Here is a 141,576-nt window from a genome sequence, read left to right on the forward strand (position 1 = left end):
TGCTGCGGCCAAGATCAAAGAGATTTTTGCTTGCTTTCTCCTCCAATATTTTGATGGCTTCCTGTCTTACATTGATTTCTTTCATCCATTTTGAGTTTATTTTTGTGTATGGTGTAAGAAAGTGGTCCAGGTTCATTCTTCTGCATGTCGCTGTCCAGTTTCCCCAGCACCACTTGGTGAAGAGACTGTCTTTATTCCATGGGATATTCTTTTCTGCTTTGTCAAAGATTAGTTGGCCATACGTTTGTGGGTGCATTTCTGGGTTCTCTATTCTGTTCCATTGATATGGGTGTCTGTTCTTGTGCCAGTACCATACTGTCTTAATGATTACAGCTTTGTAGTATAGCTTGAAGTCTGGGATTGTGATGCCTCCTGCTTTGGTTTTCTTTTTCAAGATTGCTTTGGCTATTCGGGGTCTTTTCTGGTTCCATACAAATCTTAGGATTATTTGTTCTAGCTCTGTGAAGAACGCTGGTGTTACTCTGATAGGGATTGCATTGAATATGTAGATTGCTTTGGGTGGTGTCGACATTTTAAAAATATTTGTTCTTCCTATCCAGGAGCATGGAATTTTTTTTCCATTTTTTTTGTGTCTTCTTCAATTTCTGTCATAAGCTTTCTATTTTTTGGTGCATAAATGTTTACAATTGTTAGGTCTTCTTGGTGGATAGACCCCTTGATTATGATATAATGCCCTTCTCCATCTCTTGATACAGACTTTATTTTAAAGTCTAGATTGTCTGATTAAGTATGGCTACTCCGGCTTTCTTTTGTTGACCATTAGCATGATAGATGGTTCTCCATCCCCTTATTTTCAATCTGAAGGTGTCTTTATGTCTAAAGTGGGTCTCTTGTAAACAGCATATCAATGGATCTTGTTTTCTTAACCATTCTGTTACACCATATCTTTTGTTTGGAGCATTGAGTTCATTGACGTTTAGAGTGAATACTGAAAGATATGAATTTATTGCCATTATGATGCTTGTAGAGTTGGACTTTCTGGTGGTGTTCTCTGGTCCTTTCTAATCTTTGTTGCTTTTGGTATTTATACACACGCGTGCACGCGCGCACACACACACACACACATATATATATATATATATATATATATATATATAATTTTTTTTCATCTTTTCTCCCCTCATAATTTCTTGCAGGGCTGGTTGAGTGGTCACAAACTCCTCTAATATTTGTTTGTCTGAGAAACTTTTTATCTCTCCTTGTATTTTGAATGACAGCCTTGCTGGATAAAGAATTCTTGGCTGCATATTTTTCTGATTCAGCACACTGAATATATCCTGCCACTCCTTTCTGGCCTGCCAAGTTTCTGTGGATAGATCTGCTGCAAACCTGATCTGTCTTCCCTTGTAGGTTAGGAACTTTTTTCCCCTTTCTGCTTTCATGATTCTCTCCTTGCCTGAGTGAGAGGGACTCAGGATCGCCAAAGAAACTTGACCCCCTTCTTCATTCCAGAGAGATGCCTGATATTCCACTGCCTCTAGGGCACAGGTTGCTAGGTGGGTACAGCTCCAGAGCAATGGGCTTAGTCAGGCCCTGGGTGGTAGGTAGTTGAGACACTCTAATGTCTATGACACCCTTGTTTCCTAAGACTGTCCCTTCTCCCTACCCTCCCAAGCTCTCCTGTCTCCCTGAAGGAGAGTCCAAAGACCTTTTCCCTCAGGGGTGCTGGTTGTTAGGGGAGATACTCCATGGCAACAGGTCTTAGAGAGGCTTGAGGCCAGAGCTCTCAGAACTCTTAGGAGCCCAGACAGAGGCAGTGCCCTCCTTCCTGGTTCCCATGTTAAATATTGATGCGGCCCTATTCCCCTGGGCTAGAGCCTAGTGTCTTCCACCCCTACTTGGCAATGGTTATCAAGGGTGGAAGCTGCCTGGAGCCTGAGGTTGTGGTCACACTGTAACTTAGAGGCCTCCCCACCCCCAACCTGAAGTCAGGGTTTTAGGCTCACGTGCAGGCTGGAGGAGTCTCACAGTCGTAGCCATCAAACAGACACTCTGCAGAGTCACACTGTGGGTGGCACTGCCCATCCCGGAAGAGAAGCCAACACCGGGAGTGGGAAGGGCAGCCCTTCCAGGGGTCCAGGACCCCCAGGGAGCAGTCTCCCCCATCCCAATTTCCTCCAGGGCCACTGCAGCCAGCATCACAGGCCCCATCTCCACCTCTTCCCTCACATCCCTTTGCTCCAGGCCTCTGACACCGGGGCCCTGGAGAGCTGGGAAGGCAGGAGCATTGGAAGGCTGGGGACCCCAGCCCAGGGATCTCTGAGCAACTGCCATTGTGTAGGCATGGAGAAGGAGGGCCACAGCCATGAGGAGCAGGTGGGGTCAGGCAGTCAGGGCCCCCGTAGCCATTGAGGCAGGGACAGCGGGGTGGGAAGCCAGGCTTGGGGGAAGACAGACACAGGCCACCGTGGTGGCAGTGGTGGTGGCCACAGGAGGGGGCTCTGTGGTTGCAGGTGGGGCCCTCAAAACCCTGTGGAGAGGAGAGAGATGTTGGGGAAGGCCCTTGTATTATTCTTCCCACTCCCCCCCAAGCGAACTCTCGGGTTAAGATAACACAGATGGCCCTAGAATCTCATATCTGGAAGGGGCCTCAGAGAACATCAGGTTTATATCAAGTCATTTTATAGATGTTGAAACCATGGCCCATGTTTTTTTCACATAATGACATATTACACAGTGAAAATGGACGAACCACCGCTGTGTGCAACAACCTGGAAGACTAAACACTTAATAGAGTGGTATTAAATGAATATTATCTTAGTCCTTGGACATAGGGTGATAAACTCTCTTTCTCTGGAAGCAGAAGAGGATAGAGGAAGACATAAGTACATGTGAGTCATCATTACTGTTGTAATTCTTAGGTTAGGTTCCTGGGTATTATGTTGTAAGAATAATAAAAAGAAGGCTGTGCACAAACCAATGATGATAGTGTATCATGAACAAAGGCTTATGATTAACCTGATTTCATGCATCTGAGGTCCACGTGTGCGCGCACACACACACACGTAAAAGAACTTACCCAAGGTCGCCCAGCTTGACTCTGGGGCCTTACCTTAGGCAGTGCCAATGATTTCTGAAAATCCATTCATGCTAACACCTGATCCTGCCTGCCCCCCTGAACTGCTTCTGAGAGCCACTCATCGCCATTCACATGGGCTGGTTCTCGTCAATAATTCCCACTCCAGTGCTCCCTAGACTCCCCTCTAGGATCCCACTCAGGCATTCTCACCTGGCACCAGTGTTGGGGGAAACAGAGAAGACTGCTTTGTGGTTACTTACCTGGAGGCAGTGGCAGGTGAAACCCAGGGGTGGTCCTGCTGTTGTCTCACAAGACCCTCCGTTGGAGCAGGGCTGGCTCTGGCAAGGGTCTGTCTCCACTTCACACCACTGGCCTGTGGAGGGTGGGGTTAGATGTCATACACTACTTCAGTCATTGCCCCCTTCCTAGCTCATTACTGGGAACTGACCCAGTACTACCTGCACAGGAAGGGATCCTGGGGCATATTCCCTGGGGTGGGGAGGCAGGGGGATGGACATGATGACTAGGCTGCCTTGTTGGTGAGGGTTGTCAACTCAGCTGTGCCACAGAGATGCCTACACACACCTTCCCAGGCCTCACCCGTGTATCCAGGCAGACATTGGCAGTAGAAGGCATTGGCCAGAGAGTGGCAGGCTGCAGTGCCTGGGGGGTGGCAGGGCTGGTCCAGACACTCATCTACGTCCCCTTCACAGTGCAGCCCCACAAAACCTGGAGGGCAGGTGCAGTAGAAGCCTCCAGGTTTGGGGGTGCAGGTCCCATGGTTGTGACAGGGCTGGGATTGACAAGCGTTGGATTTCTTTGAGCAGTTCCATTGTAGCCTGGGGCACACTGCGGGCAAAGAGGGTCAGACAGGGAACCAATAATCCAGCCCATCTCAACAGTACAGGGGAGCCAGCTCAAGACATTCTGCCTAATCCCTTCCCTACCTTCCAGTTCAGAGTATCACTCAACTGATCATCCATCACAGCCCTGCGTAGCTTCACCCTTGTATCTCAACTCCATGCTATACCCTTGTTCAATAGTGGGCAATTTAACTGCTCCAGCAGTCCCAAACCATCTTATGATACAATGCTATGAAACATAGTTCTGTTTTTGGTAAGACCTCCCTCCCTCAATCACACGCCTGACAGCCAGGCTCTGCCATGCTTTCTTAATTAATTTGTAAGTGTTTATTGAATGCCTGCTTCGTGCCAGGCACTGTTGTAGGCACTAGGAACATGAAGAAAATTAGAACTCATCCCTGCTTCCATGACGTTCTCAGTAAACCAGAGAGACAGCTAGCATTTATTGCATGGTTTCTATACATAAGCTCATAAAACCCTCCCAACAAACTTGTATGTGAATTATCTCATTTGATTCTCACTTTACAGAAAAGGCAAATGATTCCTGGAAAGACTGCATGACTCGGCTAGCAGGTGGCAGAGCTGGGATTCAGTGCAAGTCTGTGACTTCATAACCAGTACCCTTAGCCATTTTCCAATTGTTTACCTTTCTGCTAGTGGGAGAAGGGTCATCGATGAGGTCTGTACCATGTGCTGAGTTCTTGCAAGAGGAAGGAGAGCATGTAAGAATGCAGTACCAGGCTTCAGAAAGGTGGAGCAAAAGGGAATTACAGAGAGCGTGAGGAGTGGCTGGAGGGCTGGGAGAAGCGGGTGAGGGGGTATCTTGGAGATATCAGAGGGAAGGAGTCTCAGGAAAGGGGAGGTAAAGCTGAGTGTTGGGTGAAGGGGTGTTGGCTACTAATTAGTACACTGCTTTTGTGTATGTTTGAAAATGGTCATAATAAAAAGTTAAAGAATAAAATTAAAAAGTTAAGGAGGATGGTTGGGGGATTTGCATCACACCTTTTATCCAAAGTCAGCCTTCTGAGTACAGGCGTCAGGCTGCTTGGACTTGAATCCCAGCTTTGCCTCTTCTGCTCAGTGATCTGAACCACCAGGGAGAGGCCCAAACCCAGTCTGGAGAGAAGTTAGGGACATTTCCCTGAGGAAGGCACCTCTTGAGCACCGTCCAGTAGAAGTGGGTGGGGAAGGACACTGGAGAGCCAGTATAAGGGGTGTGTAGGGAAGCCAACAGCAGCTGGAGCAGAGAGTAGGAGGGCGAGGGTGTGGGGACATGAGACCTAAGAAGCAGGCAAGGCTGGGTCACGCTGGCCTTAGATTTCACTATCAAAGAGCCACATTGTGCGCCTGGGTGGCACAGTCGGTTAAGCGTCCGACTTCAGCCAGGTCACGATCTTGCGGTCCATGAGTTCGAGCCCCGTGTCAGGCTCTGGGCTGATGGCTCAGAGCCTGGAGCCTGTTTCATATTCTGTGTCTCCCTCTCTCTGCTCCTCCCCTGTTCATGCTCTGTCTCTCTCTGTCCCAAATATAAATAAACGTTGAAAAAAAAAAAAACAACAAAACAAAGAGCCACAATGGGGCGCCTGGGTGGCTCAGTCAGTTGGGCGTCCGACTTAGGGTCAGGTCATGAGCTCGCGGTCTGTGAGTTCGAGCCCCGTGTCGGGTTCTGTGCTGACAGCTCAGAGCCTGGAGCCTGCTTTGGATTCTGTGTCTCCCTCGCTCTCTGCCCCTCCCCCGCTCATGCTCTGTCTCTCTCTGTCAAAAATAAATAAACATTAAAAAAAAAAATTTTTTTTTTTAAAAGAGGTGGGCAGCCACTGAAGGGTTTTAAGCAGGGGAGTGACAGGTCAGCTTAACGTTTTCATACAGCACCCTGGTAGTGGAGTAAAGGTTGAGTCTATAGGTGGACAAGTGGGGAGGCAGGGACGATAGGAGGGTGCTCCATGTGTCCGGGTGGAAGGCAGCAAAGGCCTAGACTGAGGCAGTGGGACAAAGGGTGAAGGAGGAAGGACAGAATTGAGAAAGATTTAGGAGGCCAAATGGCATGACTTGGTGGTTGGTTGGGTATGTGGGTAAAGGAAAGGGAAATGAATACATCACTACACGCCTCCTCAACTACTTTTCCCACATCCACCCACGCTTGTCTCCCCTACTGCTCTCCTCTAGACCGGCTTACCTGGCAGAGATACCCAGTGGGCTGGGCCATGCACGTGGCCCCATGTTGGCAGGGCCTGGACTCACATGGGTTCACCCTGTCCTGACATACGCTGCCTTGGAATCCAGGGGGGCAGTGGCAGAAATAGGAGGAGCCACTGTCGATGCAGAGACCTCCATTCTGGCACAGGGAAGAAACTTCTGTGCCTGAGAAGAAAGGCAAACAGGGATAGATAAAGCTAAGTTAGGTTCTCAGGGGCCCCAGACACAGAGCAGAGAGGCTCATGGGGATCACTGACATTCCTGGGGTGGGTGGAGGCCACTTGGAGCCTGAGGAGTCAATAAATTCTGGTGCTGAAGAGATTAAGACATCAAGATCCCCCTCCTGCCTGTTCTGCCAGAATGGAGAGAGATACCTCTTGTTAAACTTATTAGAGCATTATAAGCAACTGTATTCTTGGCTTAAAACAAGTCTGAAGGAAGAAAGAACTCAGTGGAAACTTTAGGTGCCTAAGTCTGTCCCCTGAATTGGCATCCTGTGATGTTCTCTCACTGTGATTCCCATCCCCTAACCCCACAGTAGTCTCTTTCCTGAGTTCTGCTCATATTAAACTCATTGGAATGAGGGGGCGGTATTCTTTCACAAGGGGGTTGGCATAACATGAAAATGATTGGGAGCAGCAGCTTAGTGAAGTTGGGTTAAGTGTGATCCATTCTAGCTGAGTTATGATGATAGTGACAGAGTTGAGTTGCTTCACATGGAGTTATGTCTCAGTGGTTGTGATAAACTGGAGTCTTGTGGTCTGGGTTGAGTTGGTGGTGTTGCTTGAGTTGCTTTGAGCATGGTGATAGGAGGGCTGAGCTATAGAATCAGCGGTAGTGGTTGGTCTGTGTTACTTTGACTCTTAGTTGGTTGTTTTGGTCAAAGGTTGTATGTGGGTGCCCTTAGGGATCGGGTAGAGAGGGACATCTTTTCTCTCTTCATCTGTTCCCCAGTTGGTCCTTGGGTTAGTACCTTGGCTCAGAGCGGCCTTCTGGCAAGAGGACAGCAGAAGGGAGCAAAAGGGGTCTAGGGGTCTTTGCTCACTTGTCTGCACAGCTAGGACGGGTCCTTCCCTCACAGCGTGGGCCTTGAAAGCCCGCAGCACAGAGGCAGGAGGAGGTGCCAGGCCTGTTCACACAGGTACCCCATTGAGGCACGGGGCTGGAGAGAGGAGGCTGTGAGGGGTTGGGTTCCTTACCCATACCTGGCCTGTGACCTTAGTCACACCCCGCACAGGACATACACGCACTCCCTGCTGCCCCCATCAAAACTGCAGCTCGTGGTGGCCAGTTGATTTTTATCAGACGGCACCAACACACCCTGACCAGTTCCTCCATCCACCTGTGGCCCAGCCCCAGAACATGGTAGGGACTCACCAGAGGCACAGTGGTCAGTGCTTGTCTGGCAGCAGGGCCCAGTGTGGCTCCGAGGGCAGGTGCAGGAATAGCCCCCAGGGCTGGGGCTACAGGAGCCACGGTTGAGACAGGGCCCTGAGTGACAAGCCGCTAGCTCCTCGCTGCAGGTGGGGCCTGAGGGAAATGAGTGGGGTCTGAGAAAGGGCATCCTCTTCTCTCTGTCTTCCTCCACTTATCTCCCCTTCCTTTTCCTCATCCCCATCCCTTTTGTCTTCCATCCAACCTCTTTTCTTTTCTTACCACCTCCTGCATATCGCCTGTGGTCCCTGCAGCACATGCCCAGTTCTCCTTGGTGGTGTCCAAAACCCAGAGGCCTTGGACACATGCCTCTACTGGTCTTGCTCTTGATTAGAGGTGGCCAGCCCAGAATGTCTGTGGTTTGGGAAGGGCCTCACCTGTGTAGCCTGTGGGGCAGGTACAGTTGTAGCCCGAGGGCTGGGGGTGGCAGGTCCCCCCATGCGCACAGGGCGTGGAGATGCAGCCCCCTAGCTCTGCTTCACATTCTGGTCCTGTCCATCCCACATCACACACACATGAGGATCTGGTCATAACGAGAAAAAGAAGAGTGTTTGTCTTCTTCTGGTGATTTTTTCTTCTCCCCTCCCCACTCCTCATCATTGGTTAGACCCTATGACTTTCTTTTTTTTTCTTTTTAATGTTTATTTTTGAGAGAGAGAGAGAGAGAGAGAGAGAGAGGGACAGGGTGTGAGTGGGGAGGGGCAGAGAGAGAGGAAGATACAGAATTTGAGGCAGGCTCCAGGCTCTGAGCTGTCAGCCGTGAGATCACAACTTGAGCCGAAGTCAGATGCTTAACTGACTGAGCCATCCAGGCACCTCTTCTGTTTTTAAGTAGGCTTCACGCCCATTCCGGAGTCCAATCCAGCCTGGAGCCCAACGTGGGACCTGAACTCACCACCCTGAGATCACATCCTGAGCTGAGGTCAAGAGTTCGACATTGAACCAACTGAGCCACCCAGCCCCCTGATCTCTTCTTTTTTTTGGCCCTGAGACTCTGGTCCCCTTCTTCAGTGGCTCTGTTCTCAGCATTGTCCCCCTTCCATACCTGCCTCCTGCTTGTTTTCTCCCACTATATGTATGAATATGTATATACATTTCTTCTATAATTTGTTTGTTATCTGTCTTTCCTCATTAGAATGAGAGCTCCATGAGAACAGACACTTTGTCTCTTTTGTTCTGTGCTATTCCTCCAGGGCCTGGAAAAGATCCACACATAGTAGATGTTCAATATTTGTCTAATGTATGATTTTTTTTTCAAATTTTTCAATTTTTTATTTTTGAGAGAGAGAGAGAGAGAGAGAGACAGAGTGAGAGTGGGAGAAGGGCAGAGAGAGAGAGGGAGACACAGAATCTGAAGCAGGCTCCAGGCTCCGAGCTGTCAGCACAGCTTGGACGCGGGGCCTGAACTCATGAACTGTGAGATCATGACCTGAGCCGAAGTCGGACGCTCCAGGACTGAACCACCCAGGTACCCCTCTAATGTATGATTAATTGGCCCTGCGATTTCATGTTTTTCTTCCTGTTCTGACCCTCTAGCCCTCTGTTTCTCCTGTTATTTATGAACTCTCCCCTCACGGGATAGCACTCACTAGTGGATCCCTCACCTTGGCTTTGACCTCAGAACTTGGCCATTTCCTTCTTCTTCCCTATTGGTCATTTCTTGCAGACTCACCCCTCCCTGGTTGTCTCCCCCTGGCCTAGCTGAGGAGGACCCAGAGGACAGTGGAAGGTTACCTCTGGCAGTGTCCGTGGTGGCAGGTGCAGTTGTCCTCAACGGGGGCACAGCCAGGGCTTCCGTCAGGGCAGAGGCAGTGGGCCTTGTCTTCTTGATCTTGGCATTTTTGCTTGGGCTGGCACAGGTTGGGGGCACACAGGGGAAGCTCACAGAGATGACCTGGGGTGGGGAGATGGGTCACAGGGAAAACAGAGTCCCTCTATGTCCTTGATGGGGCCAAAGCCACTTTTTACATATGACTTGCTCACTCCCCAAGAACCTGTCCTTCAGTGGCTCCCTGTTGCCTCAGGATACTGTCTACCTTCCTCAGAATGGCACACAGGGTCCTGCATGGCAAAATTCACAATGCAGTTACCTGCAGCTAAAACATGTAATCATTCTGTCTTGACAAACTCCTACTCATTCTTCCAGACTCAGCTCAGCCATTACCTCCTCATGAAGCCTTCTCATCTCTAGTCTGGTTGGCTGGTCCTTTGTGCTCTTACAGAATCCTGTGCAGTCTCTCTCAGAGCACCTGTGGCTAAAACCAACAGGAGACTTCTTGGTTTCTCTGCACTAGATTTAAAGCCACTTGAGGAGAGCAGGTCTCTTACCAACTTGTGTCTGTGTCTGGCTGTGCATAGTAGGCACTTAATACATTCTAAATAAGGAAATGAATGGCTTCCTCTTGAACCCCATCCTGTTTCTGAGCCCTAATCATACCATTCATGTTGGGCCCAGTAGGGCCCTGTAAATAACACCTGCTGTCAGCCTGAGGTTGTGCAAACTTTGCATTGAATAATTTGAAGGGGTTCCATTCTCATTCTCTTTTTACAGTCCAACCCTTGAATATCCAGCAATGACCTCTGCTCCACCCCTAATGGACTCAACTATCCTGCCAGTCTAACACCTCCCCTGCTTACCTGTGAAGCCAGAGGGGCAGAGGCAAAAGAAGGCTCCTGGGAGATCCAGGCAGCTTGCTCCAGTGGGGCATGGGCCACTCAGACACTCATCCACCTCGGCCTGACAGTGAGGGCCTTCAAAGCCTATGGCACAGCAGGAGGGTCAGGGACCTGCAGGGGAGTCTGCACTTGGCCCCCACTCTTCCCTCCAGTGTTTGAGCACTGGTCTACCTGGAAGACACTCGCAATGGAATGATCCAGGCTGGTCCTGGCACTGCCCACCGTTGGCACAGGGAGAGCTTCCACACTCATCGATGTCCTCCTCACACCGGGAGCCAGTGAATCCTGGGGAGCAGGGAGTAAGTGGGGAGAGATGGTAAAGGTTATCTTTCGTTTCCTTTCGTTTCCTTTCCTCTCCTCCCCTCCCCTCCCCTCCCCTCCCCTCTCCTCTCCTCTCCTCTCCTTTCCTTCTTTTTCTTTCTTTTGTGACTTTGGACTCATCAGGGAGTTTGTTACAAATATTTGTGACTGAGATGTACAGGTATGATTTCATGGATTCAAACAAGAAATTTAGAGCTAATGCGGATATTTAACCTTCTATTTACACAGACAGAAATATCATTGCTATGAATTGCAGTGAAGAGAATCTTGTTTCAAATGGCTTGGTTTGGAGGTTCATCTGCACGTATCATTATATAATGAAGGTACCAATCTGGGGGCTTCTCAAAGAGTGATTTGTATTTCAGAACATAACAGCATATCTTAGTAACTTCATTCTTTATATAAAGAAGGTATAACTGGCTGTGTGTGTGAATGGTGAAAATAAAGCATAAATGCAAGTCGTGGCCCCTCCCCTCAGCAGGAAAAGTGAACCTGGGGGGCTTCCCAGAGAAGACACCTGGGGCAGGTGGAGGTGACAGGAGGATGATGTTCAGCACCTGCCAGTTGTGTGACTTTGGGCAAGTTACTCAAGCTGTCTAGGCTGCAGTGTCCTCTTCTGTAAAAGGGGAATAATAGAACCTACCTTATGGTGTCATTGAAAGGATTAAATGAGGTAATGCCTGAAAAGTACACAGCCAAGTGCCTGGCCTGGAGCAAATATTCAAGAAACATCTGTTATCATCACATCAGGGAACCGAGGGATCGATAATGGTGGAGAAGGAAGGCCGGGGGCAGTTTTCCCTGCATCCAGGGTGAGCAGTGCCAAGACCAGCCTGGGTTCCCCACGAGCCAGAAAGGACGATTTGGGTAATTTGGCAGGACAGAGATAAAGGTGGATGAGTACGTGAGGAAGGTTTGGGATGTAACAGAAGAGAGTTGGGGGAGCAGAGGAGTTGGGAGAAATGGGAGCCTCGTTGGCCAAGCCAGGGTGAACTTCCAAAGGTTTGGGATTGCCGGGCCTGCACTGTGGTTCAGGGGGCTGGGCTGAAGGACTGGAGTGGAATCTGTACTCACCAGGCAGGCAGACACACAGGAAGCCGTTGAGGAGGTCCTGGCAGTCAGCCTGGTTCAGGCAAGGAGCAGAGGCACAGTCGTCTGTCTCCACCTCACAGAGCTGCCCTTCTAAGCCTGGGACATGGAGATGTGGTGCAGGCTGAGCCCTGCCCGGGCTGCTCACCCCTTCTGCCCAGGAGGACCAGGGTTCTAGAACCCTCCCAGGGTGCTGTGTGCCTGAAGGTTGGGGCGACGAGCCTGCGGTCCTGCTGCTCTGCTGTGTGTGGCTCTGCCCCCTTTAAATGTGAAAGCTCAGGGAGCAAGGCACCTGCTGGGACCCGAGGGGGCAGCAAGGAAGTACCTTTGGGGGCCATTCTCTGTGCCCAGACAGCAGGCTCACTGGGCTGGGCTAATGAGCCTGGAGGTCCTCAAGGTCAAATGAAACAAATGGGCATCTGCTTGGAGGTGAGTCATGCCTCTTGTTCTACCCCAGCAGGCTCTGTGCCAGGGAGACCAGGAGTCCCCAAGGGGGGGTACTTGAAGGGCATTTGGGTAGCTTGTTGGTCACATATTTGTCCTGTATCTTTGGGCTTGTCCTGGTACCCGCAGTCTCACCCCGAACTGAAGCTGGATCAGCCTCTGGACCTCGGCTGCCTCCCACTTCTTGCCTGGGGATTCTGCCTCTGAAGTTCCTTGGTATCTATGACCTTGTCCCTTGGATGACTGCATGGTTTTCTCAGCTTTTTTCCTTGGATGCTGCTCAGTTTAGGAAGGCTGTTTGGTGTAGTGGTTAAATCTACTGAAGCCCTGGGTTTGAATCCCGGCCATGCCACTTACTGGCTGGACAACTCACTTAATCTCTCTGTGTCTGTTTCTTGTAAAATGGGCACAGTAACAATACTGACCTTAGAGGGTTCTTGCCAAGATGACAAAATGCATGTAAGATGTTCAGGTGGTACTTGGCAGAAAGTAAGCTATTATTTTTTTGGTTTCATTCAGCTTCCTGATATCGGGTTGGTCACTATACCCCTGGGGAGACCTGTCTCCCTTAAAAGTAACTTGGAGGTAGGTGCAGCCTTGTGGCACTTTTTTTTTCCTATTGTACCAAATTCAAGCATATAGGCCCTTTGGGGGTTTAAGCATTTACTCAATCTCTACAGGGGAGAGTTTCTGTGATTAGGAGGAACATTCTGAGTTGGCATGAGCCGAGGCTGCTGCTGTTCTGCTCTTCCTTGATGGGCCTCTGTGTACAGTGGACCAGGCTGCACACTTTACAATGACTATGAAGTGAATGCTCTCCTCTCACCCCCAGAGTTGAGCAGTGTACAACCTCAGTACCATCTGTGGCTGCCCTTCTCCTAGAGGCCATGGGTTTCCCAGAGTGTTCATCATGGGTGGGGAGATGAGAAAGAGGTATTCTTTGATAGCTGATCCCAACTGGCCTGGGGCTATCTATGTTCTGGAGGGGTCATGCCTAGTGGGTTCAGGATTAGTCCCCTGTGTCCTCTACTCAGGGCCCTATCCATCTAGTACCTGGTGGGCAGAGGCAGTGGAAGGTGGCAAGCAGGTCCAGGCAGGTGCTGCCTAGATGGCAGGGCTGGGACAGGCACTCATTGTGACCAGCCTCGCAGCGGGAGCCCGTGTAGCCAGGGGGACAGAGGCAGTCAAAGGAGCCAGGGGTTTTGAGGCAAGAGCCGCCGTGTTCACAGGGACTGGGGCCTTGCTGGGCTAGGAGGAGAGGGGTCAGAAGTTCACAGGGGCCCAGGGCAGAAGGTCAAGGAGGCCAGACTGCCAGGGAAGGCATGAGGGCCTGCTTGTGGCAGAATGAACACATCGGAGAAAGGGCTGGTGTCTTTAACACAGACGAGGACTAAGTGGGGCCCGGAGGGCTAAGCACTGGTGAGAAGACCGTGTAGGGAAGAATTGCCAAATCTGGACAAAATTGGGAAAAAAGAGATGATTGTATTTTTAATTTGAAAAACAATTTGCAGAGGCTGTTTGGGACTCAGAGAGGATCTGATGTGGGGGTGCCTTACCCATCTGACACTCGTCCAGGTCCTGGTGGCAGGTGGGCCCCGAGTAGCCAGGCTGACACAGGCAGAGTGGAGAGCCTGTCAGGGGATTGGTGCTGCACTGGGCTTCCCCGTGGCATGGCTGGCTCAGGCACATGTCCTCCATGTGGCACAGGAGTCCTGGAGGGCAGGATGGGCATGAGGCTCTTGGGCCGCTTGAGGATCCCAGCTGTCCCCCTTATGCTTCTGTCACTTGCCATCCTCACGGCCATGTCCCCGAGCCCTCTGTCACACCTGTGCGGCCAGGTGGGCAAAGGCAGGAGAAGGAGCCCACACGATCGAAGCAGGTGGATCCCGGGGCACAGGTGGCAGCAACACAGTCGTCTAGGTTCTCTTCACAGCCTGTGCTTCCCCAGCCGCTCACACACACACAATGGAAGCTGCCAGCTGAGTTCTGGCAGGTACCCCCATTTAGGCAGCGAGGGGGACCCTGAGCCTCACATTCATCCACATCTTCGGAGCAATCCCAGCCTGTGGGGGATGGGATGGGAAGGGGACAAAGGCTGGAGTTGGGAGCCCTGTGAGGAGGGGAGGCTAGGGGCTGATCATATGGGCCACGGGTGCCATGGACTTGGCTTAAAGGACTCACCTGTCTAGGCCTCTGGGCAGAGGCACGTGTAGGTGCTCAGCCCATCCAGGCAAGTGCCCCCGTTCTGACACTGGTGCCCAGCACAGTCATCTGGATTCACCTCACAGCTCGGGCCTCTGAAACCTGACAGAGTCATGGGATTAGCGAAGGGAAGGGGACCTCCCTGCCCCGAGAGAGGGGTGGCAGACGTGAGGACGCACCTTGGGGGCAGAGGCAGAGGTGGAGGGTGGAGTCTCTCCCTGGAACCAGGTGACAGGTGCCCCCATTGGGACAGCCCGTAGGGGGGCAGGGTCCTGGCTGGAGCTCACAGCGTGGACCCTCCTGCCCAGTGGGGCAGTGACACCAGAAAGATCCCAAGGTGTTATGGCAGGAAGTGCCTTTGGGGCAGGGCCCTGGGTCCAGGAAACACTCATTGATATGTTCGCAGGCATGACCCTCGAAGCCAGGTGGGCAGCGGCACTGGTCTGGGGGTATGTGGCCAGACACACCCCTCCATTGACGCAGGGATTGGCTGAGCAGAAGTCCCGAAGCTGGCACTGCTCACCTGAGGCAGAGGACAGAGGGCGTTGTTCAATCCCCGCCCCCTGCTCCTCTGGGAGAATCCAGCTCTCAGTCTGGATTATCTGTGTCTGATTTTCATGTTGCCTTCTCTTTGTTCCCATAGGCTTTTTGCCCTGCTCCACCACCCCTTGCCTCAGTTTTGGCATTCTGGAAAATGGGAACTGTCGTTGTTGATGGGAGTATTGCAGGCTGGCCCTGCTGAGCAGACCTGAGACACAGTGTCCTTCCAAATTTGGTGGCCTTTCCTTGGCGGGGAGGAGAAAAGCAGCTGGCCTCCAGACTCGGCACCTTGCTGTGCCACCACCGCTGTGTGCCCTCAGGTGTGTCTGGCCTCCCTTGTCTGGATTTCCTAATCTTTAGGTGGGTACAGTGTTGCAGATAATGATAAGGAGACAGACGTCTCGTCTGTTCCCCCCAGTGGCAACGGCGGTGGTGGCGGCTGGCACTGGGCTAAGTGACCACCTCCTGAACATCACTCCCTTTCCTCCTCTCGACAACGTTATGAAGTGTGGACATCAGCTGGCAACTGAGGATGCAGAGAGCTTAACTACCTGATGCAAGGGCGCGCGTCTCATCGGTGGCAGAGCTGGCACTGGACACGTGGGCCGCTGCTTGAAGCACAAGGCCAGGCAAGTTGCCATTGGCAGTCCTCCTTGTTGTCACACCACGAGAGGCTGGTCTCCCACCCTGAAATCCTCAGAATTACCCAGGCACTCAAACTATCTCCATGCCTGGGCCCACCCCAGACCCACTAAAGCAGCCTTTCTGGGACGTGGGCACCGGTATGTTGCAGGCTTTCCAGGTGATTGCTGTGCCTTGCCACGTTTGAGAAGCCTTGCTCTTCTAGTCCATCCCTCACAGATCACTTTCCTCCACGTGTGGTCTTCACTGCCCTGTCCAGTCCCCTCCCTCCTGGTAGATCAGAGGAGCCTTCCTCTCCAGGGGCTCTCACTTCTGTCCCATAAGCCTGACTGCTTCCCCGGGCTAGGACACCCTTCCCACCAGGGGTCCCATACCCTCGCCCCAGGGTTGCACCCCTCTTCCTTGCCTTGATACCCGTTCCTCTCTCTGGGTCAGATCCCTTCCACCCCCATTACACCTCCCACCACCACAGTCTTTCCAGGTGCTGTTATGGGCTCCTACTAGGAAGGTTAAAGGCCAGATGCCCATTATGCAAATCTAGGAGGTTCCCCTCTCCCTGCCTTGTGCTAGGCATTAACCCTCTAGCTACTGGGTCGGGGGCCAGGCTGAGGCACTAAGGGGGCTATGGCAGTAGCCATTTACTAACGGGTTGGAAAACACTTCAACGTTTTAACCATTGGTACAGCCATGCTGGTGAATGTGTCTCGGGTCAATGGTCAGCAAGAGGGCTTGTTGACTCTCACAGCCTCTGTCCTCAAAGGAGCTGGCTGTTTTGCAGACTCCAGTTCCATCTTTCCCACCCCACTTCCCAGTCCAGTGTTCCTGGCTGTCCCGTCCTCCCCACCACTGCAGCGCTCACCTGTCCATCCAGGCAGACAGGAACATCGTGGGCGGCCTGAGGCCTGGATATGGCAGCGGCCCATTTTGGAACAGAAGGAAGAACAGGGGTCCTTGAGTTGGGCCTGGCACCTGTGGCCAGTGAAGCCAGAGGGGCAGGTGCAGGAGAAGCTGGGGGCCAAGGGAGAGGGAAGGCTGGGGGAGCCTGGGAGGGCGGGAAGCAGAGCTTGGCAGCTGCCCCCATTCTGGCAGAGCTGGCCATCCTGGCAGGGGTCAGGAAACTGGCATGTCTCACCCAGGAAGCTAGGGGCACACCTGAGAAGGGGAGGAGAGTGGAAAACTTAAGTCACTGGGTCCTCTTTGCCTTCTCTGCCACCTCCCTTCCTTTGCCTTCATTTGTTTCCCTTTAGTGCCTTTACCTCCTCCCTTTCTCCTTCCTTCCCAGTCCCTCCTCCTCCCCAGCTCTCCCTCCCCATTTCTGGTCTCCCACTCCCAGGAGACACACTCACTGGCAGCTCCCTTGTCCCTGAGATAGGCTCAGGCAGGTGCCTCCGTTGGCACAGGGTTCTGGGAAGTCCCCACACCGAAGCACTAGGGATGGAGATGAGGAAGGCATGGGAGTGGGGAGCGCTGTGCTCCCAGATTTCTCTGGGTGCTTTGCTGCCTGCAGCAGCCCCACACGTGCTCTCAGCCACCACCACTTCTGCACTTGCCTGATCCCTACCAGAGTGGTGTTCTTGCCCTCGCATCGCCCCGCCCCCATCCCAGGCCTAGGCAGGCCCAGATCTTTGGAGACATTGCTGACTCCTCTCTCTCATACTGCATATCCAATCTGTCTTAAATCCTACTGGCCTACATTCACAATCTTTCCAGAATCTGACCACTTCTCATCTCTTCTCATCCCCACTGGTAGCACCCTAGTCCAAACCACCATCATCTCTTGCATCTCCTAACTTGCCTCCTTGCTGTTGTCATTGCTCCCTTGGCTATTTGTCTATACAGTAGTCACAGTGAATCTGCTAAAATATGAGTCAGACCATGTTGCTCCTATGCCCAAAACTCTCCAATCACTTCTGTATTCACTCATAGTAAAGCCAAATTTCTTAAAGGGCAGGCACGGCCCTACATATTGGCTCCTTTCCTCTCCTGCCTTGTTTACCTCTCTGACGTCATCTCTTATTACTCCTCCCCTCCACTGTGCCACACTGTCCTCCTAACTGTTCTGTAAACAGGCACATTCACACCTTAGGACCTTTGTACTTGTTCTTCCCACTCCCTGGACTGCTTTTCCCCCCAGCTACCCGTATGGCTTGCTCCCTCAACTCAAAAGACTTTCATAAAATTCATAGGAAATATGAAGGACTCAGAATAGCCAAAACAATAGATTTATATTTCCCAATTTCAAAAGTTATGACAAAGCTATTGTAATCAAGGCAGTGTGGTATGGACATAAGTTTAGACATTAAGCTCAATGCGATAGAATTGATTTATGGTCAATTGATTTTCAACCAAGGTGCCGAGACAATTCAGAGGGAGGAAGAAAAGTGTTTTCAACAAATGGTAGTGGGGGGCACCTGGGTGGCTTGGTCAGTTAAGCAGCAGACTCTTGATCTTGGCTCAGGTCATGATCTCATAGTTATGAGATCAAGTCCTGCATCGAGTGCTGAATGTGGAGCCTGCTTGGAATTCTCTCTGACTCTGTCTCTCTGTCTCTGTCTCTCTCTGCTCCTCTGTCTTACGCACTCTCTGTCATAAAATAAATATGTTAACATTAAGAAAACCCACAACCAAATCGGGGCGCCTGGGTGGCTCAGTCAATTAAGTGTCCGACTTCGGCTCAGGTCATAATCTCTCACTTTGTGAGTTCAAGCCCCCCATCAGGCCCTGTGCTTACAGCTCAGAGCCTGGGGCCTGCCTCACATTCTGTGTCTACCTCTCTTTCTGCCCCTCCCCCGGTGTTGCTCTGTCTCTCTCACTCTCAAAAATGAAAAAATGTTAAAAAAAATTTAAAAACAAACAAACAAAGAAACACCAAATAGTACTGGGACGATTGGTTCTCTACATACAAAGAATGAGTTTGGACACTTATCTCACAAAATACACAAAATTTAACTCAAAATCAATCATAGACCTAAACATAATAGCTAAAGTATAAAAATGTTAAAAGAAACCCTAAGAGTGAATATCATGATTTTGGATTGGACAATGGTTTTAACATGTGACACCAATGTATAGGCAACAAAATAAAATTTTGATAAATTGGACTTAATCAAAATTAAAAATTTTTGTGCTCTGAAAGGAGCCTTAAGAAAATGAAAAGACAAGCAACAGAATGAGAGCAAATATTTGCAAATCATATATCAGATAGGGGACTTGTATCCAGAATATATGAAAAATTCATAAGCCAATATTGAGACTCAGAAATGGGCAAAATATTTGAATAGCCTTTTCCCCCAAGAAGATGTACCAATGGCTAATAAACACATGGAAATATGCTGTTTGGGATTCACTCAGCTTCTTTTTTTTTTTTTTTTTCCCTTTTTCTACCCCAGGTAAAAATTGAGACATACATTTATTTATTTATTTATTTATTGCTTGTTATTTATTTTTATTTATTAATTTAATTTAATTTAATTTAATTTTTTTAATGTTTATTTATTTTTGAGACAGAGAGAGACAGAGCATGAACAGGGGAGGGGCAGAGAGAGAGGGAGACACAGAATCTGAAACGGGCTCCACTCTCTGAGCTGTCAGCACAGAGCCCTACGCAGGGCTCACACTCACAGATTGTGAGATCATGACCTGAGGCGAATCGGACACTTAACCGACTGAGCCACCCAGGCACTCTGATTTTTTATTTTTTTAAATTTACATCCAAATTAGTTAGCATATAGTGCCACAATGAGTTCAGGAGTAGATTCCTTAGTGCCCCTTACCCATTTAGTCCATCTCCCCTCCCACCGCCCCTCCTGTAACCCTCAGTTGGTTCTCCATAGAGTCTCTTCTGTTTTGCCCCCCTCCCTGTTTTTATGTTATTTTTGTTTCCCTTCCCTTATGTTCATCTGTTTTGTCTCTTAAAGTCCTCATATGAGTGAAGTCATATGGTTTTTGTCTTTCTCTGACTGACTAATTTCACTTAGCATAATACCCTCCAGTTCCATCCAGGTAGTTGCACATGGCAAGATTTCATTGCTTTGATTGCCGAGTAATACTCCATTGTATATATATATCTATCTATCTATCTATATATATATATATATATCACATCTTCTTTATCCATTCTTCCATTGATTGCTTCGGCTATCCAGGGTCTTTTCTGGTTCCATGCACGTTTTAGGATTATTTGTTCTAGCTCTGTGAAGAATGCTGGTGTTACTTTGATTGCATTGAATATGTAGATTGCTTTGGGTAGTATCGACATTTTAACAATATTTGTTCTTCCTATCCAGGAGCATGGAATCTTCTTCCATTTTTTTGTGTCTTCTTCAATTTCTTTCATCAGCTTTCTATAGTTTTCAGTGTATAGATTTTTCACCTCTTTGGCTAGATTTATTCCTAGGTATTTTATGGTTTTTTGTGCAACTGTAAATGGGATCAAGTCCTTGATTTCTCTTTCTGTCGCTTCATTGTTGGTGTATAGGAATGCAACCGATTTCTGTGCATTGATTTTATATCCTGCCACTTTGCTGAGTTCATGAATCAATTCTAACAGTGATTTGATGGGATCTTTTGGGTTTTCCATATAGAGTATCAAGTCATCTGAGAAAAGTGGAAGTTTGACCTCCTCCTGGCCAATTTGGATGCTTTTATTTCTTTGTGTTGTCTGATTGCAGAGGCTAAGACTTCCAATGCTATGTTGAGTATCAGTGGCGAGAGTGGACATCGCTGTCTTGTTCCTGACCTTAGGGGGAAAGCTCTCAGTTTTTCCCCATTGAGGATGATATTAGCGTTGGGTTGTTCCTATATGGCCCGTATGATCTCAAGGTAGGCTCCTTCCATCCCTGCTTTCTTGAGGGTTTTTATCAAGAAAGGATGCTGTATCTTGTCAAATGCTTTCTCTGCATCTATTGAGAGGATCATATGATTCTTGTCCTTTCTTTTATTGATGTGATGAATCAATTGTGGATATCGAACCAGCCCTGCATCCCAGGTATAAATCCCTCTTGGTCGTGGTGAATAATTTTTTTAATGTATTGTTGGATCTGGTTGGCTAATATCTTGTTGAGGATTTTCACATCCATGTTCATCAGGGAAACTGGTCTATAGCTCTCCTTTTTAGTGGGGTCTCTGTCTGGTTTTGGAATCAAGGTAATGCTGGCTTCATAGAAAGAGTTTTGAAGTTTTCCTTCCATTTCTATTTTTTGGAACAGTGTTAAGAGAATAGGTGTTCACTCTTCCTTAAATGTTTGGTAGAATTCCCCTGAAAATCCATCTGGCCCTGGACTCTTGTTTTTTGAGAGACTTTGATTACTAATTCGATTTCCTTACTGGTTATGGGTCTGTTCAAATTTTCTATTTCTTCCTGTTTCAGTTTTGGTAGTGTATATGTTTCTAGGAATTTGTCCATTTCTTCCAGTTTGCCCATTTTATTGGCATATAACTGCTCATAATATTCTCTTATTATTGTTTTTATTTCTTCTGTGTTGGTTGTGATCTCTCCTCTTTCATTCTTGATTTTATTTATTTGGGTCCTTTCCTTTTTCTTTTTGATCAAACTGGCTAGGGGTTTATCGATTTTGTTAATTCTTTCAAAGAACCTGCTTCTGGTTTCATTGATCTGTTCTACCGTGTTCTTGGTTTTGATAGCATTAATTTCTGCTCTAATCTTTATTAGTTCCTGTCTTCTGCTGTGTTGGTGATTTAGTTGCTGTTCCTTTTCTAGCTCTTTATGTTGTAAGGTTAGGTTGTGTATCGGAGATCTCTCTTCCTTCTTTAGGAAGGCTTGGATTGCTATATACTTTCCTCTTATAATTGCCTTTGCTGCATCCCAGAGGTTTTGGTTGTGGTGTTCTCATTTTCATTGGTTTCCATGTACTTTTTAATGTCCTCTTTAACTGCTTGGTTAGCCCATTCATTCTTTAGTAGGATGTTTTTCAGTCTCCAAGTATCTGTTACCTTTCCAAACTTTTTCTTGTGGTTGACTTTGAGTTTCATAGTGTGTTGGTCTGAAAATCTGCACGGTATGATCTCGATCTTTTTGTACTTACTTAGGGCTGATTTGTGTTTCAGTATATGGTCTATTGTGGAGAACGTTCCATGTGCACTGGAGGAGAATGTATATTCTGCTGCTTTAGGATGAAATGTTCTGAAATCATCTGTTAAGTCCATCTGGTCCAGTGTGTCCTTCAAAGCCATTGTTTCCTTGTTGATTTTCTGATTAGGTGATCTGCCCATTGCTGTAAGTAGGGTGTTGAAGTCCCCTACTATTATGGTATTGTTATTAATGAGTTTCTTTATGTTTGTGATTGATTGATTTATATATTTGGGTGCCGCCACATTTGGAGCATAACGGAGCATAAATGTTTACCATTGTTAGGTCTTCGTGGTGGATAGACCCCTTAATTATGATATAATGCCCTTCTTCATCACTTGTTACAGTCTTTATTTTGAAGTCTAGATTGTCTGAGATAAGTATGGTTACTCCGGCTTTCTTTTGTCGACCATTAGCATGGTAGATGGTTCTCCGTCCCCTCACTTTCAATCTGAAGGTGTCTTTTGGTCTAAAGTGGGTCTCTTGTAAGCAGCATATAGATGGATCTTGTTTTCTTATCCATTCTGTTACCCAATGTCTTTGGATTGGAGCTTTGAGTCCATTGACGTTTAGAGTGAGTACTGAAAGATATGAATTTATTGCCATTATGTTTCTTGTAGAGTTGGAGTTTCTGGTAGTGTTCTCCGGTCTTTTCTAGTCTTTATTGCTTTTTGTCTTATTTTTTTGGCTTTTCTCCCTTACCGAGTCCCCCTTAAAATTTCTTGCAGGACAGGTTTAGTGGCATGAACTCCTTTAATTTTTGTCTGAGGAACTTTTTATCTCTCCTTGTATTTTGAATGACAGCCTTGCTGGATAAAGAATTCTTGGCTGCATATTTTTCTGATTCAGCACACTGAATATATCCTGCCACTCCTTTCTGGCCTGCCAAGTTTCTGTGGCTAGGTCTGCTGCACACCTGATGTGTCTTCCCTTGTAGGTTGAAGACTGTTTTTTCCCTTGCTGCTTTCATGATTCTCTCCTTGCCTGAGTATTTTGTGAGTTTGACTATAATATGCCTTGTTGATGGTTGGTTTCTGGTGAAACTAATGGGAGTCCTCTGTGCTTCCTGGATTTTGATGTCTGTGTCTCCCCCCAGGTTAGGAAAGTTTTCCGCTATGATTTGCTGACATAACCCTTCTACCCCTATTTCTCTCTCTTCCTCTTCTGGGACCCCTATGATTCTGATGTTGTTCCTTTTTAATGAGTCACTGATTTCTCTAATTCTTAAATTGTGCTCTTTTACCTCAGTCTCCCTCTTTTTTTCTGCTTCATTATTCTCTATACGTTTGTCCTCTATATCACTGATTCTCTGCTGTGCCTCATCCATCCTTGCCGCTGAACATCCATTTAAGATTGCAGTTCAGTGATAGCATTTTTTATTTCATTCTGACTAGCTTTTACTTCTTTTATCTCTGCAGAAAAGGATTCTAATCTATTTTCGACCCTAGCTAGTATTCTTATTATCATAATTCTAAATTCTGGTTCTGACATCTTGTTTGTATCTGTGTTAGTTAAGTCCCTGGCTGTTTTTACTTCCTGTTCTTTCTTTTTGTGTGAATTCCTTCATTTCATCATCTTGAAGGGAGAAAAGGAATTAATGAGGGGAAAAATTTTTTTTAATTGAAATTAAAAAAACTTAAAATTAAGGAACTAAAAACAGCACACACACACAAAAAGTCAAATAAATGATGCTAGATCTAAGCTGTGTTTTGGTCTGCGTGTTGAAAGGGACATGATAGATTAGAGAAAAAAGGGAAAGAAAAAAAAGAAATCATTTGAAAATTTGAAAACATGAATACACTGAAAGAGAATAAAATGAAATGATGGAAGTAAAATAGAATTTGAAAAAATTTACCCAAAAGTAAAAAATATAGTAGAAAAAAATTAAAAATATTTTTAATTAAAATTGAAAATAAAAATAATTTTTCTCTTTGTGCATTCAAGAAAAAGAAAAGAAACGAAAAGAGTAAAAATAAAAAGGAAAAAGAAAGAAAATTGAACGGATGGACCAGCAAACAGACTGAAATATGATTGAAATTAGTTCATTTTCCCCTCGAGGTCAAACTATGAAGTGCTTTATAGTCTGTAAACTAAGCAGGCAGAGAGACTTGTGTTCCTGAAGAGTGAAGTTGGCCCAGGTGGGTGGGACTTAATGTAAAGGCCTTGTTCTCCACTAGATGGCGCTGCTTCGCTTTCTGGGGTGGATTGTTGTGGCGCTTGTAGGGGTGTATGTGGATGCGCCAGAGTGATGAAAGTGGTGTTACCCAGCTACCCAGTCTCTAGTATCGGAACCCTGTTTTCCCCTATCAGCAATCACTCACCCATCCTTTGTTTTTGACTTCTGTCCACTCCCCGGTTTTACACTGTCCATGACCAAGGCCCAGGCAGCTCCTCCCTCCTGAGTTTCATATCAGATGCAGCTGTGTTTCCTGACCCCTCAATTCTGAGGGCCTGTTTCTTTGACCCATTCTGTCCCTCTGTGGGAGGGTCTCACAGAGCAAAGGACAGGTGCCGGCTACACCCAGAAACGTTCGTGGGACTGTGCTGCTGCCAATGCCCAGAGACTATGGCTGGGTGCCAGCCTGCTCCAGAAAGAGTTCACAGGATGGTGTAGTAGCACTGTGTCAGGGATTATGGCAACTCAAACATGCATCTGGCACCAGGCTTCACCCCCAACAACTTGTTCCAGCACCAGTAAATATGATTGTTCTTCCTTATCCACTGGGGCCTTTGCCTTAGGGGGGGGGCACACAGCTTCTACCAGATGTCCTCCCAGCAGGGGAACCTCCTCTCCCCGTGTGGCCTGAAGATCCCCTGACTTCACTCTGCTCCTGGGGATTCACCCTTCCCACCAGAGCACCACCAGGTATCGGGCTGTGGAGTTTCAGACTCTGTGCTCCCCCTGTTTATAGAGTTTTAATGGAATTTAAACCCTCTCCTTTCTCCTTTCTCCCTTTTTAGTTTAATCCCTGTGACTGTTTCCACTTTTCCCCTTTCTCTCCAGCTGGTTTGGGGGGTGCTTTTCCATATTCTCCCCCGCTCCCCTGTCTCCATCCTTTCTCTGCACGCAAAAACAACTCCTTGCCCTCTGTGGCTTCTGTCTCCCCCAGTTCACCTCTCCATGCCATGTACCTGCTGAATTTTGTGGTTCAGGTTATGCAGATTGTTGTGTTAATCCTCAGATCAGTTTTCTAGGTATGCAGGATGGTTTAGTGTTGATCTGGATGTATTTCATGGATGCAAGACACAAAAAAACCTTCCATGCTGTTCTTCCATCTTGGCTCCCTGCCATTTGCTTTTTAGGATAGGAAGTATACCATGTATGTTTTCTTGTGGGTGTGATTTTCAGAGGGAAAGGCAGCATTGCAGAAGAGGAAGGGTTGCAGGAGGAATGTCCTTGAATAGGTGGGAGGGGCTGGGGTTCAGTGACCAAGTGGAGGAGTTGGTTATCAGTTGAAAGTGGAGGGGAGGGAGGGTGTGTAATTAAGAAGAAAATGTGAAATAATTGCCTTGAAAGTTTGTGAGTGAGTAAACGGGAAAATTCTGTGTCCTTTTATCGACGAGCTTGAAGTTTGTGATTATAAATATTCCATAGGCATGTTTGAGTATTTTTATCCAATCACTTAGCTGCTTGTATTTAGACATGGAGTAGGTGGGAAGTTGGATTTAGGCAAAGCTGGATTTTTCCAGGGTGGTATGATGGAGAGAATGCGGAAAATGGGAGTTGAGTGTGCAAGGTAGTTATAACAATGGGTCTGGAAATCTAAGTGGGATATTGTTAAAATCGGGCAGAAGCGGTTGGAAGTCTGGGAAGAGGACAAATTATAGGGGTGGGGCAGAAGAGTGACTTGCAAAAACAGGAGGTGTTGAGCACAGTGTGGGATACTTAAAATTTTTCAGTATTTCCTAAATGACCTCCTTCCAGGTTCAGAGAAGCTTTTCCATTTCCTGGATCCTGGGATCTTGTGAATGAGGCTAATTGCCTTTCTTATAGGGACCGCTCTCCCCACATGCATCTCTCAGCTGCCCTGGCCCTCTCCCCACGGATGACCATTATGCGGTTCTTGGTTCTTGGATATTCTGGAGAATTAATTACATCGAGTGACTGCTCTGTGCTCATGGAAGGTATAGATAGGGCCCTTGGGGCTTCTGGACAGTGGCTCTTAAGCTGACCCTGAAGATGCTGACATCCTTTCATGATGTGAGAGCCCAAAGTAGTACCTTCTGGAAGGTCTGACCTGGGAGGAGGGGTGGGCTGGGGAAATGGTTGCCTCTCTAGGTCTGAGATCCAGAAGGAGCTGAAAGCGGCACCTGACATAGCACAAAGTGTGCTCTTCTTAAGTCAGTGAACTGTGCCTGTCCCTTTTCCTCAGCACACTACTGGCCCTGGGCACTCAGACCTTGGCCGGGGAGGTTGGGGCTAGTGTGGGTCAGTCAGTAGGTGCTGGATTCAGAGCATGGGAGGTGCACAGGGAGGTTCATGGGTACTTGACCAGTCAGATACTGTCCTAGAAGACCCTAAACTAGAGCTGCTGGGTGGTGCAACATTACGGGTTATCCTTTTGCCAGAAAGATTGGCAATTAAACCCGTAAAATAGACTAACATTTTTACTGGACACACATGATCATAGACTGATTCAGAAAATTCTCCATTTTAAAATTACAAACTATTGCATAAGCAGACAAAAGTTAAAGATAGCACAACGACTTATTTATTCTTTTCCTGAAGAGAAGCAGTCTTGTACTGGGGCCTAGTATGAGGAACAAATTTATTTAAATATTAAGGAAATTTAAGTCCACAAGTTGATAAGTATTTAAACAATTGGCAGGATAAGTAAGAGAAGCAAAACTACTACTTGACCTCTAGTAAATGTCTCTACGTCCTAAGCCCCAGGGACCCAAAGGGTTTGTGAATCTGTGCGTTTTCTCCTTTTTTTTTCTACCTCTTTTGCCAAAGTTTACTGAATTCTTGGTGAAGAGAGAGGACTGTTGGATGTGTTTTCAGTGGAAGGGTAGTGCTTTCTCAGTGGTAGGAGGAAGAAGCCCTTAGGCAGTGGCTGGGAGTGGGGTGGTGGAGGGTCTGGAGTGGGCAGGGGACATGGCTGGGGTGGGGGTGGGGTGGGAGAGTTGAGGTTAGGATGGGGAGAGTGGAGTTGGGGAGGTAATGGGGGTGGAGTGTGACTGGGGTGGGGGCAGCAGGCTGGGGCTTTAGGACTTGTCCTGGGGGGAACTGTTTAGAGGGCAGACTCAGTGAGGATGCAGAGGGTCCCAAGATGCATGATGTGGGGGCAGGGAGGTTATCGTGCAGCGAAGACAGCCAGAGGTGTTGAGATTGGCAGCTAGCTACCTGCGTGGGCTGCTCTGGTCTACTCACAACCCACCCTCCCTGGGTGTTTGGGACTAGAGGTAAAGTCTCTGGTCCATGGCCCATGTTGATGGAAAGGCTGGGAGTGGCTCTCCTGGGTCCTGGTCCCCAGCCTGGCACAGTCACGGGGCAAGAGCTGCCCAGCATGGTACCTTCCTCATGGGTTCTCTGGGCCTGACCCAGCTTTAGGTGTTGGGAGGATCTGTCTACACTAAAGGATCTTTGACCTTCCACTGCCCTCCAGAGGTTCCCAAACTATGCGGGACACCCAGACAGTTATAATAAGTAAAACTGTGGATGTGAAGGGAGGTGGTATGAACATCCCCTGTGGAAGCTCAGAGAGAAGCCAGCTGTTCTCCATCCCCACAGCTCTGACTACCATCAAATGGTCCTGTAGCCACACAAAGGATGTTTCCAGCCCAGAACTTTTCTTTTTTTTAATAATGCTTATTTATTTTTTGAGAGAGAGAGAGAGAGAGAGAGAGAGAGAGAACATGAGCAGGGGATGGGCAGAGAGAGAGGGAGACACAGAATCAAAGCAGGCTCCAGGCTCTGAGCTGTCAGCACAGAGCCCGATGCAGGCTTTGAACTCACAAACTGCAAGATCATGACCTTAGTCAAAGTCGGATGCTCAACTGACTGAGCCACCCAGGCGCTCCAGAACTTTTCTTGGGCTTAAGACCTACATGTTCAACTGTGTCTTCCACTCCCCACCAAAATGTCTAACAAAAAAGTCAACAGAAACACATATAACCCCAAATTCTTGATTCCCTTCCCTGAAATGGAGCGCTCTGGGCTGGATGTGGGCAGAGGCACTGTGGATTCTGTCCTTCTGGGCACAGGAGCTCCTTGGGTGCAGTTGAGGCCTGAAGACTCTCCCCTTCTGTGACCTCTGGGACTTGGGAAAAGCGGAGGCCCTTAGGAAGCTTCTGGAAGACTTTTCACCCCATACCCCCAAAGCATATCCTTTGGTGCATGTGACCTGTCACATGCTCCCTGGGGAGAAGGCCTCCTTGAAGCGTGGGTGCTGGGCTTCTGCCCACTGAGGGTGTCCATCTCTTGGCTGTGGAAAGGGCGAGGAGCAGGCTGACCCCTGTCTCCCAGCAGGTGCTGATGTGGCTTGTGCCCTGCAGACCTCTTCAGAAGCCAGTGGCCAGGCTTGGCACTCTGGAAGAGGGACGGTGTACATGTGCTGGGTGCAGGTCTAGGGCATGACAGGACTCTTACCCTGCAATGGGGGAAGGCCCAGGGCCAGGGAAGGCCAGGTTGCCTCAGGGAGAGGCAGCCAGCCACAATCATTGGGAGCCACTCCCTCTGCCCATCTGTATTTTTAGCCAAGGAGAAGGTATCACTTTAGAGGTAGAGAAGATAGAGTGGGAAATGGTGAGCAAGGTCAGTGGATAATTTGAACCCAAGGGTTTGAACTAGAAGTTTCCAGGGCTCCTTTGGGTCTCCTATCTGACACCTGATGGCAGTGAGTAATTTGAGGAGGGACTGAGAAGAACTGAGTGGCAGGGAAGACTTGGAGGGGCCGGTCAAAGGAAATTGAGGATGGTTGTTGCCCACAGAAGCTAGTCTGTGTGGGTGAGGGTGGTGCACGAGAATAGGGCTGGTGAGTGCAGGAAGGCAAGGCGGGAGAGGGGGAGCTGGGATCATGGGGTTAAGGCACTGGGCTTCCCAGAGCAGACAGGTGTGACAGGAGAGTCCTGAGGGGATGGAGAGACATCTGCAGAGTAAATCTGGGGCTTGGGGAACAGCCTCAGAGCTCAATGGGGTGAGAGATTTGGGGAGAGGAGGTGGTTCTGGAATAGCCTGAGGCTGGTCCCACTCAGCTACTGTGCTTGGCCTCCTGGCCAGCTGTCATTGTATAGGCCTGTGAGAGCCTTGTATGTTGACAATCCTTCTTTTCTGTGTCCTTATGTTTCCTTTTGCATTTCCTATGCAAAGTTCTCTAAAAATGAATCTCTACCTTTTGAGTGTGAACTAAAAGGATGCAGGGGGTGATTCTTCCTGGCCTCTGTGGTGGTGATGGTGGCAGAAGTGGATGGGGGCTGTCCCTGGGGAAGGCTCCTGGGGGTGAACCTACATAGAACCTAGTCCTCAGGTCTTTGTAAACACCTGCTGGGAGGCTCCCCACCGTTCCTAGTCTGGGCTATGACTTTGGGCCTGGAGACATCAAGAATTGTGTTTTGTCCACTCCAGAGCTGCCTGGCAGGCCTCCCTACCTCTCCCACCTCTATATGCACCCAGATTCCCCACTCACTGGGCTTGTCACTGGTGTCCTTATCTTTGTTGGGGGGAGGGTTGTCATCTGGCAGAAGCAGTAGTTAGATCACTTGGGAAGGTGCTTGTGGCAGAGATGGATCAGGTGGGGGTTCTCATGTTAACCTCTTCCCCTGGGTCCCTTTGTCCTTTGTGGTGTTACTCCCTGTCTGCCCTTCCTTGCTCTTCCTTGTCTTTTCTCACCTTTCCCTGCCTCACTCTGTAACTGGGGACACTGACTCCCTGGACTGATCACAGGGAGCGAGGGCTTAGGGACTTGCTGGTGGCTTCTCTCCGGGTACAGTCAATGGGAGGCACTAGAGGGAGGCTTTGGTGGAGGGAGAGTAGGTGGGGTATTCTCCCTCCCTCCCTGCCAGTATCTGGGCTCCTCTTCCCTGTCCCTTTAAGGCTGGGAGGGGGAAGAAAGGCTCTCAGGTGCCTCAGAAGCCCCTGCTTCTCCCTTGTCCCACCCATCCCCAGATAAATTACTTCTTTACAACTTTGTAATTGAACCATCTAATGGAATTCTGCTTCCTTCTGGGGCCCTCCACCTCTCTTCTCTCACACTCTGGCCTCAGGTGGGCTGGCTAAGAACTGAGTTTCCATGTGGGGGGAGACACGCTCTCCTCACTCAGTGCTGTGCTTTTCTCACCACAAACTGTAAGGCAGAATCTTCAGCTTCCTTTCCATCGCTCACCCTCTTGGGATTCAGTCTTTAAGTCCCTCCCTCTACCTTGAATCTCTGGTTCCAACTCTGAGTCAGTGTCTCCTCAGCAAGGAAGCTGTCTTCTCAGAGGTGTCACACTTGGACTAGCCACTTCCAGCTTTGTTCCAGGGAATTTGGAGTTTCTCAAGGGGAGTCAACATTGCAAACCTAGGGCACTTCTCCAGCAAGTCTGCCCAGGGCCTCCCTTAGGTGTATCGTATCTTTAGTGTATCTGAGGGTCCACACTTCTTGCTCACATTGCCTTGCGGTTTCTCTGCTTTGCCATGTGTCATATTAAGTGGCCAGGTTGTGAGAATGTCTGGGGCAAGGGACTTTCTTTGTCTCCCCCAGATGCTTGAAGCCAGCTGTCAATAGATGCCCACTGAACAAGTGAATGTAGAGATTGTGTCCTATGACCTTTCACTAGGAGCACAGTGAGGGGTGGAAGGGAGGGGGCAGGTGGAGAAGATAGCTTTTGGTTTGGGGGAAATGGCAGAGCCAAGGCCTGGCAGTGTGGACCTTTTGCAAAGACAGGATGCAGTGATGTGTGTGTGTGTGTGTGTGTGTGTGTGTGTATGTATGGGGGTGTCTGTGAAGGGGGATCCTCACCCTACCAGGCTTTAGAGGAACAGTGAGAATGAGGAGCCAAACCAATGTGTGGAGACTTGGTTGGACAGAGATGCTGACATGTGTCCCAGCACTTTCCTGTGGGAACTCAGTTTTGTTCTTTAAAAATGAATAATATTTAATTACAATAAATACATAAAATAAAAATAATAAATAAAATGAACAAGCTAACTTCAGTAAGTCGATAAGTATCAGTTAAGCCCTACCACCCCAGGATAACTATGTGGTGTCCTTTCCTGTCCTAACTACCCCTCAGTGCCCCGGAACCCTCTACCCCCGATGAGGACATCGGCCTTCTGCCACCGCGGATCCGTTTAGCCTTCCGTTTTGCCTATTCTCTAATTTCATCTATCAGGAGTCCTGTAGCCCTCGGTCTTTTGTGCCTGGTTTCCTGTGCTCCCATCCACATTTATGAGATTGTATTCTGTCCCTCTGTCCTCCCGCAGGGAAGCGCTCCTTCGGTGCTGTGCGTGCTGGCCACAAGGGGGCAGCAGAGCCTGATGCAATCTGGGAGACTTGGTAGGGTCTCCAGGGTTGCTCTCCCCTCACAGCACCCTCTGTCTGGTTGCCTCCCAGGCAGCTGCTGCAGCATAGTCCTCCTGCTTCCGTCTCTGAGACCTGCTGCTTTAGAGAGGATTTCTGGGCCCAGGGCCTCCAATCTGGTGCCCTCTGTTTAGGGCTCACCTGAGTTTTGGGGTGGACCTGCCTCAAGTAGGGTTTGGCCCTGGGCAGGTCCCTGTGTCCCCGTGTATTCTTCAGCTTCTGTCTCTCAGCTTTAACATGAGGAAAGACTCTCCTCTGAGGATTAGAGTAAGTCATTTATTGAAACAAAGTACATAATGACCAGAGTGAAATAGCACTAGATAAATGGTGGGCCTGAGTATTTGGTGAAAGTCAGTAGTGAGCTGGGGCCTGGCCTCAGGGCTTCAGCCTACAGCTCAGCCTGTGGAGGCAAGTCTCCCTGACATGGAGGAACAGGGTGTTGGGCATGCTGGGGACTGTTAGAATCAGCCTCTCAAGCTTGGCCAGGGCCCCTCCTGACTTTTCTGCCTCGGGCCTCTCTCCTCTGATTCTTTCAAGGTCAGAGGCTAAAGTAGCAGATCTCCAGGCCCTTTTCCCATAACTTGGCACTCACCCTCCTACAAGGACTTAACTGTTTCAGCCTTGACTGTGGATGGGCCTGACCTACATGGGATTGGGAGAGTGAGTAAATGCTTCCCAGGTTATGACTGGGTCACCTATATGTGGGCGGTACTTGTATTCACTCACTGCAAAACATTCACTGACATCTCAGTGACTAGTGAATGTACTTGAGACACTGCGGGCATACCTGTGTCCCATTCAGGTGTCTTGTCCCCAGATATATCAGGGCTGAATGCAAGGTGGGGCTTGCACCTTCTCTTTTCCCTTTCCTTTCCTCCCTGCTTGCCCTTCCCTCCCTCCGTCATTCTGTTCTCCCTTTTCCTCTCCCTCCTTCACTTCTTTCTTCTTGCTCTTTCCATTCTTTTTTTCCCCTGTTCTTTCCATTCTTACACCATTTTTCTCTTGGCTTTCTTTCAATTTCTTATTTATCTTTTGCTAATTGATGGCATAATAAAATTTATTAAAATTTCTATAAGAATGTCTTTCTCCCTGGTCTCAGTCCTTTGCCTTTATATAGCTCAGAGGGGTGGGAGTGATGCCTCTTCATGTCCCCAGGAATCTCAGACTTTGGAAGCAAAGGGACTTGCCCATTCAGAGGGTGCCGTGGCAGGTGCCCTGGCCAGTTGGGCTTTGCCGTCGACCTGTGAGAGGCCTGGGCAGGCCCCACTCCTGGGAATGAGTAAGGGTCTAAGGAATTTTCTGAGGCATCTTTGGTTGGATAGTTCAGATATGGGAAGACAGCCTCCATTAGGAAGGTCTGTGCTCACCAGAGGGGCAGGTGTGCAGTCTCAGGGGATACTGATCATCCCCACTGAGCCCTTGGTCTTGTCCTCAGCAGACTCCCAGGGCAGAGCTCAGCCCACCAGCAGGGTCATGCTGGTTAGAAAAGGAAGGAACATTTTGAAATCTACACGGAAACTATCGCCTTATGTGTGTATACGCGCATGTGTGTATGTGTGTGTGTGTTTCCTGTTATTTTTCAGTTTTTCCAGATACCAAACAAGCAGGAAACACTTGTATAAACTTTTTTCCTGCAGTGGAAGATAACCCAGTGAACCTTCACCTTCACAGCGTCAAAGTAAATTAAGATTCACCAGATTGCAGATTTTTAAAGATGAGGTTTAATCCTTTCCACCAAATGTCACATTTTAAAATTACACTTCTTTTTTATATTAGCCGTTGATTTATGGCTTAATATTTATCTGAAAAGTGTTTCAAAAGTACTTGAAACAACTAAAGATAAGAGGCATTACACGGCTGTTAAAGGAGAAAGTATAATATTAACACACTAGCATCGGGATCACTTATATTGAGCAAGAAAAATCATTCATGGCCAGTGGACAGTATTTGTTGATGAACAGCTGGAACATGAGTCTGAGAGCTGGGGGAGGACGGTGAAGTTTGCTGTGTGGTGTCCTTCCTGCAGTGTCCCCAGGTGTCCTTCCAGTGTCCTTCAGGAACATCTTCCCTGTGCTTTGTCATTCCTTCCTCTCCCCTTCCTCGCATCCTGGGATCGAAGGACTGGCCTTCAAGGGAGATAAGCTTTCTGGCCATATCATCCTGGTCCGTTGCTGAGTTCAAGGTCCTCTTCCTGCTCCTCTTTCACCCAGAGCTGTGTGGAGCTAGGGGCTGGGCTGGGCTCGTGGACTGGGTCATGTGGGGCAGTAAGGAGGGGTGCACCTTGCAGGTCCAGCCTTCCCTCCTCTAGGAAGTTCCTGGATTAAAGGTTAATAGAGGGCAGGGCTCATGTCTTCCTTCATCTCTGTGTGCATGTGTGAAAATGAAGTGTCATAAATACAACTTGTGAAGCCCAGTTCCTGGCACTTAGTAGGAACTCAGTCAAATTCTTCGCACAGTCTTTTCATCAAATTCCCCTAATGTCTCTTAGGCATTGAGGAGTCTCCCCGTTGGGCAGGGATTGGTGGTGGCATGGATGGGGGGGTGGACCTGGAAGCTGATATTGGTCCTTATCTCATTTGTTATTTTTCTTTCTTTTTTTTGAAAAAATATTGACTTTTTAAAAAGTTTATTTATTTTTGAGAGACAGTGAGTGTGCGCACCCACGTGAGTGGGCATAGGTCAAAAAGAGAGGGAGAGAAAGAATCCCAAGCAGGTTCCTCTCTCAGCACAGAGCCCGACAAGGGACTTGATCCCACAAACTGTGAGATCGTGACCTGAGCCAAAATCAAGAGTCAAATACTTAATGGACTGAGTCACCCACCCTCCCCTCATTTGTTATTTTTCCGTTAAGGTACATTTTCCCAATAGTCCCAAGTCTAAGTGGATATTGGCAGAATAGACCTTTGCGGATGACAACCTGGGATGTGTTCAGATATACCCAGAGGTCTTGGATTTGTGCAGAGTTTTAATATCTCAGACCAGACATCTAGGCAGAAAACTATCAAGCCCATGCACCATGAGCCAGTCAGGCCTTGTTTCATGAAAACAAATCCAGTGAATTATTCAGAACAATCAAGAGTGAATGCAGGCTGGGTGAGGCTTTGCTGGGTGTGTGGTTGCAAAACTCTGAGAGATTTGGTTTCCTCTCCTGTAGAATGAAGATAAATGACAACAACCTGGCAGAAATGTGACCAGGGAAGCTGTAGCCCAAGCTAGTGTCTTAACACCAGTCACTTAACTCATGAACACCTGAGCACTGGGCAGGCTTGAGGGAGTAAGCAAAGGTGGTTGAATCTGAGTTTTTTAGCCTGGGGATGTTTCAGTGAAGCATATATATTTGGGGCAGGAAGGAAAAAGGAGCAGGAAAGATGGTGGGGTTGTACCACCGAGGGGCTGGGATGACTTGTTTAGGTCAGAGTTAACCGTCTTTGTGTTTCTCAGTGGAATGAAATGTTCTCCAAATTTGGACAAGGCTGAGTAGCCAATGGGCTGCTGCAGTGAGTCCTCTGCAAATGAGCTCAAGCAAAGTTTATTGTTTACTGTGTCCTGGGCATGTGAGCAGGGCACACATGCCTCCCTTTGTGGATGCCACAGACATTCCACAGAAGAACCAATGTCAGAGCTGTGCTGGAGGACAGGGTGCCGGTAAAACTCCAACAAGTACGTGTATGGGGCACGTATGGGGATGAGCAGGTGGGCGAGGGTTCCTCTGAGGAAGGTCACATTAGGCAAGACTGAGACGTTAAGGAGTTTGGGGGATGAGAGAGAGAGAGAGAGAGAGAATGAGAGAGCAAGATGATACAATGACTTGTGAGAAGGCCCGAGGCTTCGGAACGGAGGAACTCACTGGAGGAACTAACTCAGGCCAGTGAGGGACAACTGGCAGAGTGATGGAAAGAGGTCAGAGAGGAAGCTGTGCCCTGGGAATCACAGACAAGAGGTTTATAGGGGGATCCCTTGAACAGATAAGGCAGATCTGACTTGAGAGGATCATGACCTTGGAAGGAAAATGAACTTGAGGAGGTCAGGCTGGAGGTGGGCCGGGGACACTCATGGGGAAGCAGGGACACCCTGCTTGGGCCAGGGGAGAAATGGGGGTGGCCAGGAACTAGGTACTGGCCACGGATATGGATTTGAGAAAAGTCTTGAACATTTCTGGTGCATTGGAGGTAGACTGGGTGGGAACATGGACTGTGTAGTGGAATGACCCTCCAGTTTCTGGCAGATGTAACTGAGTGAACCAAGGTGTCCTGCTGAGATGGGAACATACAGGTAGGGAGGGGCTGGAGGAAGCTCCAGTGCTCCAGGGTTTTCCTTCAGAGACCATAACATCCATCTTTCCTAGAGCACACTGCAGCCTGGCAGGGAGGGGACCGAATGGTGTATGCAGGCCATGCATACTTGTAAAATACTAACAAGCCACAGGGTGCTGTCCATTCAGCTTGGGCAGGGCCAGAGTCCTGGAACTGGTCCTGGAAGCTCCTGATGCCCAGTAGTAACCTCTCTGTTGCCACACCTATGTGGTCTCCAGGGTGAAGAAAAGCAAAGCAGCTACACCAGGGGCTTTTCAAAGACTCTTGCCTGATGGTATTCACCAACTGTCATGAGTAGTCTCAGTAGTGAACAGCCATGCATAGGGCTAGGTATTAGTCTTGGCTGTGCCATACACACTCTCTGCTTATGGTTTAGAAGTTAGCCAACCTGGAGAGTAGCAGTTGTTCATCAAACTATTGCTGAGTCTGTCCCTCTGTGTGACTCCCTGCAGGGTGGGTCAGTGGACCTGTACCTGCCCTGTTTCTGTGGCTCTGATCACGTTGCTTCCTTACTGATAACTGGGGTGCACCATCCAGAGGGCAGGGCAGAGTCTGCTGGGATTGTTTTTTGTAAGCTTTCACTTTCAAATGGTGCAGGAGTCAGAGAAGGGTGGATTCTCCTGTTTGGGAGTGCTTAGTGGGGGCCCAGGACCCTGTTTTGGCTCAGACTCCTATAACCTGTTCAGGTTCTGCTTCCCCACTCATCTGGGAACCACCTGCCTCTCAGGCAAGAAGACCCTATGGCACCCAACGTTGGAATTGGAAGCAGGGTTTGGGGCTCAGAGCAGCTAACTGCAAGTGCAATCTCTGAGAGCAGATTTGGGGTCTGCTGAGATCTCACACTACTGAGTTAGAGACATTCCAGAAGTCTCAGCTTTCTAAGCAGGTAAGTTGGTTCTGAAGATGCTTTTGGCCAATAAAAGGAAAGGTGGGAGCAGCTGGCTTTGAGGAAGTGGCTGAGATTGTGGTGAGGGTGTTGGTGCTGGGTAATAATGAGGCTCTGAGAAGACCCAGGACAAATACAGTGATGCCTGCACTTCATTCACTTACTGACATTTGTGTAGCACTACATCCTTGCATCTTGGGGTGAGATCCCGTTACTATCCCCATTTGACATTGAGGAAGCTGGGGCAGAAAAGGTCAAGAAACTAGCCTAAGGTGGTTGCCTAAAGAGTGGCTGAATCTGGCCACTAGAGAAGTCAGTAGTCACCTCCAGCATCTGTTCTTCTCAGTACTATTTGCTGCCGGACCCCCACTCCACCAGCAGTAGGTGGTTTGAAGCTCCTTTTTGTCTGACCAGGACACATTTTATCATTTCTGTGCTCTGTCTCTCCTGGGATCCTCTTATTTATTTTTTTTTTTAAGTAGGCTTCACACGCTGTGCCAACGTGGGGCTTGAACTCATGACTTGAGATCAAGACCTGAGCTGGAATTAAGGGTCAGATATTTAACCGACTAAGCTACCCAGGCAGCCCCCTCCTGGATACCTTTGTCCTGGGGCAGAAACTCCTCAGAGATATAGAGGATGAGGATCAACTTTTCATGGGGAATTGATGGAGCCCTCTGTTGGGAGTAAGGCCAGTTGCTTTGTCCTGAGCAGCCTTTGTCCTGGGGCCCCCAGCCCCATCAGCATAATGACTAGTAGCAAAAACTCTTCTTGTTCTGGGGATTATTATCAGCCTTGAGCCCTTCTGTCTTTTCTGAGGCCCAGAGCTGTGAGCTGGCTCTCCTCATCTCTGTAGGTGTTCTCCTGCCTCCGGCCCTGTGTCACCCCAGCCTTGAGGAAATGGAGGATTGCTGCAGAGGCTCTTTGCTCTCCTGTCTCACCTCCCTGCTTCTCTTCTTCCAGTTGCCTGCTGGGGGGTCTGCAGGTAAGTATGTCCCCATCCCCCTTCCTGCATCTCCCTTGGGTGGGCAAGAGCCTCTGGGAGCCCTGCTGTGTCTCCATCAGGACAGATGGTTATTGGTGGAGGCCCTGGCTGTAGGAAAGGTCTGGTGGTCCCCCAACCACTAGGTATAATTAAATATTTAAGAAGAGTCCCAGAACCAAATGCAACATGGTGCAGCCACTCTAGAAGACAGTATGGAGGTTCCTCAAAACATTAACAATAAAACCACCCTACAACTCAGCAATTGCACTATTAAGTATTTATCCAAAGGAAACCAATGTACTGATTAAAAGGGGCACACACACCCCAATGTTTATAACAGCACTATCAACAATAGCCAAAGTATTGGAAAGAGCCCAAATGTCCATTGACTGATTAATAGATAAATAAGAAACAGTATAGATGTACAATGGAATACTACTCGGTGAGCAAAAAGAATGAAATCTTGCCATTTGCAACAATGTGGATGGAACTTGAGGGTGTTATGCTAAGCGAGATGAGTCAGAGAGAGACAAATACCATATGATTTCACTCATCTGTAGAATTTAAGAAACAAAACAGCAGAAGGGAATGCAAAGTAAGATAAAAACAGAGAGGGAGGCAAACCATTAGAGACTCTTAAATACAGAGAACAAACTGAGGACTGCTAGAGGAGAGGCGGGTAGGGGATGGGCTAAATGTGTGATGGGCATTAAGGAGGGCACTTGTTGGGATGAGCACTGGGTGTCATATGCAAGTGATGAATCACTGGGTCCTACTCTTGAAACCAATCCTACACTGTATGTTAACTAATTTGAATGTAAATAAATACATTTAAAAAAAAAAGGAAGAATCCCAGGACCATAAAATAAGGGAAGGGGACCAAGACAGTTGTCCAAAGAGGAGTTTATGTCTTACAAAGTAAAAAAAAAATGTGAATTTCACTATGAAAAGTGTGAAAATAAATTTCTTTTATTTTTTATTTGCTGGCTCTATTGGTATCTAAGTAGTTATTCGGTTATTAATTCATTACATTCCATAAATATTTACAGGGTATGAAGTTTGTGTAAGGTGCTGATCTATGTACAAACCAGAGTCCCTGTCTCCACAGAGCTTACATTCTGGCAGGAGACAGTTAGTACTAACTACCTCAACTCCATGGAATCTATGTCTGTTAGAGGAGTGGACAGTATGGGAGAAGGAAGTAGAGCAGGGTGGGCAGTCAGCGGTGCAGGAGGGTGTGTGGGCAGGCAGCAGTGCTCCATAAGGTGGTCGGTGTAGGCAGTGAGATGGGAATGAAGATGTGGAGTACCATCCTGTCCGGATCCCCATGGAAAGAGGGTTTCCAGAGTGGGGAGCAGCCAGAGCAAAGCAGGCAGTGTGCCTGGGTGTTGAAGAAGCAGAGGAGGCACGTGTTGGGTGGAACAGAGTGAGCAAGAAAGAGAAACAAGAGTTGGATGTCAGAGAGCACTGAGGGATCATCCTTATTGGGCTTGCAGGTCACTTCGGGAACCAGAGAGGCATTGGAGGGCTTGGATAGAGAGGGGACCTGGTTTTACTTGCAGGGTAAAAGGGTCACACAAATGGGGCTGGGAAGAGGATAGTCCCAGGGAGACTAGTCACTGTCATTCCTCAGGTGAGACAGATAGTGACTCAGCCAAAGTGGAGTAGCACAGGAGATGAGAAGTCACTCTTTGTAGATCCAACAGGGTTCTTTCTGCAGAAGTGTCATGTCATGACGTGTCCACCACATCTCAGAAAACCAAGGCCTGTAAAAGGTGGTGGTGATTTGGGTGCTTGTGTGATGGAGTGAGGGCAGGTTTTAATGGAAATAACTGTGGGCTCTAGTTTTTAATGCACATGTAATTCAGCAGAGGAGAAACACATGGGCAGAAATAATAAACTTCAACCAGTTTTCAGTCCTGTTCTAAGAGGAGCCAAACTGGAGCTGTGATCTCAGAGTATGGTCCCTGGAACATCAGTCTCAGCATCCCTGAGAACCCCTTAGAAATGTGCATCGTTGGATCCACCCCAGATGTACTGAGCCAGAAGCTCTGGGGGTGGAGCCCAGCTGTCAGTGTTTTACAAGCCTTCCTGGTGATTGTAATGCTTGTGGAAGGTTAGAACCCCTGAGTTAGAGAGTCCTTCATGGAGGGCTGGAAACCAGGAACACAGGCTGCTGAGGGAGTCTCTTTGATATCATTTCCGTGTTTCAAAGGTGTGGTAAGATGATCTTGTCCCAATTCAGAGTGGTCACAGCTCAGTCTGTCAGGTCAGAGCCTCCCACCTGATACTCACCCCTGCCTGCCTGGGCCCCCCACCTGACAGTATGTGTTCCATGCCTCCCTACCTGTGTCTCTCCACTTTCTCACTCCTGTGTCTGTGTCCACAGAGGAGTTTGTGGTGATTGGCCCCTCGGACCCCATTGTGGCAGTGCTGGGTGGGAACGTCACGCTGCCCTGTCATGTGTCCCCAGCCATGGATGTGGAAAACATGGAGCTGCGGTGGTTCCGCTCCAAGTTCTCAGAAGCAGTGTTCATCTATGAAAACCAGCAGGAACAGAAAGAAGAGCAGCTGGCTCAGTACACAGGGCGGACCTCGCTGGTGAAGGACTTCCTCAGCCAGGGGGAGGCCACTGTGCGTATCCACAAGGTCCAGGCTTCCGACAATGGGCTGTATACCTGCTTCTTCAGAAAGGGAAGTTTCTATGAAGAGGCCAGTTTGGAGCTGAAGGTGGCAGGTGAGTGGTTGATCTATATTTAGTGTCCTGAGTATTGGAGTTGGGAGCGACCTCAGGGGCCAAGTAAATCAGTCCTCTCATTTTAGAGATGGGGAAAGGAGTGATTTTCACTTATTGATTAGTTCAATAGGAATCCTTATAATTCTTTTTTTTAATTTTTAATGTTCATTTATTTATTTATTATATAATTTATTGTCTAATTCGTTTCCATACAACACCCAGTGCTCATCCCAACAGGTGACCTCCTCAATGCCCATCACTCACTTAATTCTTTTTTTTGTTGTTGTTAGAAAAATCATCAGTTTATTTCTTTTTTTAAATGTTTATTTATTTTTGAGAGAGACAGAGACAGAATGCGAGTGGGTTGGGGCAGAGAGAGAGGGAGACACAGAATCTGAAGCAGGCTCCACGCTCTGAGCTGTCAGCACAGAGCCCGACGCAGGGCCTGAAGTCACCAGCTGCGAGATCATGATGTGAGCTGAAGTCGGACGCTCAACCGACTGAGCCACCCAGGTGCCCCAAACATCAGTTTATTTTTAAGTTTTCTTTCCTAAAAGAAAGTATTACGACTCGAGTATAAAGTTACATTTTTGTTAAATTGATGAAAAGTAAATCAGAAATATTTCTTTTGATTTACAACTCTGTCATCAATGCATGCAAGTTCATGAGTACATTCTTTTAAAATTTTTCCTCTAAGGACTGGCTAATTATCTGTTACTCAACACCCCTTGCCCCCATTTTTGCATTAATTTGTCTGTCCTAACAACATACCAGTATCTTTTTTTTCCCACGCCTGAACTTTATTTATTTATTTATTTATTTATTTATTTAATTTTTAATTTTTTAAAATTTACATCCAAATTAGTTAGCATATAGTACAACAATGGTTTCAGGAGTAGATTCTTTAGTGCCCCTTACCCATTTAGCCCATCCCCCTTCCCTCAACCCCTCCAGTAACCCTCAGTTTGTTCTCCATATTTATGAGTCTCTTCTGTTTTGTCCCCCTTCCTGTTTTTATATTATTTTTGTTTCCCTTCCTTTATGTTCATCTGTTTTGTCTCTTAAAATCCTCATATGAGTGAAGTAATAGGATTTTTGTCTTTGACTGACTAATTTCACTTAGCATAATACCCTCTAGTTCCATCCATGTGGTTGCAAATGGCAAGATATCATTCTTTTTGATTGCCGAGTAATACTCCATTGAATATATATACCACCTCTTCTTTATCCATTCATCCATCGATGGACAGTTGGGCTCTTTCCATACTTTGGCTATTGTTGATAGTGCTGCTATAAACATGGGGGTGCATGTGTCCCTTTGAAACAGCACACCTGTATCCCTTGGATAAATGCCTAGTAGTTCAATTGCTGGGTCATAGGGTAGTTCTATTTGTAGTTTTTTTGAGGAACCTTCATAGTGTTTTCCAGAGTGGCTGCACCAGCTTGAATTCCCAACCCACTTAATTCTTTATACCCTTTTAAGATATATAGAATCCCTACTAAGTGCCAGGTCCCCTCTGGGCACCTGAATACATCAGTGAACCAAATAGAGATCCCTGTCCTGCAGAGTTTATGTTAAAGACAGTAAATAGACAGACAGATGGGTTATAGAGGATGTTAGATGGTGGTGAGTAGAGACTTAGCTAAGTGGGTATCTGGGGGTGAGAGTTCCAAGCAGAGGAATACTCATGTGAAACAACCAAGGTTGGAGTGTGGCTGGTGTGTCTGGGCAGACAAGGAAGCCATGTGGTTGGTGAGACAGGTGGATGGGAGGTTGGTGAGAAGTGACAATCCTGGTCCACGGGCAGAGAGAAGGGATTGATCTTGAACAGTGCATGAGGAATACACACTTGAGCAGGTACTTGAGTGAATCCAGAAAGTGTTCCAAAGAGCCCTGGTGGTTGATGAAGGGCACAGAGAGCATGGTGATTGTGGTTATGAGCAGTTCAACAGTTAACCAAATAGTCCTGGGGCTGGAGTGGCCCGGGTGGGAGAACTTGGGAAGAAGTGTTGAGGGGTTTTGAGGTTAGGGGCGATGCCAGACCATAGAAGGCTTTGTGTGGTGTATTACAGAGTTGGGAGGAAGAGCTGAAGAAATTTTAAACAGAGCAGTGAAGGGAGGTGTTTTTGGGAGGAGGTTTGCTTTGACAACTGTGAGAGAGGGTACATAGAAGGTGAGCAAGACTGGAGAAAGACATGTAGTTACAGGGTGGGGAGGATGGTTCCCTGAATTGATGTCAGAGCAGTGAGGTGGGAGAAGAGAAGGGGTTTCAGTGTCAGAGATGTTTGGAAAGTAGACCCAACTGAGTGGGTGGATTTGGGGACACAAAGAGTTTGGGGGTTGGAGAGAAGGGACTGGAGACTCCCAAGTTTTTTTTTTTAATTGTTGTTTGTTTGCTTGTTTTTTTGGCAATTTGTTGTTTAGTAGTAGTATTTAGAAGTATTGCTATTTTGTGTTAGTTGTTGATTGCTGTCATAATGCTGTGCAACATAGACAGAAATCTCAGCTGCGCATAGTAACAACCATTTATTTACTGTTGAGCATTAGGGGAGTTCAGCTCACCTGAGCTGTGTTTGACAAATCTTAATGGTGCTTACTCATACATCTTAAGTGTAGGGGAAATATAATTAAAGACAAAGTCTCCGAATCCAGAAATCCTCTTCACAAAGGTAGTAGGGAGAGAAAACATTTTTATTATGGCATTAGCATTAACCAGTAAGTGATGTGCATCCCAGAGAATCTACCAAGGGGTTGCAAAGAAATCTCACCTTTTTACATAGCCATGCAGACGCAACTTGTTACATACATGTTCTCTGGATAGACAGTTACTAGCCCTCAAGTAAATGGACTTGACAGTATCATTTGTCATGGGCAGCGCACCCTAAATGTACTTGGTAATTGGGGTGACCATCTATGTTAGCTGATTGGCTTTATCCCAAGGAAAACAAATTCTCCAATCTTAAAAGTTAAAAAAAAGCTTTTAAATTCCAGTGTAGTTAACATGTAGTTTTATATAGTGGCTCAATATAGTGCAATATAGTGGTTCAACACTTCCTCCTGTTACTCAGTAGAGATTTCAACAGAAACTTGTCAGGCCAGGAGGGAGTGGCATGATATATTCAGAGTAACTGAAAGGAAAAAACATGCAGCAAGGCTGTCATTCAGAATGGAAGGAAAGATGAAGAGTTTTCCAGACAAATGAAAGTTAAAATAGTTTGTTTTTACAACTTCTCCCATCTTTATGACAGGAAGTGGTTTTGCACTTGGGCCCTGGTCCCCAATGAGGTTAGGCTCCTACACTCCCCCAGTAACTGGGAGAGAGGGGTGCTGTCCACCTTGGTGTTAACAGTTCAGAAAGAGGGCTCCCAAGGTCTTGAGAAACACATTCCTGGATCACAACCCTGACAAAAGGCCTATGTAGTTTTCGCAAAGGACATGTATACATTTCAAAGAGGAGAGAAAGCCCCCACAATCACAAATTTCCTCAAGTAAATGGCATAAGAAAAAGGATGGGAAGGGACCTTACTTTCAACAGGGACAAGAAGCCTCTGCCTTTTAATATATTTTGTCCTGACAGTCGACCTTGACTACCCACCCACCTTCACATGGGTGAAGTTCATTGGGCTGTTGGCTGATCTAGGACAGCTTTGGCTGGAAGGACTGCTCTAGCCCAAGCATGTCCGTCCTGTGGCAGAGGGCAAGGCAATGGCACAAGTACTTTCCAACTCTGCTGGAGTCACATTCCCTGACCTCTCAGTGGCCCAGATAAGTCCCATGATGGAACCCGGAAGCAGAGTGTGAAGGCATTAAAAATATGTGGCAGAAGGTGAGCTGGATGTGAAACAGGCTTAAGGATTGGGAATATTTTCATCATCATCCTATTACAGAGAAGCCAAATATGAATCAGTTCAGGGTTTGAGTTTGAAGCATCTGTGAGGAATCCTGGCAGAGTTAACATGTGGATATTAGCGGGGGGAGCTCAGGAAGTAGGTAGGGCTGTCAAGGATGGAAATGATTTACCACAGGGTACTGAGTGTGCTAGTGGATGCCCTGGAGAGTGTGTGAGGTGAGAAGAGCAGAGAAGGATAGAACTTGGGACGAAATTCCTTTGTGTTACTCTGGGTGATGGACTTCCCAGCTTTATGGATGGGAGAAGAGCCCTGCCCTCTGCAGGTCCCCATGCTCCTTCCTTCTGTTCCCTGTGGCAGGACCCCTGCTCTAATCCTTGCAGGGACCACTCCCCAGGGAGCCCTGGAATGCAATGCTACACCAGAGTTGTGCAGAGGAAGGCTCTGCTGGCATCCCTGGATTCTGGAAGGCCTCCTTGTGCTCTCCAGCTTCTCTCTCACAGGTGTGGGCTCTGTCCCTCAAGTGCACATCACAGGGCCAGAGGAGGACGGGGTCCGAGTGGTGTGCACGGCCTCGGGATGGTTCCCAAAGCCCCAGATACAGTGGAGAGCTGCTAATGGGGAAAAGTTCCTGACATTCTCTGAGACCCATGCCCAAGACACTGAAGGGCTGTTCAGCGTGGAGTCTGCTCTGGTGGTGAGGGACAGCTCTTCAGGGAACATGACCTGCTCAGTCCTCAACCCCGTCCTGGACCAGAAGAAGGCGATGGCCATTTTCATCCCAGGTCAGCACTACTTCCCATTCCCAGCAGGGCCAGAGGGAGTGGCCTAGGGTTTCTGTGAGTGTTGGGCTGGGCTGCCCTGGTCTTTGCTGCTGATGGGGTCTCTGGCTGGCCACAGAGCCCTTCTTTCCCCAGGCCTCTCCCTGGAAGCCAGCTTTCATAGTGAGCCTCGTGGTGCTGATGCTCTCACTCCTTGGGGCTGCCTATTACATCAAGACAGAACATACTGTAAAGAGGCAGGAGATGCAGGAATGGGAGAGACTGCACAGGGACAAGGAGGAGGCCCGGCGGACAAAGGAGGAGGCGTTGAAGGCCAGAGGTAAGGCAGCTCAGGAGCCAAGGCAGGCAAGTGTGGAAGGTGGTGCAGAGGACAAGCTGACAGCAAGGGGCTTGGCTGGAAGCAGGTGGCTGAACAGGTCCAGAGAGGACAGCTGGAGCTGTGGAGGGGGGTCTGGAGTTAGATCTTCTAGGATACAGAGAAGTCCTTTTATGGGTTCTTTAGGTGCAGTCTTTCCTTTCTTAAGGATGGGAGTTCATACTTATTTTTCACTCTCTTTCAGATGAACTCCAAGAAGATCTCGGTAAATTCTGTTCTTTCCCCAGCAGTTCCTGAGTCCCCTGTGTAGGAGACACTCTAGTTATTAGCTCACCAGTTTCCTGTGTTGTCTTTCAGGCAGGAGGAAATCCATTTACCTGGGTGGTGAGTGACTCTCCAGTTGTCTTTGGGTCTCCTGTCCTACCTAAGCTAAGGTGTCCCTTCTCCTTGTTTCAGGCACAGACATACGGACCCTTCCCTGGGGCAGATGTAGAAGCTGGTGGGGGGCAGGACCCTGCTCCATGGACTTTCCCTATCTGGGGTGCTGTTTCCCACCCAGTGCTTGGGAACCTGGGGTGATGGTGGTCCCTGGAGTCTGTCACGCATCTTGGGTTTATTCCAGTGCTGATCTCCCCACCATCTTGCCAACTTTTTAGCCTTCAGTGCAACTAGTTCTCATTCAAACTGGATGCTCTGAGATTTTGGTAAAGAAGCTATGTAAATAAATGGGGTCATTAAGTTTAGGAGTGTGTCCCCTCCATATAACACCACCCAGGGAGAGTCTTTTCTCTCCAGTTCCTGGAGGTGCTGGTCACAAAGTGATGGGTAGAGGACTGGGCAGACCATGGGTGGGAATGTGGTGGGGTCAGCTGTCAATGCTCCAGAACAGTGATGTGTTTTCTGAGAAAGTTTGGCCCCTTTTACCCCACATCTTACCTAACGTCCCTGTCCTTAATTCATGTCCCCTTTTGTGTTCTTTCCCAAATATCTCTTTGCTGGAAAACATTGGATGTAATAATGATTTCTGTTTATAATTATGGAATAATTTATATTTTATTCCCTAAAATATTTTCATAGAAGCAAAACTGAGTGGAGATAGAATAAAAATATTTGAGGTTTTTAAGGCACAGGATACTAAATGGCTTTGCAAAAGGTCACACAGCTGCAGCAGGCTGGGGTGGAACTCAGCCTGCAATTCAGGCTTTCTGACCTGTGATCCAGGGAATTTCCCCCAATACCCTGCTGTCTGCACATCGCAGGAGGATATCTCCTCTCTGGCCTCCCTACTCTGTTGGGAGTGTCACCTGTAGTACAGAGAGGAGGCAAGGCCAGTAGATCAATGCTAAGCATTCTTGTTCTGGCTCATATTTCACTAGAGTGTGTCCCTTTTCAGGCTGGAGGAAGGCGCAGTTGTATGCAGGTGAGTAACTCAGTTTTCTGTGCCCTTACCCCTTCAGCCTCAACTCTTCCCCCTTCTCTGTCAGTGGACCCCATACCAGGACAGGGTGGGTGTCCCTGTTCTCCTTGTCATGTTTGTCGTTTCCTTGTGAAGACTTCAGGGACTCTTCTGGGAAACACAGATCTGCCTCTATTCTGACCAGTCCTCTACTGTAGGTCACTCTTAGGATTAGCAACTTCATCTGAACACACCTTGTTCAACTGATGCTTTTGCTGGTGCAGTGACAAAAGAGTGCTCATTTATAAGGACAGTTGGAACACAGTAATGGCTTTGTAGACCAGAAATTGCTGTCTCTAGAAGATTTCAGATATCATTGTTGCTTGCTTACGATTCAGGTATTCCTAAGGGGATCCTTGGTTCTGAATCCATTTTACCCTGAAATTCCTACATCTTGCGGATCTACTTTTGATTTTCCTGTTTTTGTCTTGGTCCCCTGAAATGGTGGTCATCATTTGTTTCCTCATGCTCCTTGTCCAAGTTGGGTTTCTTCCTGTAAACTTCCCTGCTTGCTGTGAAAGTAATTGCTTTAAATTGCCTGTTCTGAATCTGAGATCCAGAGCTTCCAGGATATTTATGGACTCCTGGTGGTGGGTCTGAGAGCTACCTGCAATTATACAAAATCTTATGTGTATGTTTGTGTAACAGAGGAAGAAGTTAAAAAAATTTTTTTTCAAAGAACTGTAACGTATAATTGTTCACAACCATTATCTCTCCTTTAGGAGAATTGCATGTTTACCTGATGGGCTTGTTACTGGTTTGATTTATCAGGGCAATGTGTGAAGATATGATAGGAGAAAGAGGAGTGAAAATTGTTTATCAGAAAAGTTGGGAACAAATCAGGGAAAGCAAAGCAGTGAGGAAGAGAGGAGATGAGAAGGGAGTAGAAATCCTGTGATTCCTCTTGAAGAGATTTTGGGTAGCTCAGAGTGGTGGAAGGGAGACCACAAATCATAATCACGGTGGTTTGAGTGTAAAGTACACAGAGGGTGTGCAAAGTTTTTGGGTGCACAAGAAGTAATAAAATCCCTGATACCTCTTTGAGAGATTTCTGAAAAGACTTAGAGTATTTTGAGCAGTTTTGAAGTACTTTCTGACTGAGTTTGCTTCTGATCGTGAGACCATCTCAACCTTCCAGTAGCAGTTGGGGCAAGAGTGTGGTGAGGGGGATCCTAAGGCAGTGAAAGGTTATCCAGAACACCACTTAGCACCGGTGTGAGTTAAGAATCTGGGTCCTTTGAACCTGTGTGAGGTGTGTATGTGTGTGTGTGCACGCACAGGTGTTTGTCCCAGCTGTTTTGTTCATGATCATGGACATGGACTATGAGAGCAGACAAGGGGGAGCCAGGGATGCAGGAGACCTGGGGCTAGATGTGTGAGGAAACCCCCTTAGAGAGTCTCACTGATTCTTGGGATTTATTAATTAAAAATAAGGATCAAATAGTCTTCTTCTAGCATTCCCCCTTCTCTGATGGATTGAAGTGCACGTGTTTTATTTATTTATTTAATTTTTTTCCAACATTTATTTATTTTTGGGACAGAGAGAGACAGAGCATGAACGGGGGAGGGGCAGATAGAGAGGGAGACACAGAATCTGAAACAGGCTCCAGGCTCTGAGCCATCAGCCCAGAGCCTGATGCGGGGCTCGAACTCTCGGACCGCGGGATCGTGACCTGGCTGAAGTCGGACGCTTAACTGACTGCGCCACCCAGGTGCCCCTGAAGTGCACGTGTTTTAATGTATACCTTGTATATCTTTTTATTTTGTAAGGACAGATACCATCACAGTAGAATAAATATTTGCATATTGATTGGCTCATAGCGTGAGGTGAACTAATGTCTGAAAGCATCATATTTAAAAATTGAAAAATAATTTTTCAGTGTCATGAATAAGGGTGCCTAGGACATGACCATATTTGGGTACCTACCACGGGGGTTTCTCCTGGTGATTTCGATCTCTCTGAGCAATTAAGGGGGGAAGCAGATGACTAGACCTGATGTTTTTGATTTCCCCTTACATATAGGGATATTTTCCTCCCAATAACCCACGAAAAGGGGAAACAAGTTCATAGTGTCTGTCCTTTCACTGGATGTATGTCTTTCCTGCTTGAACTTCTGTCTCTCCCTTCCTTGAAACCTCTCCATTGCCTTCTGACTAGGGAAAATTTCTCTGATGCTGTGTCCTGAATTCTCCTCGCCCAGGGCTTGTAGTTGTCTTCCAAGTTCAGCTCTGTCAGGTTGTATGGTCTCTACCATGGCTTAGATTCAACCTCCAACTTCAGTTTAATCAATTCTTTAGAACTAAATGGAGGCCTCAGAATTTTTTATCTCCCCAATTCTTCTCAAGAAAACCTAGCTTTCAGGATAGATGTGTGGCTAAGGACTCTTGAGAAAGCGTAATATGATGGTGAAATCTGGGTCTAGAGCTTTCTTTTCAGGTTGTTATCCAGCCTCTCAGTGGTTAAGTTTTATAGCTTGGCTTTCATGGGAAGGCTGTAGCATGATGGCTGTGTGTGTGTATGTGTGTGTGTGTGTGTGTGTAAAAGAAATAAATGCTTCAGTTGAATGTTTCCAAATGATTTTTCCAAAAGATATCGACACTGGGGCGCCTGGGTGGCGCAGTCGGTTAAGCGTCCGACTTCAGCCAGGTCACGATCTCGCGGTCCGGGAGTTCGAGCCCCGCGTCAGGCTCTGGGCTGATGGCTCGGAGCCTGGAGCCTGTTTCCAATTCTGTGTCTCCCTCTCTCTCTGCCCCTCCCCTGTTCATGCTCTGTCTCTCTCTGTCCCAAAAATAAATAAACGTTGAAAAAAAAATTTAAAAAAAAAAAAAAAAAAGATATCGACACTGATATGTACAGTCACCTCAAATCTCTGATTTGTTGTTACATTTGTGAAATATGGTTCTCTTGTAGACTGGCGGAAGGAGAAGTTCCAGGCCTGTGAGTTACTTCACATTCTTTCTGGGTACTCCTACTGCTGCCCCATGGCTTCTGATGTCTCCTTTAGCTTGCTGTGGTGATACAAATGCTGGCACCATCAATGGTTGTGCAGTGGGATGGGGCAGTAAAAGTCACATAGCTGAGCTTAGTGGATGTGACTGATGTTGGATTCTAAATAGATATCTTTCAGTCCTTGAGTCCAGACTAGTCCTCAAGTTCCCTGTGACCCATCTAACCCTCAGATCAGTCTTATGCTTACTTCTCCTGCTTGGAGAGCTGTGTACTTGAGTCACAAGACTCTCATCTCAGGAGGCTTAGCCCTTCCCATATGCAACTCGGTGTCTGAGGGTGGTGGTGGTGGTTGTGTGCCCTTGTTATGGGGCAGGGGAAGGTCTTGCATGATTGGCAACTCTCTCTGCAGTGTCTGTCACTCTGGATCCAGCGTCTGCAGATCCGCACCTTGCTGTCTCTGGTGGACAGACTAGTGTGACCTTGGAGGACACAACTGAGGACCCAGAAAGACGCTGTAGCATCTTGGGCCAGGAGGCCATCACATCAGGGCGCTGTTACTGGGAGGTGGAGATCAGGAGTGGAAACAGAAGCGAGTGGGGTCTGGGGGTATGTAGGGGAGGTGTGGAGAGGAAAGGCTGGTACAAAGAGGACCCAGAAGTGGGGTTCTGGGTTCTGAGGTGGTACGGAGGTAAATTCCATGCCATTCTCCTCCCTGAGCATCAGGAAATCTGTGATGAAGTTCCCCACAGGGTGGGTGTTTTCTTAGACCTCAAAGAAGGGGATGTCTCCTTCTATAACATGACTGATGGATCTCACCTTTTCTCCTTCCCTCTAACTTCCTCCACTGGGACTCTGTTTCCATACTTCATGATTCAGTCAGGAGATGTGTCCCTGACCATCTGCTCTGTGGTGGGTGTGCCTGCAGAGACCCCTGTGCCCCTTAACAATCCTCCTTCTTCTTTGGAGGAACCTGTAAGCCTCTCAGGGGATGGGTTCAGCTCAGGCTCTGCTGTCGATGGTGCTCTCCCAGGGGCCGACTCTCCATTACTCCTCTATGGCCCTGAGGCTATGTGACCATAGGACCCCAACACTGTCCCAGACTCCTTATGGTGGCTCTTTCTGGAGCTTCACATTCCTTGAGACAAAAACCTCTGAGGTCAGTCCTGGATGACCTGGTGTCTTGCACTCTTGCTCTGGATGCAGTCTCCTGGGGTATGGCTATGAGAACAGTCAGTTCATGCCTTATGCTCAGGCAACAGAAGATAATAGTTGACTGAGCTGATTCAGGGTAGGCTGCATTTAACTATTGGAAGTAATGCTTCTTTTGGTAATGAAAATTATTTCATACAGTCTTTATTCTGCTTGGATATGAAGGAGATGAGGGCTGAATGACTCTGCAGAATTAAATGGTGTATATTTTATCCAACTTGAGTTGTGCAGATGAATCCAGAGGCTATGAGTAGGTCACCAGTTCTATTTTGGGAAATGTGCAGTCTGACCAGAGACATTGGCCATCCAAAAATTTCTGGAGAAATGAATGGCTGATTGATGTTCAAGAGGAAAGCAGTCTAATATTCTACTGTATATACCTCCTATTCTGGGATGTGGAAGCACACTTATCTTACCAACCTTAGGAAATATCTGTTATTCGTGAAATTCCAGTGCTGTGTTAATTCAGGAATTAAGAAGAAGGATCTGGTTCTTCCTGTGTGTCAACTCCAGTTGGAAAGAAGAGAACTTCTACCAGAATAAAGATATGAATGAGGAAGAGAATTTTCAGATGCTGGGTGAATTTCAGAAAGCTTTGACTATGAGCATGGTTTCCAGAATCTGTGTAGTGCCTCTCATTACTTCCAAGTCCAAAGGTGGAGTGCCTGAGTGGCTCAGTGGGTTAAGCGTCCAACTTCAGCTCAGGTCATGATCTGACAGTTCGTGGGTTCAAGCCACACATCAGGCTCTGTGCTGACAGCTCAGAGCCTGGAGCCTGCTTCGGATTCTGTGTCTCCCTCTCTGCCCCTCCCTGCTCACGCTCTGTCTCTTTCTCTCTCAAATGTAAATAAACATTAAAAAAATGGGGGAGGGGAAGAGGACCTAATAGATATTTTTCCAAAGAAGACATACAGATCACCAATAGACACATGAAAAGATGCTCGACCTCACTCAACATCAGGGAAATGCAAATCAAAACCACAATGAGATATTACTTGACCCCTGTCAGAATGGCTAAAATCAAAAAGACAAGAAATAAGAAGTTGGTGAGGATGTGGAGAAAGGGGAACCTTCTTGCACTGCTGGTGGGAATGCAACCTGGTGCAGCCACTGTGGAAAACAGTATAGAGTTTCCTCAAAAAATTAAAAATAGTATTGCAAAATAGTAATGGTAATAAATGAATGATTGATTAATATCACTATTAGGTATTTACACAAAGAAAATGAAAACACTAATTTGAAGTGATGTATGCATCCCTATGTTTGTTGTAGCATTATTTACAAAAGCCAAGTATGGAAGCAACTTCAGAGTTCACTGATTGAGGAATGGATAAGGAAAAGTTGGTTTATATACATAATCGAATATTACCCAGACATAAAAAAGGATGAGATTGTGCTATTTGTGACAATATGAATGGACCTAGAGGGTATTATGCCAAGTGAAATAAGTCAGACTGAGAAAGACAAATGCCATATGAGTTAACTCCTATGTGGAATCTAAAAAAAAAAAAAAAGAGAGAGAGAAATGAATAAACAAATGAGCAAAAAAGCAGAATCAGACCTGTAAACACAGAGCACAACTAGCATAATGTTTAAACTTGTTGAGTCACTAGGTTGTACATCTGAAACTCATGTAACATAGTGTGTCTACTATACTCAAATAAAAAAATTAATAAAAACTTAAAATAACATAAGTTAAGCTTTACTTTATTACAGGTTTTTAAAAAGCATGTTTGATCGTTTCCACCAACTGGCACATTATAAAAACACAATTCATTTTACCTTAGCCTTCTTTCATGGCTTAGGTATTTCTCTGACACTGTTTGAAACACACATGAAGAAAGATAGATATTATATGGCTGCTAAAGAAGAAAGTATAGGGGCGCCTGGGTGGCTTGGTCGGTTAGGCGTCTGACTTCGGCTCAGGTCATGATCTCAGGGTCCGTGGGTTCGAGCCCCGCGTCGGGCTCTGTGCTGACAGCTCAGAGCCTGGAGCCTGTTTCATATTCTGTGTCTCCCTCTCTCTGACCCTCCCCTGTTCATGCTCTGTCTCTCTCTGTCTCAAAAATAAATAAATGTTAAAAAAAATAAAAAAAGAAGAAAGTATAATATTAACCGCATTAACATCAGAATAATTTATATTCTGAGCAAGAAAAATCATTAATGGCCAGTGAGCAGCCAGTGAGCAGTGTTTGCTGATAAAGCAGCTGAGACATGAGCCTGATGAGCTGGGGGAAAGCAGGGAAGTTTGCTGTTTGGTGTCCTTCCTGCAGTACCTCCAGGTGTCCTTCCAGGATCCTTAGGGAACATCTTCCCTGTGCTTTGTCATTGCTTCATGTTTCTCCCTCCCAACATGGGATCCAAGGACTGGAATTCAGAGGAGATAAGCTTTCTGGCCATGTCATTCTGAGCCATTGCTGAGTCCAAGGTCCTCTTCCTGCTCCTTTTTCACCTAGAGTTGTGTAGAGCTGGGGGCTGGGCTGGGCTTGAGGACTGGGAGGTGGGGGGAGTGTCCTTGCAGGTCCAGCCTTCCCTCCTCTAGGAAGTTCCTGGATTAAAGGTTAATAGAGGGCAGGGCTCATGTCTTCCTTCATCTCTGTGTGCATGTGTGAAAATGAAGTGTCATAAATACAACTTGTGTAGCCCAGTTCCTGGCACTTAGGAGGAGCGCAGTCAAATTTGTTTTCCTTCCCTCAGTCTTTTCACCAAACTCCCCTAATGTCTCTTAGGTCTTGAGGAGTCTCCCTCAAGCAGACTTGAGGGCAGAGATTGGTGGGGGCCATGGTGGATGGATCTGGAGGCTAATATAGGTCCTTATCTCATTAGTTTACTTTGCATTAAGTTGCATTTTGCCAACATTCACAAGTCTAAGTGGATATTGGAAGAAATGGACATTTGGGGATAAAAAATCAGATGTTTCAGGTCTCTCCAGATGTCCTAGGTGTGCTTAGAGTTTTAGTATCTCAGACCAGACCCCTGAGCAGAAGCCAATCACTCTCGTGTATCAGTGTATCAGGCAGTCCTTGTTTCATGAAAACAAATATAGCAGATCATTCAGGACAATCAAGAGTGAACACAGGATGAGAGACTCTTTGCCAAGTATGTGGTTGTGGAACTGAGACAGATTTGGTTTCCTCACGTGCAGAATGAAGACAGTAATGACAACAACATGGCAGAAGTGTGACCAGGGAGGCTCTAGGCCAAGCTGTTGTCTTAACACCAATCACTTAACATGTGAACACCTGAGAACTGGGCAGGCTTAAGTGAGCAAAGGTGTTTGGTTGTTGAATCTGACGATTCTATCCGGGGGACATTTCACTGATGAACTAACTTATGTTTGGGGTAAGAAGAGAAGTGGGAAAGATGGTGGAGTTGTTGTATCCACCAAGGGGCTGACTTGTTTAGGTCAGCGTTTTAACAGTCTTCGTGTTTCTCAATGGACAGAAATGTTTGCCCAATTTAGATAAGGCTGAGTAGCCAATGGGCTGCTGCAGTGAGTCCTCTGCAAAGGAGCTCAACAAAGTTTATTGAGTGTTTACTATGTGCTGGACATGTGAGCAGGGCACACAGTGCCTCCCTTTCTGAATGTCATAGAAATGCCCCAGAAGAATGCTTGTCAGGGCTAATGTGGTAAGCAGGGTGTCATTAAACTCCAACAAGCATGTGTATGGGGCATGTATGGGGATGAATGGTTGGTCTGAATTCACGTAGGGGCAATGAGATAGAAGAGGGGTTTCCAGCGTCAGAGAGGTTAGGAAAGTAGACTTAACTGAGTGAGGAACTTTGAAGACAGGAGTTTGGAGGGGGAAGAGGGGACTGCAGAGACTCCCAAGGTTTCTCTTTGGCAGTTTGTTGTTTAACAGTAGAAATATTGATAACCATGTGTTAGTTGCCTATTGTGACAATGTGTTCGTTGCCTATTGTGAGTGTGTTGTCTCAGAAAGCTGACGCAGAAAGCTCAGGGGCATATAACAACCATTTAATTAATCTGTGCATTAAAGCAGTTCACCTCATCTGGGCTGTGTTTGGCTGATCCTTTTTTCTTTTTAAAAATTTTTAACATTTATTTATTTTTGAGAGACAGAGAGAGGCAGAGCATGAGCAGGAGAGGGGAAAGGGGAGAGAGAGAGATACAGAATCTGAAGCAGGCTCCAGGCTCTGAGCTGTTTGTTAGCACAGAGCCCAACGCGGGACTTGAACTCACAAACTGCAAGACCATGACTGAGCTGAAGTCAGACGTGCAACCGACTGAGCCACCCTGGCGCCCCTGTGTTTGGCTAATCTTAACTGGGCTTACTCATACATCTTCGGTCATGTAGGGGAAATATGATTAAACACAAAATCTCTCAACTTGGAAATCCTTTTCAGAAAGATAGTAGGGAAAGGAAACATTTTTATCATTGCATTAGCATTAACCAGATTGTGTTGTGCATCACAGAGAATCTACCAAGGGATTGCAAAGACAGATAGCCATGCAGACACAACTCATTACATACATGTTCTCTGGATAAACAGGTATTAACCCTCAAGTAAGTGGATGTGACAGCAATATTTGTCACAGTTCATTCCTAGTTTGCTTGGTAATTGGGGTGACCAACTCTTGGCTTCATCCAGAAACCCCCCACCCCAAGTTTCCTATCTTAATGACAGGAGATGGTGTTACACTGGAATCATGGTACCCACTGAGATTTGGGTCTCAGGAATGGGGACAGAGGGGTGCTGTCCTTCTTGATGTTAACAGTTCAGAGAGAGGGCTCCCTGGTTCTTAAGAAAGACATTCTTGGACCTCAAAGCTGGCAAAAGACCTATCTAGTTTTCACAAAGGACTTATATACATTTCAAAGAGGGGAGAAAGCCTCTGAAATCACAAATTTCCTAAAGTAAATGCTGTAAGTAATAGGATGGGAAGGAACTTTCTTCCTCTATTTTCAACAGGGACAATAAACTTCCTACCTTTTTTTTGTCCTTACAGTGGACTTTGGTTGTGTTTCGTCCCATGGGTGTTGTTCAGCTGGCTGTTGGCTGATTGATCTAGGAGAGTTTTAGCTGGAAAGGCTTTGCTAGACTGAGCATGTCCTTCCTGTGTCAGAGGCCAAGGCAAAGGCACAAGCAGTTTCTAGCCTCTGCTAGAGTCACATTCCCTGAACTCTCAGGGACTGAGTCAAGGTGCATGATGGAACCCAGAGGCAGAGTGTGAAGGCACTAAAAATATGTGGCAGAAGCTGAGATAGATGTAAAGGAGGCTGAAGGATTAGGGATATGTTCATCGTCAGACTATCACAGATGGGGCCAAATATGAATTAGTTCAGGATTTGAGTTTGAAACATCTGTGAGGAATTCTGGCAGAGCTAACCCCCAGGGATGTGGATATTAGGGAGATAGCTCAGGAAGTAGGTAGGGTTTTCGATGGTGGAAGCAGATGCCCCGGAGCATGTGTGAGGTGAGAAGAGCAGAGAAGGATGTAACCTGGGACCAAATTCCTCTTTCTGTCACTAGGGGTAATGGACATGCCACTCTCATGGTTGGAGAGAAGAGCCCTGCCCTCTGTGCCCAATGCAGGACCCCATGCTCCTTCCTTCTGTTCTCTATGGCAGGGCCACTGCTTTGCTCCCTAGGGAGCCCCCAGAATGCATGCTGCCCCTGGAGTTATGCACAGGAAGACTCTGATGGCATCCCCGGGTTCTGGAAGGCCTCCCTGTGCTCTCCAACTTCTCTCTTGCAGGCGTGGGCTCTGTCCCCAAAGTACAGTCACCGGGCCAGAGAGGGACAGGGTTTCAGTGCACAGCCTTGGAGAGGCTCCCAAAGCCCCACGTGCAGTGGAGGTCCCTCAGTAGGGAGAAGTTCCTGGCATTCTCAGAGACCCATGCCCAAGATGCTAAAGGGCTGTTCAGTGAGGAGGCTGCCTGGTGGTGAGTGACAGGTCTCCAGGCAATATGACCTGCTCAGTGCTTAGCCTCATCTGACCTGCCCACCATATTGCCAGCTGTTTTGCCTTCAATGCAACTAGTTCTCAGTCAGCACCTGGAAGCCACAAACCAGGTATACTTATGTTGAAACCTTGCCGTTGTACTTCACCATTCTGCTCTTTGCAGCTTCATTCCCCCTTTCTGCTTTTTGTTTTAATTATTTTTAGTTATGCCACTTTCTCCTCTGTTGGCTTTAATAATATCTAGATCATGTTTCTTGATTTCTCTATTAATTATAGTATTTTTATTATTTGTTGACTACCCTTGAGATTCAGCTTTATTTCTTTCCTTTTTTTTCTTTTTCTTTTCTTTCTTTCTTTTTTTTTTTTTTGTAAATTAAACTGGGTCCCGCGCTCCACCAGGTGAGGGTCCAATGAGGTTGTGCTGAGCTGACATTAATATTTTCTTCAGCAGGACAGGAAGGAGTCAGTCCTACACAAATCTGAGCATATGCAGCCTGGCAAAGGGCACAGGAGTGCAGATGCTGGGAGGCAGAAGTTGGTGTTGTCAGAGTGGAGGTTAGAAAGGAGGCTAGGAAGGCTGGAGAGAGTTGGGGAGGAGAGCAGAGAGGGAGAAGGAGGAGGGCCAGGGCCTGGGGCAGGATGACATTTTCAGCACTCTGCTACTAGTGCTGTATGACCGTATTTCCCCACACTTAGTGGCTTGACCCACAAACACTTACTGTCTCACAGTCCCAGGGAACCAGGAATCCAGCAGCACTCAGCTGGGGGCTCCTACCAGAGTCTCTCAGGAGTTTGGGGCTGTTGTCAGCACCGAGGCAGGACGTGCTTCACTCAGAACCCCTGAGCTCACTTAGGGGTGTTAGCAGGGTTCAGTCCACATCAAAGGCCTGAGTTCTTCTCTTCTGTTGTTGTCTCTCAGTGCTAGACCACATGCATGTGTCTGTGTCATGACTCAACATAGAGGCCTGATCCCCAGTGTGAGGATCTGAGAGAGAACACAGGTCAGAGTGAGCACGTGGCTGGGCACTGAGAGTTTATAACCAAACCTTGGAAGGGGCTTTGGGTCCTGTTGCCATCTTCTGTAGAATAGAAGTGAATCACTAAGTCTAGGCCACACTCCAGAGGAGGGAGTTACACAAGGACATGTATACAGGAGGTGGGGATCTCAAGGAGCCACTGAGGGGAAAAGATGAGGACCCTGACAGGGTCAGTGCCTTTTCCAGAATCACAGGGACTGGTCAAAAGGCAGAACCAAGCATGAATCTAGCTCCATGTCCTTAAAGTTGGGGTTCTGGCTGCACCCAGGCTTTCTGAGGGGGCTCTGGAAAAGGTTGTGTTATTGTACCTATACAGACATGGAGATGGTGTGGGGGTGAGGGTGAACAGGAGGGTGACAGGAGGCATTCCAGCACATTCTTGTCTGAGGAGGACCCCAGGTCAGGGCAACCCACTGAGTGCACCCCTGTCCACATTGCACCCAGTGGAGAGGGAGAGAATGGCAGAGCCTAGAGGTAAGGGTGGGTTCTGACCTTCTAGGCCAAAGCTCCAATCCATTCTGTCTGGTTTGCTTTGGAAATTAGCCTAAGATCTTGGGAAGCTTTTGCCCATCCTTCCCATCTTCTGGGCCTCCAGAATGTGAACACTGGTACACACACACACACACACACACACACACACACACACACACCAGTAAGGACGGTGGCGGGGGGGTGCGGATCTGAGGAGCTGCAGGTTCAGAGGTGGTGAAGAGACGACGAAAATACGGTTGGAAGCATTTCCTATGTGTGACACTACTCCTCCAATTTCATAGGTATCATCCCAAATATGCCTGAGGACATCCCGAGGAAGTACATGCTAGAATAATCTCCATTGCACAGGAAGGACACAGACCATCCCTGAGAGGCACAATGGCTTATCCAGGGTCAAAATCAGGTAAGAATGAAGACTTGTGTCTGAACCTAGATGTGTCTCAAAGGTAGGACCTGGATGCACCCAGACCTTCCCAGGGGACTGTAGAGACTAGTGCATTGGTGTAACTGTGTGCAGATGAGACATTTCATGAAGAAAGGGGGTGAGAAGCCAGCAGCCCAGGGCTCTATTTGCATAGGTGTTATCCTGGAGGGGACTCGGGTAGGTGATCCTAGGCAGTGAAGTTACTGCCTTGACAACAGACCCCAAGAGAACTTGGAATCCCCATAACCAGGCACCCATATTCTAGTATAGTCCCACACCAGGCTCACTTGGCTGGAGACACTTGATAGTAAAAAATGTTTTCTTGCTGTTCTTTCTTTCTGGAGCTCTGGCTTCCAGAGACCCCAGTGGGGAAGATGTTTCAGATGCTGTGGATGTTGGCTCAAACCCTCGTTCCCAATGCCTCAGGCTGTTTTTCTGAAGGCCCCGTAAAGTAATACAGAGCAGCCTAGGGAAGGCCAGTTCAGTTCAGGCCACCTGTTCGAGCCATCCCTGGGCAGCCCCATTCCCTCCTCTTCAGTTTCAGGGAAAGAGGGACATGTGAGGAGGTCCTGCCCGGGGCTAGGGAAGGTTGGAGGGCAGTGGATAACCTGGTGGCCCCATCATGTCCACACCAATGTCATGGTGGGTAGGGTGGAAAAGGGATTCCTGAGGTGCTTCTTTCCTGTGCAAGGGTTAATCCAAGGTCCTTGTGCATGTATCTTTTTCCTCCTTGGTGGAAGTCTGTGCACACTGTGGTGTAGTGTGTCTGGAATGGAGTCACATGGGTCTGAGGGCCAGTAAAGGCAGCCAGTCAGGACTCTGAGGCCTCCTGCCTATCTGCTGCACTGTCTTTACAGAACTGCACACCAGAGATGGGGCAGGAGTTGAGTGATGACATCCTCTGCTCAACTTCCGTGAAGGACAGGAATATGCCCCACACCACCAACAGGATGCAGCACCGAAGCGGCTCAGGGGGAGTGCAGGTACCAGGGAGACCCAACAGCCAGGGCCCAGATGTAGCAAAAAGATCCCAGGGCCCAGAAGCCACACTGCTACTCCCCTGAGCCCCCTTGTAGACTTCTGCTCCCAGATGAATCTGGATCCCCAAATCCTCCTCAAATTTGCCTTCACGGCCCAGCCCCTGCCATGGCCAGATGCAAAGTCACTGTCCACTTATTTGTAGGAATATCAGAAAAGAGACCTGAAGTCATTTCACATCCCATCTGGTCTAGAGTATTTTTTCACTGTTGTAAGTATTTTCCTAACTCCTGTTCCCAGGTGTCCCTGTTGGCCTGACCATCCTTGCACACCTTCTCCAAATCTGGCACATGATCATCATGAGGAGGGAGATTTTTGCCAGAAGGGACATGGGGCTCATGGTATTTTGTCTGCTGCTCTGCAGTTTGGTTGCCAAGGAACACATCCCTGAGGCTCCTCCAGGTCAGGAGTAGGGGCCTCTCTGGGCTATACAACATTCCAGAAGGGAGATGGGTTACCACACCCATTTAGCTCTTCACTGATGTGGGACTTTGACATGATTCCCTTTTGTTGCCATGTTACAGTGCTCACTGGACATCCTACATGACCTATTACCCTAATCCCTCTAACCCCAGGAAATGCCTCTGCCTTCTCTTCTCTAGAATGGGCTGTGTTGTCAGAAATCACACGGATGATGCTGTTGATGCAGGGAGGTGCTGTCAATACTCAGCTAACAATCTGACCTGAAATACTCACATGTTCAGTCACTATCCACCTCAAATTCTAGTTTTAACGCCAAAATCCTTTTTCCTACTGTGGGTACCTATGTTTCAGTCTTGCCACAAGCCACTGAAGGCTTGGGGATTTGTTCTGCATTCTGTCCCCTAACCCTCCTGGTGGCCAGTGTGCTGCCTGACTCTGTGTCCCTCCTCTGTTCCACCTCAGGGTAAAAATGCCTCAACCGTGAATAAGAATGAGACCAGTGTGGTGTGGACCATCCAGGCAGGCTTGCTGGATAAGCAAGTGTAGCATCCTGTGCCTGTCTTCCTGGGCAGAGACCGCTGCCCACCCGTCCCCATGTCTCCATGTTCCTGGACATGTACAGAACTTTTCCACTACTGAAAAGGTGCTGGATTTGTTGATTCCAAGGTGAGCACCCTGCCTCGCCACAGCCCCACTGAATTTGGCCACTTACAGGCTTTGAGTCTTGGGAATGTCACCAAACCTCCCCAAGTCTCAGTCTGTTCCTCAGATGGGGGCAGAGTTATTATAGGGACCCAGTGGGGCCCTGCAGGGAAAGTGCACCTGGCATTGTGGAACGGTCTGCTGGCAGGGCTGTGGCTGTGCTGGGTTATTATTGTCCTCTTCCCCATGATGACGTTTCTGCCTCATCTGTCACTGTCACCAGGTCTTGAGCTGGGCCATTTTCCCATTTGAAAAGGAGATTTGAGGCTCCATCTGGGGGTCTGAATCCTGGCTGAGACCAGAGCAGGGATCCCTGGGGGTGAGCAGGTGGCCCCAGGCCCACTCAGATATCTGTGATGGTGCTAGTTGAGGCCCATTCATTCATCAAACATACAGGAAGCTCCACCAGATGCAGGCACTTCTTTAGGAGCTGACTGTCATCCAAGGCACAGAGCAGACAACACCCTGCCCTCTAGGGCTCCATTCTACACAGGGGTCAGTGACACTAGGTATGACAAGAGGTAGCATACACAGGACAGGTGATATGATGCCCTCCTGGCCTCCTCTAGGTATGGATGCATCCTTCCTGAAATGGGATGAAGATGGCAGACCCCTGGAGCAGCAGAAAATGTGAGTGGGCTTTAGACAATGCAGGAGGGTCTTCCCCCTCCAAGAGGGCAGCGGGGGGCCGGTGAGTTGGAAGGGCTCTGGACCTTGTATCCCACACATCTGCGATTCCTTTGAGCGGGCAAAGGTCTGAGGGCTTCTCCTGGAAGAGGAGAAAGGGGTTCTAGAGAGCCGTAGATGAGGTGTGGGCACAGTGGGACAGCAGAGGGGGCCAGAGGACAGAGTCACCTCCTAAGAGAGTGCAACCCCATCCCTTCCCACTCCCAGTCCTGCCTCCACCCCCATCCTGGGACCCAGAACAAAGGGTGTGGGGAGCATCACACTCACCAATCTGGTGGCACTTCAACGGTGGGTGCTCAGCAAGTGCTTCGGAGACCCAGTAAGGGCTCAGGGACCAGATGTCCCCCACCTTGTGGGAGATTAGGGTCAGTGGGGGGACACCCACATGGATGCGAAGTGAATAAAGCAACATGTAGGCGGAGGAGGTAAAGTTTGAGGTATTAGGAGGGTCCTGAGAAGCCCTTCTGAGAGACGGGTTCCTTTGTTTCCTATTTGTTCCGATATTCATGGAGCACTGGTGTATGCAGTGAGGACAATGAACCGACCAGACACCACCCCTCCCTGCCCACATGGAGTTGAATTCCAGCAGGAAGTAGGCAGGGAGACAGAGCAAAGAGTCCTTCTCCCAGAAGGACAGAGATGGCCCCATCATTGGTTAAGGGCTCCCATTCAAAATGGCTTTTTGCCAGACTCTCCTCAGTGACCAGGACTATCTTAGCAGGAGTGCCAAATCAGAGGTGGACAAGGAGTAGGACCAGCCTCTGGACAGCTGGAGGCATAGGAGCCCAGGTTCCCACTGGGTGCCCTGAGACATCAGTCTTGATTCTTCTGCCCACTTCTGTATCTCCAGGGCCATCTTCTCCATTCTGGGCACCTGGATGGCCCACTCCCCTGAGGATTTTTTCCAACCTGCAGAATTTCCCTGCCTGAAGATGCTGCTGGCATATGTGGGGCTTAACATGCTGGGCTCACACCTGGAGCACCATACGTCTGTTTTCCTCTCATAGCTGGGACACATGGAGCCCAATGAGCCAGAGGTTGAGGGTGAGGAGAACTCAGGGTGGGCGATGTGAGCATGTGGAGGGGACAGGGTAGGCCACACAGAACAAGTATCCTTAAGCTGTGTTTGGATCAGGAGCCGTGAGTAGTCTCAGATAACTGTCCCCATGGTCTGCCATCTGGGGAGACTTCCTGGGGGTGGGTTCTTGGACTCAGAAGACATTGACTGGTGGGAGAGGTTTCCTTTATTTGGAAGAGACATGGAAAGGCAATCATGGTGATGATACTTTCTCTTCTTGAAGCTATAGCACCCGTTCCGGAGCAGGATCCAGAACCAACTCAAGAGCTAGCCCCAGCTCCCACTGTGGTGCCTGCTGCAGCTTCAGAGCCCGAGGTGGCTGAAGCCATCACTCCTGCTGGAGCTCAGCAATTAGGAAAAGCAGTGACCCTCCCTGCAGTGTCAGAGCCAGTGCAGGTGGTAGTTATAGCTCTGATTCACTGTCAGGAGCTGGAAGAACCACCTGCACCTTTGGCAGCCCTGGAGCATGAGCAGGCCCCAGCCCCAGCTACTGGGGTTACGGAAGGACTAGAACAACCACTTGCTACAGCTGAACAACCAGCCTCAGCTCCCAAGCAGTGGCTCGTGTCGGCTGCAGCCCCAAAGGATGGCTTCCCCTCCCCTGTCGTTGCTTTTTTTTTTTTTTTGAAATTTTTGTGTTTTTTATTCAGATATGGAATGGCTTAGTGTATTTTGTTTTATAAAGTATAAATTGACTTCAAGTAAAGTTTGACTCTGATCCTTTTAAATTGGATGTTGAAGTGTCATTAGGTAGTTTGACAATGTTATACAACCATGACCACTAGGTACTGCTAGAACACTTCCATCACAGAGACACCTGTGCTACTGATCGGTCACTGCTCATTCCCTCACCCCAATCCCTGGAACCACTGGTCTCTCTGTTTCTGTTGCTTTACCTCTTCTGGGATTTTCATGTGCATGGAATCATTCAACATGGCCTTTTGTGTCTGGCTACATAACATGACGGTGATTAATAATTCTTGAAATTTTAATGAAAATAACATTTTTATTACAAAGGAATATCCCCCAAAGAACATAGATTATGTGAAGCCCCAAAATGAACTATCTTCATTATGTGGGATAGGGACACCTTTTGTAAGTAAGTTTGACTCGAGAGCCACAAACCACAAGAGAAATGTCTGGACCAGTAAAATACCTGTAAAATCTTTTATTTTCCCGGACAGGCCATGTTTAAATTAGGCTACTGGACATAGTATAAAAATACCACAATAAAATATTAAATCTTCCCATTTATTACCAATATTTTAGGTAATAAAGTATATTATTGAAGGTTTTAGATGAGTTGTTTATTTAGTAAAATAATAATTTAAGTAATGAAGATAGGTGCAGGGTGACTCAGTTGAGTGTCCAATTCTCGATTTCGGCTCAGGTCATGATCTCACAGTTCGTGGGACTGAGCCCCCAGTCAGGGTCTGTGCTGACAGTTTGGAGCTCTGCACAGGATTCTCTCTCCCTCTTTCTGCCCTTTCCCCACTGGTGTTTACTCTTTTTCTTTCTCTCTTTCTCTCAAAATAAACATTAAAATATAAAAAATAAATGAATATGAAGAAAAAAGATACACTCCTAACAACAAATAATTGCCCATAACAAATGGTTTCCCTCTTTCCAGTCCTTTCTCTTTGTAGCATGTGTGTGTGTGTGTGTGTGTGTCTGTGAGTGTGTGTTGGGTTGGGGCGTGGAGGGTTCCAGGACTATGCTCTTATACTACCTAATGTCTCCACAGTGGACAGGCACAGTCATTCCTGTCCCCTTGTGCATTCTCAGTGGCCACACATCATCATTTATTCAGTGTCTCCAGCTGTTGAATAATTGGGCCAATTCCAATTTTTTGACTGGCATAATTGTAGTGAATGGTATATCTGTGCCATAAATCTCTCTTTCTTTAGGACTGATCCCTATAAGCACAATTCCTGGAAAAAATTTATATACTTTCTTGAGGTATTGATTACAGTTTCCAATAGTTACAGTTTCTCTTTTTTTTTATTTTCAATATATGAAGTTCATTGTCAAATTGGTTTCCATACAACACCCAGTGCTCATTCCAAAAGGTGCCCTTCTCAATACCCATTGCCCACCCTCCCTCCCTGCCACTCCCCATTAACCCTCAGTTTGTTCTCAGTTTTTAAGAGTCTCTTATGCTTTGGCTCTCTTCCACTCTAACCTCTTTTTTTTTTCCTTCCCCTCCCCCATGGGTTTCTGTTAAGTTTCTCAGGATCCACAGAAGAGTGAAACCATATGGTATCTGTCTTTCTCTGTATGGCTTATTTCACTTCGCATAACACTCTCCAGTTCCATCCATGTTGCTACAAAGGGCCATATTTCATTCTTTCTCATTGCCACGTAGTATTCCATTGTACAGTCTCTTTATTAAGTTGGGGCCTTATTTGGGAAAGGAGGGACCCCAGAGACTGAGTGGATACCTGAAGAATTAGGAGGACAAGCCAGGATTGAGCCCATGAGAGTACCTAGGAGTGACCCATAGAGCAGGGAAGAGCCCAAATCCCCCTCATATGACCACCCTGACAGCATCCCTAGCCTAAGTCCTGGAACACACCTCATCCAGGCCCCGTCCTGTGATGCACCCCAGCCACTTCTTCCCTCCTGTTCCATAACTCAGCTTCTAAGTAGAGCAGCTGGGCCCTGCTTTCAGGCTAGGGGAAGATGCAGCCTGGGCCACTGCTGTCTGTTTGCTGGCCCTCCACCCTGGCTGGGCCTGTTCCTCTCAGGAAAGAACCTGTAAGTGCAGGTCAGGTCAGTGAGTTATAGACCATCAGTAGGAAATGTAGTTGAATGTATTCATCCAGATGTAGTTTTATTGGCAACAGCAAGAACCACTTGAACTTTTGTGAGCAAGGGAGACCTTTACAAATCACATTAAGTGCTCATGGAAGCTGCAGGATAGACAGAGCCTCAGCCAGGGGTTTTGGCACTGGGTATACCCCTCAACACCCCTCAGGCTCCTCCAGCAGTGACCCCCTGCACCTGCTAGCCCCAACCTTGGTATCCCTCAAGTTCAATTTTTGTGAGAGAAGGGGCTGTGCTTCCTGTTTAAGATACCATGTGAGGAGAAGGGGGGGTTCCTCTCCTCCCATAAAGTCAACTCAGGGAGAGTCCACTTGATCTGAAGCAGTAAGAGAGGCCATGGGCAGCAACCTATGTCTTCTCTGCCACAAGATGGGGCTCCCCAGACAGAGAAGATAGATCCTCAGAAGGAGGAAACTTGGGGCTCTCCCTGCAGGAAGAGAGAGAAACACCATTGAATGGGGAGCAGGTAAGAGAGGAGAGTCGTGAGGACTAAGGTGGAAAGGCTGCCATGAGCTGGGTTACTGCCATATTGGTCAGGGGCACAGGCTCTGTGGTGGTTTGTTGGAAGTGGCCAGGCTTCATCCTACTGATGTTTCCATCAAAACCCAAATTCACCTCCAGAAAATATTTTCAATACTAAGCACCAAAAGGCACTGGGATCCTGGCATCCAATGAGGCCCAAGATGCTGTGCACCACTGATTGCACAGAAGGGGTGGGGAAGGCAGGTGCCATGGGGCTGAGGGCAGCTCGCTTTGGCTGCTTTGGAGGGAAAGAGCTCCTTCAGTGAGCACTACAACATTTGGCCCAAGGAGGAGCTGACAGTTCAGGGAACTCCAGAGCACAGATCTCAACACTTGGGACTATGTCCAGAGACACAAGCTGTGGGTGATGTCCAGTCCTAGGGCTGGCCTGGGTGTGATGGGTGAGCAACAGTGCTGTGGGAGCCCAATTGAGGGACACTCCACCCACACTGGAGGTGATAAAAGGCTTTCTGGAGGGACAGTTGAGTCAGAGGGAGCAGGGCGTGCCAGGCAGAGGGGACAGAGGATGCAGAGGTTGAGTCCATGGCAGCAGTGGGCTCACAGTGGAGTAACATGTACAGGTACAGCTAAGGATTACTGAGTGTCTTTTTGGGACATGAATCATGTCACTAAGTCACCATAACAATTCCATGAGGAAGGTAGAAATGCTGTCCCTCTTTGACTGAGGGAACTCTCCCCTTCTATGCCCCACAGAGAGGCGAAGGCAGGATTCGAATTCGGTGCTTGTCACCCCTGTGGGGCCTACCTGACAAGAAGGCTGCAATCAGATGCTGCAGAAGAGACATCTCAGCCCTGAAGCTACATGAACCTTTGTTCCTGGTGCCCAGGGAGAAACCTCCTCTTTCTCAGATAAAGGCTGGCTGCCATTCCTGGCCAACAAGCCAAGCCCCAGTCATAAGGGCAGGCAACACTGCCCCCTCAGTTCAGTGAGGTCTTCAGGCCTAGAGATTGGATATGGAAGATTTGCAGACCTCTGGGTTCCTGGGTGGAGCAGTGTGGATGGAGCACAAGTTCCAAAGGCAGAGAGACAGCAGTTCTAGCCCCTGCTCAGCCTCTTTGTAGTTGAGTGACCCCAGGGGTTCCTATGAGCCTCATGACCCCATCTCTGAAATGGAGAAAGAACTGATGTTGCTAAGTGGATTGTCAGACGAATCACTTGAGAAATGATTTGTACGATTCTTGCCTGGTGCCTGGAGCACATGAAGAGCCAAGTGGAAAGGCAATCATGTTGGTGACCATTTATCCACATATGTGTTTTTCCTCTTGTTGATTTTGGTATCATCCTTAAGAAACAGATGCCAAAATAAGGTCAGGAAGACTTGTTCTTATGCTTTCTTCTCAGAGTTTTAGTTTTATCTCTTAAATTTAGGTCTTTGATCACTGTGGGTTCATTTTCTATATTATGTTAGGTGAACGTCCACCTTCATTCAGTCATTCATAATTTTATGTGTCTGTATGTGTAAGAAGGGACATCTTCTAGTCAGCGTATTACTTTAAGTTGTTACTTGCATAGCATTTTCAATAGATCCCAAGGAGACTAGAGCATAAAAGCGAATAAGTAGTCCTTAAAGCAACTGGCGAAGACTGTGAACTAAGTCCTGAAGGAGATTAATTTGGATCTTCTGTTGAAGTGGAGCAGTGTTCTTGTCAAGAGCAGCCAAACACCGCCCTCTGGTGGTCACAAGAGACATTGCCGGAATACTGCTGGGCTGTCTGATCTGTGTACAAAGGAAGCCACATGCAAAATTAAGACATCCTCACAGGATTCCAGGTAGATCAGAAACACTTCTGTAAAATTCAGTTTTTTTTGGGGGGGGGGTGCCTTGCAGGAAACCTATGAAAAAATAAGCCTCTTCCCAAGTGCATTATTTCGAGAAGTATTCATTGAAGAGTTGAGTCAGGCACTGGGTTCCAGGACAGAAAAAAGAGACAAGGTGGCTATCTCCCAAGACGCACAGAGTGTGGGGTGGGAAAGTGTTGGGAAGAACCGGTCTATGTCACAGCTCTATATGTCTGGTTTAAAGAAAACAGTATATCAAAACAAACCATATTTATGGACTCATTTGATTATATTAACAACAAAAGATTTTAGAAAATTTGAAAACTATCACTCCATATGTCTGTGTACTCTCATCCAAGTTAGATGACATCATCCTATATTCCCAGTTACCTTTTCACTTATTAGGAGTGCATGATATGCCATATAGAAACCTAAATAACCCCACAAAAATGCTCTTAGAACTAGTAAATGAATTCAGCAAAGTTTAAGAACAGAAATTCAATACATAAAAATGTGTTGAATTTCTATACATGAATAACAAACTAGCAGAGAGAGAAATCAAGAAAATAATGTACAGTCTCTCAAAAAGAATAAAATACTTAGGAATAAATTTAAACAAGAAGATGAAAGACCTGTATACCGAAAACCATAACTCATTGGTGAACGAATTACAAGAAGCAGAAATAAGTGGAAAGACGTTCCATGATAATGGATCCCAAGAATTAATATTGTCAAAATGCCCACAGTGCTTAAAGCAGTCTGCACATTCAGTGCAATCCCTATCAAAATTTAAGAACATGTCCAAAAATAGAATGTGAAAAGAATATTCCTTAAATGTGAATAGAACCACAAATGGCCCCGAATAGCCAAAGCCATCTTGAGAAGGAAGAACAAAGCTGGAGACATCATGTTTTCTGCTTTCAAACTCTATCACAAAGCTATAGTAATCAAAACAGTATGGCATTGGTATAAAAGTAGACACCTAGATCAATGGAACAGAAACAGAAAGCCCAAAAAGAAACCCACACATATGTAGCCAGTTAATTTACAACAAAAGAGCCAAGGATGTAACATGGGCAAAAAGCAGTCTCCTCAATAGGTGGTGTTGGAAACACTGGGCAGCCACAAGCAAAGGAATGCAACCGGACACCTATCTAACACCATACACAAAAACTAAGTCAAGATGTATTCCAGACTTAAACATAAGAGCTAAAACCATAAAACTCCTGGGTGAAACTGGGGGCAGAACGTTTTTGATCTCCGTCTTGACACTGAGTTTTTGGATTTGACACCAGAAGTAAAAGCTACAAAGCAAAAACAAACAAGTGGGACTACATCAAACCAAAAAGCGTCTGCACAACCAAAGGAAATCATCAACAGAATGAAAAGGCAACATACTGAATGGGAGAAAACATCTGCAAGCTACATATCTGGTGAGGGGTTAATATCCAAAATATATAAAGAACTCATACAACTCAATAACACAAAAGCAAATAGCAATTACAAAATGGGCAGAGTTCTGAATAGATATTTTTCCAAAGGAGATATACAGATGGCCAAGAAATACAGGAAGAGATGTTCAAGATCACTCATCGCTAGAGAAATGCAAATCAAAACCCAAAGAGATATCACCTATCACCTGTCAGAATGGCTGTAATAAAAAAGACAAGAAATAACAAGGTTGGCCAAAATGGGGAGGAAAGGGCAACAATGTGCTCTGTTGGTGTGATTGTAAATTGGTGCAGTGACTATGGAAAACAATATAAAGGTTTCTCAAAAAATTCAAATAGAGCAACCATCATCACCCAGCAATTTCCCTCCTAGGTATTAATCAAAGTAAGTGAAATTACTAAACTCATAAAGATACCTGCACACCTGTATTATTGCCGCATTATTTATAATAGCCAGGAGGGCATTATGCTAAGTGAAATAAATCAGAAAGAGAAAGACATATACCAAATTATCTCACGTATATGTGGAATCTGAAACAAAAAACAAGAAAAAAAAATACCACCCCCTCAACATAATAACCCAAACTCATAAATACAGAGAAGATATAGATGATTGCCAAGGTGAGGGGCAAGAAGTAGGCAAAGTAGGTAAAAGGGGTCAAAAGATATAAACTAATAATACTATTTTTATTGTTTTAAATTTACATCCAATTTAGTTAGCATATAGTGCAACAGTGATTTCAGAAGTAGATTCCTTAATGTCCCTTACCCATTTAGCCCATCCCCCTCCCACAGCCCCTCCAGCAACCCTCTGTTTGATCTCTATATTTGTCTCTTATGTTTTGTCCCTCTCCCTGTTTTTTTCTATTATTTTTTGCTTTTCTTCCCTTATGTTCATCTTTTTTTTCTCTTAAAGTCCTCATATGAGTGAAGTCATATGATTTTTGTCCTTCTCTGACTAATTTCACTTAGCATAATACCCTCCAGTTCCATCCACGGAGTTGCAAATGGCAAGATTTCATTCTTTTTTCATTGCCAAGTAATACTCCATTGTATATATATATATATACCACTTCTTTACCCATTCTTCCATTGATGGAAATTTGGGCTCTTCCATATTTTGGCTATTGTTCATAGTGCTGCTATAAACATTGGGGTGCATGTGCCCCTTCAAAACAGCACACCTGTATCCCTTGGATAAATGCCTAGTAGTGCAATTGCTGGGTCGTCGGGTAGTTCTATTTTTAGTTTAGTTTTGGTTTAAAAAAATTTTTTTTTAATGTTTATTTATTTCTGAGACAGAGCATGAGCGGGGGAGGGGCAGAGAGAGAGGGAGAGACAGAATCAGAAGCAGGCTGCAGGCTCTGAGCTGTCTGCACAGAGCCCGACGCGGGGCTCAAACTCACGAACTGCGAGATCATGACCTGAGCCGAAGTTGGTCGCTCAATCGACTGAGCCACCCAGGCGCCCCTATTTTTAGTTTTTTGAGGAACCCCCAAGCTGGTGAGTAGCTGCACCAGCTTGCATTGCTACCAACAATGCAAAAGAGATCCTCTTTCTCTGCATCCTCGCCAACATCTGTTGTTGCCTGAGTTGTTAATGTGAGCCCTTCTGACAGGTGTCAGGTGGTATCTCATGGTGGTTTTGATTTGTATTTGCCTGATGATGAGTGATGTTGAGCATTTTTTTCATGCATCGGTTGGCCATCTGGATGTCTTCTTTGGAGAAGTGTCTATTCATGTCTTTTGCCCATTTCTTCACTGGATTATTTGTTTTTTGGGTGTTGAGTTTGATAAGCTCTTTGTAGATTTTAAATACTAACCCTTTATCTGATATGTCACTTGCAAATATCTTTTCCCATTCTGTCGGTTGCCTTTTAGTTTTGCTGATTGTTTCCTTTGCTGTGCAGAAGCTTTTATTTTGAAGAGGTCCCAGTAGTTCATTTTTGCTTTTGTTTCCCTTGCCTTTGGAGATGTGTTGGGTAAGAAGTTGCTGCGGCCAAGATCAAAGAGGTTTTTGCTTGCTTTCTCCTCCAATATTTTGATGGCTTCCTGTCTTACATTGATTTCTTTCATCCATTTTGAGTTTATTTTTGTGTATGGTGTAAGAAAGTGGTCCAGGTTCATTCTTCTGCATGTCGCTGTCCAGTTTCCCCAGCACCACTTGGTGAAGAGACTGTCTTTATTCCATGGGATATTCTTTCCTGCTTTGTCAAAGATTAGTTGGCCATACGTTTGTGGGTGCATTTCTGGGTTCTCTATTCTGTTCCATTGATATGGGTGTCTGTTCTTGTGCCAGTACCATACTGTCTTAATGATTACAGCTTTGTAGTATAGCTTGAAGTCTGGGATTGTGATGCCTCCTGCTTTGGTTTTCTTTTTCAAGATTGCTTTGGCTATTCGGGGTCTTTTCTGGTTCCATACAAATCTTAGGATTATTTGTTCTAGCTCTGTGAAGAACGCTGGTGTTACTCTGATAGGGATTGCATTGAATATGTAGATTGCTTTGGGTGGTGTCGACATTTTAACAATATTTGTTCTTCCTATCCAGGAGCATGGAATTTTTTTTCCATTTTTTTTGTGTCTTCTTCAATTTCTGTCATAAGCTTTCTATTTTTTGGTGCATAAATGTTTACAATTGTTAGGTCTTCTTGGTGGATAGACCCCTTGATTATGATATAATGCCCTTCTCCATCTCTTGATACAGACTTTATTTTAAAGTCTAGATTGTCTGATTAAGTATGGCTACTCCGGCTTTCTTTTGTTGACCATTAGCATGATAGATGGTTCTCCATCCCCTTATTTTCAATCTGAAGGTGTCTTTATGTCTAATGTGGGTCTCTTGTAAACAGCATATCAATGGATCTTGTTTTCTTAACCATTCTGTTACACCATATCTTTTGTTTGGAGCATTGAGTTCATTGACGTTTAGAGTGAATACTGAAAGATATGAATTTATTGACATTATGATGCTTGTAGAGTTGGACTTTCTGGTGGTGTTCTCTGGTCCTTTCTAATCTTTGTTGCTTTTGGTATTTATACACACGCGTGCACGCGTGCGCACACACACACACACACATATATATATATATATATATATATATATTTTTTTTCATCTTTTCTCCCCTCATAATTTCTTGCAGGGCTGGTTGAGTGGTCACAAACTCCTCTAATTTTTGTTTGTCTGAGAAACTTTTTATCTCTCCTTGTATTTTGAATGACAGCCTTGCTGGATAAAGAATTCTTGGCTGCATATTTTTCTGATTCAGCACACTGAATATATCCTGCCACTCCTTTCTGGCCTGCCAAGTTTCTGTGGATAGATCTGCTGCAAACCTGATCTGTCTTCCCTTGTAGGTTAGGAACTTTTTTCCCCTTTCTGCTTTCATGATTCTCTCCTTGCCTGAGTGAGAGGGACTCAGGATCGCCAAAGAAACTTGACCCCCTTCTTCATTCCAGAGAGATGCCTGATATTCCACTGCCTCTAGGGCACAGGTTGCTAGGTGGGTACAGCTCCAGAGCAATGGGCTTAGTCAGGCCCTGGGTGGTAGGTAGTTGAGACACTCTAATGTCTATGACACCCTTGTTTCCTAAGACTGTCCCTTCTCCCTACCCTCCCAAGCTCTCCTGTCTCCCTGAAGGAGAGTCCAAAGACCTTTTCCCTCAGGGGTGCTGGTTGTTAGGGGAGATACTCCATGGCAACAGGTCTTAGAGAGGCTTGAGGCCAGAGCTCTCAGAACTCTTAGGAGCCCAGACAGAGGCAGTGCCCTCCTTCCTGGTTCCCATGTTAAATATTGATGCGGCCCTATTCCCCTGGGCTGGAGCCTAGTGTCTTCCACCCCTACTTGGCAATGGTTATCAAGGGTGGAAACTGCCTGGAGCCTGAGGTTGTGGTCACACTGTAACTTAGAGGCCTCCCCACCCCCAACCTGAAGTCAGGGTTTTAGGCTCACGTGCAGGCTGGAGGAGTCTCACAGTCGTAGCCATCAAACAGACACTCTGCAGAGTCACACTGTGGGTGGCACTGCCCATCCCGGAAGAGAAGCCAACACCGGGAGTGGGAAGGGCAGCCCTTCCAGGGGTCCGGGACCCCCAGGGAGCAGTCTCCCCCATCCCAATTTCCTCCAGGGCCACTGCAGCCAGCATCACAGGCCCCATCTCCACCTCTTCCCTCACATCCCTTTGCTCCAGGCCTCTGACACCGGGGCCCTGGAGAGCTGGGAGGGCAGGAGCATCGGAAGGCTGGGGACCCCAGCCCAGGGATCTCTGAGCAACTGCCATTGTGTAGGCATGGAGAAGGAGGGCCACAGCCATGAGGAGCAGGTGGGGTCAGGCAGTCAGGGCCCCCGTAGCCATTGAGGCAGGGACAGCGGGGTGGGAAGCCAGGCTTGGGGGAAGACAGACACAGGCCACCGTGGTGGCAGTGGTGGTGGCCACAGGAGGGGGCTCTGTGGTTGCAGGTGGGGCCCTCAAAACCCTGTGGAGAGGAGAGAGATGTTGGGGAAGGCCCTTGTATTATTCTTCCCACTCCCCCCCAAGCAAACTCTCGGGTTAAGATAACACAGATGGCCCTAGAATCTCATATCTGGAAGGGGCCTCAGAGAACATCAGGTTTATATCAAGTCATTTTATAGATGTTGAAACCATGGCCCATGTTTTTTTCACATAATGACATATTACACAGTGAAAATGGACGAACCACCGCTGTGTGCAACAACCTGGAAGACTAAACACTTAATAGAGTGGTATTAAATGAATATTATCTTAGTCCTTGGACATAGGGTGATAAACTCTCTTTCTCTGGAAGCAGAAGAGGATAGAGGAAGACATAAGTACATGTGAGTCATCATTACTGTTGTAATTCTTAGGTTAGGTTCCTGGGTATTATGTTGTAAGAATAATAAAAAGAAGGCTGTGCACAAACCAATGATGATAGTGTATCATGAACAAAGGCTTATGATTAACCTGATTTCATGCATCTGAGGTCCACGTGTGCGCGCACACACACACACACACACACACACACACACATGAAAGAACTTACCCAAGGTCGCCCAGCTTGACTCTGGGGCCTTACCTTAGGCAGTGCCAATGATTTCTGAAAATCCATTCATGCTAACACCTGATCCTGCCTGCCCCCCTGAACTGCTTCTGAGAGCCACTCATCGCCATTCACATGGGCTGGTTCTCGTCAATAATTCCCACTCCAGTGCTCCCTAGACTCCCCTCTAGGATCCCACTCAGGCATTCTCACCTGGCACCAGTGTTGGGGGAAACAGAGAAGACTGCTTTGTGGTTACTTACCTGGAGGCAGTGGCAGGTGAAACCCAGGGGTGGTCCTGCTGTTGTCTCACAAGACCCTCCGTTGGAGCAGGGCTGGCTCTGGCAAGGGTCTGTCTCCACTTCACACCACTGGCCTGTGGAGGGTGGGGTTAGATGTCATACACTACTTCAGTCATTGCCCCCTTCCTAGCTCATTACTGGGAACTGACCCAGTACTACCTGCACAGGAAGGGATCCTGGGGCATATTCCCTGGGGTGGGGAGGCAGGGGGATGGACATGATGACTAGGCTGCCTTGTGGGTGGGGGTTGTCAACTCAGCTGTGCCACAGAGATGCCTACACACACCTTCCCAGGCCTCACCCGTGTATCCAGGCAGACATTGGCAGTAGAAGGCATTGGCCAGAGAGTGGCAGGCTGCAGTGCCTGGGGGGTGGCAGGGCTGGTCCAGACACTCATCTACGTCCCCTTCACAGTGCAGCCCCACAAAACCTGGAGGGCAGGTGCAGTAGAAGCCTCCAGGTTTGGGGGTGCAGGTCCCATGGTTGTGACAGGGCTGGGATTGACAAGCGTTGGATTTCTTTGAGCAGTTCCATTGTAGCCTGGGGCACACTGCGGGCAAAGAGGGTCAGACAGGGAACCAATAATCCAGCCCATCTCAACAGTACAGGGGAGCCAGCTCAAGACATTCTGCCTAATCCCTTCCCTACCTTCCAGTTCAGAGTATCACTCAACTGATCATCCATCACAGCCCTGCGTAGCTTCACCCTTGTATCTCAACTCCATGCTATACCCTTGTTCAATAGTGGGCAATTTAACTGCTCCAGCAGTCCCAAACCATCTTATGATACAATGCTATGAAACATAGTTCTGTTTTTGGTAAGACCTCCCTCCCTCAATCACACGCCTGACAGCCAGGCTCTGCCATGCTTTCTTAATTAATTTGTAAGTGTTTATTGAATGCCTGCTTCGTGCCAGGCACTGTTGTAGGCACTAGGAACATGAAGAAAATTAGAACTCATCCCTGCTTCCATGACGTTCTCAGTAAACCAGAGAGACAGCTAGCATTTATTGCATGGTTTCTATACATAAGCTCATAAAACCCTCCCAACAAACTTGTATGTGAATTATCTCATTTGATTCTCACTTTACAGAAAAGGCAAATGATTCCTGGAAAGACTGCATGACTCGGCTAGCAGGTGGCAGAGCTGGGATTCAGTGCAAGTCTGTGACTTCATAACCAGTACCCTTAGCCATTTTCCAATTGTTTACCTTTCTGCTAGTGGGAGAAGGGTCATCGATGAGGTCTGTACCATGTGCTGAGTTCTTGCAAGAGGAAGGAGAGCATGTAAGAATGCAGTACCAGGCTTCAGAAAGGTGGAGCAAAAGGGAATTACAGAGAGCGTGAGGAGTGGCTGGAGGGCTGGGAGAAGCGGGTGAGGGGGTATCTTGGAGATATCAGAGGGAAGGAGTCTCAGGAAAGGGGAGGTAAAGCTGAGTGTTGGGTGAAGGGGTGTTGGCTACTAATTAGTACACTGCTTTTGTGTATGTTTGAAAATGGTCATAATAAAAAGTTAAAGAATAAAATTAAAAAGTTAAGGAGGATGGTTGGGGGATTTGCATCACACCTTTTATCCAAAGTCAGCCTTCTGAGTACAGGCGTCAGGCTGCTTGGACTTGAATCCCAGCTTTGCCTCTTCTGCTCAGTGATCTGAACCACCAGGGAGAGGCCCAAACCCAGTCTGGAGAGAAGTTAGGGACATTTCCCTGAGGAAGGCACCTCTTGAGCACCGTCCAGTGGAGGTGGGTGGGGAAGGACACTGGAGAGCCAGTATAAGGGGTGTGTAGGGAAGCCAACAGCAGCTGGAGCAGAGAGTAGGAGGGCGGGGATGTGGGGACATGAGACCTAAGAAGCAGGCAAGGCTGGGTCACGCTGGCCTTAGATTTCACTATCAAAGAGCCACATTGTGCGCCTGGGTGGCACAGTCGGTTAAGCGTCCGACTTCAGCCAGGTCACGATCTTGCGGTCCATGAGTTCGAGCCCCGTGTCAGGCTCTGGGCTGATGGCTCAGAGCCTGGAGCCTGTTTCATATTCTGTGTCTCCCTCTCTCTGCCCCTCCCCTGTTCATGCTCTGTCTCTCTCTGTCCCAAAAATAAATAAACGTTGAAAAAAAAAAACAAAACAAAACAAAGAGCCACAATGGGGCGCCTGGGTGGCTCAGTCAGTTGGGCGTCCGACTTAGGGTCAGGTCATGAGCTCGCGGTCTGTGAGTTCGAGCCCCGTGTCGGGTTCTGTGCTGACAGCTCAGAGCCTGGAGCCTGCTTTGGATTCTGTGTCTCCCTCGCTCTCTGCCCCTCCCCCGCTCATGCTCTGTCTCTCTCTGTCAAAAATAAATAAACATTAAAAAAAAAATTTTTTTTTTTTAAAAAGAGGTGGGCAGCCACTGAAGGGTTTTAAGCAGGGGAGTGACAGGTCAGCTTAACGTTTTCATACAGCACCCTGGTAGTGGAGTAAAGGTTGAGTCTATAGGTGGACAAGTGGGGAGGCAGGGACGATAGGAGGGTGCTCCATGTGTCCGGGTGGAAGGCAGCAAAGGCCTAGACTGAGGCAGTGGGACAAAGGGTGAAGGAGGAAGGACAGAATTGAGAAAGATTTAGGAGGCCAAATGGCATGACTTGGTGGTTGGTTGGGTATGTGGGTAAAGGAAAGGGAAATGAATACATCACTACACGCCTCCTCAACTACTTTTCCCACATCCACCCACGCTTGTCTCCCCTACTGCTCTCCTCTAGACCGGCTTACCTGGCAGAGATACCCAGTGGGCTGGGCCATGCACGTGGCCCCATGTTGGCAGGGCCTGGACTCACATGGGTTCACCCTGTCCTGACATACGCTGCCTTGGAATCCAGGGGGGCAGTGGCAGAAATAGGAGGAGCCACTGTCGATGCAGAGACCTCCATTCTGGCACAGGGAAGAAACTTCTGTGCCTGAGAAGAAAGGCAAACAGGGATAGATAAAGCTAAGTTAGGTTCTCAGGGGCCCCAGACACAGAGCAGAGAGGCTCATGGGGATCACTGACATTCCTGGGGTGGGTGGAGGCCACTTGGAGCCTGAGGAGTCAATAAATTCTGGTGCTGAAGAGATTAAGACATCAAGATCCCCCTCCTGCCTGTTCTGCCAGAATGGAGAGAGATACCTCTTGTTAAACTTATTAGAGCATTATAAGCAACTGTATTCTTGGCTTAAAACAAGTGTCAAGGAAGAAAGAACTCAGTGGAAACTTTAGGTGCCTAAGTCTGTCCCCTGAATTGGCATCCTGTGATGTTCTCTCACTGTGATTCCCATCCCCTAACCCCACAGTAGTCTCTTTCCTGAGTTCTGCTCATATTAAACTCATTGGAATGAGGGGGCGGTATTCTTTCACAAGGGGGTTGGCATAACATGAAAATGATTGGGAGCAGCAGCTTAGTGAAGTTGGGTTAAGTGTGATCCATTCTAGCTGAGTTATGATAGTGACAGAGTTGAGTTGCTTCACATGGAGTTATGTCTCAGTGGTTGTGATAAACTGGAGTCTTGTGGTCTGGGTTGGTTGGTGTTGCTTGAGTTGCTTTGAGCATGGTGATAGGAGGGCTGAGCTATAGAATCAGCGGTAGTGGTTGGTCTGTGTTACTTTGACTCTTAGTTGGTTGTTTTGGTCAAAGGTTGTATGTGGGTGCCCTTAGGGATCGGGTAGAGAGGGACATCTTTCTCTCTTCATCTGTTCCCCAGTTGGTCCTTGGGTTAGTACCTTGGCTCAGAGCGGCCTTCTGGCAAGAGGACAGCAGAAGGGAGCAAAAGGGGTCTAGGGGTCTTTGCTCACTTGTCTGCACAGCTAGGACGGGTCCTTCCCTCACAGCGTGGGCCTTGAAAGCCCGCAGCACAGAGGCAGGAGGAGGTGCCAGGCCTGTTCACACAGGTACCCCATTGAGGCACGGGGCTGGAGAGAGGAGGCTGTGAGGGGTTGGGTTCCTTACCCATACCTGGCCTGTGACCTTAGTCACACCCCGCACAGGACATACACGCACTCCCTGCTGCCCCCATCAAAACTGCAGCTCGTGGTGGCCAGTTGATTTTTATCAGACGGCACCAACACACCCTGACCAGTTCCTCCATCCACCTGTGGCCCAGCCCCAGAACATGGTAGGGACTCACCAGAGGCACAGTGGTCAGTGCTTGTCTGGCAGCAGGGCCCAGTGTGGCTCCGAGGGCAGGTGCAGGAATAGCCCCCAGGGCTGGGGCTACAGGAGCCACGGTTGAGACAGGGCCCTGAGTGACAAGCCGCTAGCTCCTCGCTGCAGGTGGGGCCTGAGGGAAATGAGTGGGGTCTGAGAAAGGGCATCCTCTTCTCTCTGTCTTCCTCCACTTATCTCCCCTTCCTTTTCCTCATCCCCATCCCTTTTGTCTTCCATCCAACCTCTTTTCTTTTCTTACCACCTCCTGCATATCGCCTGTGGTCCCTGCAGCACATGCCCAGTTCTCCTTGGTGGTGTCCAAGACCCAGAGGCCTTGGACACATGCCTCTACTGGTCTTGCTCTTGATTAGAGGTGGCCAGCCCAGAATGTCTGTGGTTTGGGAAGGGCCTCACCTGTGTAGCCTGTGGGGCAGGTACAGTTGTAGCCCGAGGGCTGGGGGTGGCAGGTCCCCCCATGCGCACAGGGCGTGGAGATGCAGCCCCCTAGCTCTGCTTCACATTCTGGTCCTGTCCATCCCACATCACACACACATGAGGATCTGGTCATAACGAGAAAAAGAAGGGTGTTTTTCTTCTTCTGGTGATTTTTTCTTCTCCCCTCCCCACTCCTCATCATTGGTTAGACCCTATGACTTTCTTTTTTTTTTCTTTTTCATGTTCATTTTTGAGAGAGAGAGAGAGAGAGAGACAGACAGACAGGGTGTGAGTGGGGAGGGGCAGAGAGAGAGGAAGATACAGAATTTGAGGCAGGCTCCAGGCTCTGAGCTGTCAGCCGTGAGATCACAACTTGAGCCGAAGTCAGATGCTTAACTGACTGAGCCATCCAGGCACCTCTTCTGTTTTTAAGTAGGCTTCACGCCCATTCCGGAGTCCAATCCAGCCTGGAGCCCAACGTGGGACCTGAACTCACCACCCTGAGATCACATCCTGAGCTGAGGTCAAGAGTTCGACATTGAACCAACTGAGCCACCCAGCCCCCTGATCTCTTCTTTTTTTTGGCCCTGAGACTCTGGTCCCCTTCTTCAGTGGCTCTGTTCTCAGCATTGTCCCCCTTCCATACCTGCCTCCTGCTTGTTTTCTCCCACTATATGTATGAATATGTATATACATTTCTTCTATAATTTGTTTGTTATCTGTCTTTCCTCATTAGAATGAGAGCTCCATGAGAACAGACACTTTGTCTCTTTTGTTTTGTGCCATTCCTCCAGTGCCTGGAAAAGTATCCACACATAGTAGATGTTCAATATTTGTCTAATGTATGATTTTTTTTCAAATTTTTCAATTTTTTATTTTTGAGAGAGAGAGAGAGAGAGAGAGACAGAGTGAGAGTGGGAGAAGGGCAGAGAGAGAGAGGGAGACACAGAATCTGAAGCAGGCTCCAGGCTCCGAGCTGTCAGCACAGCTTGGACGCGGGGCCTGAACTCATGAACTGTGAGATCATGACCTGAGCCGAAGTCGGACGCTCCAGGACTGAACCACCCAGGTACCCCTCTAATGTATGATTAATTGGCCCTGCGATTTCATGTTTTTCTTCCTGTTCTGACCCTCTAGCCCTCTGTTTCTCCTGTTATTTATGAACTCTCCCCTCACGGGATAGCACTCACTAGTGGATCCCTCACCTTGGCTTTGACCTCAGAACTTGGCCATTTCCTTCTTCTTCCCTATTGGTCATTTCTTGCAGACTCACCCCTCCCTGGTTGTCTCCCCCTGGCCTAGCTGAGGAGGACCCAGAGGACAGTGGAAGGTTACCTCTGGCAGTGTCCGTGGTGGCAGGTGCAGTTGTCCTCAACGGGGGCACAGCCAGGGCTTCCGTCAGGGCAGAGGCAGTGGGCCTTGTCTTCTTGATCTTGGCATTTTTGCTTGGGCTGGCACAGGTTGGGGGCACACAGGGGAACCTCACAGAGATGACCTGGGGTGGGGAGATGGGTCACAGGGAAAACAGAGTCCCTCTATGTCCTTGATGGGGCCAAAGCCACTTTTTACATATGACTTGCTCACTCCCCAAGAACCTGTCCTTCAGTGGCTCCCTGTTGCCTCAGGATACTGTCTAAATTCCTCAGAATGGCACACAGGGTCCTGCATGGCATCATTTCGCAATGCAGTTACCTGCAGCTAAAACATGTAATCATTCTGTCTTGACAAACTCCTACTCATTCTTCCAGACTCAGCTCAGCCATTACCTCCTCATGAAGCCTTCTCATCTCTAGTCTGGTTGGCTGGTCCTTTGTGCTCTTACAGAATCCTGTGCAGTCTCTCTCAGAGCACCTGTGGCTATAACCAACAGGAGACTTCTTGGTTTCTCTGCACTAGATTTAAAGCCACTTGAGGAGAGCAGGTCTCTTACCAACTTGTGTCTGTGTCTGGCTGTGCATAGTAGGCACTTAATACATTCTAAATAAGGAAATGAATGGCTTCCTCTTGAACCCCATCCTGTTTCTGAGCCCTAATCATACCATTCATGTTGGGCCCAGTGTGGGCCCTGTAAATAACACCTGCTGTCAGCCTGAGGTTGTGCAAACTTTGCATTGAATAATTTGAAGGGGTTCCATTCTCATTCTCTTTTTACAGTCCAACCCTTGAATATCCAGCAATGACCTCTGCTCCACCCCTAATGGACTCAACTATCCTGCCAGTCTAACACCTCCCCTGCTTACCTGTGAAGCCAGAGGGGCAGAGGCAAAAGAAGGCTCCTGGGAGATCCAGGCAGCTTGCTCCAGTGGGGCATGGGCCACTCAGACACTCATCCACCTCGGCCTGACAGTGAGGGCCTTCAAAGCCTATGGCACAGCAGGAGGGTCAGGGACCTGCAGGGGAGTCTGCACTTGGCCCCCACTCTTCCCTGCAGTGTTTGAGCACTGGTCTACCTGGAAGACACTCGCAATGGAATGATCCAGGCTGGTCCTGGCACTGCCCACCGTTGGCACAGGGAGAGCTTCCACACTCATCGATGTCCTCCTCACACCGGGAGCCAGTGAATCCTGGGGGGCAGGGAGTAAGTGGGGAGAGATGGTAAAGGTTATCTTTCGTTTCCTTTTTTTCCTTTCATTTCCTTTCATTTCGTCTCCTCTCCTCTCCTTTCCTTCTTTTTCTTTCTTTTGTGACTTTGGATTCATCAGGGAGTTTGTTAGAAATATTTGTGACTGAGATGTACAGGTATGATTTCATGGATTCAAACAAGAAATTTAGAGCTAATGCCGCTATTTAACCTTCTATTTACACAGACAGAAATATCATTGCTATGAATTGCAGTGAAGAGAATCTTGTTTCAAATGGCTTGGTTTGGAGGTTCATCTGCACGTATCATTATATAATGAAGGTACCAATCTGGGGGCTGCTCAAAGAGTGATTTGAATTTCAGAACATAACAGCATATCTTAGTAACTTCATTCTTTATATAAAGAAGGTATAACTGGCTGTGTGTGTGAATGGTGAAAATACTATCTATCAAAAGCATAAATGCAAGTCGTGGCCCCTCCCCTCAGCAGGAAAAGTGAACCTGGGGGGCTTCCCAGAGAAGACACCTGGGGCAGGTGGAGGTGACAGGAGGATGATGTTCAGCACCTGCCAGTTGTGTGACTTTGGGCAAGTTACTCAAGCTGTCTAGGCTGCAGTGTCCTCTTCTGTAAAAGGGGAATAATAGAACCTACCTTATGGTGTCATTGAAAGGATTAAATGAGGTAATGCCTGAAAAGTACACAGCCAAGTGCCTGGCCTGGAGCAAATATTCAAGAAACATCTGTTATCATCACATCAGGGAACCGAGGGATCGATAATGGTGGAGAAGGAAGGCCGGGGCAGTTTTCCCTGCATCCAGGGTGAGCAGTGCCAAGACCAGCCTGGGTTCCCCACGAGCCAGAAAGGACGATTTGGGTAATTTGGCAGGACAGAGATAAAGGTGGATGAGTACGGGAGGAAGGTTTGGGATGTAACAGAAGAGAGTTGGGGGAGCAGAGGAGTTGGGAGAAATGGGAGCCTCGTTGGCCAAGCCAGGGTGAACTTCCAAAGGTTTGGGATTGCCGGGCCTGCACTGTGGTTCAGGGGGCTGGGCTGAAGGACTGGAGTGGAATCTGTACTCACCAGGCAGGCAGACACACAGGAAGCCGTTGAGGAGGTCCTGGCAGTCAGCCTGGTTCAGGCAAGGAGCAGAGGCACACTCGTCTGTCTCCACCTCACAGAGCTGCCCTTCTAAGCCTGGGACATGGAGATGTGGTGCAGGCTGAGCCCTGCCCGGGCTGCTCACCCCTTCTGCCCAGGAGGACCAGGGTTCTAGAACCCTCCCAGGGTGCTGTCTGCCTGAAGGTTGGGGCGACGAGCCTGCGGTCCTGCTGCTCTGCTGTGTGTGGCTCTGCCCCCTTTAAATGTGAAAGCTCAGGGAGCAAGGCACCTGCTGGGACCCGAGGGGGCAGCAAGGAAGTACCTTTGGGGGCCATTCTCTGTGCCCAGACGGCAGGCTCACTGGGCTGGGCTAATGAGCCTGGAGGTCCTCAAGGTCAAATGAAACAAATGGGCATCTGCTTGGAGGTGAGTCATGCCTCTTGTTCTACCCCAGCAGGCTCTGTGCCAGGGAGACCAGGAGTCCCCAAGGGGGGGTATTTGAAGGGCATTTGGGTAGCTTGTTGGTCACATATTTGTCCTGTATCTTTGGGCTTGTCCTGGTACCCGCAGTCTCACCCCGAACTGAAGCTGGATCAGCCTCTGGACCTCGGCTGCCTCCCACTTCTTGCCTGGGGATTCTGCCTCTGAAGTTCCTTGGTATCTATGACCTTGTCCCTTGGAGGACTGCATGGTTTTCTCAGCTTTTTTCCTTGGATGCTGCTCAGTTTAGGAAGGCTGTTTGGTGTAGTGGTGAAATCTACTGAAGCCCTGGGTTTGAATCCCGGCCATGCCACTTACTGGCTGGACAACTCACTTAATCTCTCTGTGTCTGTTTCTTGTAAAATGGGCACAGTAACAATACTGACCTTAGAGGGTTCTTGCCAAGATGACAAAATGCATGTAAGATGTTCAGGTGGTACTTGGCAGAAAGTAAGCTATTATTTTTTTGGTTTCATTCAGCTTCCTGATATCGGGTTGGTCACTATACCCCTGGGGAGACCTGTCTCCCTTAAAAGTAACTTGGAGGTAGGTGCAGCCTTGTGGCACTTTTTTTTTTTCCTATTGTACCAAATTCAAGCATACAGGCCCTTTGGGGGTTTAAGCATTTACTCAATCTCTACAGGGGAGAGTTTCTGTGATTAGGAGGAACATTCTGAGTTGGCATGAGCCGAGGCTGCTGCTGTTCTGCTCTTCCTTGATGGGCCTCTGTGTACAGTGGACCAGGCTGCACACTTTACAATGACTATGAAGTGAATGCTCTCCTCTCACCCCCAGAGTTGAGCAGTGTACAACCTCAGTACCATCTGTGGCTGCCCTTCTCCTAGAGGCCATGGGTTTCCCAGAGTGTTCATCATGGGTGGGGAGATGAGAAAGAGGTATTCTTTGATAGCTGATCCCAACTGGCCTGGGGCTATCTATGTTCTGGAGGGGTCATGCCTAGTGGGTTCAGGATTAGTCCCCTGTGTCCTCTACTCAGGGCCCCATCCATCTAGTACCTGGTGGGCAGAGGCAGTGGAAGGTGGCAAGCAGGTCCAGGCAGGTGCTGCCTAGATGGCAGGGCTGGGACAGGCACTCATTGTGATCAGCCTCGCAGCGGGAGCCCGTGTAGCCAGGGGGACAGAGGCAGTCAAAGGAGCCAGGGGTGTTGAGGCAAGAGCCGCCGTGTTCACAGGGACTGGGGCCTTGCTGGGCTAGGAGGAGAGGAGTCAGAAGTTCACAGGGGCCCAGGGCAGAAGGGCAAGGGGGCCAGACCACCAGGGAAGGCATGAGGGCCTGCTTGTGGCAGAATGAACACATCGGAGAAAGGGCTGGTGTCTTTAACACAGACGAGGACTAAGTGGGGCCCGGAGGGCTAAGCACTGGTGAGAAGACCGTGTAGGGAAGAATTGCCAAATCTGGACAAAATTGGGAAAAAAGAGATGATTGTATTTTTAATTTGAAAAACAATTTGCAGAGGCTGTTTGGGACTCAGAGAGGATCTGATGTGGGGGTGCCTTACCCATCTGACACTCGTCCAGGTCCTGGTGGCAGGTGGGCCCCGAGTAGCCAGGCTGACACAGGCAGAGTGGAGAGCCTGTCAGGGGATTGGTGCTGCACTGGGCTTCCCCGTGGCATGGCTGGCTCAGGCACATGTCCTCCATGTGGCACAGGAGTCCTGGAGGGCAGGATGGGCATGAGGCTCTTGGGCCGCTTGAGGATCCCAGCTGTCCCCCTTATGCTTCTGTCACTTGCCATCCTCACGGCCATGTCCCCGAGCCCTCTGTCACACCTGTGCGGCCAGGTGGGCAAAGGCAGGAGAAGGAGCCCACACGATCGATGCAGGTGGATCCCGGGGCACAGGTGGCAGCAACACAGTCGTCTAGGTTCTCTTCACAGCCTGTGCCTCCCCAGCCGCTCACACACACACAATGGAAGCTGCCAGCTGAGTTCTGGCAGGTACCCCCATTTAGGCAGCGAGGGGGACCCTGAGCCTCACATTCATCCACATCTTCGGAGCAATCCCAGCCTGTGGGGGATGGGATGGGAAGGGGACAAAGGCTGGAGTTGGGAGCCCTGTGAGGAGGGGAGGCTAGGGGCTGATCATATGGGCCACGGGTGCCATGGACTTGGCTTAAACGACTCACCTGTCCAGGCCTCTGGGCAGAGGCACGTGTAGGTGCTCAGCCCATCCAGGCAAGTGCCCCCGTTCTGACACTGGTGCCCAGCACAGTCATCTGGATTCACCTCACAGCTCGGGCCTCTGAAACCTGACAGGGTCATGGGATTAGCGAAGGGAAGGGGACCTCCCTGCCCCGAGAGAGGGGTGGCAGACGTGAGGACGCACCTTGGGGGCAGAGGCAGAGGTGGAGGGTGGAGTCTCTCCCTGGAACCAGGTGACAGGTGCCCCCATTGGGACAGCCCGTAGGGGGGCAGGGTCCTGGCTGGAGCTCACAGCGTGGACCCTCCTGCCCAGTGGGGCAGTGACACCAGAAAGATCCCAAGGTGTTATGGCAGGAAGTGCCTTTGGGGCAGGGCCCTGGGTCCAGGAAACACTCATTGATATGTTCGCAGGCATGACCCTCGAAGCCAGGTGGGCAGCGGCACTGGTCTGGGGGTATGTGGCCAGACACACCCCTCCATTGACGCAGGGATTGGCTGAGCAGAAGTCCCGAAGCTGGCACTGCTCACCTGAGGCAGAGGACAGAGGGCGTTGTTCAATCCCCGCCCCCTGCTCCGCTGGGAGAATCCAGCTCTCAGTCTGGATTATCTGTGTCTGATTTTCATGTTGCCTTCTCTTTGTTCCCATACGCTTTTTGCCCTGCTCCACCACCCCTTGCCTCAGTTTTGGCATTCTGGAAAATGGGAGCTGTCGTTGTTGGTGGGAGTATTGCAGGCTGGCCCTGCTGAGCAGACCTGAGACACAGTGTCCTTCCAAATTTGGTGGCCTTTCCTTGGCGGGGAGGAGAAAAGCAGCTGGCCTCCAGACTCGGCACCTTGCTGTGCCACCACTGCTGTGTGCCCTCAGGTGTGTCTGGCCTCCCTTGTCTGGATTTCCTAATCTTTAGGTGGGTACAGTGTTGCAGATAATGATAAGGAGACAGACGTCTCGTCTGTTCCCCCCAGTGGCAACGGCGGTGGTGGCGGCTGGCACTGGGCTAAGTGACCACCTCCTGAACATCACTCCCTTTCCTCCTCTCGACAATGTTATGAAGTGTGGACATCAGCTGGCAACTGAGGATGCAGAGAGCTTAACTACCTGATGCAAGGGCGCACGTCTCATCGGTGGCAGAGCTGGCACTGGACACGTGGGCCGCTGCTTGAAGCACAAGGCCTGGCAAGTTGCCATTGACAGTCCTCCTTGTTGTCACACCACGAGAGGCTGGTCTCCCACCCCCAAATCCTCAGAATTACCCAGGCACTCAAACTATCTCCATGCCTGGGCCCACCCCAGACCCACTAAAGCAGCCTTTCTGGGACGTGGGCACCAGTATGTTGCAGGCTTTCCAGGTGATTGCTGTGCCTTGCCACGTTTGAGAAGCCTTGCTCTTCTAGTCCACCCCTCACAGATCACTTTCCTCCCCGTGTGGTCTTCACTGCCCTGTCCAGTCCCCTCCCTCCTGGTAGATCAGAGGAGCCTTCCTCTCCAGGGGCTTTCACCTCTGTCCCATACCCCTGACTGCTTCCCCGGGCTAGGACACCCTGCCCACCAGGGGCCCCACACCCTCATCCCCGGGTTGCACCCCTCTTCCTTGCCATGATACCCGTTCCTCTCTCTGGGTCAGATCCCTTCCACCCCCATTACACCTCCCACCACCACAGTCTTTCCAGGTGCTGTTATGGGCTCCTACTAGGAAGGTTAAAGGCCAGATGCCCATTATGCAGAATCTAGGAGGTTCCCCTCTCCCTGCCTTGTGCTAGGCATTAACCCTCTAGCTACTGGGTCGGGGGCCAGGCTGGGGCACTAAGGGGCTATGGCAGTAGCCATTTACTAACGGGTTGGAAAACACTTCAACGTTTTAACCATTGGTACAGCCATGCTGGTGAATGTGGCTCGGGTCAATGGTCAGCAAGAGGGCTTGTTGACTCTCACAGCCTCTGTCCTCAAAGGAGCTGGCTGTTTTGCAGACTCCAGTTCCATCTTTCCCACCCCACTTCCCAGTCCAGTGTTCCTGGCTGTCCCGTCCTCCCCACCACTGCAGCGCTCACCTGTCCATCCAGGCAGACAGGAACATCGTGGGCGGCCTGAGGCCTGGATATGGCAGCGGCCCATTTTGGAACAGAAGGAAGAACAGGGGTCCTTGAGTTGGGCCTGGCACCTGTGGCCAGTGAAGCCAGAGGGGCAGGTGCAGGAGAAGCTGGGGGCCAAGGGAGAGGGAAGGCTGGGGGAGCCTGGGAGGGCGGGAAGCAGAGCTTGGCAGCTGCCCCCATTCTGGCAGAGCTGGCCATCCTGGCAGGGGTCAGGAAACTGGCATGTCTCACCCAGGAAGCCAGGGGCACACCTGAGCAGGGGAGGAGAGTGGAAAACTTAAGTCACTGGGTCCTCTTTGCCTTCTCTGCCACCTCCCTTCCTTTGCCTTCATTTGTTTCCCTTTAGTGCCTTTACCTCCTCCCTTTCTCCTTCCTTCCCAGTCCCTCCTCCTCCCCAGCTCTCCCTCCCCATTTCTGGTCTCCCACTCCCAGGAGACACACTCACTGGCAGCTCCCTTGTCCCTGAGATAGGCTCAGGCAGGTGCCTCCGTTGGCACAGGGTTCTGGGAAGTCCCCACACCGAAGCACTAGGGATGGAGATGAGGAAGGCATGGGAGTGGGGAGCGCTGTGCTCCCAGATTTCTCTGGGTGCTTTGCTGCCTGCAGCAGCCCCACACGTGCTCTCAGCCACCACCACTTCTGCACTTGCCTGATCCCTACCAGAGTGGTGCTCTTGCCCTCGCATCGCCCCGCCCCCATCCCAGGCCTAGGGATCCTCTCAGTTCCTAATCCCCACCCCCTTTCCTGTTTATTATCCAGCCTTCCAAGTCCAGCCTCAGGCTCCATCCCTTGGAATGGAGACAACAGGGCTCAGGAGGGGGGCCCAGGGGACTCCTGGAAGGTGAATGGCTGAGACATTGAAGGGATTTCCTCCCGGAAGGGCCCAGCATTGAGCCATCCGGGGGGTGGGGACAGCTGGGCCTGGAAAGGGACTTGGTCAGCCCTTGACCTTCCCATGTCTCCATCTCCTGCTTTTTTCTCATCGCCTTCCCTAGCAGGTGGCCAGTCTTTTTCCCTCTTTACCTCCTAAATGTGATTGCAAGAGCCTGCTGTCCGCCAGCACTAAGGCCAACTGGGTTCTCCCTGAGGCGGGCACCCTCCCACCCATTCCCCAGACAGTCACCGCCCCTGGCACAGGCCCCAAAGCCTTGGTTTGTGCAGCTGCAGCAGCAGAGTCTTCTCTCCCTGCATTTGGGGGGTGATGGTGGTGAGATTCTCTTCCACCCGGTGTCCTCTCAAAGCATGGGGCTTGGCCCTCCGCCCCCAACCCATCAACACCCTCTTAAGGAAGATGGGTCCCGTCACCTCTCCTACCCCATGCCTCACCTCTGGTCTTGACACAGCAGCAGCAGCAGCAGCAGTGAAGGGGGCTGCATTCCAGAGCACCGCCCCACACCCAGATCCTCTGCCTCCTCAGGCAAGGACCCTCAGAGCCCTCACCGAGGCAGGAGCCACCTCCTCTGCTCCCACGGCCCCTTCCTCCTCCTCTGCCCACTGCAAGCCTTACGTCTGAGCTGTTTCCTGAGTCACACAATGTCCTGGACACCCTAGTGATGGGAGGGGGAGGAGTGGAACAACATTGAGGGGGATGAGGGAGGGGCCTTCTGTCCCTGACAACCCCTGGGGAGAGGGGGAGTGGGATGGTGTGGCAGGTGAACAGGACGGGAGCACCGGGCTGGGGGGGGGGTTCTGGGTTCAGTCCCAGCCCTTCTGTTGTTGTGTGGTCTCCCCTTTCTAGAGATGAGAATGACAAGGTGCCTTACCCTTGCCCTGGGAGGGTCAGGGCCTGGAACAGAGGTGTGGGGTGCTGAGGCATCTTCTGTTCCAGGTTAGTATCCGTGCTTCTTGGACAATCTGCAACTTTCTATAAGTCGAAACCACTAACCTTGGCAGTGGGAATGCAGGGCACTCCTAGCCATTACCTTGGCCCTTGCTGGGGACTTAGTTTTCTCCTTTGGGGGAATGGGCAAGTTACTGGGCTGGTTCTGGGGGAAATCTTGGCCTTCCTTTGTTGGGAAACGTATAAAACCAATATCAATGATAAATGGACGTTGTCGGTACTGAAATGTGCAGTCTGGATTATCCAGCGCAAACTCTATATTTAGGTAGGTTCCCTTCCCTTTCTCTACCACAGAGATCTCTGAGATGTACGGAATGTCAGTTTCTGAGTTCAGAATTGGAGTAAATAAAACGACAAAAGAGAATTCATTTCCCTGACTCATCCTACCTTTTTCAAGTCAACCCAGGACAGCTCCAGGGTCAGTCACACACTGAGTTTCCTTAGTAGCACAGAGAGCTGAGAGTCTGGGGTGGCTGGAGGTGTTATCAATAGCCATGCACAGCCCCAGCACTGTGGTACCCAAAGCTGCAGCCTGGTGTGCCCGGAGTACCTTCCCTTTTTAAAACTCTTTTTTATTAGCATAAGAGACTCTTAAAAACTGAGAACAAACTGAGGGTTGATGGGGGTGGGGGGTGGGAGGGAGGGAAGGGTAGGTGATGGGCATTGAAGAGGGCATCTTTTGGGATGAGCACTGGGTGTTGTATGGAAACCAATTTGACAATAAATTTCATATATTAAAAAAATAAAACTCTTTTTTATTTGGAAATAATTTAAAGCTCACAGCAAAGGGGCAAGAATATAATTCTAGGATACTCTTCACTCAGATTCACCAACTGGCATCATGACCACATCTGCTTTATCATTATTTCTCTAAATAGACAGTATTTTTTTCTGAACCACTTGAGAGTAAGTTGTACACAAGATATTCCTTTACTTATAAAAACACGGGTATGAATGTCTTAAGAACAAGAACATGTTTTATATAACTACAGTACAACTATCAAAATTGGGAAACTTAAGTTGATACAATAGTATTATCTAATCTACTGTCCATGTTCCAAATCTGCCAATTGCCCCATAATGTCCTTCATACTGAATTTTTTTTTCTTGGTCCAGGATCATGCCTTGCACTTAATCATCATGTCTTTTCAGTATCCTTTAGTATGGATAGAATTCCTTAGACGAACTTTGCCTTTTATTATATTAACAGGTTTGAAGAATACAGGTCAGCTATTTTGTAGGTTGTTTCTAAATTTAGGTATGTCTGATGTTTGTTCAGTTTACTCATTTTGGGCCAGGAATACCACCAACGTGAGGCTATAGCCTTCTCAACGCAGCACACCAGAAGACACACGGGCTAACATCATTCTTAATGGTTGGCAAGTATCCCACTGCTTGATGAACCCTCGTTCATTGAATCCAGTTTCCCATTGTGGGGGCATTTCAGTTGGATCTCAATCCTTAAAATTACGGTAAGGCATGCTGCAGTAAATATTCTTGAACATACATATTTGCATGGTTGCCTAAGTGATTCCATAGGCCGAATTCCTAGAAGTGAAACCACTGAGTCAAAGCGTCAAAGGATAGGCTTATTTGGAAAGCTTTTGGTATCTAAGTGTTGCCGAGTCATTCTCCAGACAGCAGCACAGGACCGCACCTGGGCCGTAGTGTCTGTGCATGCCCTTATTCTCGCCGACCCTGCTGATCAGAATCGGAATACCTACCACTTTGACAGGTGAAATGGTGTCTCATTGTTTTCAGTTGTGCTTGTTGGAGAGCTGACATTATTTTCATCTATTTAGTGGCTATTCTTGTTTCTTCTTCGTGAGTTTCCTGTGTGTGTTTCTGTCCCGTTGTCCTGTTTATGTCATTGCCACTTTCCCATCATCTTTGTTAGTTGGTGGCAGCTCTGAGGATGGAGTCTTGGGCAGAAGAAACCTAGTGTGAAAAGTCTCTCCTTCTGGTACCTTCTGGTTTGTTGACTGGTGGACGGGGTGAGATTTGATGTTTGTGAGAAGGGAAAGGAAAATAAGAAGGGATACTACGCTTCTCGCGGAACTATGAAGACCTGAGTGGAAAAAATGAAACTCTCCATTTCTTCCATATTCTTGACCCCACATTTTTTTGTGTGTGTGTGTGGAAAAGGAGGCTAGTGCACTAGGCTTCAGCTTGAGACAATGAAAGGATAACAGAGACAGAAAGGGAGTGGTTGGGTAGAAGGGGGACCTGGGGTGTGATAGGGCAGAAGCTGAGTTTAAAGACAGTGTCAGTGGGGTGTATGGGTGGCTCAGTTAGTTAAGTGTCCAAATCTTGATTTCAGCTCAGGTCATGATCTCGTGGTTCATGAGCCCAAGTACTGTGTCAGGCTCTGCACTGGTGGCTTGAAGCCTGCTTGGGATTCTCTGTCTCCTTCTCTCTCTGCCCCTCCCCTGCTCTCTCTCTCTCTCTCTCTCTCTCTCACACACACACACACACACACACACACACATAAACATAAAAAAAAGATGGGGCACCTGGGTGGCTCAGTCAGTTGAGCACCCGACTTTGGCTCAGGTCATGATCTTGTGGTTCGTGAGTTCGAGCCCTGAGTTGGGCTCTGTGCTTACAGCTCGGAGCCTGGAGCCTTCTTTGGGTTCTGTGTCTCCCGCTCTCTCTGCCTCTCCCCCACTTGCACTCTGTCTGTCATTCTCTCTCAAAAATAAAAAAAAACATTAAAAAAGAAGACATTGTCAAGAAAGTGCACAGCCCACTTCTTGCCTTATCCCTGCCTAAGGAAGACAGCATGCACCTGTTCAGGTGTTATGAGCTGTGCTTGGGTCACAGATACTCTCCCTGGCCTTTAGGATCTTACCGTCCAAAAGAGTATTGATGCTTTCCTAAGAGCTTGTTTCTCTGTCCCAGGAGACACAGAAAGTTCTTTCTGGTGTAAAGTGACCTCATTCCTTACAACATCCCATCAAATAGAGGTTTGTTTTACTCAACTGACTCTTCTTATATTGTATATCCCCTGAGGAGAATAAACTTGTCAATCATTCACACTTTAGTCCTGGGGACTTTTGACTTTAAGATAGGATCCATCTCTGAGCTGGGCCTTGATAATGTGACCAAACACAGAGAAGATGCTCACGGTAGATGTAGAAATGCACAACAGTTGGCCCACCCTGAGAGATTACTTGTGATTATATAGTTCAGGAGACTTGGAGCCTCTCTTGTTCCCTCAGACCTCCCTTCCCTGCTGGTGACTTCTCGTCTCCTCAACTTTGTACCACAGTGGTGTCCATGGTGCGATCTCTGGGCCTCTTCTATTTTTCATCTGTCCCTGAGTGATCCCATCCAGTCTCATGTCTTTGCCAGATTTAAATATCACCTAGGAAGACTACCTTTGTGTTGATGACTCCCAAATTAGTGTTTCTAGATCAGACTACTCTCTTAAACTCTTAATGTACACTTCCAGGGTCTCATGAGTACTTCAGACTGGTCATGTCCAGGACTGATGCGATCTTCCTCTCCAAACCTTCTCCTTCCTCTCAATGGACTTGGCCTTTGCCTATTCTTTTAGTCGTTCAGGCCCAGATCCTTGGAGACATTGCTGACTCCTCTCTCTCATACTGTATATCCAATCTGTCTTAAATCCTACTGGCCTACATTCACAATCTTTCCAGAATCTGACCACTTCTCATCTCTTCTCATCCCCACTGGTAGCACCCTAGTCCAAACCACCATCATCTCTTGCATCTCCTAACTTGCCTCCTTGCTGTTGTCATTGCTCCCTTGGCTATTTGTCTATACAGTAGTCACAGTGAATCTGCTAAAATATGAGTCAGACCATGTCGCTCCTATGCCCAAAACTCTCCAATCACTTCTGCATTCACTCATAGTAAAGCCAAATTTCTTAAAGGGCAGGCACGGCCCTACATATTGGCTCCTTTCCTCTCCTGCCTTGTTTACCTCTCTGACCTCATCTCCTATTACTCCTCCCCTCCACTGTGCCACACTGGCCTCCTAACTGTTCTGTAAACAGGCACATTCACACCTGAGGACCTTTGTACTTGTTCTTCCCACTCCCTGGACTGCTTTTCCCCCCAGCTACCCGTATGGCTTGCTCCCTCAACTCAAAAAACTTTCATAAAATTCATAGGAAATATGAAGGACTCAGAATAGCCAAAACAATAGATTTATATTTCCCAATTTCAAAAGTTATGACAAAGCTATGGTAATCAAGGCAGTGTGGTATGGACATAAGTTTAGACATTAAGCTCAATGCGATAGAATTGATTTATGGTCAATTGATTTTCAACCAAGGTGCCGAGACAATTCAGAGGGAGGAAGAAAAGTGTTTTCAACAAATGGTAGTGGGGGGCACCTGGGTGGCTTGGTCAGTTAAGCACCAGACTCTTGATTTTGGCTCAGGTCATGATCTCATAGTTATGAGATCAAGTCCTGCATCGAGCGCTGAATGTGGAGCCTGCTTGGAATTCTCTCTGACTCTGTCTCTCTGTCTCTGTCTCTCTCTGCCCCTCTGTCCTACTCACTCTCTGTCGTAAAATAAATATGTTAACATTAAAAAAAACCCACAACCAAATAGGGGCGCCTGGGTGGCTCAGTCAGTTAAGTGTCCGACTTCGGCTCAGGTCATAATCTCTCACTTCGTGAGTTCAAGCCCCACATCAGGCCCTGTGCTTACAGCTCAGAGCCTGGGGCCTGCTTCACATTCCGTGTCTACCTCTCTCTCTGCCCCTCCCCCGCTCTTGCTCTGTCTCTCTCACTCTCAAAAATGAAAAAATGTTAAAAAAATTTAAAAACAAACAAACAAAGAAACACCAAATAGTACTGGGACGATTGGTTCTCTACATACAAAGAATGAGTTTGGACACTTATCTCACAAAATACACAAAATTTAACTCAAAATCAATCATAGACCTAAACATAATAGCTAAAGTATAAAAATGTTAAAAGAAACCCTAAGAGTGAATATCATGATTTTGGATTGGACAATGGTTTTAACATGTGATACCGATGCATAAGCAACAAAATAAAATTTTGATAAATTGGACTTTATCAAAATTAAAAATTTTTGTGCTCTGAAAGGAGCCTTAAGAAAATGAAAAGACAAGCAACAGAATGAGAGCAAATATTTGCAAATCATATATCAGATAGGGGACTTGTATCCAGAATATATGAAAAATTCACAACTCAATCATGAGACTCAGAAATGGGCAAAATATTTGAATAGCCTTTTCCCCCAAGAAGATGTACCAATGGCTAATAAACACATGGAAATATGCTCTTTGGGATTCACTCAGCTTCTTTTTTTTTTTTTTCCTTTTTCTCGCCCAGGTAAAAATTGAGACATACATTTATTTATTTATTTATTTATTTGTTTATTGCTTTGTATTTATTTTTATTTATTAATTTAATTTAATTAATTTAATTTTTTTAACGTTTATTTTGGAGACAGAGAGAGACAGAGCATGAACAGGGGAGGGGCAGAGAGAGAGGGAGACACAGAATCTGAAACGGGCTCCACTCTCTGAGCTGTCAGCACAGAGCCCTAGGCGGGGCTCAAACTCACAGATTGTGAGATCATGACCTGAGGTGAATCGGACACTTAACCGACTGAGCCACCCAGGCGCTCCGATTTTTAATTTTTTTAAATTTACATCCAAATTAGCATATAGTGCCACAATGAGTTCAGGAGTAGATTCCTTAGTGCCCCTTACCCATTTAGTCCATCTCCCCTCCCACCGCCCCTCCTGTAACCCTCAGTTGGTTCTCCATAGAGTCTCTTCTGTTTTGCCCCCCTCCCTGTTTTTATATTATTTTTGTTTCCCTTCCCTTATGTTCATCTGTTTTGTCTCTTAAAGTCCTCATATGAGTGAAGTCATATGGTTTTTGTCTTTCTCTGACTGACTAATTTCACTTAGCATAATACCCTCCAGTTCCATCCAGGTAGTTGCACATGGCAAGATTTCATTGCTTTTGATTGCCAAGTAATACTCCATTGTATATATATATCACATCTTCTTTATCCATTCTTCCATTGATTGCTTCGGCTGTTCAGGGTCTTTTCTGGTTCCATACAAATTTTAGGATTATTTGTTCTAGCTCTGTGAAAAATGCTGGTGTTACTTTGATTGCATTGAATATGTAGATTGCTTTGGGTAGTATCGACATTTTAACAATATTTGTTCTTCCTATCCAGGAGCATGGAATCTTTTTCCATTTTTTTGTGTCTTCTTCAATTTCTTTCATCAGCTTTCTATAGTTTTCAGTGTATAGATTTTTCACCTCTTTGGCTAGATTTATTCCTAGGTATTTTATGGTTTTTTGTGCAACTGTAAATGGGATCAAGTCCTTGATTTCTCTTTCTGTCGCTTCATTGTTGGTGTATAGGAATGCAACCGATTTCTGTGCATTGATTTTATATCCTGCCACTTTGCTGAATTCATGAATCAATTCTAGCAGTGTTTTGATGGGATCTTTTGGGTTTTCCATATAGAGTATCAAGTCATCTGCGAAAAGTGCAAGTTTGACCTCCTCCTGGCCAACTTGGATGCCTTTTACTTCTTTGTGTTTTCTGATTGCAGAGGCTAAGACTTCCAATACTATGTTGAGTATCAGTGGCGACAGTGGACATCCCTGTCTTGTTCCTGACCTTAGGGGGAAAGCTCTCAGTTTTTCCCCATTGAGGATGATATTAGCATTGGGTTGTTCCTATATGGCCTGTATGATCTCAAGGTATGCTCCTTCCATCCCTGCTTTCTTGAGGGTTTTTATCAAGAAAGGATGCTGTATCTTGTCAAATGCTTTCTCTGCATCTATTGAGAGGATCATATGATTCTTGTCCTTTCTTTTATTTATTTATTTTTTTTAATTTTTTTTTCAACGTTTTTTATTTATTTTTGGGACAGAGAGAGACAGAGCATGAACGGGGGAGGGGCAGAGAAAGAGGGAGACACAGCATCGGAAACAGGCTCCAGGCTCCGAGCCATCAGCCCAGAGCCCGACACGGGGCTCGAACTCACGGACCGCGAGATCGTGACCTGGCTGAAGTTGGACGCTTAACCGACTGCGCCACCCAGGCGCCCCTGTCCTTTCTTTTATTGATGTGATGAATCAATTGTTTGTGGATATTGAACCAGCCCTGCATCCCAGGTATAAATCCCTCTTGGTCGTGGTGAATAATTTTTTTAATGTATTTTTGGATTTGGTTGGCTAATATCTTGTTGAGGATTTTTGCATCCATGTTCATCAGGGAAACTGGTCTATAGCTCTCCTTTTTAGTGGGGTCTCTGTCTGGTTTTGGAATCAAGGTAATGCTGGCTTCATAGAAAGAGTTTTGAAGTTTTCCTTCCATTTCTATTTTTTGGAACAGTGTTAAGAGAATAGGTGTTCACTCTTCCTTAAATGTTTGGTAGAATTCCCCTGAAAAGCCATCTGGCCCTGGACTCTTGTTTTTTGAGAGACTTTGATTACTAATTCGATTTCCTTACTGGTTATGGGTCTGTTCAAATTTTCTATTTCTTCCTGTTTGAGTTTTGGTAGTGTGTATGTTTCTAGGAATTTGTCCATTTCTTCCAGATTGCCCATTTTATTGGCATATAACTGCTCATAATATTCTCTTATTATTGTTTTTATTTCTTCTGTGTTGGCTGTGATCTCTCCTCTTTCATTCTTGATTTTATTTATTTGGGTCCTTTCCTTTTTCTTTTTGATCAAACTGGCTAGTGGTTTATCGATTTTGTTAATTCTTTCAAAGAACCTGCTTCTGGTTTCATTGATCTGTTCTAGTGTTTTCTTGGTTTTGATAGCATTAATTTCTGCTCTAATCTTTATTAGTTCCTGTCTTCTGCTGTTTTGGTGTTTTAGTTGCTGTTCCTTTTCTAGCTCTTTATATTGTAAGGTTAGGTTGTGTATCAGAGATCTCTCTTCCTTCTTTAGGAAGGCTTGGATTGCTATATACTTTCCTCTTATAATTGCCTTTGCTGCATCCCAGAGGTTTTGGTTGTGGTGTTCTCATTTTCATTGGTTTCCATGTACTTTTTAAGGTCCTCTTTAACTGCTAGGTTAGCCCATTCATTCTTTAGTAGGATGTTTTTCAGTCTCCAAGTATCTGTTACCTTTCCAAACTTTTTCTTGTGGTTGACTTTGAGTTTCATAGTGTTGTGGTCTGAAAATATGCACGGTATGATCTCGATCTTTTTGTACTTACTTAGGGCTGGTTTGTGGTCCAGTATATGGTCTATTGTGGAGAACGTTCCATGTGCACTGGAGGAGAATGTATATTCTGCTGCTTTAGGATGAAATGTTCTGAAGTTATCTGTTAAGTCCATCTGGTCCAGTGTGCCCTTCAAAGCCATTGTTTTCTTGTTGATTTTCTGATTAGATGATCTGCCCATTGCTGTAAGTAGGGTGTTGAAGTCCCCTACTATTATGGTATTGTTATTAATGAGTTTCTTTATGTTTGTGATTGATTGATTTATATATTTGGGTGCCTCCACATTTGGAGCATAATGGAGCATAAATTTACCATTGTCAGGTTCTCGTGGTGGATAGACCCCTTAATTATGATATAATGCCCTTCTTCATCTCTTGTTAGAGTCTTTATTTTGAAGTCTAGATTGTCTGAGATAAGTATGGTTACTCCGGCTTTCTTTTGTCGACCATTAGCATGGTAGATGGTTCTCCGTCCCCTCACTTTCAATCTGAAGGTGTCTTTTGGTCTAAAGTGGGTCTCTTGTAAGCAGCATATAGATGGATCTTGTTTTCTTATCCATTCTGTTTCCCAATGTCTTTGGATTGGAGCTTTGAGTCCATTGACGTTTAGAGTGAGTACTGAAAGATATGAATTTATTGCCATTATGTTTCTTGTAGAGTTGGAGTTTCTGGTAGTGTTCTCCGGTCTTTTCTAGTCTTTGTTGGTTTTTGTCTTTTAATTTTTTTGGCTTTTCTCCCTTACACAGTCCCCCTTAAAATTTCTTGCAGGACGGGTTTAGTGGCATGAACTCCTTTAATTTTTGTTTGTCTGAGGAACTTTTTATCTCTCCTTGTATTTTGAATGACAGCCTTGCTGGATAAAGAATTCTTGGCTGCATATTTTTCTGATTCAGCACACTGAATATATCCTGCCACTCCTTTCTGGCCTGCCAAGTTTCTGTGGATAGGTCTGCTGCACACCTGATCTGTCTTCCCTTGTAGGTTGAAGACTGTTTTTTCCCTTGCTGCTTTCATGATTCTCTCCTTGTCTGAGTGTTTTGTGAGTTTGACTATGATATCCCTTGTTGATGGTTGGTTTCTGGTGAATCTAATGGGAGTCCTCTGTGCTTCCTGGATTTTGATGTCTGTGTCTCCCCCCAGGTTAGGAAAGTTTTCCGCTATGATTTGCTGACATAACCCTTCTACCCCTATTTCTCTCTCTTCCTCTTCTGGGACCCCTATGATTCTGATGTTGTTCCTTTTTAATGAGTCACTGATTTCTCTAATTCTTAAATTGTGCTCTTTTACCTCAGTCTCCATCTTTTTTTCTGCTTCATTATTCTCTACAAGTTTGTCCTCTATATCACTGATTCTCTGCTGTGCCTCATCCATCCTTGCTGCTGAACATCCATTTGAGATTGCAGTTCAGTGATAGCATTTTTTATTTCATTCTGACTAGCTTTTACTTCTTTTATCTCTGCAGAAAAGGATTCTAATCTATTTTTGACCTTAGCTAGTTTTCTTATTATCATGATTCTAAATTCTGGTTCTGACATCTTGTTTGTATCTGTGTTAGTTAAGTCCCTGGCTGTTGTCACTTCCTGTTCTTTCTTTTTGTGTGAATTCCTTCATTTCATCATCTTGAAGGGAGAAAAGGAATTAATGAGGGAAAAATTTTTTTTAATTAAAATTAAAAAAACTTAAAATTAAGGAACTAAAAACAGCACACACACACAAAAAGTCAAATAAATGATGCTAGATCTAAGCTGTGTTTTGGTCTGGGTGCTGAAAGGGGCATGATAGATTAGAGAAAAAAGGAAAAGAAAAAAAAAGAAATCATTTGAAAATTTGAGACCCGATAGGAAGATGACGGCGTAGGAGGACGCTGGGCTCACCGCGTGTCCTGACGCTGATTACTTATATTCCACCTACACCTGCCTAACTAACCCAGAAAACCACCAGAAGACTAGCAGAGTGGTGTCTCCAGAGCCAAGTGCAGACGGGAGGCCCATGGAAGAGGGTAGGAAGGGCGGAGAGGTGGTGCGCGCTGCATGGACTGGCGGGAGGGAGCTGGGGTGGAAGGGCAGCCTGCCATCCAAGCAGAGCCCCCGAGTCTGGCTTGGAAAAGTGGAGGGGCCGGGACAGAGTGTGTTCCGACAGCAAGCGTGACTTAGCATCTGGGAGGATATAAGTTAACAGCTCTGCTCGGAAAGCTGGAAGGCTGGAGGACAAAGGGAGGGAGATTTGCTGAGCCCTGGGACGACAGAGCTCAGTTTGGCAGGGAACAAAGGCGCTCGCCAGTGCCATCTCCCTCTCCCATCCCCCAGCCAAAATCCCAAAGGGAACCAGTTCCTGCCAGGGAACTTGCTCGCTCCTTGCAAACACCCAACGCTGTGCTTCTGCGGAGCCACCCCTCTGGCAGTGAGTCTGACTCCCTCCTGCTGCCACAGGGCCCCTCCTGAAGTGGATCACCTAAGGAGAAGCGAGCTAAGCCTGCCCCTCCTGCCCCCGTGCACCTTGCCTACCCACCCCAGCTAATATGCCAGATCCCCAGCATCACAAGCCTGGCAGTGTACAAGTAGCCCAGACGGGCCACGCCACCGCACAGTGAATCCCACCCCTAGGAGAGGGGAAGAGAAGGCACACACCAGTCTGACTGTGGCCCCAGCGGTGGGGTGGGGGCAGACATCAGGGCTGACTGTGGCTCCACCCACCAACTCCAGTTATACACCACAGCACAGGGGAAGTGCCCTGCAGGTCCTCACCACTCCAGGGACTATCCAAAATGACCAAACGGAAGAATTCCCCTCAGAAGAATCTCCAGGAAATAACAACAGCTAATGGACTGATCAAAAAGGATTTAAATAATATAACAGAAAGTGAATTTAGAATAATAGTCATAAAATTAATCGCTGGGCTTGAAAACAGTATAGAGGACAGCAGAGAATCTCTTGCTACAGAGATCAAGGGACTAAGAAACAGTCAGGAGGAGCTGAAAAACGCTTTAAACGAAATGCAAAACAAAATGGAAACGACGACAGCTCGGATTGAAGAGGCAGAGGAGAGAATAGGTGAACTAGAAGATAAAGTTATGGAAAAAGAGGAAGCTGAGAAAAAGAGAGATAAAAAAATCCAGGAGTATGAGGGGAAAATTAGAGAACTAAGTGACACACTAAAAAGAAATAATATACGCATAATTGGTATCCCAGAGGAGGAAGAGAGAGGGAAAGGTGCTGAAGGGGTACTTGAAGAAATAATAGCTGAGAACTTCCCTGAACTGGGGAAGGAAAAAGGCATTGAAATCCAAGAGGCACAGAGAACTCCCTTCAGACGTAACTTGAATCGATCTTCTGAATGACATATCATAGTGAAACTGGCAAAATACAAGGATAAAGAAAAATTCTGAAAGCAGCAAGGGATAAACGTGCCCTAACATATAAAGGGAGACCTATAAGACTCGTGACTGATCTCTCTTTTGAAACTTGGCAGGCCAGAAAGGATTGGCATGAGATCTACAATGTGCTGAACAGAAAAAATATGCAGCCGAGAATCCTTTATCCAGCAAGTCTGTCATTTAGAATAGAAGGACAGATAAAGGTCTTCCCAAACAAACAAAAACTGAAGGAATTTGTCACCACTAAACCAGCCCTACAAGAGATCCTAAGGGGGATCCTGTGAGACAAAGTACCAGAGACATCGCTACAAGCATAAATCATACAGACATCACAATGACTCTAAACCCGTATCTTTCTATAATCACACTGAATGTAAATGGATTAAATGCGCCAACCAAAAGACATAGGGTATCAGAATGGATAAAAAAACAAGACCCATCTATTTGCTGTCTACAAGAGACTCATTTTAGATCTGAGGACACCTTTAGATTGAGAGTGAGGGGATGGAGAACTATTTATCATGCTACTGGAAGCCAAAAGAAAGCTGGAGTAGCCATACTTCTATCAGACAAACTAGACTTTAAATTAAAGGCTGTAACAAGAGATGAAGAAGAGCATTATATAATAATTATAGGGTCTATCCACCAGGAAGAGCTAACAATGATAAATGTCTATGTGCCGAATACCGGAGCCCCCAAATATATAAAACAATTACTCATAAACATAAGCAACCTTATTGATAAGAATGTGGTAATTGCAGGGGACTTTAACACTCCACTTACAGAAATGGATAGATCATCTAGACACAAGGTCAATAAAGAAACAAGGGCCCTGAATGAGACATTGGATCAGATGGACTTGACAGATATATTTAGAACTCTGCATCCCAAAGCAACAGAATACACTTTCTTCTCGAGTGCACATGGAACATTCTCCAAGATAGATCATATGCTGGGTCACAAAACAGCCCTTCATAAGTATACAAGAATTGAAATCATACCATGCATACTTTCAGACCACAATGCTATGAAGCTTGAAATCAACCACAGAAAAAGTCTGGAAAACCTCCAAAAGCATGGAGGTTAAAGAACACCCTACTAACGAATGAGTGGGTCAACCAGGCAATTAGAGAAGAAATTAAAAAATATATGGAAACAAATGAAAATGAAAATACATCAATCCAAACGCTTTGGGATGCAGCGAAGGCAGTCCTGAGAGGAAAATACATTGCAATCCAGGCCTATCTCTAGAAACAAGAAAAATCCCAAATACAAAATCTAACAGCACACCTAAAGGAACTAGAAGCAGAACAGCAAAGGCAGCCTAAACCCAGCAGAAGAAGAGAAATAATAAAGATCAGAGCAGAAATAAACAATATAGAATCTAAAAAGAACTGTAGAGCAGATCAACTAAACCAAGAGTTGGTTTTTTGAAAAAATAAACAAAATTGACAAACCTCTAGCCAGGCTTCTCAAAAAGAAAAGGAAGATGACCCAAATAGATAAAATCATGAATGAAAATGGAATGATTACAACCAATCCGTCAGAGATACAAGCAATTACCAGGGAATACTATGAAAAATTATATGCCAACAAATTGGACAACCTGGAAGAAATGGACAAATTCCTAAACACCCACACTCTTCCAAAACTCAATCAGGAGGAAATAGAAAGCTTGAACAGACCCATAACCAGCGAAGAAATTGAATCGGTTATCAAAAATCTCCCAACAAATAAGAGTCCAGGACCAGATGGCTTCCCAGGGGAGTTCTACCAGACATTTAAAGCAGAGATAATACCTATCCTTCTCAAGCTATTCCAAGAAATAGAAAGGGAAGGAAAACTTCCAGACTCATTCTATGAAGCCAGTATGACTTTGATTCCTAAACCAGACAGAGACCCAGTAAAAAAAGAGAACTATAGGCCAATATCCCTGATGAATATGGATGCAAAAATTCTGAAGAAGATACTAGCAAATCGAATTCAACAGCATATAAAAAGAATTATTCACCATGATCAAGTGGGATTCATTCCTGGGATGCAGGGCTGGTTCATTTTGCAAATCAATCAGCATGATACATCACATTAATAAAAGAAAAGATAAGAACCACATGATCCTGTCAATCGATGCAGAGAAGGCCTTTGACAAAATCCAGCACCCTTTCTTAATAAAAACCCTTGAGAAAGTCGGGATAGAAGGAACATACTTAAAGATCATAAAAGCCATTTATGAAAAGCCCACAGCTAACATCATCCTCAACGGGGAAAAACTGAGAGCTTTTTCCCTGAGATCAGGAACACGACAGGGATGCCCACTCTCACCGCTGTTGTTTAACATAGTGTTGGAAGTGCTAGCATCAGCAATCAGACAACAAAACGAAATCAAAGGCATCAAAATTGGCAAAGATGAAGTCAAGCTTTCGCTTTTTGCAGATGACACGATACTATACATGGAAAATCCGATAGACTCCACCAAAAGTCTGCTAGAACTGATACAGGAATTCAGCAAAGTTGCAGGATACAAAATCAATGTACAGAAATCAGTTGCATTCTTATACACTAACAATGAAGCAACAGAAAGACAAATAAAGAAACTGATCCCATTCACAATTGCACCAAGAAGCATAAAATATCTAGGGATAAATCTAACCAAAGATGTAAAAGATCTGTATGCTGAAAACTATAGAAAGCTTATGAAGGTAATTGAAGAAGATATAAAGAAATGGAAAGAAATTCCCTGCTCATGGATTGGAAGAATAAATATTGTCAAAATGTCAATACTACCCAAAGCTATCTACACATTCAATGCAATCCCAATCAAAATTGCACCAGCATTCTTCTCGAAACTAGAACAAGCCATCCTAAAATTCATATGGAACCACAAAAGGCCCCGAATAGCCAAAGTAATTTTGAAGAAGAAGACCAAAGCAGGAAGCATCACAATCCCAGACTTTAACCTCTACTACAAAGCTGTCATCATCAAGACAGCATGGTATTGGCACAAAAACAGACACATAGACCAATGGAATAGAATAGAAACCCCAGAACTAGACCCACAAACGTATGGCCAACTCATCTTTGACAAAGCAGGAAAGAACATCCAATGGAAAAAAGACAGTCTCTTTAACAAATGGTGCTGGGAGAACTGGACAGCAACATGCAGAAGGTTGAAACTAGACCACTTTCTCACACCATTCACAAAAATAAACTCAAAATGGATAAAGGACCTGAATGTGAGACAGGAAACCATCAAAACCCTAGAGGAGAAAGCAGGAAAAGACTTCTCTGACCTCAGCCGTAGCAATCTCTTACTTGACACATCCCCAAAGGCAAGGGAATTAAAAGCAAAAATGAATTACTGGGACCTTATGAAGATCAAAAGCTTCTGCACAGCAAAGGAAACAACCAACAAAACTAAAAGGCAACCAATGGAATGGGAAAAGATATTTGCAAATGACATATCGGACAAAGGGCTAGTATCCAAAATCTATAAAGAGCTCACCAAACTCCACACCCGAAAAACAAATAACCCAGTGAAGAAACGGGCAGAAAACATGAATAGACACTTCTCTAAAGAAGACATCCGGGTGGCCAACAGGCACATGAAAAGATGCTCAATGTCGTTCCTCATCAGGCAAATACAAATCAAAACCACACTCAGATATCACCTCATGCCAGTCAGAGTGGCCAAAATGAACAAACCAGGAGACTATAGATGCTGGCGAGGATGTGGAGAAACGGGAACCCTCTTGCACTGTTGGTGGGAATGCAAATTGGTGTAGCCACTCTGGAAAGCAGTGTGGAGGTTCCTCAGAAAATTAAAAATAGACCTACCCTATGACCCAGCAATAGCACTGCTAGGAATTTACCCAAAGGATATATGAGTACTGATGCATAGGGGCACTTGTACCCCAATGTTTATAGAAGCACTCTCAACAATAGCCAAATTATGGAAAGAGCCTAAATGTCCATCAACTGATGAATGGATAAAGAAATTGTGGTTTATATACACAATGGAATACTACGTGGCAATGAGAAAAAATGAAATATGGCCTTTTGTAGGAACGTGGATGGAACTGGAGAGTGTGATGCTAAGTGAAATAAGCCATACAGAGAAAGACAGATACCATATGTTTTCACTCTTATGTGGATCCTGAGAAAGTTAACAGAAACCCATGGAGGAGGGGAAGGAAAAAAAAAGAGATTAGAGTGGGAGAGAGCCAAAGCATAAGAGACTCTTAAAAACTGAGAACAAACTGAGGGTTGATGGGGGGTGGGAGGGAGGGGAGAGTGGGTGGTAGGTATTGAGGAGAGCACCTTTTGGGATGAGCACTGGGTGTTGTATGGAAACCAATTTGACAATAAAGTTCATATATTGAAAAAAAATAAAAAAAAAAAAGAAAATTTGGAAACATGAATACACTGAAATAGAATAAAATGAAATGATGGAAGTAAAATAGAATTTGAAAAAATTTACACAAAAGTAAAAAAAATAGTAGAAAAAAATTAAAAATACTTTTAATAAAAATTGAAAATAAAATTTTTTCTCTTTGTGCATTCAAGAAAAAGAAAAGAAACGAAAAGAGTAAATATAAAAAGGAAAAAGAAAGAAAATTGAACAGATGGACTAGGGAACAGACTGAAGTATGATTGAAATTAGTTTGTTTTCCCCTCAAAGTCAAACTATGAAGTGCTTTATAGTCTGTAAACTAAGCAGGCATAGAGACTTGTGTTCCTGAAGAGTGAAGTTGGCCCAGTTGGGTGGGGCTTAATGTAATGGCCTTGTTCTCCACTAGATGGCGCTGCTTCGCTTCCTGGGGTGGATTGTTGTGGCGCTTGTAGGGGTGTATGTGCATGCGCCAGAGTGGTGAAAGTGGTGTCACCTAGCTACCCAGTCTCTAGTATCGGAACCCTGTTTTCCCTGATCAGCAATCACTCACCCATCCTTTGTCTTTGGCTTCTGTCCACTCCCCAGTTTTACACTGTCCATGAACAAGGCCCAGGCAGCACCTCCGTCTTGAGTTTCATCTCAGGTGCAACTGTGTTTCCTGACCCCTTAATTCTGAGAGCCTGTTTCTTTTTTTTTTTTTTAAATTTTATTTTTAAACGTGTTTTATTTATTTTTGGGACAGAGAGAAACAGAGCATGAACGGGCGAGGGGCAGAGAGAGAGGGAGACACAGAATCGGAAACAGGCTCCAGGCTCCAAGCCATCAGCCCAGAGCCTGATGCGGGGCTCGAACTCACGGACCGCGAGATCGTGACCTGGCTGAAGTCAGACGCTTAACCGACTGCGCCACCCAGGCGCCCCTGAGAGCCTGTTTCTTTGACCCATTCTGTCCCTCTGTGGGAAGGTCTCACAGAAAAGGACAGGTGCCGGCTGCACCCAGAAACGTTCGTGGGACTGTGCTGCTGCCAATGCCAAGGGACTATAGCTGGGTGCCAGCCTGCTCCAGAAAGAGTTCACACGATTGTGTAGTAGCACTGTGTCAGGGATTATGGCAACTCAAACATGCATCTGGCACCAGGCTTCACCCCCAACAACTTGTTCCAGCACCAGTAAATATGATTGTTCTCCTGTATCCACTGGGGCCTTTGCCTTACGGGGGGACCACACAGCTTCTACCAGATGTCCTCCCAGCAGGGGAACTTCCTCTCCCCATGTGGCCTGAAGATCCGCGGAATTCACTCTGCTCCTGGGGATTCACCCTTCCCACCAGAGCACCACCAGGTATCGTTCTGTGGAGTTTCAGACTCTGTGTTCCCCCTGTTTATAGAGTTTTAATGGAATTTAAACCCTCTCCTTTCTCCTTTCTCCCTTTTTAGTTTAATCCCTGTGACTGTTTCCACTTTTCCCCTTTCTCTCCAGCGGGTTTGGGGGGTGCTTTTCCCATATTCTCCCGCGCCCCCCTGTCTCCATCCTTTCTCTGCACGCAAAAACAGCTCCTTGCCCTCAGTGGCTTCTGTCTCCCCCAGTTCACCTCTCCGTGCCATGTACCTGCTGAATTTTGTGGTTCAGGTTATGCAGATTGTTGTGTTAATCCTCAGATCAGTTTTCTAGGTATGCAGGATGGTTTAGTGTGGATCTGGATGTATTTCATGGACGCAAGACACAAAAAAACCTTCCATGCCCTTCTGCCATCTTGGCTCCCTGCCATTTGCTTTTTAGGATAGGAAGTATACCATGTTTGTTTTCTTGTGGGTGTGATTTTCAGAGGGAAAGGCAGCATTGCAGAATAGGGAGGGTTGCAGGAGGAATGTCCTTGAATAGGTGGGAGAGGCTGGGTTTCAGTGACCATGTGGAGGAGTTGGTTATCAGTTGAAAGTGGAGGGGAGGGAGGGTGTGTAATTAAGAAGAAAATGTGAAATAATTGCCTTGAAAGTTTGTGAGCGAGTAAACGGGAAAATTCTGTGTCCTTTTATCGACGAGCTTGAAGTTTGTGATTATAAATATTCCATAGGCATGTTTGAACATTTTTATCCAATCACTTAGCTGCTTGTATTTAGACATGGAGGAGGTGGGAAGTTGGATTTAGGCAAAGCTGGATTTTTCCAGGGTGGTATGATGGAGAGAATGCGGAAAATGGGAGTTGAGTGTGCAAGGTAGTTATAACAATGGGTCTGGAAATCTAAGTGGGATATTGTTAAAATCGGGCAGAAGTGGTTGGAAGTCGTGGAAGAGGACAAATTATGGGGGTGGGGCAGAAGAGTGACTTGCAAAAACAGGAGGTGTTGAGCACAGTGTGGGATACTTAAAATTTTTCAGTATTTCCTAAATGACCTCCTTCCAGGTTCAGAGAAGCTTTTCCATTTCCTGGATCCTGGGATCTTGTGAATCAGGCTAATTGCCTTTCTTATAGGGACTGCTCTCCCCACATGCATCTCTCAGCTGCCCTGGCCCTCTCCCCACGGATGACCATTATGCGGTTCTTGGTTCTTGGATATTCTGGAGAATTTATTACATCGAGTGACTGCTCTGTGCTCATGGAAGGTATAGATAGGGCCCTTGGGGCTTCTGGACAGTGGCTCTGAAGGTGACCCTGAAGATGCTGACATCCTTTCATGATGTGAGAGCCCAGAGTAGTACCTTCTGGAAAGTCTGACCTGGGAGGAGGGGTGGGCTGGGGAAATGGTTGCCTCTCTAGGTCTGGGATCCAGAAGGGGCTGAAAGAGGCTCCTGACATAGCACAAAGTGTGCTCTTCTTAAGTCAGTGAACTGTGCCTGTCCCTTTTCCTCAGCACACTACTGGCCCTGGGCACTCAGACCTTGGCCGTGGAGGTTGGGGCTAGTGTGGGTCAGTCAGTAGGTGCTGGATTAGGAGCATGGGAGGTGCACAGGGAGGTACATGGGTACTTGACCAGTCAGATACTGTCCTAGAAGACCCTAAACTGGGGCTGCTGGGTGGTGCAACATTACGGGTTATCCCTTTGCCAGAAAGATTGGCAATTAAACCCGTAAAATAGACTAACATTTTTACTGGACACACATGATCATAGACTGATTCCGAAAATTCTCCATTTTAAAATTACAAACTATTGCATAAGCAGACAAAAGTTAAAGATAGCACAATGACTTATTTATTCTTTTCCTGAAGAGAAGCAGTCTTGTACTGGGGCCTAGTATGAGGAACAAATTATTTAAATATTAAGGAAATTTAAGTCCACAAGTTGATAAGTATTAAAACAATTGGCAGGATAAGTAAGAGAAGCAAAACTACTACTTGACCTTTAGTAAATGTCTCTACGTCCTAAGCCCCAGGGACCCAAAGGGTTTGCGAATCTGTGTGTTTTCTCCTTTTTTTTCTACCTCTTTTGCCAAAGTTTACTGAATTCTTGGTGAAGAGAGAGGGCTGTTGGATGTGTTTTCAGTGGAAGGGTAGTGTTTTCTCAGTGGTAGGAGGAAGAAGCCCTTAGGCAGTGGCTGGGAGTGGGGTGGTGGAGGGTCTGGAGTGGGCAGGGGACATGGCTGGGGTGGGGTGGGGGTGGGAGAGTTGAGGTTAGGATGGGGAGAGTGGAGTTGGGGAGGCAATGGGGTGGAGTGTGACTGGGGTGGGGGCAGCAGGCTGGGGCTTTAGGACTTGTCCTGGGGGGAACTGTTTAGAGGGCAGACTCAGTGAGGATGCAGAGGGTCCCAAGATGCATGATGTGGGGGCAGAGAGGTCATCATGCAACGAAGGCAGCCAGATGTGGTGAGATTGGCAGCTAGCTACCTGCGTGGGCTGCTCTGGTCTACTCACAACCCACCCTCCCTGGGTGTTTGGGACAAGAGGTAAAGTCTCTGGTCCATGGCCCACGTTGATGGAAAGGCTGGGAGTGGCTCTGCTGGGTCCTGGGCCCCAGGCTGGCACAGTCACGGGGCAAGAGCCGCCCAGCATGGTACCTTCCTCATGGGTTCTCTGGGCCTGACCCAGCTTTAGGTGTTGGGAGGATCTGTCTTCACTAAAGGATCTTTGACCTTCCACTGCCCTCCAGAGGTTCCCAAACTGTGTGGGAGACCCGGACAGTTATAATAAGTAAAACTGTGGATGTGAAGGGAGGTGGTATGAACATCCCCTGTGGAAGCTCAGAGAGAAGCCAGCTGTTCTCCATCCCCACAGCTCTGACCACCATCAAATGGTCCTGTAGCCACACAAAGGATGTTTCCAGCCCAGAACTTTTCTTTTTTTTAATAATGCTTATTTATTTTTTGAGAGAGAGAGAGAGAGAGAGAGAGAGAGAGCATGAGCAGGGGATGGGCAGAGAGAGAGGGAGACACAGAATCAAAGCAGGCTCCAGGCTCTGAGCTGTCAGCACAGAGCCCGATGCAGGCTTTGAACTCACAAACTGCAAGATCATGACCTTAGTCAAAGTCGGATGCTCAACTGACTGAGCCACCCAGGCGCTCCAGAACTTTTCTTGGGCTTAAGACCTACATGTTCAACTGTGTCTTCCACTCCTCACCAAGATGTCTAACAAAAAAGTCAACAGAAACACATCTAACCCCAAACTCTTGATTCCCTTCCCTGAAATGGAGAGCTCTGGGCTGGATGTGGGCAGAGGCACTGTGGATTCTGCCCTTCTGGGCACAGGAGCTCCTTGGGTGCAGTTGAGGCCTGAAGACTCTCCCCTTCTGTGACCTCTGGGACTTGGGAAAAGGGGAGGCCCTTAGGAAGCTTCTGGAAGACTTTTCACCCCATACCCCCAAAGCATATCCTTTGGTGCATGTGACCTGTCACATGCTCCCTGGGGAGAAGGCCTCCTTGAAGCGTGGGTGCTGGGCTTCTGCCCACTGAGGGTGTCCAACTCTTGGCTGTGGAAAGGGCAAGGAGCAGGCTGACCCCTGTCTCCCAGCAGGTGCTGATGTGGCCTGTGCCCTGCAGACCTCTTCAGAAGCCAGTGGCCAGGCTTGGCACTCTGGAAGAGGGGCAGTGTACATGTGCTGGGTGCAGGTCTAGGGCATGACAGGACTCTTACCCTGCAATGGGGGAAGGCCCAGGGCCAGGGAAGGCCAGGTTGCCTCAGGGAGAGGCAGCCAGCCACAATCATTGGGAGCCACTCCCTCTGCCCATCTGTATTTTTAGCCAAGGAGAAGGTATCACTTTAGAGGTAGAGAAGATAGAGTGGGAAATGGTGAGCAAGGTCAGTGGATAACTTTGAACCCAAGGGTTTGAACTAGAAGTTTCCAGGGCTCCTTTGGGTCTCCTATCTGACACCTGATGGCAGTGAGTAATTTGAGGAGGGACTGAGAAGAACTGAGTGGCAGGGAAGATGTGGAGGGGCCGGTCAAAGGAAATTGAGGATGGTTGTTGCCCACAGAAGCTAGTCTGTGTGGGTGAGGGTGGTGCACGAGAATAGGGCTGGTGAGTGCAGGAAGGCAAGGCGGGAGAGGGGGAGCTGGGATCATGGGGTTAAGGCACTGGGCTTCCCAGAGCAGACAGGTGTGACAGGAGAGTCCTGAGGGGATGGAGAGACATCTGCAGAGTAAATCTGGGGCATGGGGAACAGCCTCAGAGCTCAATGGGGTGAGAGATTTGGGGAGAGGAGGTGGTTCTGGAATAGCCTGAGGCTGGTCCCACTCAGCTACTGTGCTTGGCCCCCTGGCCAGCTGTCATTGTATAGGCCTGTGAGAGCCTTGTATGTTGACAATCCTTCTTTTCTGTGTCCTTATGTTTCCTTTTGCATTTCCTATGCAAAGTTCTCTAAAAATGAATCTCTACCTTTTGAGTGTGAACTAAAAGGATGCAGGGGGTGATTCTTCCTGGCCTCTGTGGTGGTGATGGTGGCAGAAGTGGATGGGGGCTGTCCCTGGGGAAGGCTCCGGGGGGTGAACCTACATAGAACCTAGTCCTCAGGTCTTTGTAAACACCTGCTGGGAGGCTCCCCACTGTTCCTAGTCTGGGCTATGACTTTGGGCCTGGAGACATCAAGAATTGTGTCCACTCCAGAGCTTCCTGGCAGGCCTCCCTACCTCTCCCACCTCTATATGCACCCAGATTCCCCACTCACTGGGCTCGTCACTGGTGTCCTTATCTTTGTTGGGGGGAGGGTTGTCATCTGGCAGAAGCAGTAGTTGGATCACTTGGGAAGGTGCTTGTGGCAGAGATGGATCAGGTGGGTGATCTCATGTTAACCTCTTCCCCTGGGTCCCTTTGTCCTTTGTTGTGTTACTCCCTGTCTGCCCTTCCTTGCTCTTCCTTGTCTTTTCTCACCTTTCCCTGCCTCACTCTGTAACTGGGGACACTGACTCCCTGGACTGATCACAGGGAGCGAGGGCTTAGGGACTTGCTGGTGGCTTCTCACTGGGGACAGCCAATGGGAGGCACTAGAGGGAGGCTTTGGTGGAGGGAGAGTAGGTGGGGTATTCTCCCTCCCTCCCTGCCAGTATCTGGGCTCCTCTTCCCTGTCCCTTTAAGGCTGGGAGGGGGAAGAAAGGCTCTCAGGTGCCTCAGAAGCCCCTGCTTCTCCCTTGTCCCACCCATCCCCAGATAAATTACTTCTTTACAACTTTGTAATTGAACCATCTAATGGAATTCTGCTTCCTTCTGGGGCCCTCCACCTCTCTTCTCTCACACTCTGGCCTCAGGTGGGCTGGCTAAGAACTGAGTTTCCATGTGGTGGGAGACACGCTCTCCTCACTCAGTGCTGTGCTTTTCTCACCACAAACTGTAAGGCAGAATCTTCAGCTTCCTTTCCATCGCTCACCCTCTTGGGATTCAGTCTTTAAGTCCCTCCCTCTACCTTGAATCTCTGGTTCCAACTCTGAGTCAGTGTCTCCTCAGCAAGGAAGCTGTCTTCTCAGAGGTGTCACACTTGGACTAGCCACTTCCAGCTTTGTTCCAGGGAATTTGGAGTTTCTCAAGGGGAGTCAACATTGCAAACCTAGGGCACTTCTCCAGCAAGTCTGCCCAGGGCCTCCCTTAGGTGTATCATATCTTTAGTGTATCTGAGGGTCCACACTTCTTGCTCACATTGCCTTGCGGTTTCTCTGCTTTGCCATGTGTCATATTAAGTGGCCAGGTTGTGAGAATGTCTGGGGCAAGAGACTTTCTTTGTCTCCCCAGATGCTTGAAGCCAGCTGTCAATAGATGCCCACTGAACAAGTGAGTGTAGAGATTGTGTCCTATGACCTTTCACTAGGGGCACAGTGAGGGGTGAAAGGGGAGGGGGCAGGTGGAGAAGACAGCTTTTGGTTTGGGGGAAATGGCAGAGCCAAGGCCTGGCAGTGTGGACCTTTTGCAAAGACAGGATGCAGTGATGTGTGTGTGTGTGTGTGTGTGTGTGTGTGTATGGGGGTGTCTGTGAAGGGGGATCCTCACCCTACCAGGCTTTAGAGGAACAGTGAGAATGGGGAGCCAAACCAATGTGTGGAGACTTGGTTGGACAGAGATGCTGACATCTGTCCCAGCACTTTCCTGTGGGAACTCAGTTTTGTTCTTTAAAAATGAATAATATTTAATTACAATATATACATAAAATAAAAATAATAAATAAAATGAATAAAGCTAACTTCAGTAAGTCGATAAGTATCAGTTAAGCCCTACCACCCCAGGATAACTATGTGGTGTCCTTTCCTGTCCTAACTACCCCTCAGTGCCCCGGAACCCTCTACCCCCAATGAGGACATCGGCCTTCTGCCACCGCGGATCCGTTTTACCTTCCGTTTTGCCTGTTCTCTAATTTCATCTATCAGGAGTCCTGTAGCCTGCGGTCTTTTGTGCCTGGTTTCCTGTGCTCCCATCCACATTTATAAGATTGTATCTGTCCCTCTGTCCTCCCGCAGGGAAGCGCTCCTTCGGTGCTGTGCGTGCTGGCCACAAGGGGGCAGCAGAGCCTGATGCAATCTGGGAGACTTGGTAGGGTCTCCAGGGTTGCTCTCCCCTCACAGCACCCTCTGTCTGGTTGCCTCCCAGGCAGCTGCTGCAGCATAGTCCTCCTGCTTCCGTCTCTGAGACCTGCTGCTTTAGAGAGGATTTCTGGGCCCAGGGCCTCCAATCTGGTGCCCTCTGTTTAGGGCTCACCTGAGTTTTGGGGTGGACCTGCCTCAAGTAGGGTTTGGCCCTGGGCAGGTCCCTGTGTCCCCGTGTATTCTTCAGCTTCTGTCTCTCAGCTTTAAAGTGAGGAAAGACTCTCCTCTGAGGATTAGAGTAAGTCATTTATTGAAACAAAGTACATAATGACCAGAGTGAAATAGCACTAGATAAATGGTGGGCCTGAGTATTTGGTGAAAGTCAGTAGTGAGCTGGGGCCTGGCCTCAGGGCTTCAGCCTACAGCTCAGCCTGTGGAGGCAAGTCTCCCTGACATGGAGGAACAGGGTGTTGGGCATGCTGGGGACTGTTAGAATCAGCCTCTCAAGCTTGGCCAGGGCCTCTCCTGACTTTTCTGCCTCGGGCCTCTCTCCTCTGATTCTTTCAAGGTCAGAGGCTAAAGTAGCAGATCTCCAGGCCCTTTTCCCATAACTTGGCACTCACCCTCCTACAAGGACTTAACTGTTTCAGCCTTGACTGTGGATGGGCCTGACCTACATGGGATTGGGAGAGTGAGTAAATGCTTCCCAGGTTATGACTGGGTCACCTATATGTGGGCGGTACTTGCATTCACTCACTGAAAACATTCACTGACATCTCAGTGACTAGTGAATGTACTTGAGACACTGCGGGCATACCTGTGTCCCATTCAGGTGTCTTGTCCCCAGATATATCAGGGCTGAATGCAAGGTGGGGCTTGCACCTTCTCTTTTCCCTTTCCTTTCCTCCCTGCTTGCCCTTCCCTCCCTCCGTCATTCTGTTCTCCCTTTTCCTCTCCCTCCTTCACTTCTTTCTTCTTGCTCTTTCCATTCTTTTTTTTCCCTGTTCTTTCCATTCTTACACCATTTTTCTCTTGGCTTTCTTTCAATTTCTTATTTATCTTTTGCTAATTGATGGCATAATAAAATTTATTAAAATTTCTATAAGAATGTCTTTCTCCCTGGTCTCAGTCCTTTGCCTTTATATAGCTCAGAGGGGTGGGAGTGATGCCTCTTCATGTCCCCAGGAATCTCAGACTTTGGAAGCAAAGGGACTTGCCCATTCAGAGGGTGCCGGGCAGGTGCCCTGGCCAGTTGGGCTTTGCCGTCGACCTCTGAGAGGCCTGGGCAGGCCCCACTCCTGGGAATGAGTAAGGGTCTAAGGAATTTTCTGAGGCATCTTTGGTTGGATAGTTCAGATATGGGAAGACAGCCTCCATTAGGAAGGTCTGTGCTCACCAGAGGGGCAGGTGTGCAGTCTCAGGGGATACTGATCATCCCCACTGAGCCCTTGGTCTTGTCCTCAGCAGACTCCCAGGGCAGAGCTCAGCCCACCAGCAGGGTCATGCTGGTTAGAAAAGGAAGGAACATTTTGAAATCTACACGGAAACTATCGCCTTATGTGTGTGTACGCGCATGTGTGTATGTGTGTGTGTGTTTCCTGTTATTTTTCAGTTTTTCCAGATACCAAACAAGCAGGAAACACTTGTATAAACTTTTTTCCTGCAGTGGAAGATAACCCAGTGAACCTTCACCTTCACAGCGTCAAAATAAATTAAGATTCACCAGATTGCAGATTTTTAAAGATGAGGTTTAATCCTTTCCACCAAATGTCACATTTTAAAATTACACTTCTTTTTATATTAGCCGTTGATTTATGGCTTCAGTATTTATCTGAAAAGTGTTTCAAAAGTACTTGAAACAACTAAAGATAAGAGGCATTACATGGCTGTTAAAGGAGAAAGTATAATATTAACACACTAGCATCGGGATCACTTATATTGAGCAAGAAAAATCATTCATGGCCAGTGGACAGTATTTGTTGACGAACAGCTGGAACATGAGTCTGAGAGCTGGGGGAGGACGGTGAAGTTTGCTGTGTGGTGTCCTTCCTGCAGTGTCCCCAGGTGTCCTTCCAGTGTCCTTCAGGAACATCTTCCCTGTGCTTTGTCATTCCTTCCTCTCCCCTTCCTCGCATCCTGGGATCGAAGGACTGGCCTTCAAGGGAGATAAGCTTTCTGGCCATATCATCCTGGTCCATTGCTGAGTTCAAGGTCCTCTTCCTGCTCCTCTTTCACCCAGAGCTGTGTGGAGCTAGGGGCTGGGCTGGGCTCGTGGACTGGGTCATGTGGGGCAGTAAGGAGGGGTGCACCTTGCAGGTCCAGCCTTCCCTCCTCTAGGAAGTTCCTGGATTAAAGGTTAATAGAGGGCAGGGCTCATGTCTTCCTTCATCTCTGTGTGCATGTGTGAAAATGAAGTGTCATAAATACAACTTGTGAAGCCCAGTTCCTGGCACTTAGTAGGAACTCAGTCAAATTCTTCGCACAGTCTTTTCATCAAATTTCCCTAATGTCTCTTAGGCATTGAGGAGTCTCCCCGTTGGGCAGGGATTGGTGGTGGCATGGATGGGGGGTGGACCTGGAAGCTGATATTGGTCCTTATCTCATTTGTTATTTTTCTTTATTTTTTAAAAAAAATATTGACTTTTTAAAAAGTTTATTTATTTTTGAGAGACAGTGAGTGTGTGCACCCACGTGAGTGGGTGAGGGACAAAAAGAGAGGGAGAGAAAGAATCCCAAGCAGGCTCCTCTCTCAGCACAGAGCCCGACAAGGGACTTGATCCCACAAACTGTGAGATCGTGACCTGAGCCAAAATCAAGAGTCAAATGCTTAATGGACTGAGTCACCCAGCCTCCCCTCATTTGTTATTTTTCCGTTAAGGTACATTTTCCCAATAGTCCCAAGTCTAAGTGGATATTGGCAGAATAGACCTTTGCGGATGACAACCTGGGATGTGTTCAGATATATCCAGAGGTCTTGGATTTGTGCAGAGTTTTCATATCTCAGATCAGACATCTAGGCAGAAAACTATCAAGCCCATGCACCATGAGCCAGTCAGGCCTTGTTTCATGAAAACAAATCCAGTGAATTATTCAGAACAATCAAGAGTGAATGCAGGCTGGGTGAGGCTTTGCTGGGTGTGTGGTTGCAAAACTCTGAGAGATTTGGTTTCCTCTCCTGTAGAATGAAGATAAATGACAACAACCTGGCAGAAATGTGACCAGGGAAGCTGTAGCCCAAGCTAGTGTCTTAACACCAGTCACTTAACTCATGAACACCCGAGCACTGGGCAGGCTTGAGGGAGTAAGCAAAGGTGGTTGAATCTGAGTTTCTAGCCTGGGGATGTTTCAGTGAAGCATATATATTTGGGGCAGGAAGGAAAAAGGAGCAGGAAAGATGGTGGGGTTGTACCACCGAGGGGCTGGGCTGACTTGTTTAGGTCAGAGTTAACCGTCTTTGTGTTTCTCAGTGGAATGAAATGTTCTCCAAATTTGGACAAGGCTGAGTAGCCAATGGGCTGCTGCAGTGAGTCCTCTGCAAATGAGCTCAAGCAAAGTTTATTGTTTACTGTGTCCTGGGCATGTGAGCAGGGCAGACAGTGCCTCCCTTTGTGGATGCCACAGACATTCCACAGAAGAACCAATGTCAGAGCTGTGCTGGAGGACAGGGTGCCGGTAAAACTCCAACAAGTACGTGTATGGGGCACGTATGGGGATGAGCAGGTGGGCGAGGGTTCCTCTGAGGAAGGTCACATTAGGCAAGACTGAGACGTTAAGGAGTTTGGGGGATGAGAGAGAGAGAGAGAGAGAGAGAGAATGAGAGAGCAAGATGATACAATGACTTGTGAGAAGGCCCGAGGCTTCGGAACGGAGGAACTCACTGGAGGAACTAACTCAGGCCAGTGAGGGACAACTGGCAGAGTGATGGAAAGAGGTCAGAGAGGAAGCTGTGCCCTGGGAATCACAGACAAGAGGTTTATAGGAGGATCCCTTGAACAGATAAGGCAGATCTGACTTGAGAGGATCATGACCTTGGAAGGAAAATGAACTTGAGGAGGTCAGGCTGGAGGTGGGCAGGCGACACTCATGGGCAAGCAGGGACACCCTGCTTGGGCCAGGGGAGAAATGGGGGTGGCCAGGAACTAGGTACTGGCCATGGATATGGATTTGAGAAAAGTCTTGAACATTTCTGGTGCATTGGAGGTAGACTGGGTGGGAACATGGACTGTGTAGTGGAATGACCCTCCAGTTTCTGGCAGATGTAACTGAGTGAACCAAGGTGTCCTGCTGAGATGGGAACATACAGGTAGGGAGGGGCTGGAGGAAGCTCCAGTGCTCCAGGGTTTTCCTTCAGAGACCATAACATCCATCTTTCCTAGAGCACACTGCAGCCTGGCAGGGAGGGGACTGAATGGTGTATCCAGGCCATGCATACTTGTAAAATACTAACAAGCCACAGGGTGCTGTCCATTCAGCTTGGGCAGGGCCAGAGTCCTGGAACTGGTCCTGGAAGCTCCTGATGCCCAGTAGTAACCTCTCTGTTGCCACACCTATGTGGTCTCCAGGTGAAGAAAAGCAAAGCAGCTACACCAGGGGCTTTTCAAAGACTCTTGCCTGATGGTATTCACCAACTGTCATGAGTAGTCTCAGTAGTGAACAGCCATGCATAGGGCTAGGTATTAGTCTTGGCTGTGCCATACACACTCTCTGCTTATGGTTTAGAAGTTAGCCAACCTGGAGAGTAGCAGTTGTTCATCAAACTATTGCTGAGTCTGTCCCTCTGTGTGACTCCCTGCAGGGTGGGTCAGTGGACCTGTACCTGCCCTGTTTCTGTGGCTCTGATCACGTTGCTTCCTTACTGATAACTGGGGTGCACCATCCAGAGGGCAGGGCAGAGTCTGCTGGGATTGTTTTTTGTAAGCTTTCACTTTCAAATGGTGCAGGAGTCAGAGAAGGGTGGATTCTCCTGTTTGGGAGTGCTTAGTGGGGGCCCAGGACCCTGTTTTGGCTCAGACTCCTATAACCTGTTCAGGTTCTGCTTCCCCACTCATCTGGGAACCACCTGCCTCTCAGGCAAGAAGACCCTATGGCACCCAACGTTGGAATTGGAAGCAGGGTTTGGGGCTCAGAGCAGCTAACTGCAAGTGCAATCTCTGAGAGCAGATTTGGGGTCTGCTGAGATCTCACACTACTGAGTTAGAGACATTCCAGAAGTCTCAGCTTTCTAAGCAGGTAAGTTGGTTCTGAAGATGCTTTTGGCCAATAAAAGGAAAGGTGGGAGCAGCTGGCTTTGAGGAAGTGGCTGAGATTGTGGTGAGGGTGTTGGTGCTGGGTAATAATGAGGCTCTGTGAAGACCCAGGACAAATACAGTGATGCCTGCACTTCATTCATTTATTGACATTTGTGTAGCACTACATCCTTGCATGTTGGGGTGAGATCCCGTTACTATCCCCATTTGACATTGAGGAAGCTGGGGCAGAAAAGGTCAAGAAACTAGCCTAAGGTGGTTGCCTAAAGAGTGGCTGAATCTGGCCACTAGAGAAGTCAGCAGTCACCTCCAGAATCTGTTCTTCTCAGTACTATTTGCTGCCGGACCCCCACCCAACCAGCAGTAGGTGGTTTGAAGCCCCTTTTTGTCTGACCAGGACACATTTTATCGTTTCTGTGCTCTGTCTCTCCTGGGATCCTCTTATTTATTTTTTTTTAAGTAGGCTTCACACGCTGTGCCAACGTGGGGCTTGAACTCATGACTTGAGAACAAGACCTGAGCTGGAATTAAGGGTCAGATATTTAACCGACTAAGCTACCCAGGCAGCCCCCTCCTGGATACCTTTGTCCTGGGGCAGAAACTCCTCAGAGATATAGAGGATGAGGATCAACTTTTCATGGGGAATTGATGGAGCCCTCTGTTGGGAGTAAGGCCAGTTGCTTTGTCCTGAGCAGCCTTTGTCCTGGGGCCCCCAGCCCCATCAGCATAATGACTAGTAGCAAAAACTCTTCTTGTTCTGGGGATTATTATCAGCCTTGAGCCCTTCTGTCTGTTCTGAGGCCCAGAGCTGTGGGCTGGCTCTCCTCATCTCTGTAGGTGTTCTCCTGCCTCCTGCCCTGTGTCTCCCCAGCCCTGAGGAAATGGAGGATTGCTGCAGAGGCTCTTTGCTCTCCTGTCTCACCTCCCTGCTTCTCTTCTTCCAGTTGCCTTTTGGGGGGTCTGCAGGTAAGTATGTCCCCATCCCCCTTCCTGCATCTCCCTTGGGTGGGCAAGAGCCTCTGGGAGCCCTGCTGTGTCTCCATCAGGACAGATGGTTATTGGTGGAGGCCCTGGCTGTAGGAAAGGTCTGGTGGTCCCCCAACCACTAGGTATAATTAAATATTTAAGAAGAGTCCCAGAACCAAATGCAACATGGTGCAGCCACTCTAGAAGACAGTATGGAGGTTCCTCAAAACATTAACAATAAAACCACCCTACAACTCAGCAATTGCACTATTAAGTATTTATCCAAAGGAAACTATGTACTGATTAAAAGGGGCACACACATCCCAATGTTTATAACAGCACTATCAACAATAGCCAAAGTATTGGAAAGAGCCCAAATGTCCATTGACTGATTAATAGATAAATAAGAAACAGTATAGATGTACAATGGAATACTACTCGGTGAGCAAGAAGAATGAAATCTTGCCATTTGCAACAATGTGGATGGAACTTGAGGGTGTTACGCTAAGCGAGATGAGTCCGAGAGAGACAAATACCATGTGATTTCACTCATCTGTAGAATTTAAGAAACAAAACAGCAGAAGGGAATGCAAAGTAAGATAAAAACAGAGAGGGAGGCAAACCATTAGAGACTCTTAAATACAGAGAACAAACTGAGGACTGCTAGAGGAGAGTGGGTAGGGGATGGGCTAAATGTGTGATGGGCATTAAGGAGGGCACTTGTTGGGATGAGCACTGGGTGTCATATGCAAGTGATGAATCACTGGGTCCTACTCTTGAAACCAATCCTACACTGTATGTTAACTAATTTGAATGTAAATAAATAAATTAAAAAAAAAAAGGAAGAATCCCAGGACCATAAAATAAGGGAAGGGGACCAAGACAGTTGTCCAAAGAGGAGTTTATGTCTTACAAAGTAAAAAAAAATGTGAATTTCACTATGAAAAGTGTGAAAATAAATTTCTTTTATTTTTTATTTGCTGGCTCTATTGGTATCTAAGTAGTTATTCGGTTATTAATTCATTACATTCCATAAATATTTACAGGGTATGAAGTTTGTGTAAGGTGCTGATCTATGTACAAACCAGAGTCCCTGTCTCCACAGAGCTTACATTCTGGCAGGAGACAGTTAGTACTAAGTACCTCAACTCCATGGAATCTATGTCTGTTAGAGGAGTGGACAGTATGGGAGAAGGAAGTAGAGCAGGGTGGGCAGTCAGCGGTGCAGGAGGGTGTGTGGGCAGGCAGCAGTGCTCCATAAGGTGGTCGGTGTAGGCAGTGAGATGGGAATGAAGATGTGGAGTACCATCCTGTCCGGATCCCCATGGAAAGAGGGTTTCCAGAGTGGGGAGCAGCCAGAGCAAAGCAGGCAGTGTGCCTGGGTGTTGAAGAAGCAGAGGAGGCACGTGTTGGGTGGAACAGAGTGAGCAAGAAAGAGAAACAAGAGTTGGATGTCAGAGAGCACTGAGGGATCATCCTTATTGGGCTTGCAGGTCACTTCGGGAACCAGAGAGGCATTGGAGGGCTTGGATAGAGAGGGGACCTGGTTTTACTTGCAGGGTAAAAGGGTCACACAAATGGGGCTGGGAGGAGGATAGTCCCAGGGAGACTAGTCACTGTCATTCCTCAGGTGAGACAGATAGTGACTCAGCCAAAGTGGAGTAGCACAGGAGATGAGAAGTCACTCTTTGTAGATGCAACAGGGTTCTTTCTGCAGAAGTGTCATGTCATGACGTGTCCACCACGTCTCAGAAAACCAAGGCCTGTGAAAGGTGGTGGTGATTTGGGTGCTTGTGTGATGGAGTGAGGGCAGGTTTTAATGGAAATAACTGTGGGCTCTAGTTTTTCATGCACATGTAATTCAGCAGAGGAGAAACACATGGGCAGAAATAATAAACTTCAGTCAGTTTTCAGTCCTGTTCTAAGAGGAGCCAAACTGGAGCTGTGATCTCAGAGTATGGTCCCTGGAACATCAGTCTCAGCATCCCTGGGAACCCCTTAGAAATGTGCATCGTTGGATCCACCCCAGATGTACTGAGCCAGAAGCTCTGGGGGTGGAGCCCAGCTGTCAGTGTTTTACAAGCCTTCCTGGTGATTGTAATGCTTGTGGAAGGTTAGAACCCCTGAGTTAGAGAGTCCTTCATGGAGGGCTGGAAACCAGGAACACAGGCTGCTGAGGGAGTCTCTTTGATATCATTTCCGGGTTTCAAAGGTGTGGTAAGATGATCTTGTCCCAATTCAGAGTGGTCACAGCTCAGTCTGTCAGGTCAGAGCCTCCCACCTGCTACTCACCCCTGCCTGCCTGGGCCCCCCACCTGACAGTATGTGTTCCATGCCTCCCTACCTGTGTCTCTCCACTTTCTCACTCCTGTGTCTGTGTCCACAGAGGAGTTTGTGGTGATTGGTCCCCCGGGCCCCATTGTGGCAGTGCTGGGTGGGAACGTCACGCTGCCCTGTCATGTGTCCCCAGCCATGGATGTGGAAAACATGGAGCTGCGGTGGTTCCGCTCCAAGTTCTCAGAAGTAGTGTTCATCTATGAAAACCAGCAGGAACAGAAAGAAGAGCAGCTGGCTCAGTACACAGGGCGGACCTCGCTGGTGAAGGACTTCCTCAGCCAGGGGAAGGCCACTGTGCGTATCCACAAGGTCCAGGCTTCCGACAATGGGCTGTATACCTGCTTGTTCAGAAAGGGAAGTTTCTATGAAGAGGCCAGTTTGGAGCTGAAGGTGGCAGGTGAGTGGTTGATCTATATTTAGTGTCCTGAGTATTGGAGTTGGGAGCGACCTCAGGGGCCAAGTAAATCAGTCTGTCATTTTAGAGATGGGGAAAGGAGTGATTTTCACTTATTGATTAGTTCAATAGGAATCCTTATAATTCTTTTTTTTATTTTTAATGTTCATTTATTTATTTATTATATAATTTATTGTCTAATTCGTTTCCATACAACACCCAGTGCTCATCCCAACAGGTGACCTCCTCAATGCCCATCACTCACTTAATTCTTTTTTTTGTTGTTGTTAGAAACATCATCAGTTTATTTCTTTTTTTAAATGTTTATTTATTTTTGAGAGAGACAGAGACAGAATGCGAGTGGGTTGGGGCAGAGAGAGAGGGAGACACAGAATCTGGAGCAGGCTCCACGCTCTGAGCTGTCAGCACAGAGCCCGACGCAGGGCCTGAAGTCACCAGCTGCGAGATCATGATGTGAGCTGAAGTCGGACGCTCAACCGACTGAGCCACCCAGGTGCCCCAATCATCAGTTTATTTTTAAGTTTTGTTTCCTTAAAGAAAGTATTGCGACTCGAGTATAAAGTTACATTTTTGTTAAATTGATGAAAAGTAAATCAGAAATATTTCTTTTGATTTACAACTCTGTCATCAATGCATGCAAGTTCATGAGTACATTCTTTTAAAATTTTTCCTCTAAGGACTGGCTAATTATCTGTTACTCAACACCCCTTGCCCCCATTTTTGCATTAATTTGTCTGTCCTAACAACATACCAGTATCTTTTTTTTCCCACGCCTGAACTTTATTTATTTATTTATTTATTTATTTATTTTTTAATTTTTTAAAATTTACATCCAAATTAGTTGGCATATAGTACAACAATGATTTCAGGAGTAGATTCTTTAGTGCCCCTTACCCATTTAGCCCATCCCCTTCCCTCAACCCCTCCAGTAACCCTCAGTTTGTTCTCCATATTTATGAGTCTCTTCTGTTTTGTCCCCCTTCCTGTTTTTATATTATTTTTGTTTCCCTTCCTTTATGTTCATCTGTTTTGTCTCTTAAAATCCTCATATGAGTGAAGTGATAGGATTTTTTTCTTTGACTGACTAATTTCACTTAGCATAATACCCTCTAGTTCCATCCATGTGGTTGCAAATGGCAAGATATCATTCTTTTTGATTGCCGAGTAGTACTCCATTGAATATATATACCACCTCTTCTTTATCCATTCATCCATCGATGGACAGTTGGGCTCTTTCCATACTTTGGCTATTGTTGATAGTGCTGCTATAAACATGGGGGTGCATGTGTCCCTTTGAAACAGCACACCTGTATCCCTTGGATAAATGCCTAGTAGTTCAATTGCTGGGTCATAGGGTAGTTCTATTTGTAGTTTTTTTGAGGAACCTTCATAGTGTTTTCCAGAGTGGCTGCACCAGCTTGCATTCCCAACCCACTTAATTCTTTATACCCTTTTAAGATATATAGAATCCCTACTAAGTGCCAGGTCCCCTCTGGGCACCTGAATACATCAGTGAACCAAATAGAGATCCCTGTCCTGCAGAGTTTATGTTAAAGACAGTAAATAGACAGACAGATGGGTTATAGAGGATGTTAGATGGTGGTGAGTAGAGACTTAGCTAAGTGGGTATCTGGGGGTGAGAGTTCCAAGCAGAGGAATACTCATGTGAAACAACCAAGGTTGGAGTGTGGCTGGTGTGTCTGGGCAGACAAGGAAGCCATGTGGTTGGTGAGACAGGTGGATGGGAGGTTGGTGAGAAGTGACAATCCTGGTCCACGGGCAGAGAGAAGGGATTGATCTTGAACAGTGCATGAGGAGTACACACTTGAGCAGGTACTTGAGTGAATCCAGAAAGTGTTCCAAAGAGCCCTGGTGGTTGATGAAGGGCACAGAGAGCATGGTGATTGTGGTTATGAGCAGTTCAACAGTTAACCAAATAGTCCTGGGGCTGGAGTGGCCCGGGTGGGAGAACTTGGGAAGAAGTGTTGAGGGGTTTTGAGGTTAGGGGCGATGCCAGACCATAGAAGGCTTTGTGTGGTGTATTACGGAGTTGGGAGGAAGAGCTGAAGAAATTTTAAACAGAGCAGTGAAGGGAGGTGTTTTTGGGAGGAGGTTTGCTTTGACACCTGTAAGAGAGGGTACATAGAAGGTGAGCAAGACTGGAGAAAGACATGTAGTTACAGGGTGGGGAGGATGGTTCCCTGAATTGATGTCAGAGCAGTGAGGTGGGAGAAGAGAAGGGGTTTCAGTGTCAGAGATGTTTGGAAAGTAGACCCAACTGAGTGGGTGGATTTGGGGACACAAAGAGTTTGGGGGTTGGAGAGAAGGGACTGGAGACTCCCAAGTTTTTTTTTTTAATTGTTGTTTGTTTGCTTGTTTTTTTGGCAATTTGTTGTTTAGTAGTAGTATTTAGAAGTATTGCTATTTTGTGTTAGTTGTTGATTGCTGTCATAATGCTGTGCAACATAGACAGAAATCTCAGCTGCGCATAGTAACAACCATTTATACTGTTGAGCATTAGGGGAGTTCAGCTCACCTGAGCTGTGTTTGACAAATCTTAATGGTGCTTACTCATACATCTTAAGTGTAGGGGAAATATAATTAAAGACAAAGTCTCCGAATCCAGAAATCCTCTTCACAAAGGTAGTAGGGAGAGAAAACATTTTTATTATGGCATTAGCATTAACCAGTAAGTGATGTGCATCCCAGAGAATCTACCAAGGGGTTGCAAAGACAGAAGAAATCTCACCTTTTTACATAGCCATGCAGACGCAACTTGTTACATACATGTTCTCTGGATAGACAGTTACTAGCCCTCAAGTAAATGGACTTGACAGTATCATTTGTCATGGGCAGCGCACCCTAAAAGGACTTGGTATTTGGGGTGACCATCTATGTTAGCTGATTGGCTTTATCCCAAGGAAAACAAATTCTCCAATCTTAAAAGTTAAAAAAAAGCTTTTAAATTCCAGTGTAGTTAACATGTAGTTTTATATAGTGGCTCAATATAGTGCAATATAGTGGTTCAACACTTCCTCCTGTTACTCAGTAGAGATTTCAACAGAAACTTGTCAGGCCAGGAGGGAGTGGCATGATATATTCAGAGTACTGAAAGGAAAAAAAACCTGCAGCAAGGCTGTCATTCAGAATGGAAGGAAAGATGAAGAGTTTTCCAGACAAATAAAAGTTAAAATAGTTTCTTTTTACAACTTCTCCCATCTTTATGACAGGAAGTGGTTTTGCACTTGGGCCCTGGTCCCCAATGAGGTTAGGCTCCTACACTCCCCCAGTAACTGGGAGAGAGGGGTGCTGTCCACCTTGGTGTTAACAGTTCAGAAAGAGGGCTCCCATGGTCTTTAGAAACACATTCCTGGATCACAACCCCGACAAAAGGCCTATGTAGTTTTCACAAAGGACGTGTATACATTTCAAAGAGGAGAGAAAGCCCCCACAATCACAAATTTCCTCAAGTAAATGGCATAAGAAAAAGGATGGGAAGTGACCTTACTTCAACAGGGATTGGAAACCTCTGCCTTTTAATATATTTTGTCCTGACAGTCGACCTTGACTAGGTTTACTCACATGGGTGAAGTTCATTGGGCTGTTGGCTGATCTAGGACAGCTTTGGCTGGAAGGACTGCTCTAGCCCAAGCATGTCCGTCCTGTGGCAGAGGGCAAGGCAATGGCACAAGTACTTTCCAACTCTGCTGGAGTCACATTCCCTGACCTCTCAGTGGCCCAGATAAGTCCCATGATGGAACCCGGAAGCAGAGTGTGAAGGCATTAAAAATATGTGGCAGAAGGTGAGCTGGATGTGAAACAGGCTTAAGGATTGGGAATATTTTCATCATCAGCCTATCACAGAGAAGCCAAATATGAATCAGTTCAGGGTTTGAGTTTGAAGCATCTGTGAGGAATCCTGGCAGAGCTAACATGTGGATATTAGCGGGGGGAGCTCAGGAAGTAGGTAGGGCTGTCAAGGATGGAAATGATTTACCACAGGGTACTGAGTGTGCTAGCGGATGCCCTGGAGAGTGTGTGAGGTGAGAAGAGCAGAGAAGGATAGAACTTGGGATGAAATTCCTTTGTGTTACTCTGGGTGATGGACTTCCCAGCTTTATGGATGGGAGAAGAGCCCTGCCCTCTGCAGGTCCCCATGCTCCTTCCTTCTGTTCCCTGTGGCAGGACCCCTGCTCTAATCCTTGCAGGGACCACTCCCCAGGGAGCCCTGGAATGCAATGCTACACCAGAGTTGTGCAGAGGAAGGCTCTGCTGGCATCCCTGGATTCTGGAAGGCCTCCTTGTGCTCTCCAGCTTCTCTCTCACAGGTGTGGGCTCTGTCCCTCAAGTGCACATCACAGGGCCAGAGGAGGACGGGGTCCGAGTGGTGTGCACGGCCTCGGGATGGTTCCCAAAGCCCCAGATACAGTGGAGAGCTGCTAATGGGGAAAAGTTCCTGACATTCTCTGAGACCCATGCCCAAGACACTGAAGGGCTGTTCAGCGTGGAGTCTGCTCTGGTGGTGAGGGACAGCTCTTCAGGGAACATGACCTGCTCAGTCCTCAACCCCGTCCTGGACCAGAAGAAGGCGATGGCCATTTTCATCCCAGGTCAGCACTACTTCCCATTCCCAGCAGGGCCAGAGGGAGTGGCCTAGGGTTTCTGTGAGTGTTGGGCTGGGCTGCCCTGGTCTGTGCCGCTGATGGGGTCTCTGGCTGGCCACAGAGCCCTTCTTCCCCCAGGCCTCTCCCTGGAAGCCAGCTTTCATAGTGAGCCTCGTGGTGCTGATGCTCTCACTCCTTGGGGCTGCCTATTACATCAAGACAGAACATACTGTAAAGAGGCAGGAGATGCAGGAATGGGAGAGACTGCACAGGGACAAGGAGGAGGCCCGGCGGACAAAGGAGGAGGCGTTGAAGGCCAGAGGTAAGGCAGCTCAGGAGCCAAGGCAGGCAAGTGTGGAAGGTGGTGCAGAGGACAAGCTGACAGCAAGGGGCTTGGCTGGAAGCAGGTGGCTGAACAGGTCCAGAGAGGACAGCTGGAGCTGTGGAGGCGGGTCTGGAGTTAGATCTTCTAGGATACAGAGAAGTCCTTTTATGGGTTCTTTAGGTGCAGTCTTTCCTTTCTTAAGGATGGGAGTTCAGACTTATTTTTCACTCTCTTTCAGATGAACTCCAAGAAGATCTCGGTAAATTCTGTTCTTTCCCCAGCAGTTCCTGAGTCCCCTGTGTAGGAGACACTCTAGTTATTAGCTCACCAGTTTCCTGTGTTGTCTTTCAGGCAGGAGGAAATCCATTTACCTGGGTGGTGAGTGACTCTCCAGTTGTCTTTGGGTCTCCTGTCCTACCTAAGCTAAGGTGTCCCTTCTCCTTGTTTCAGGCACAGACATACGGACCCTTCCCTGGGGCAGAAGTAGAAGCTGGTGGGGGGCAGGACCCTGCTCCATGGACTTTCCCTATCTGGGGTGCTGTTTCCCACCCAGTGCTTGGGAACCTGGGGTGATGGTGGTCCCTGGAGTCTGTCACGCATCTTGGGTTTATTCCAGTGCTGATCTTCCCACCATCTTGCCAACTTTTTAGCCTTCAGTGCAACTAGTTCTCATTCAAACTGGATGCTCTGAGATTTTGGTAAAGAAGCTATGTAAATAAATGGGGTCATTAAGTTTAGGAGTGTGTCCCCTCCATATAACACCACCCAGGGAGAGTCTTTTCTCTCCAGTGCCTGGAGGTGCTGGTCACAAAGTGATGGGTAGAGGACTGGGCAGACCATGGGTGGGAATGTGGTGGGGTCAGCTGTCAATGCTCCAGAACAGTGATGTGTTTTCTGAGAAAGTTTGGCCCCTTTTACCCCACATCTTACCTAACGTCCCTGTCCTTAATTCATGTCCCCTTTTGTGTTCTTTCCCAAATAACTCTTTGCTGGAAAACATTGGATGTAATAATGATTTCTGTTTATAATTATGGAATAATTTGTATTTTATTCCCTAAAATATTTTCATAGAAGCAAAACTGAATGGAGATAGAATAAATATATTTGAGGTTTTTAAGGCACAGGATACTAAATGGCTTTGCAAAAGGTCACACAGCTGCAGCAGGCTGGGGTGGAACTCAGCCTGCAATTCAGGCTTTCTGACCTGTGATCCAGGGAATTTCCCCCAATACCCTGCTGTCTGCACATTGCAGGAGGATATCTCCTCTCCAGCCTCCCTACTCTGTTGGGAGTGTCACCTGTAGTACAGAGAGGAGGCAAGGCCAGTAGATCAATGCTAAGCATTCTTGTTCTGGCTCATATTTCACTAGAGTGTGTCCCTTTTCAGGCTGGAGGAAGGCGCAGTTGTATGCAGGTGAGTAACTCAGTTTTCTGTGCCCTTACCCCTTCAGCCTCAACTCTTCCCCCTTCTCTGTCAGTGGACCCCATACCAGGACAGGGTGGGTGTCCCTGTTCTCCTTGTCATGTTTGTCATTTCCTTGTGAAGACTTCAGGGACTCTTCTGGGAAACACAGATCTGCCTCTATTCTGACCAGTCCTCTACTGTAGGTCACTCTTAGGATTAGCAACTTCATCTGAACACACCTTGTTCAACTGATGCTTTTGCTGGTGCAGTGACAAAAGAGTGCTCATTTATAAGGACAGTTGGAACACAGTAATGGCTTTGTAGACCAGAAATTGCTGTCTCTAGAAGATTTCAGATATCATTCTTGCTTGCTTACGATTCAGGTATTCCTAAGGGGATCCTTGGTTCTGAATCCATTTTACCCTGAAATTCCTACATCTTGCGGATCTACTTTTGATTTTCCTGTTTGTGTCTTGGTCCCCTGGAATGGTGGTCATCATTTGTTTCCTCATGCTCCTTGTCCAAGTTGGGTTTCTTCCTGTAAACTTCCCTGCTTGCTGTGAAAGTAATTGCTTTAAATTGCCTGTTCTGAATCTGAGATCCAGAGCTTCCAGGATATTTATGGACTCCTGGTGGTGGGTCTGAGAGCTACCTGCAATTATATACAAAATCCTATGTGTATGTTTGTGTAACAGAGGAAGAACTTAAAAAAAAATTTTTTTTTCAACATTTATTTATTTTTGGGACAGAGAGAGACAGAGCATGAACGGGGGTGGGGCAGAGAGAGAGGGAGACACAGAATCGGAAACAGGCTCCAGGCTCCGAGCCATCAGCCCAGAGCCTGACGTGGGGCTCGAACTCACGGACCGCGAGATCGTGACCTGGCTGAAGTCGGACGCTTAACCGACTGCGCCACCCAGGCGCCCCCAAAAAAATTTTTTTTGAAAGAAATGTAACTTATAATTGTTCACAACCATTATCTCTCCTTTAGGAGAATTGCATGTTTACCTGATGGGCTTGTTCCTGGTTTGATTTGTCAGAGCAATGTGTGAAGATACGATAGGAGAAAGTTAGAGGAGTGAAAATTGTTTATCAGAGAAAAGTTGGGAACAAATCAGGGAAAGAAAAGCAGTGAGGAAGAGAGGAGATGAGAAGGGAGTAGAAATCCTGTGATTCCTCTTGGAGAGATTTTGGGTAGCTCAGAGTGGTGGAAGAGAGACCACAAATCATAATCACGGTGGTTTGAGTGTAAAGTACACAGAGGGTGTGCAAAGTTTTTGGGTGCACAAGAAGTAATAAAGAGAGATTTCTGAAAAGACTTACAGTATTTTGAGCAGTTTTGAAGTACTTTTTTGACTGAGTTTGCTTCTGATCATGAGACCATCTCAACCTTCCCGTAGCAGTTGGGGCAGAAGTGTGGTGCGGGGGATCCTAAAGCAGTGAAAGGTTATCCAGAACACCACTTAGCACCGTTGTGAGTTAAGAATCTGGGTCCTTTGAACCTGTGTGAGGTATGTATGTGTGTGTGTGCACGCGCGGGTGTTTGTCCCAGCTGTTTTGTTCATGATCATGGACATGAACTATGAGAGCAGAGAAGGGGGAGCCAGGGATGCAGGAGACCTGGGGCTAGATGTGTGAGGAAACCCCCTTAGAGAGTCTCCCTGATTCCTGGGATTTATTTATTAAAAATAAGGATCACATAGTCTTCTTTTAGCATTCCCCCTTCTCTGATGGATTGAAGTGCATGTGTTTTAATGTATACCTTGTATACGTTTTTATTTTGTAAGGACAGATACCATTACAGTAGAATCAATATTTGCATATTGATCAGCTCATAGCATGAGGTGAAGTAATATCTGATCTCATCGTATTTAAAAATTGAAAAATAATTTTTCAATGTCATGAATAGGGGGCCTAGGACTTGACCATATTTGGGTACCTACTACATGGGGTTTCTCCTGGTGATTTTGATCTCTCTGAGCAGTTAAGGGGGGAAGCAGATGACTAGACCTGATATTTTTGATTTCCCCTTACATATAGGGATATTTTCCTCCCAATAACCCACGAAAAGGGGAAACAAGTTCATAGTGTCTGTCCTTTCCCTAGATGTATGTCTTTCCTGCTTGAACTTCTGTCTCTCCCTTCCTTGAAACCTCTCCATTGCCTTCTGACTAGGGACAATTTCTCTGATGCTGTGTCCTGAATTCTCCTCGCCCAGGGCTTGTAGTTGTCTTCCAAGTTCAGCTCTGCCAGGTTGTATGGTCTCTACCATGGCTTAGATTCAACCTCCAACTTCAGTTTAATCAATTCTTTAGAAATAAATGGAGGCCTCGGAATTTTTTATCTCCCCAATTCTTCTTTCAGGATAGATGTGTGGCTAAGGATTCTTGAGAAAGCATAATATGATGGTGAAATCTGGGTCTAGAGCTTTCTTTTCAGGTTGTTATCCAGCCTCTCAGTGGTATTAAGTTTTATAGCTTGGCTTTCATGGGAAGGCTGTAGCATGATGGCTGTGTGTATGTGTGTGTGTGTGTGTGTGTGTGTGTGTGTGTAAAAGAAATAAGTGCTTCAGTTGAATGTTTCCCAGCGATTTTTCCAAAAGATATCGACACTGATATGTACAGTCTCCTCAAATCTCTGATTTGTTGTTACATTTGTGAAAAATGGTTCTCTTGTAGATTGGCGGAAGGAGAAGTTCCAGGCCTGTGAGTTACTTCACATTCTTTCTGGGTACTCCTACTGCTGCCCCATGGCTTCTGATGTCTCCTTTAGCTTGCTGTGGTGATACAAATGCTGGCACCATCAATGGTTGTGCAGTGGGATGGGGCAGTGAAAGTCACATAGCTGAGCTTAGTGAATGTGGCTGATATTGGATTCCAAATAGATATCCTTAAGTCCTTGAGTCCAGACTAGTCCTCAAGTTCCCTGTGACCCATCTAACCCTCAGATCAGTCTTATGCTTACTTCTCCTGCTTGGAGAGCTGTGTACTTGAGTCACAAGACTCTCATCTCAGGAGGCTTAGCCCTTCCCATATGCAACTAGGTGTCTGAGGGTGGTGGTGGTGGTTGTGTGCCCTTATTATGGGGCAGGGGAAGGTCTTGCATGATTGGCAACTCTCTCTGCAGTGTCTGTCACTCTGGATCCAGCGTCTGCAGATCGGCACCTTGCTGTCTCTGGTGGACAGACTAGTGTGACCTTGGAGGACACAACTGAGGACCCAGGAGGACCCTGTAGCATCTTGGGCCAGGAGGCCATCACATCAGGGCGCTGTTACTGGGAGGTGGAGATCAAGAATGGAAACAGTGGCGAGTGGGGTCTGGGGGTCTGTAGGGGAGATGTGGTGAGGAAAGGCTGGTACAGAGAGTTGCCAGAAGTGGGGTTCTGGGTTCTGGGGTGGTACGGAGGTAAATTATATGCCCTTGTCCTCCCTGAGAGTCAGGAAATCTGTGATGAAGTTCCCCACAGGGTGGGTGTTTTCTTAAACCTCAAAGAAGGGGATGTCTCCTTCTATAACATGACTGATGGATCTCACCTTTTCTCCTTCCCTCTAACTTCCTCCACTGGGACTCTGTTTCCATACTTCATGATTCAGTCAGGAGATGTGTCCCTGACCATCTGCTCTGTGGTGTGTGTGCCTACAGAGACCCCTGTGCCCCTTAAGAATCCTCCTTCTTCTTTGGAGGAACCTGTAAGCCTCTCAGGGGATGAGTTCAGCTCAGGCTGTGCTGTTGATGGTGCTCTCCCAGGGGCCGGCTCTCCATTACTCCCCTATGGCCCTGAGGCTGTGTGACCATAGGACCCCAGACTCCTTATGGTGGCTCTTTCTGGAGCTTCACATTCCTTGAGACAAAAACCTCTGAGGTCAGTCCTGGATGACCTGGTGTCTTGCACTCTTGCTCTGGATGCAGTCTCCTGGGGTATGGCTATGAGAACACTCAGTTCATGCCTTATGCTAAGGCAACAGAAGATAATAGTTGACTGAGCTGGATTAGGGTAGGCTGCATTTAACTATTGGAAGTAATGCTTCTTTTGATAATGAAAATTATTTCATACAGTCTTTATTCTGCTTGGATATGAAGGAGATGAGGGCTGAATGACTCTGCAGAATTAAATGGTGTATATTTTATCCAATTTGAGTTGTGCAGATGAACCCAGAGGCTATGAGTAGGTCACCAGTTCTATTTTGGGAAATGTGCACTCTGACCAGAGACATTGGCCATCCAAAAATTTCTGGAGAAATGAATGGCTGATTGATGTTCAAGAGGAAAGCAGTCTAATATTCTACTGTATATACCTCCTATTCTGGGATGGTGGAAGCACACTTATCTTACCAACCTTAGGAAATATCTGTTATTCGTGAAATACCAGTGCTGTGTTAATTCAGGAATTAAGAAGAAGGATCTGGTTCTTCCTGTGTGTCAACTCCAGTTGGAAAGAAGAGAACTTCTACCAGAATAAAGATATGAATGAGGAAGAGAATTTTCAGATGCTGGGTGAATTTCAGAAAGCTTTAACTATGAGCACAGTTTCCAGAATCTGTGTAGTGCCTCTCATTACTTCCAAGTCCAAAGGTGGAGTGCCTGAGTGGCTCAGTGGGTTAAGCGTCCAACTTCAGCTCAGGTCATGATCTCACAGTTCGTGGGTTCAAGCCACACATCAGGCTCTGTGCTGACAGCTCAGAGCCTGGAGCCTGCTTCAGATTCTGTGTCTCCATCTCTCTGCCCCTCCCTGCTCATGCTCTGTCTCTCTCTCTCTCTCTCAGATATAAAGAAACATTAAAAAAATGGGGGAGGGGAAGAGGATCTAATAGATATTTTTCCAAGAAGACATACAGATCACCAATAGACACATGAAAGGATGCTCGACCTCACTCAACATCAGGGAAATGCAAATCAAAACCACAATGAGATATTACTTGACCCCTGTCAGAATGGCTAAAATCAAAAAGACAAGAAATAAGAAGTGTTGGTGAGGATGTGGAGAAAGGGGAACCTTCTTGCACTGCTGGTGGGAATGCAACCTGGTGCAGCCACTGTGGAAAACAGTATAGAGTTTCCTCAAAAAATTAAAAATAGTATTGCAAAATAGTAATAGTAATAAATGAATGATTGATTAATATCACTATTAGTTATTTACACAAAGAAAATGAAAACACTAATTTGAAGTGATGTATGCATCCCTATGTTTGTTGTAGCATTATTTACAAAAGCCAAGTATGGAAGCAACTTCAGAGTTCACTGATTGAGGAATGGATAAGGAAAAGTTGGTTTATATACATCATCGAATATTACCCAGACATAAAAAAGGATGAGATTGTGCTATTTGTGACAATATGAATGGACCTAGAGGGTATTATGCTAAGTGAAATAAGTCAGACTGAGAAACACAAATGCCATATGAGTTAACTCCTATGTGGAATCTAAAAAAAAAAAAAAAAGAAAGAAAGAAATGAATAAACAAATGAGCAAAAAAGCAGAATCAGACCTGTAAACACAGAGCACAACTAGCATAATGTTTAAACTTGTTGAGTCACTAGGTTGTACATCTGAAACTCATGTAACATAGTGTGTCTACTATACTCAAAAAAAATTAATAAAAAATTAAAATAACATAAGTTAAGCTTTACTTTATTACGGGTTTTTAAAAAGCATGTTTAATCGTTTCCACCAACTGGCACATTATAAAAACAGAATTAATTTTAACTTAGCCCTTCTTTCATGGCTTAGGTATTTCTCTGAAACTGTTTGAAACACACATGAAGAAAGATAGATATTCTATGGCTGCTAAAGAAGAAAGTATAATATTAACCGCATTAGCATCAGAATAATTTATATTCTGAGCAAGAAAAATCATTAATGGCCAGTGAGCAGCCAGTGAGCAGTGTTTGCTGATAAAGCAGCTGAGACATGAACCTGATGAGCTGGGGGAGAGCAGGGAAGTTTGCTGTTTGGTGTCCTTCCTGCAGTACCTCCAGGTGTCCTTCCAGGGTCCTTAGGGAACATCTTCCCTGTGCTTTGTCATTCCTTCATGTTTCTCCCTCCCAACATGGGATCCAAGGACTGGAATTCAGAGGAGATAAGCTTTCTGGACATGTCATTCTGAGCCATTGCTGAGTCCAAGGTCCTCTTCCTGCTCCTTTTTCACCTAGAGTTGTGTAGAGCTGGGGGCTGGGCTGGGCTTGAGGACTGGGAGGTGGGGGGAGTGTCCTTGCAGGTCCAGCCTTTGCTCCTCTAGGAAGTTCCTGGATTAAAGGCTAATAGATGGCAGGGCTCATGTCTTCCTTCATCTCTGTGTGCATGTGTGAAAATGAAGTGTCATAAATACAACTTGTGTAGCCCAGTTCCTGGCACTTAGGAGGAGCGCAGTCAAATTTGTTTTCCTTCCCTCAGTCTTTTCATCAAACTCCCCTAATGTCTCTTAGGTCTTGAGGAGTCTCCCTCAAGCAGACTTGAGGGCAGGGATTGGTGGGGGCCATGGTGGATGGATCTGGAGGCTAATATAGGTCCTTATCTCCTTAGTTTACTTTGCATTAAGTTGCATTTTGCCAACATTCGCAAGTCTAAGTGGATATTGGAAGAAATAGACATTTGGGGATAAAAAATCAGATATTTCAGATCTCTCCAGATGTCCTAGGTGTGCTTAGAGTTTTAGTATCTCAGACCAGACCCCTGAGCAGAAGCCAATCACTCTCGTGTATCAGTGGATCAGGCAGTCCTTGTTTCATGAAAACAAATATAGCAGATCATTCAGGACAATCAAGAGTGAACACAGGATGAGAGAGTCTTTGCCAAGTATGTGGTTGTGGAACTCAGACAGATTTGGTTTCCTCACGTGCAGAATGAAGACAGTAATGACAACAACATGGCAGAAGTGTGACCAGGGAGGCTCTAGGCCAAGCTATTGTCTTAACACCAATCACTTAACATGTGAACACCTGAGAACTGGGCAGGCTTAAGTGAGCAAACAAAGGTGTTTGGTTGTTGAATCTGACGATTCTATCCGGGGGACATTTCACTGATGAACTAACTTATGTTTGGGGTAAGAAGAGAAGTGGGAAAGATGGTGGAGTTGTTGTATCCACCAAGGGGCTGACTTGTTTAGGTCAGCGTTTTAACAGTCTTCGTGTTTCTCAATGGACCGAAATGTTTGCCCAATTTAGATAAGGCTGAGTAGCCAATGGGCTGCTGCAGTGAGTCCTCTGAAAATGAGCTCAACAAAGTTTATTGAGTGTTTACTATGTGTTGGACATGTGAGCAGGGCACACAGGGCCTCCCTTTGTGAATGTCATAGAAATGCCCCAGAAGAATGCTTGTCAGGGCTATTGTGAAAAGCAGGGTGTCATTAAACTCCAACAAGCGTGTGTATGGGGCATGTATGGGGATGAATAGGTTGGCGAGGGCTCCTCTGAGGAAGGTCACTTTAGGTGAGACTGGAATGTTGAGGGGTGTGGGGGACAAGAGAGCAAGCAGGATCAACCAGTGGCTTGCGAGAAGGCCTGAGGATGGCAAAGCTCCATGAACTGGAGGGAGTCACCCAAGCCAGTGAGGGAGCAACTGGGAGAGTTATGGAAAGAGGTCAGAGAGGAAGCCTGGGATTGGGGGTCACAGACAAGAGGCTGATAGGGGGATTCCTTGAACAGATGAGGCAGATCTGACACAAGCTGATTTGAAAGGATCATGACCTTGGAAGGAAAATGAACTTGAGGAGGTCAGGCTGGAGGTGAGCAGGGGACACTCATGGGAAAGCAGGAACACCCTTCTTGGGCCAGGGGGGAATGAGGGTGGTCAGGAGCCAGGTAATGGCCATGGATACGGATTTGAGAAAAGTCTTGAACATTCTGGTACATGGGAGGTAGACTGGGTGGGAAAATGGAGTGTATAGTGGAATGTGACTCCAGTTTCTGGCAGAGATAACTGGGTTCACCCAGTTATCCTTTACTGAGATGGGAACCTGCAGGTAGGGAGGGGCTGGTGAGGAAGCCCTGGTGCTCCCTGGTTTTCTTTCGGAGACCATAGAATCTGCCTTTTTTTGTGCACACTGTGGCCTGGCAGGGAGAGGGCTGAATTGTTGTACCAAAGCCATGTGTGAGAACAAAATACTAAGAAGCAATAGGTCAATGTCCATTCATTTGGTCAGGGCCAGGGTCCTGGAGTTGATTCTGGAAGCTCCTGTTGCTCAGTCTTAACCTCTCTGCTGCCAAGTTGTGGGGAGCACCTTGGTGGTCTCCTGGTGAAAAAAACACATAGCAACTACACTGGGACTCCTCAATGGCTCTGGCCACATGTGATTCACAAATAGACATGTAATCATCTGGGTAGTGAAGAGCCAGTACAGAGAGCCCCATGCACAGGGATAGGTATTAATCTTGGCTCTGCCACACACACTCCCTGCTTTTGGTCTAGAAGTTAGCCAAAGTGGAGAGAAGCAGTGCTTCAACAAAGGATTGCTGAATCTGGGCCTCAGTTTGTCCTCATGCAGGGTGGGTTAGTCCTATATTTCTGGTTCTGGTCATGCTGTTTCATTCCTGATAATGGGGGTGCATATCCAGAAGATAGGGCAGAGTCTGCTGGGATTGTTTTTTGTAAGCTTTCACTTTCAAATGGTGCAGGAGCCAGAGAAAGGTGGACTCTCCTGTCTGGGAGTGCTTAGTGGGGGCCCAGGACCCTGTTTTGGCTCAGACCCCTAACCCGTTCAGGTTCTGCTTCCCCACTCACCTGGGAACCACCCGCCTCTCAGGCAAAAAGACCCTATGGCACACAACGTTGGATTTGGAAACAGGGTTTGGGGCTCAGAGCAGCTAACTGCAGGTGCAATCTCTGAGAGCAGATCTGGGTCTGCTGAGATCTCACACTACTGAGTTAGAGACATTCCAGAAGTCTCAGCTTTTTAAACAGGTAAGTTGGTTCTGAAGATGTTTTTGCCAATAAAAAGAAAGGTGGGAGAAGCTGGCTTTGAGGAAGTGGCTGAGATTGTGGTGAGGGTGTTGGTGCTGGGTAATAATGAGGCTCTGAGAAGACCCAGGACAAATACAGTGATGCCGGCACTTCATTCACTTATTGACATTTGTGTAGCACTACATCCTTGTATCTTGGGGTGAGATCCCGTTACTATCCCCATTTGACATTGAGGAAGCTGGGGCAGAAAAGGTCAAGAAACTAGCCAAAGGCGGTTGCCTAGAGAGTGGCTGAATCTGGCCACTAGAGAAGTCAGCAGTCACCTCCAGAATCTGTTCTTCTCAGTACTATTTGCTGCAGGACCCCCACTCCACCCAGCAGTAGGTGGTTTGAAGCACTTTTTTGTCTGACCAGGACACATTTTATCGTTTCTGTGCTCTCTCTCTCCTGGATCCTCTTATTTATTTTTTTTTTTAAGTAGGCTTCACACCCTGTGCCAACGTGGGGCTTGAACTCATAACTTGAGAACAAGACCTGAGCTGGAATTAAGGGTCAGATATTTAACCGACTAAGCTACCCAGGCAGCCCCCTCCTGGATTCCTTTGTCCTGAGGCAGAAACTCCTCAGAGATATAGAGGATGAGGATCAACTTTTCATGGGGAATTGATGGAGCCCTCTGTTGGGAGTAAGGCCAGTTGCTTTGTCCTGAACAGCCTTTGTCCTGGGGCCCCCAGCCCCATCAGCATAATGACTAGTAACAAAAACTCTTCTTGTTCTGGGGATTATTATCAGCCTTGATCCCTTCTGTCTGTTCTGAGGCCCAGAGCTGTGGGCTGGCCCTCCTCATCTCTATAGGTGTTCTCCTGCCTCCTGCCCTGTGTCTTATCAGCCCTGAGGAAATGGAGGGTTGCTGCAGAGGCTCTTTGCTCTCCTGTCTCACCTCCCTGCTTCTCTTCTTGCAGTTGCCTTTTGGGGGGTCTGCAGGTAAGTGTGTCCCCATCCCCCTTCCTGCATCTCCCTTGGGTGGGCGAGAGCCTCTGGGAGCCCTGCTGTGTCTCCATCAGGACAGATGGTTATTGGTGGAGGCCCTGGCTGTTAGGAAAGGTCTGGTGATCCCCCAACTGCTAGTTGTAACTAAATATTAAAGAAGATGGTTTGCGAGGGCAATGGCAGACCTCCCAAGGCTTTGTGTTCTGTCTCATGGAGTTTGGATGCAGAGCTGAGGAAATTTTCAACAGAGCAGTGGAAGGAGGTGTTTTGGGTAGGAGTTTTGCTTTGACTGCTCTAAGGGAGGGTATATGCAAGGTGAGCAAACCTGGAACAAACATGTAGTTATGGGGTGGGAAGGTGTCTGAATTCACATAGGGGCAATGAGATAGAAGAGGGGTTTCCAGCGTCAGAGAGGTTAGGAAAGTAGACTATATGAGTGAGGAACTTTGGAGACAGGAGTTTGGAGGGGGAAGAGGGGACTGCAGAGACTCCCAAGGTTTCTCTTTGGCAGTTTGTTGTTTAGCAGTAGAAATATTGATAACTGTGTGTTAGTTGCCTATTGTGACAATGTGTTAGTTGCCTATTGTGAGTGTGTTGTCTCAGAAAGCTGACACAGAAAGCTCAGGGGCATATAGCAACAACCATTTAATTAATCTGTGCATTAAAGCAGTTCACCTCATCTGGGCTGTGTTTGGCTGATGCTTTTTTCTTTTTAATTTTTTTTAACATTTATTTATTTTTGAGAGACAGAGAGAGGCAGAGCATGAGCAGGGGAGGGGGAGAGAGAGAGATACAGAATCTGAAGCAGCCTCCAGGCTCTGAGCTGTTTGTTAGCACAGAGCCCAACGCGGGACTTGAACTCACAAACTGCAAGACCATGACCTGAGCTGAAGTCAGACGCGCAACCGACTGAGCCACCCTGGCGCCCCTGTGTTTGGCTAATCTTAACTGGGCTTACTCATACATCTTCGGTCATGTAGGGGAAATATGATTAAACACAAAATCTCTCAACCTGGAAATCCTTTTCAGAAAGATAGTAGGGAAAGGAAACATTTTTATCATTGCATTAGCATTAACCAGATTGTGTTGTGCATCACAGAGAATCTACCAAGGGATTGCAAAGACAGAAGAAATCTCACCCTTTTTCATAGCCATGCAGACACAACTCATTACATACATGTTCTCTGGATAAACAGGTATTAACCCTCAAGTAAGTGGATGTGACAGCAATATTTGTCACAGTTCATTCCAAGTTTGCTTGGTAATTGGGGTGACCAACTCTTGGCTTCATCCAGAACCCCCCCCGCCCCAAGTTTCCTATCTTAATGACAGGAGATGGTGTTACACTGGAATCATGGTACCCACTGAGATTTGGGTCTCAGGAATGGGGACAGAGGGGTGCTGTCCTTCTTGATGTTAACAGTTCAGAGAGAGGGCTCCCTGGTTCTTAAGAAAGACATTCTTGGACCTCAAAGCTGGCAAAAGACCTATCTAGTTTTCACAAAGGACTTATATACATTTCAAAGAGGGGAGAAAGCCTCTGAAATCACAAATTTCCTAAAGTAAATGCTGTAAGGAAAAGGATGGGAAGGGACTTTCTTCCTCTATTTTCAACAGGGACAATAAACTTCTTACCTTTTTTTTGTCCTTACAGTGGACTTTGGTTGTGTTTCGTCCCATGGGTGTTGTTCAGCTGGCTGTTGGCTGATTGATCTAGGAGAGTTTTATCTGGAAAGGCTTTGCAAGACTGAGCATGTCCTTCCTGTGTCAGAGGCCAAGGCAAAGGCACAAGCAGTTTCTAGCCTCTGCTAGAGTCACATTCCCTGAACTCTCAGTGGCTGAGTCAAGGTGCATGATGGAACCCATAGGCAGAGTGTGAAGGCACTAAAAATATGTGGCAGAAGCTGAGATAGATGTAAAGGAGGCTGAAGGATTAGGGATATGTTCATCATCAGACTACCACAGATGGGGCCAAATATGAATTTGTTCAGGATTTGAGTTTGAAACATCTGTGAGGAATTCTGGCAGAGCTAACCCCCAGGGATGTGGATATTAGGGAGATAGCTCAGGAAGAAGGTAGGGTTTTCCATGGTGGTAGCAGATGCCCCGGAGCATGTGTGAGGTGAGAAGAGCAGAGAAGGATGTAACCTGGGACCAAATTCCTCTTTCTGTCACTAGGGGTAATGGACATGCCACTCTCATGGTTGGAGAGAAGAGCCCTGCCCTCTGTGCCCAATGCAGGACCCCATGCTCCTTCCTTCTGTTCTCTATGGCAGGGCCACTGCTTTGCTCCCTAGGGAGCCCCCAGAATGCATGCTGCCCCTGGAGTTATGCACAGGAAGACTCTGATGGCATCCCCGGGTTATGGAAGGCCTCCCTGTGCTCTCCAACTTCTCTCTTGCAGGCGTGGGCTCTGTCCCCAAAGTACACCTCACCAGGCCAGAGAGGGACAGGGTTTCAGTGCACAGCCTTGGAGAGGCTCCCAAAGCCCCACGTGCAGTGGAGGTCCCTCAGTAGGGAGAAGTTCCTGGCATTCTCAGAGACCCATGCCCAAGATGCTAAAGGGCTGTTCAGTGAGGAGGCTGCCTGGTGGTGAGTGACAGGTCTCCAGGCAATATGACCTGCTCAGTGCTTAGCCTCATCTGACCTGCCCACCATATTGCCAGCTGTTTTGCCTTCAATGCAACTAGTTCTCAGTCAGCACCTGGAAGCCACAAACCAGGTATACTTATGTTGAAACCTTGCCGTTGTACTTCACCATTCTGCTCTTTGCAGCTTCATTCCCCCTTTCTGCTTTTTGTTTTAATTACTTTTAGTTATGCCATTTTCTCCTCTGTTAGCTTTAACAATATCTAGATCATGTTTCTTGATTTCTCTGTTAATTATAGTATTTTTATTATTTGTTAACTACCCTTGAGATTCAGCTTTATTTCATTCCTTTTTTTTCTTTTTCTTTCCTTTCTTTCTTTCTTTCTTTCTTTCTTTTTTTTTTTAATTAAACTGGGTCCCGAGCTCCACCAGGTGAGGGTCCAATGAGTTTGTGCTGAGCTGACATTAATATTTTCTTCAGCAGGACAGGAAGGAGTCAGTCCTGCACAAATCTGAGCATATGCAGCCTGGCAAAGGGCACAGGAGTGCAGATGCTGGGAGGCAGAAGTTGGTGTTGTCAGAGTGGAGGTTAGAAAGGAGGCTAGGAAGGCTGGAGAGAGTTGGGGAGGAGAGCAGAGAGGGAGAAGGAGGAGGGCCAGGGCCTGGGACAGGATGACATTTTCAGCATTCTGCTACTAGTGCTGTATGACCGTATTTCCCAACACTTAGTGGCTTGACCCACAAACACTTACTGTCTCACAGTCCCAGGAACCAGGAATCCAG

General features: G+C 47.2%; 4 protein-coding genes and 1 long non-coding RNA gene across 5 annotated transcripts; 3 read left to right on the top strand and 2 right to left on the bottom strand.

Moving 5' to 3' along the window:
* Positions 1–1,911: 1,911 nt before the first annotated feature.
* On the bottom strand, positions 1,912–17,003 carry LOC122489351 (neurogenic locus notch homolog protein 4-like). The gene is given in 22 exon segments (XM_043591072.1): positions 1,912–2,491; positions 3,301–3,413; positions 3,641–3,871; positions 3,874–3,889; positions 6,080–6,264; positions 7,073–7,143; positions 7,145–7,247; positions 7,250–7,261; positions 7,477–7,629; positions 7,911–8,056; positions 9,268–9,427; positions 10,171–10,293; positions 10,381–10,494; positions 11,605–11,718; positions 13,117–13,311; positions 13,620–13,775; positions 13,890–14,126; positions 14,245–14,367; positions 14,445–14,708; positions 14,711–14,788; positions 16,307–16,599; positions 16,794–17,003. Coding segments are annotated over 22 exon segments (3,522 nt in total). The 5' UTR covers positions 16,901–17,003; the 3' UTR covers positions 1,912–1,963.
* Positions 17,004–37,120: 20,117 nt separating this feature from the next.
* On the top strand, positions 37,121–50,757 carry LOC122489357 (butyrophilin-like protein 1). Its single transcript, XM_043591076.1, has 9 exons — positions 37,121–37,222; positions 39,612–39,959; positions 44,312–44,593; positions 44,709–44,909; positions 45,151–45,171; positions 45,264–45,290; positions 46,300–46,326; positions 49,274–49,300; positions 49,722–50,757. Exons 1-9 carry the CDS (start codon positions 37,138–37,140, stop codon positions 50,384–50,386), a joined length of 1,683 nt encoding a protein of 560 aa, XP_043447011.1. The 5' UTR covers positions 37,121–37,137; the 3' UTR covers positions 50,387–50,757.
* A 10,376-nt stretch (positions 50,758–61,133) lies between these two features.
* Positions 61,134–62,929, top strand: LOC122489358. The gene is made up of 3 exons (XR_006298898.1): positions 61,134–61,196; positions 62,104–62,297; positions 62,555–62,929. It is a non-coding gene; the product is annotated as an uncharacterized LOC122489358 (long non-coding RNA).
* Positions 62,930–72,827: 9,898 nt separating this feature from the next.
* Positions 72,828–87,850, bottom strand: LOC122489356 (neurogenic locus notch homolog protein 4-like). The gene is given in 22 exon segments (XM_043591074.1): positions 72,828–73,407; positions 74,235–74,347; positions 74,575–74,805; positions 74,808–74,823; positions 77,015–77,199; positions 78,000–78,070; positions 78,072–78,174; positions 78,177–78,188; positions 78,404–78,556; positions 78,838–78,983; positions 80,194–80,353; positions 81,099–81,221; positions 81,309–81,422; positions 82,522–82,635; positions 84,036–84,230; positions 84,539–84,694; positions 84,809–85,045; positions 85,164–85,286; positions 85,364–85,627; positions 85,630–85,707; positions 87,226–87,518; positions 87,713–87,850. Coding segments are annotated over 22 exon segments (3,522 nt in total). The 5' UTR covers positions 87,820–87,850; the 3' UTR covers positions 72,828–72,879.
* A 30,967-nt stretch (positions 87,851–118,817) lies between these two features.
* On the top strand, positions 118,818–132,110 carry LOC122489361 (butyrophilin-like protein 1). Its single transcript, XM_043591079.1, has 9 exons — positions 118,818–119,233; positions 121,620–121,967; positions 126,314–126,595; positions 126,711–126,911; positions 127,153–127,173; positions 127,266–127,292; positions 128,302–128,328; positions 130,998–131,024; positions 131,446–132,110. The coding sequence occupies exons 1-9, from the start codon at positions 119,149–119,151 to the stop codon at positions 132,108–132,110; spliced, it is 1,683 nt and encodes a 560-aa protein (XP_043447014.1). The 5' UTR covers positions 118,818–119,148.
* Positions 132,111–141,576: the final 9,466 nt, after the last annotated feature.

This window comes from Prionailurus bengalensis, chromosome B2, assembly GCF_016509475.1.
Source record: "Prionailurus bengalensis isolate Pbe53 chromosome B2, Fcat_Pben_1.1_paternal_pri, whole genome shotgun sequence".
Classification (NCBI taxonomy): Eukaryota; Metazoa; Chordata; class Mammalia; order Carnivora; family Felidae; genus Prionailurus; species Prionailurus bengalensis.

Coding starts and splice junctions, on each gene's coding strand:
- LOC122489361 (XM_043591079.1), top strand. CDS start 119,149: ATGGAGGATTGCTGCAGAGGCTCTTTGCTCTCCTGTCTCACCTCCCTG. Junction 127,293..128,301: donor GAAATCCATTTACCTGGGTG/GTGAGTGACTCT, acceptor GTCCCTTTTCAG/GCTGGAGGAAGGCGCAGTTG. Junction 131,025..131,445: donor GAAGGAGAAGTTCCAGGCCT/GTGAGTTACTTC, acceptor CTCTCTCTGCAG/TGTCTGTCACTCTGGATCCA.
- LOC122489357 (XM_043591076.1), top strand. CDS start 37,138: ATGGAGGATTGCTGCAGAGGCTCTTTGCTCTCCTGTCTCACCTCCCTG. Junction 37,223..39,611: donor GCCTGCTGGGGGGTCTGCAG/GTAAGTATGTCC, acceptor CTGTGTCCACAG/AGGAGTTTGTGGTGATTGGC. Junction 45,291..46,299: donor GAAATCCATTTACCTGGGTG/GTGAGTGACTCT, acceptor GTCCCTTTTCAG/GCTGGAGGAAGGCGCAGTTG.